The sequence below is a fragment of the Oppia nitens genome, unplaced genomic scaffold (genome assembly GCF_028296485.1).
Source record: "Oppia nitens isolate AA-2021 unplaced genomic scaffold, nextdenovo-longstitch-racon4-pilon3 scaffold4_pilon_pilon_pilon, whole genome shotgun sequence".
Taxonomy (NCBI): domain Eukaryota; kingdom Metazoa; phylum Arthropoda; class Arachnida; order Sarcoptiformes; family Oppiidae; genus Oppia; species Oppia nitens.
In genome coordinates, this window is record NW_026533232.1 from 5880117 (window position 1) to 5999037 (window position 118921).

At 22.7% G+C, this 118921-nt stretch overlaps 10 protein-coding genes across 10 annotated transcripts; 7 read left to right on the plus strand and 3 right to left on the minus strand.

Annotated features, from left to right (window-relative positions):
- Positions 1–3677: 3677 nt before the first annotated feature.
- LOC128960524 (glutamate receptor ionotropic, NMDA 3A-like) lies at positions 3678–47432 on the plus strand. The gene is made up of 13 exons (XM_054306626.1): positions 3678–4259; positions 32796–33092; positions 34032–34453; positions 37030–37408; positions 38694–38984; positions 39041–39352; positions 43423–43545; positions 44093–44235; positions 44301–44448; positions 45531–45821; positions 45930–46049; positions 46226–46299; positions 46428–47432. The coding sequence occupies exons 1-13, from the start codon at positions 3789–3791 to the stop codon at positions 47209–47211; spliced, it is 3855 nt and encodes a 1284-aa protein (XP_054162601.1). The 5' UTR covers positions 3678–3788; the 3' UTR covers positions 47212–47432.
- A 2015-nt stretch (positions 47433–49447) lies between these two features.
- LOC128959523 (translation initiation factor eIF-2B subunit gamma-like) lies at positions 49448–51525 on the plus strand. The gene is made up of 7 exons (XM_054305497.1): positions 49448–49733; positions 49810–49964; positions 50043–50205; positions 50275–50383; positions 50522–50611; positions 50678–51351; positions 51432–51525. The coding sequence occupies exons 1-7, from the start codon at positions 49577–49579 to the stop codon at positions 51482–51484; spliced, it is 1401 nt and encodes a 466-aa protein (XP_054161472.1). The 5' UTR covers positions 49448–49576; the 3' UTR covers positions 51485–51525.
- Positions 51526–61699: 10174 nt separating this feature from the next.
- On the plus strand, positions 61700–65628 carry LOC128959456 (PP2C-like domain-containing protein CG9801). Its single transcript, XM_054305412.1, has 6 exons — positions 61700–62319; positions 63210–63700; positions 63824–64005; positions 64069–64156; positions 64218–64331; positions 64410–65628. Exons 1-6 carry the CDS (start codon positions 62165–62167, stop codon positions 65201–65203), a joined length of 1824 nt encoding a protein of 607 aa, XP_054161387.1. The 5' UTR covers positions 61700–62164; the 3' UTR covers positions 65204–65628.
- A 1533-nt stretch (positions 65629–67161) lies between these two features.
- On the minus strand, positions 67162–68708 carry LOC128959953 (U1 small nuclear ribonucleoprotein C-like). The gene is made up of 4 exons (XM_054305993.1): positions 68604–68708; positions 68481–68523; positions 68304–68412; positions 67162–67604 (listed from the first exon to the last, which is right to left on the minus strand). The coding sequence occupies exons 1-4, from the start codon at positions 68609–68611 to the stop codon at positions 67294–67296; spliced, it is 471 nt and encodes a 156-aa protein (XP_054161968.1). The 5' UTR covers positions 68612–68708; the 3' UTR covers positions 67162–67293.
- A 424-nt stretch (positions 68709–69132) lies between these two features.
- Positions 69133–74782, minus strand: LOC128960605 (uncharacterized). Its single transcript, XM_054306726.1, has 9 exons — positions 74756–74782; positions 72053–74223; positions 71808–71973; positions 70594–71734; positions 70421–70527; positions 70288–70357; positions 70009–70231; positions 69270–69941; positions 69133–69202 (listed from the first exon to the last, which is right to left on the minus strand). Exons 2-9 carry the CDS (start codon positions 74085–74087, stop codon positions 69141–69143), a joined length of 4476 nt encoding a protein of 1491 aa, XP_054162701.1. The 5' UTR covers positions 74088–74223; positions 74756–74782; the 3' UTR covers positions 69133–69140.
- A 155-nt stretch (positions 74783–74937) lies between these two features.
- Positions 74938–106151, plus strand: LOC128960550 (diacylglycerol kinase 1-like). The gene is made up of 20 exons (XM_054306663.1): positions 74938–75073; positions 76070–76149; positions 76280–76406; positions 80731–80856; positions 81061–81110; positions 89941–90015; positions 92827–92946; positions 93161–93281; positions 94676–94764; positions 94849–94965; positions 95031–95129; positions 103100–103198; positions 103265–103359; positions 103508–103668; positions 103800–104053; positions 104222–104377; positions 104950–105284; positions 105537–105597; positions 105658–105746; positions 105794–106151. The coding sequence occupies exons 1-20, from the start codon at positions 74986–74988 to the stop codon at positions 105849–105851; spliced, it is 2400 nt and encodes a 799-aa protein (XP_054162638.1). The 5' UTR covers positions 74938–74985; the 3' UTR covers positions 105852–106151.
- Positions 106152–107870: 1719 nt separating this feature from the next.
- LOC128959862 (UDP-N-acetylglucosamine transferase subunit ALG13 homolog) lies at positions 107871–108678 on the minus strand. Its single transcript, XM_054305884.1, has 3 exons — positions 108560–108678; positions 108345–108507; positions 107871–108286 (listed from the first exon to the last, which is right to left on the minus strand). The coding sequence occupies exons 1-3, from the start codon at positions 108647–108649 to the stop codon at positions 108015–108017; spliced, it is 525 nt and encodes a 174-aa protein (XP_054161859.1). The 5' UTR covers positions 108650–108678; the 3' UTR covers positions 107871–108014.
- A 264-nt stretch (positions 108679–108942) lies between these two features.
- On the plus strand, positions 108943–111783 carry LOC128959449 (E3 ubiquitin-protein ligase Arkadia-like). The gene is made up of 4 exons (XM_054305401.1): positions 108943–110298; positions 110353–110965; positions 111033–111343; positions 111419–111783. The coding sequence occupies exons 1-4, from the start codon at positions 109214–109216 to the stop codon at positions 111543–111545; spliced, it is 2136 nt and encodes a 711-aa protein (XP_054161376.1). The 5' UTR covers positions 108943–109213; the 3' UTR covers positions 111546–111783.
- Positions 111784–113102: 1319 nt separating this feature from the next.
- Positions 113103–114665, plus strand: LOC128959663 (immunoglobulin-binding protein 1-like). The gene is made up of 4 exons (XM_054305666.1): positions 113103–113320; positions 113395–114173; positions 114242–114390; positions 114458–114665. The coding sequence occupies exons 1-4, from the start codon at positions 113216–113218 to the stop codon at positions 114496–114498; spliced, it is 1074 nt and encodes a 357-aa protein (XP_054161641.1). The 5' UTR covers positions 113103–113215; the 3' UTR covers positions 114499–114665.
- Positions 114666–115005: 340 nt separating this feature from the next.
- On the plus strand, positions 115006–116474 carry LOC128960318 (proclotting enzyme-like). The gene is made up of 6 exons (XM_054306389.1): positions 115006–115042; positions 115102–115440; positions 115485–115567; positions 115631–115909; positions 115977–116323; positions 116399–116474. The coding sequence occupies exons 1-6, from the start codon at positions 115006–115008 to the stop codon at positions 116472–116474; spliced, it is 1161 nt and encodes a 386-aa protein (XP_054162364.1).
- The last annotated feature ends 2447 nt before the right edge of the window (positions 116475–118921 follow it).

Consider the following 118921-nt stretch of genomic DNA (forward strand, 5'->3'; position numbering starts at 1 on the left):
TATATAAAAATAATTGTTTAAGAATTGGATCGATTGTATTGTGTATAAGTATGGAAAATATTTTGAATGTGTCTACAGTTGCAGTATTAGTATAACTACTATTACTACTACTACTACTACTACTACCACTACTACTACTACTACTACTACCAGTGCTAGTGTTGTATATCAGAGTTATAGCACTGTTTATGGCATCTCTTATGTCGGTTAAAATTCTTGATTCAAAACTGCAGATACTCTCATATAGACAGAGCTCACTGTTTGGCTACATATATGTTCCTAATATATATAAAATCTGTAGCAAAACTATTGCAACTGGTTTTATAATAAAAGTAATTTAAACAATTGATCTATTGGTCTATGATATGTGTGAGTTGTATTAGTCGAAGTATGTTAGAGAAGAGATATGCTTTATATATAAAATTAAATAAATTATAACAAATTTGATTAAATTAAGTAAAACTTATTTAGTATTTGCTTTAGATTTTAAGTTATTATAGATAAACTATTTTCTCAGTATAATAATTAAATAAAAAGAAATTACATGTCATGTAAATTTATATTATATCATTTAAAAAATTTATTCAATAATTTCAAATTTTCTTTAGGCATTAAATATCCAATAAAACAATATTAAAATAATAAACAACATTTAAATTACGATTTAACTACAGTATATTATAATTTTTTATTTACAGTATTGCAAATTTGATATTTTATATTAATTTTTTCAAATTGAATAGATGAAATTATGAAAACTATCATAATTTTTATATTTAATAAGTTTTAATGGATAATTCAATTTAATTAGATTTGCTTTAATTTGTGTAGTTTTGAGGTTAATCACACATTTATTTTCTTAAACCAATGTTATATTTCTATGAGTTATACTTATATTATTCATAATAATAATTTTGTTAAATTGAATAGTTGTATAAAACAGATATTGATTAATTTGGATTCTGTAAAACACATTTTAATATAAAATCAGTGCCAATAGTTTTATATATATATATTTACAGTATATACATATATTGTATATATATATATATATATATATATATATATATATATAAATCATGAATAAGAGAGTCGGCGCCGGACGAGCTGTGGAAGGGCTGTGAAATGGATTTTGCAATGCAGTGGATGAGAGAGTCGTTCAATCGTAGAGTCGGTCAAAACTTTTTCAGATTCAGTTGACTCTGTGTTAACTCTGCGCCGATCTCTCATTCAAAAGACTTTTTGAAGACTTTGGTTTGTGCTGTGAATTGCAGATAACACTCAAATGCTATTCAATACAAAACATATAAACCATAAGTACTATTAATGTATTAACAACTGTTAGTTAAACTCTCACCGATTATTTCGATATCTAAAATGTGTTGTAATATACAGTATATCTATATTTATTTATACAATACATATCGGTATAATGTTTGTATACATAAAGTTGTTGATAACATGTTTTAAACAATAACCGCAATATGAAGTGTCATCATTGAAATCGGCTTTAACTGAAATCTCTTATATTTTCTTAGACTTTGAAAAACTACTTCACCACAGATAAGACACTCGTGTTTTAAATTTGATAATTATTAAATTTTGCTGTAAAAAGCAATTTAAAAGTCAAAGTTGTGATAAATAAACTTTAAACAAATAAGTAAATAAAATTAAAAAAATAGAGTACACTCTAACTGTTTGCGTCAAAAACAAAATAAAATACATCACTAAATAATATCAACAACAACTGGCAATACTGTTATTAATACTATAATAATAATAAAATATTTGATTAATATATAACCGAAACATTTTTCTTTCCAATTGTATTGTCAGTTGACAACAACTCATTTTTTAAAGAGAAACACAAAGTTTTAATATCTGTGAGAGTGAGTGGTTCCTCACATCCCTGTGCAGTGATCTCCAGAAGTGGAACCGACTCCTCACAAATGCAGTGCTCGTCAGTGCATAACATTATGTGAAACTCTTTCTCCAATTTCTCTACCATTTCTCAGCCTTTTATTATTTGTTGGTTTTTATATTATTTCCTTTTATTTTTAGTTTTTCTTTTATTTTTTTGCTCTCCTATTCATTTCCGACTCTTTAGTTTAATACATCAGAAATTTGTTGTTTTCTTTATTTTTCTGTTACATTGTTAAAGAAGTGCCTCTACTTTCATCATTACACTAATATTTCTTTAAAACAACAAAATGTAATTAATATTAATATAAAACTCCAAATATAACTATTAAATAATTTTCTTAACTAACTTAGCGTATGTATAGTTTTTAATAGTATCAAATATAATTTATTTAAATTTGAATTATTAACAATGATTAACAATAAAATAATCTTACCTATAATTTAGATAAGCATTAATAAGATTATTACATTTGTTATTTAATTAAATTTTTTATAATTATTTAGTATATTATAATAACAATAATAATTATAAATATAAATACTGTATAAAATTGAAATTATGATTACCAATGAACCAATAATTTACATAAAGTATCTTAGATTATATTCTATTAAAGCATAGGTTTATTGAAATAGCTATATATATTATATATATATTAGTATTAAATATAAAAATAATCATAAATTATTATATATTACACAATTTACTATTTATGACAACATTTATTTGTCCAAAAAGACATTTATTTGTACACTTAGTTTTCTTTAGGTTTTACATCTCATGTTATATCATATATATATATATATGTTATTAATATTCGAAATAATTTATATTTATATTACACAACCATTTTCAGTAAACTTAACGATTCAATCAAACATTTGTCTCATCATTAGATATAACATATAATATATACAGTAATTATATAGATATATAATATTAACGTCTATATTGTGTTTGCTTTTTATCTAATCTATTGAATGACAATAACAATTATATAACATTTTATTATTAATATTAATACACACACACATATATATACAAATATATACTGTATATATACACATATATATATACATTCCAAACAAACACCACAATATATATATATATATATATATTAGAAGTTAACTCTAAAAAAATATTTTATTTTTATTTTTGTAGCAAATATTAAATCATTTTTATTTTCATCTCTATTTGTTGTTGTTGTTGTTGTTGTTGTTGTTGTTGTTGTTGTTGTTGTTGGTGCTGATGTTAAACACAAGAAGAAGTAACACAAAGATAAAGGAAAGAAATCATGTTTTTTATATTATATAATACAAAAAAAAATATTTGACAAAAAAGGAGGAAAAATAAGTAAAAAACTAAAAATTGTTTTAAAGTAAGCAAAATATAATAAAAATCACATAAAGACTTGTAAGTAGATATAACTTAAACAGACGAGTGATGGTCTATATGTGTGATCTATGAAAGAGATCTCATCTCTGATATACTCTTTGTTTGTGTCGATTAAACATCATTCGCATGACTGGACCGGCAGTTAACTCTTGCTTATGGAGAGCGCGCCCACCAATCGGCGCTTTTCTGGTATTTGTAGCCAACAATCCTTAACTTATATATTATTTCATTCATTTACATCAATATATCTTTTATTATTATTATTATTATTTATAAAAATATTGATAAATGTTTGCAATATTTATTATTTGCAACGTGTGTTACAACAGTTTTGGTCACTACAACGAAATATCAGTAAATTTAATTTTCACAATAAATGTATTGAAAGCCAAATACTAATAGTTTGTCTTCAGCTGATTGAGTACCAGAAACAGCACAACAATAATAAAGACAATAAACAGCGACAACAATGTCGAGGGAATCTATATTTATATCGACACAACAGTTCCTAACAAGTCGTATAGTTTTATTAATATTAATCACATCTTGGATATGCATTCATACCAATGGCAACCGTTACCCACCGTTTCAAATATTAGCCATTTTACCTGAAGAAGAGGCGCCACAAATATCACGTGAACTACGCCGAGCACTGGCCGAATGGGAAGTGACCAAACACTCGGCTTTATTGACTACAAGTAATAATATGCCTGCAATCAGTGTTTCCGATATATCAATGTTTGTATCGCCGATTGCCGTCACCAATGACTCACAAAGGATTATGTCTTCACTGTGTGAAGCACTTGAAGTTCATAACCCTTCAGTCATATTGTCTTTGGTGAGCGAACCGCGAAGTTTTTACGCCGATATCATTGCTGAGACCACTTCTTTGCCTTTCTTATCACTCACTCAACAATACAGACAGGAATTATGGCTTGAGGTTAGTTAAGACAAACGTTTTTCAATAATCAATTCAATGCTATATATAAATGTATTGCACTGTATATACAATATATATATATATTATATTGCACTGCAAGCAAATGTGTGTCCATTTGTTTTCCCGATTTTCGCTTTACGAGAGAAACTAATCTCAATTCAAGAAAATATAATTCATTTTCTCGTCAAACAAATGTCTATAATATAACTCTGTTATTATTACACTATTGCTATATTTTATTATTACTAAACTTTCTCTTATATACTTGTATTGTATACTATTTTTTCATATATTGTATTGATTAAAGCTTTTGTATCAATTCATGAGTTTAGTAAATAATGTTATAAGTATACTATATTTTGCAACAAAAACATAATCTAAAAGCAAATAAGCTATTTAAGAAAACAAAACACGTTTTAAATGGTATTTTAGTAAAATATTAATTTACATATTATGAATGGTCCTTAAATTAGGCTATTCAGGTCAAATGTATATCAAATTGATTTATATTTTCATGCAATTTATTAATATATTATTATAACAAAACATAAGTTTGAATGTATACCTGAATGTCGTGATATTAAGTTATAGAGTGTTTATGACATGAGATTATTTGCTCGAGTAGTGGTTTGTTTGCAATTTAAATAATTCAAAGACTATTAAACCAATAGATTTGAGGAATCATATGTTCAAAGACCAGACACTACTGTGTGGTAAAAGACTCAGCAAAAGCTTGTTTCACGAAAAGGCATTAAACTATTTATTTATTTCAAATAGTAATTGCATGCATGTCTATGTGTGTGTGTGTGTGTGTGTGTGTGTGTGTGTGTGTGTGTGTGTCTATGTGTGTGTGTCTGTGTGTTTGTGTCTGTGTGTGTTAAATAAAAACCTCATTAAATGCAATGAAAGTGCATTTACTTTGTATTTAATCAGTGATTTTCTTTGAAAAAAATATTCACAGAGTTAGCCATCGATGACATAGCAATGTTAATATCTGTTTTCACTAAACACACAACAAATAACTGTTGAAAATCATTGCGCTTTGAATACCACTTTCTGGCATTACTTATATAACATATTGACAGCAATACAGACATATTATCACTGATTGCAACCAATCTATTGGTGCCTTAAATTTATTTAACATTTCCTTAATATGTATATTTAAATAACAATTAAATGCAATATTTTGATATTATTAACAACACTATAAATACTATTTATAATATATAATTAGTTATTTTAGTTTATTGTATATATATTTTTAAGGTAATAAGTTATAGCTAAGATCTAAATTCATGCATTAGATAAAAAATTTAATCGCATTTATTGTGTCTATTTTTAAGATATATTGATTGATTGGTATGTAACACAAATGTAATCAATTTTACTTTACATTCATTTACTCTCAATTATTGTATCATTTGTGTCCTAAGATTGATGAGCTTTTGTGTACTTAAAATATACACACAATTATAACCAAAATCTACAAATTTGAGTTAATTTTATTTCCTATTTTTCTATTATAAAAACTTTTGGCTTCACTTTGGAATCAAATATAAATAATAAAATACAAGCAATTAATTAACTAAAAATTGTATATAATTAATTTAATTAATTTTTGTGTTTAAATTATTTTTTATGCATTCAATTTTTTGTGTTAAATGTTTATTTTGTTAACATTTATTTGTTATCACTACATTAACGTTTATAACCGTAATATGATAATATGAAAAAATTAAATATTATTTATTACAGCTTATTATAAAAATTTTATCTTTTTGCCTAATATATAAATGATAAAACAATGATATCATATATATAGTAGACATATATTTATATAGAAAAATATATTATTATTTTCTTATATTTGATATGTTATATAAAATACTGTCTATAAACTGTATATAAAAAAGCAATCGATTTTTGTCTGAACTTATTTTTTACTTTTTATCGTTGATTTTTTATAATAATTTTTTCAATATTATTGTAAATCAATAAACATTTTCAGTTTGGTTTATGAGTCAAATTGTTCTGACATTTATTGGATTTAAGTTACTTTACAATCAAATTAAATTATAAGTTATTTTTGTACTACAAAAATCATTTGATATTGAAATAAACATAGAGAAAGAAAAACAGTTTTATAAAAGTGAAATAGCAAAGAGAGAGAGAGAGAGAGAGAGAGAGAGAGAGAGAGAGAGATTGTAAAATATATTGAAAGATAAATGAGTAAAAATAGCATTTTTTATTAAAATAGTTAGAACTTTGTTACGATGTTTGAAGGACATTAAAACTCTAAATTATTTGCTAAAAACATTTTCACTTTTATTTTATATTAATAACAATAATAGTCGGGGTATTAGTTTAAGTAGACTTTTTTATTATACAAAAAAACATACTGATAAATGATACTTTAACTTTATATAATTGCAATAAATCTTAGAGTTATATCCCTACTATTATTGTTAGCTGTATAAATTTAAAAATAAAAATGTTTTTTTATTAAATAATTTAGATTTTCAATGTCATTGAAACCCTGAAAAAACAGTTTTAGTTGCTTTAATGACAATATTATTTTTGTTCATTTTAGTAAAATGAATATAAAATTATTATTTAAATAATAAAAATATAAGACAAGAAATAATTTTCAAAATTTAGGGTATGAATAAAACAAAAAAAATATATATATATATCTGATAAACATAATGGTATATAGTATATACTATATAGACTTATATAAAGTTATGCTATACACTGTATAGTTATAGTATACAGTATAACTTTATAGTGAAAACCAAATCATCTTATATATTGTACATAACATTGCCATCAGTTTTATGTACGATATAAATATTTTGAGATTTAAATTTATATGCATTTCATGTGGTTTTTAAAACAATAATATTTAAAAACAGCTTATGAGCTCTGTTAGCAAAACGAAAGTTGATGTTATATAAAATGTTTGACTGAAAAAATAAATATAGTTTTATAGGATAAGGCAAGAGTTGTGGAGATTTTATACTATTATATATTATACGGACTTTTAAAAAAATATATATATTATGTTATATTTTGAATTTTTTGTTATATTTAAAATTATTTACAAAATTATATTGTTTTACTTAAATTATTTAGTAGTTTTATTATATTTATCAATTAATTAATTAATTTAATTAAAATTGCAATATTTTTTAAGCAATTAATACATTAAAGAAATTAAACAACTTATTCTATTAATAAAACTGTATAAAACTTATGTATTTATAATACAAAACTTAATTATAGTCATAATTATGATAGTAATTAACTAATAAGGAGTTTAAATATAAATATTTGTGACAACTAATTACTATTATATCTGAAGTGCTAATAAACGTTTATTTTCCTATGAGTTCAATCAAAAACTAACTAAAAATACTTTTATTTTTTCTATTTAATGTATTTTGACGATTGATTTGCTGATAAAAAGTTCAATGAATGAGTTATTTCAAAATCAATGAAAATTAGAGAGAAATAAGTGGGTGAGTGAGTTAGAGAGAGAGAGAGAGAGAGAGAGAGAGAGAGAGAGAGAGAGAGAGAGAGAGAGAGAGAGAGAGAGAGAGAGAGAGGTTTAAAAATCTAATTAAGTGTTGACACACATCTCATACTGAAATAATTTTCCAAATTAAGTCCAACCCTTTGATAGCATTTTTAGATTATAAAATAACAAATACTTTGTTTAAGATTTAAACTTTTAAAATCTTTTAAAAGTCATTTTTATACAAAAACTATTTTAATTTCATTTTTCAATGTAATCTAAAATACATTATTGATTTTGCTAAATTTATCTTTTATAATACAATAAATTATATAAAACTATTATTGTAAGCAATTTTCTAAATAAAAAATTATTTAGTATAATAAATGTTATATTATTATATATATATATATATATATTGTCTTTGATATTTACGCTAAAAATAACATACAATGCATTATATTATACAATTATTTTTATACAAAAGTTTTATTAGTATTTTATTAATTAAGTTAGTTATTAATATTTTTATTTATATAAAAACAATAAAGTGTAAAAATTTTACAATAGACATAATTTGTTACAAATTTAAAAATTATAATAAAATAAAATATATTATATAATTTTATATTAATAATTTTGTGAAATTTATTTTTTTAGCCAAAAAATATATAATATGTTTATAAATAAGTTAGTATTTATTGCTAAATTTGATTATTTTTAAATAATTATAATTTCAGCCATTTTTAACTTCATTTTTAAATTATGTATTTCAAACATTGCATAATAAATGTACATAAATAAATTATTGAAAAAATACACCCGTAAATTATAAATAAATTATATATATAATTTAGTTTGTATAACAAAATATAAGATAACAAAAATTAAAATAAATTTATTTATATATTTAAGATATTAATTTATACACTATTATATCATAAAATAATTATAAATTTTTAACTGTTATTATTATTATTACTAAATTACTTTAAAATATTTTTATTTAATTAATTAATTATAAAATATGACTAACTATAATATATCGATGCATTGTATTGTTAATACTATTAAACATATATAACATAAACATGTATATAATATACTCAATGTATATAATATATACAATATAATCCAATAACATAGTGTATAATACATTTACTAAATCAAGATTAGAGAGTATGTGTGAAATGAGGCAATAGTTAGTAGTGTTTGTAAGCTTGAAGTTTGGGTTAAAAGCGAGCTATCGATTAGTATTTTGCTCTAAAAACTTAAGTCATAGACGACTATGAAATATATGTTGAAATGAGTTACGTTTGATTCAGTGCTCATCACATCTCATCACATGTTTTATATTCACTAACACTTTGTTCAATATATATGAGACAACTATAAGAATAAGCATTGCCTCTGACTATAGTTTGAGTGTATGGATGGATGGATAGGCCATCACTACGGCTATCATCGATTCAATGTCTAAGAAAACGCTTTCTGAATATACTATCGCTAACCGCTGTTATGTATGACTTACTATTGCTATGTTATAAATTCACTTCCTGTAAATAGACATACAATACATACAATAGTCAGTCAATAGATTATGAGCTGTTTTCCAATCATTTAATATCATATCTCATATTATGAGTTTGTATCACAACTAATACTTGACATACTGTTCAATGAAATCTATTTATTTTGAAAGTATAGTCCATTAGAAAAAATGTAAAATAATTAAATATTGTTTTTAATATTTGCATTTATCAAAATGTATTAAATCAACAGTATATTTAAATAAATGCATAAACACATTATATTAATATATAACTAATTATATTAATTTTTGTTTAAATATAATAATAAGATATTATGTGAATTGCATTATTTGAGATAATAATGTGACAATTTTATATAATGTAATTTTCTTTAATATCAATGAGATATGTTTAAATTTATAGTACAGTATATGCAATAGTATACAGTATTTGTTAAAAAAGTTCAACATTTTCTCAATTGAAGCCAATTTAATATTTATTCGCATAAAATATAATAAATTGCATTCAATTCACGAATCGTTTCCAAAGTTGTTGCCTTCAGTTATGAGTTCAATGAAAAATGTTTTCTCTTTTTTCTTGTCTATCGCTCTTCCAATGGATATATATATCCAATTCAAGGCATATATTTCTTTTGAAAGAATAAAATATTAAGGTATTAAAGGAATTGTATTTTTATATTAAAAACTGTGTTATTCTTAGTAACATTCAATTCAATATCAAACTTTCATTTTTATTGAATTGAAAATATATTAATAATTTAAATAATTTAAAAATTTTTTATTTCTAAATAATTGCTAAATACTGTATAGCATTTTATAGACTTTCATTATTTATCTATATTTGTGTGAAGTTTGATAAGAAATTAAATATTTTGTTCATTTGTATTGTTTTAAAATTTTCATTATTATTCTGTTTGCGTTTAATGGCTTACAAATGCATTAATTCTGTAATATTTTATGTTTAATAAAATCTATATAAGATATTATCGCATAAATTATAATTCATATTATATATTGTTATAATTTATTATTATATATTTTTTATTAATATAACAATTTAACATTGACCATAACAATACTTTTATTATGTTATTTTAGATGAATATATCAAAAAAATAAATGGCAAAATATAGGAAAACACATATTAAATTTTAAATATAAAAAAAATTATCTTGAATAATTTATAACATTAAACAATGTTTATGAGCATTTTAAATATGGAAATCTATTTTATGTTAAAAAATAATAATTTATGTTATCATATATTTTTGTGTTGCAAACTGTTTCCAAAAGATCTTTTATAGTCCTCTAGTCGTTAGTTTGTATAATGAAATAACATTATAAACATTTATACTTTACATATAAAACATAAATAAGTGCAACACTAGTGTACATGAATTGATCAAAATCTTAATCCCGATAGCACTCGACAATTAAATCTCATCCTATGGTCACTAATATATAAAGCATAACATTTAATTGATAAGATTACAGAAAAATAATACAAATTATTCAAAATATGTTCAATTATTTGGTCCAATATTGTGAATCAATAGGTTATTAATACATAAATACATTGCATTGAAAGTATTGAATAGGAATAGTATCAATAGTTGATATTTTATGAAAATTGCTTTTAGCTTAATTTTATTTTACAAAAACTTTTATTTCGTTTGTAAAATGATTGACAATAATTTATTGCAATTAATATTATTTAATTTATAATTCATAATAACTTATAAATATATAAACAGCTAATTCTTTTTGCATTTATAGTCAAATGACAGCTGATATCAACTGACAATTTTTATGTTTATTTAGGTTATGTTGGGATGGATTAGAAAGTTATTGATGTAAACGGGTTTGTAGTCAGTTGTGTTGATTTTTGTGTTAATATCAAATACATTATAATAAATATTTAACGCCAAACACAACAATACTCGGATGGGATTATAAAACAAAATAAAACAAAATAAAACAAATAAAACAAAAACCGTTCAAAAATTCTCTTTGTTTGAGTATTTTATCGTTGGTTTCTTATAGTGTTTAACTGACAATAAGAAAATTGTACAGAAATAGAGAATCAAATTATATAATTGAATACTTTAGGTATAAATTGTTGGATATTTTGAATAAATTTCAATTTAATATTCTGCTTAAAATTGAATCTTTACACTACATTCAGTACAACCATTACATTGTTGACGACAATTAAAATTTTTACTTTTTAAAGATCAGATCCTGTAGTTTCAACCGTATGCTTATATGAAGTAAACACTTAAAATCTGTTTTTAATCACGAATTATTATACACAATAAAAATAACTATCAATGAGATTTGCCAAACCTATTGTCTAATATTAATATTATTTATTTCAAACATATTATTATTATTATTTGTAGTCTAGTTATCACTGAATTACTTTTGTGTACAAAACATCCTTATTTTAGACTAAATATATTTATAAATAGTCTATAAAAAACTTTTCACAACAAAAAAATTATTTGTATACTAAAATTACTACATAAATATTTCTAGTCAGATATATCTAAAAACTTATGGTTATATTCTCATTAAATTTTATTAAATTTAAGACTATTACAAAACCATTGGCACAAATAACCAATAATTTATTTTTATTAGTTAATTTTATATATAATATTGTATATATCATAGCTTTATTTTTTAAGTTTGGATATTTTTTGATAAATACAGGAAAAATATATTAGAAATAGTATAATATATTTATTATAATAGTAAAAAACTTTTATTATACTAATATTTTAAAAGTTATACACATTTAAAATTATTATTATAAACTTGTATAACTCGTTTTCTTGTTATATGATAATATAGTCATTTTTAAATCGGATATATTTGTTTGATTAAGTTAATACTCTATTCTGACAGTGCTTTTAATACAATAAAAAGTTAGTTAGTCTGTATGTATGTATGTACCGGTATGTGTGTGTGAATTATTACATAATACTTAATACATACGTATTTTAAAAAATATTGTTTTAATTCATTATCGTTTTGTAACTACTAAACTATTACTAATACTAATACTATTTTATAAAATATTTATATATATTTAGTATTTAGTATTTAGTATTTTATATATATTATGTAATAGTATAAAATTAATATTATAATTTATAAAGTCACTAACTTTTTTCAATAACATTGAGTACAACTATATTATTAGTAAAATGTATGTAATTTGAGTGTTTATATTTGACAGTGAGATTGCAATAAATGATCCAGGACCTATTTCTAAATTAAATATATTTATATACTGTTTCTACTATTGGTTTATAATGTCTGTCAAGTCTTGCTTTAGTTTTGCTTTAGTTTGACAGACAGTCACTCTCTATGAACAATACATTACAATATATATTAATAGATCTGAAAGCTCTATAGCATAGAGTCAATGCTTTTATATACAATTCTATAAATTCAATGGCGTGTATACTATAAACATATAATAATATATTTTTTGCTAAGAAATACAATTTCTATTCAATAATAAATATTCTTTATATCAAAATATATGATAGAATATACAGTATATAACATTTGTAATATATTAATTCAGTATAATATATAAGTTGTATAGTATTTCTATGCTTTTTACTATTGTATACTGTATAACAATCTATTATTAAAATATAGTTTATCAGACATTCAATATTAAAAATTTTATTTTTTTAAGATTCCAACACTTGATATCAGATACAGTATTATACGGTATCACTGATACAATTAACATCAGTTATTACTTTTTTAATCGAGTTTAAAATTATAAATTATAGTCATTAAAATAAAATAGTATTTTATATGTACTATATTTAGTTTATTTTTTATCTTATATTACTGTTACAAATTTAATAATGTTACTAATGTTACAATTACTCTATTAACAATATATCTTATATAATGTATGTTATATAACTAGAAATGTAAATATAATTTATTAATGAATAATATAAATTAAATATTTGATTTCAATTGACAATATCTATAATCTAAAACATTAATACAGAATTATTTGAATAACTTTGGGAAAATAACTAAATTTAAAAAAATATTATTCAACTAAGATAATTATTATTGATTTATTTTACTATATTTGATACATTTTTCATGTGATATACAATGTTTATTATATTAGCAAAATCAAAAAAAAAATATTTTCTTGAATTTATTTTATTATAATAAGTATAATATATACTGAATGTTGTATTTTATGCATTTAATTATATATACAGTCTAACTCAACGCCAACTTTACATGTTTAGAGGTTTATATCTCGAAAAGTATAGTCAATTTTTATTAAATTTGGCTAAAATATAGTTAATATCCTCCGAAATTTTTATTTAATAGTTTTGAAATTATACAAAAATATACAAAAAAAAAAATATTATAATTTCATTGACTAACTCGAGTGTTAGTTATTTTAACACTAAAGTGGATTCCATTGGTTTTGATATTTATTAAACTTAAATCATACACAAATTTATTCTAATCACTGCCAATACCAATGGAGTCCACTTTAGTGGTAAACTGGTGAACACTCGAGTTAGTCAATGAAATTATAATATATTTTTTTTGTATATTTTTCTATAATTTCAAAACTATTAAATAAAAATTTTTAAAAATTTAATAGTAAATATCGGAGGCTATTAGCTATATTTTAGCCAAATTTAATAAAAATTAACTATACTTTTCGAGATATAAATTTCCAAACATGAAAATTTGACGTTGAGTTATACTGTATATATAATTTTTTATTGTATATATATTATATAATAATCACAAAAATAGTTAAAATACTATATTTTTATAATTAATTTATACAACTACATTATTTGTAAAACAATAATAAAATTTGCTGTTAGTTTATTGTTTGATTAATTTGTTTTAATAAGTAATTTGTTGTATATTTTAAAATTATTTATATAATAAAGAGATGCTTATTTTATAAAATGCTTTAAATTAAAAAATTAATGCTTAAATAGTTTAAATATCATACTTATTGTAACTATAATTTTAATAATACAATAGTTATTATATTCATGTATTAATTTATATAATATATTTTGTTAAAAAATTTATCATATTTTGAAAACAACAACAAAAGAACACATAAGTATAGTAAAAGTTTTAATCTAATTATAAAAAGTTATATTAAAAGATCAATAGAAAGGTCTTAAATGAAACCTTTTGGTGAGTCTTTCATTGATTTGTTTTATACACTAAAAATCACATCTCTTTGAAACTCATTGTCGACCAAAATCTCTGAATTCCTTCATTCAGTGATTTCTTTTCACTTTTCAAATACTTTTTACTAACACTTTCTCTGTGCTAATAATGGTCTCACTATTTAACAAAGTATTTGCGCATAAAATAACATAAATGAAATCATTGGGTCTTACCATCAATGGGTACTGTAGTCAATGTTTAGTATAGTAATCCCATTTAGAGATACACTTAATGAGTACTTTTTATTCTCATTCTCTCTCTCTCTCTCTCTCTCTCACTTTATTTCACATTCATTGACTGATTTACTCAAATTTTATATAATAGATTAAATTATTTATTTTGTATAAATAAAAGTCATTCAAAATGATTTTTTTGTGACAACTAATTGAATATTATATAAATAAAATAATAATTTATATATTAGATTTACATATTAAAAAATTATTTAAAATAATATAATATCATTTAATATGCTTCATAATTACTTATGCTTAAAATGCGTTAAAATTTTATTTATAACTTTTTTAACCAAAAAATTAAAGATATAAATCGTTTTTAAGCAATAACATGACAATAATATAATACTATTATTAAATTTAATTATGTTATTATATTTAATGAATATATTTAACTAAAATTAAGTTATCTCTAAAAACATATTTGAAATATAAAATAATGATTTTAAATCGTGTTATTGTAAATCAATTATATCATTAAATTGATTATTCACTATATACTTATAAAAATTATAATGACATTTGAGGCATCTTTATAATGATATATTAATATTAATATAATATATAATAATAAGTACAATATAAATATTATGCAATTATGGTCTTATATTTAGTGTTGGCAAAAAAGAGAAATTTATAAAATAATAGAGAAATTTCTAGAAAGTTTCTAAAAGAAATTTCTATTTATGGGATCCCCATGGTTAATTTTGTTTTCTCGATATTTGTTATCTTTAACATTGTTTTTATAAGTAATATTTAAATATTAGTATCAGTATTTTAATTATTAATTAAAGTAAAAAAATTATTTATTTAATGGTGACTGATGAACTATGATATAATAAAATGGTGAATAAAATTTTACAAAACTGATTATTATTAAATAATTATAATTATTTATATAGGTATCCCATTTGTATAATATAGTAATATACAGTAATCTACATTATATACAGTAGTATAATATTATATGTATAGTAGTATGTGTCTCATTAATATATTTATAGTTTTACAATATCTATAGATATGGGGATCCCATAGTATAACAAAAAAGTTAAATTTCTATAGAAATTTATTCCTGAAAAACTTTCTAGAAACTTTCTCAGGGAAATTTATTAGAAACTTTCTATTTGCCCATCTCTACTTATATTAAATAAATAATTTAATTATTCTATACTATTCCAACTATTTTTCTAAATATTATTTATTTTAAATCATATAAAATATAATAGTTTATCGAATATATATAAAATTATTATATTTAAAACATCTGTTTCATCAATTCTTATTATTTATATATATTAGTAGACTATCTTTTAATGCAATTTTATCAATATAGAAATATGAAAGTTATTTTTAACTGCAATATGTTAATTAAACTTATAATTTTAAAATCAAACTAAAGTTTACATTTTAATATATATTTAATTATACTGTACTTAAATTATATGAAATAACTAATCGATTTATCTGTATTATAAAATTTACACAAAGTATTGAACACAATTGCTATACAGTATGATCCGCTCAATAATTTAGTTTATATGAACTGTTAAAAGTGTAAAAATTACTAATGAATTAATAATTATCATAAAAATTATTTTAACTAAATATTCCTTATTTAGTATATCTTTAATTGTTTTTAATGACTTTTTAATCCTAATCTGAGAACTATTTGATCAATTTAAGGATTTACGCCATTTATAGTAAATTCCGGTTTTCACCGAATTAATAAACTTATTTCCAATGAGATCACCGTATAATTAAAGGTATAACAAACAGACATACAAACAAATACATTGATAAAACAATGTTTTTTAATAAATTAATAATATAAAATAAAATTAATAGGTGTTACCACCTAAAATAGATGCCCAGGGCATTGTATGGCATTAACCAAATTTGACATGTATTGTCTATGTCTGCCATTTTTAAAACCCTGGTAGTAATACATCATAGGATACATTTAGTGCATTTTTATCAAAAATTTGCATTTTGTTTAATCTTATATCCAGTAGTATATAATGTACTAAAAATTATAAGTTTAGTATACATCGTATATTATACATTATTATTGTATTTTTTAAACTATAAATTGAAAATTTCTTTATATAATTTTTAAAAAAAATTATTATTACACTATTCAAACCAAATATAGAATAATTGTAATTAGATCATATAAACCATATTTATTAATAAAAACCAAAAATAGAATAATAATATAGATTTTTTGGAAACTAAATTTAACTTTTTGGCCATTTTTATGCATTAAACAATTCTATATATTTGAGAAATCATTTATTACGCCTATACAAGTTACAAACAGTTATTTATAAAAAAGTAATATAATAGTACTAATTGAAATTATTTAGAATATATTATAATACTGTATTAGAAATTATTATTATATTAATGAATAGAGTAATATCAATTTTAAAAACACAAAATTAACTGCAGATGATATTACATGATATTTTAAATTTTTTTTATTAATTTAATAAAAAAGATTATAGTTGGACCAAAAAATCTATAGTTAAAAATGTGTAGTAAATTAGTTTCATAATTTAATTATCCGATTACTAACTTTTAAATATAATAATTTTTATGTTATATAACTTTATGTTTCTGCATGTATTAATTGAATTACATATAATAAATATGTAAACAAATTATAGTTAAAATTGAATATTTTATTTATTTTTATTTTAGAGAAAAGTAATTCTTAAAAAAACATTTCTATCTATTTTGTTATTTAAAAATAAAATATTTTTAGTATCAATTTACACAATAGTTTGTTATTTATTTAAGATTAATTTTTTAGATATTGTTAAGTAAAGCATTGGTTTATAATCTTATATAAGTTTGTCTTTTATTTATTATTAAACAACAAAGTCTTTACTATAAAACAAATATATCAATCGGTATAATATTTGTGTTAATCGTTTGACTACTTTTGTAACTGTAATTAAAAGGAAGTCCTAATCAATCGGCAACTTATCTAATGGTTTGTTATTGATTTCATAAAAAACATTATTATTACCAAACGTCATCATTGATTATCGGTTATTAATCAATCAAATTGTCTATTAATATATACTACACTATATATGATTTGTCTTATTTTGTAAAGATATTAGTAAAAATATATAACTATTTATAGAAGACAGCATTTTCTAAGTAATTATTTCATAAAACTTACTCCAAATATTTTTATGTGAATTAAACAATACAATAATTAACATCAATATTCAGTATAATATCTACAATACATTAATATAGATTAATAATTTGATAAATATTTAATAATGTATTTAATAATATATTTTATTTTATAATTTTTGGAATTAGTATTTAAAAATAGATAATTAAATAGTTTAAAATAAATTTTATAATAAATTTAATAAATACAAACAAATAATAAAATAATTTTGAAAATAATTTCAAATGCATTTTTTTGAAAGAACGGACAATTTGATCCATTTTTGGAAGTAATAGGATTAGTACGGGTATTGATCATGGATTCAGGCGCTCGACCATCACTATCGTCACGACTTTCAATTAATATATTTTTTGTATCTTTGATTGTAGTGTTAGTTTTAATAGGACTGTCCTCTTGGTGTCCTATATTTGTTCTACAAAATTGTTTTGTTCGTTCAATTTGATCACAATTGAGAAACTCTTTTATTGGTCTTAAAGTGCAGTGTTTAGGTGTTGAAAATGTTTGATTACTACTGGATAGCAATGGTATGGTTAACGGTACGGAACAGTAGTGGGTTTTTGCAAACAATAATAGCCTGTGTTTAGAGTTTTCTTCAGTTAAAATTGTGACCGCATTTACTTCTTTTGGCACATCAGACATAAGACCATACTTTTGAAAATCTTTAGTAATGTTTCCAATGGTCGGGACATCAAATTTGATGCCTAATTCAAGACTAAATGCCACAACAGTATTGTCAGAGAAGACAAATTTGGTTCGTTTGTCAATCGGATCAAAGAATGCAAAACTGAATTTTTGTTTCATATATTTGGATGCCTCGGGAACTGATGATCCGAAATCAGTTTGAATGCCTTTATGGGGTAAATACACGAAAGACCCCCATTCGACGGCATACTGACCCATATTGCGAAAAGTATAGAAATCATTGTTTCCAAAGTAAATACTCGAACCAATAAACTCTGTGATCGACTCGTGGAATGTGATGGTTAGGGCTGACACTATCGGTCCACTCATACCTTTGAACACATTGCCTATAGGACAGGGACCTACCAATTGATCACTATCTGTGTCCATACGACTTAACAAAAATACATCACTTTTGCTGAATATAGCAATTGTTCCGTTTTGTAGTCGAGTGATGGCATCAACCGATATGTCATCACATATTTGGTCGCATTTACTGCTTTTAGTCGACAACAACACTACTAAAAATACTAATACAACAGTCATTGCATTTACTTTTGGACGTCCGGTCTCTGAATGGGTTTCTTCACTCATTTTATTAGCAATAATTGTAGACTTACTGTAATTATGATATTAAATAACTGATAAGTGATTCACTAATTCAATGATAACTGACGACAACTAATGAACAAACCTATAATGACTTCATTGTTTAGAAGTATTATTTCATATTTGTTTGATCGCGAGTTTCAATAATTAACAAATTGCTTAATATTTTTAATTATTGTCAATTACATTGAATTCATAAAAAATTATAGGATCATGAAATGCAAATTTAATGTATTAATTATTATTTTATTTATTTTATAAAAAATAATACTAATATGCTTTGTACTTCATTTAATAATTATTATTTTTAATTATTTTAAATTCATTTTAAAATACATAAAACTTATATTACTAAAATTTGCATATATAAAAACTAAAAATATATTATGTAAGTGAACTAAACTATTTAAAAAACTAATATATAATTTACTTACTTTATTTTTATTAAATTTACTAAAATTTAAGTTTTAAAAAAATTTGTACTTTTAATTAAATTCAAATTAATTAATTTAAATAATGTTAGAATTCGTTTCACAAATATTTTATTACAAATAATTATCATTAAATTATATAAAGTTAGTTATTTTATAATTTAACATTTTAAAAAGTATAATAATAAGATAAATAATATTTGAGCATGGTTAGATAAAAAATTATAATAAAATTAAAAGTTTAACTATAACTAATTATATAGTTTGGTTTTATTACATTACTTTAATATATTTTGCAAATTACAATTTTTTAATTATTTATAATTTAAACTGAATTACAAATGTATAATAAATTATTGATTAAAATATAAATTATTTAATTTGTACAAAATATTATTAATATAATAATATTTGATTCTATAAAACAGATAATTCATATATGAATTTTATAAAATATAATATAAATAAATTAATCAGATAACAAACATACAAACACACTTAAATATAAATTATAAATAAACAGAGAGATAAAAGCAATAGTATTAGACTACAATATTATAAATATATTAATAAAATTAATAATTTACTAGATATCTATAATAAAACATATAATAAGTTACATTTTAGTTTTAACTGAAACTATAGTGTATTTTAGATTTTATGATATACAGTAGTACTGTAAATATTAGTGTTAATGTGTTATACTGTACACGAATACCATTATTAATGAAAATAATTTAATTTTTGAGAAAAATAGTTTTTTGTGTGATTTATTGTACGCATATACACTACGCATATATATACATATATAGTGTATATATATATGATACTAAATATATATATAAATATATATATTTAGTCTGATTTATAAAACTACAATATTTACAGTTGAAAATAAGATCGAAAAATAAAGTTTTACATTTGTTTAAGGATTAGTACTATTTTTTGATAAGAGTTATGAGTTATAAAGTAGTTTCTGCTTTTAAAAAAGTCAATTATAGCAAATTGACTCATAGTTGAATAAGTTAACATTAAATAAGCTAGATAATTTTTTAATTAATATATTTCATATAGTTAACTTATCTAGTTTAATTAATAACTAACAAATTTCAGACATTTTTTGTTTAGTATTTATATAATAAAATTTACAATAATTTTGAATATATTAATATTGGATAGACGTATATATTTGAATGTAAATTATGAATATTACGATAACAGGAAAGGACCAAAACTAACATTTTAGTAAAATTTTTCAAATTTAAGTCTACTTTATAGTATTTTTAAAAATTGATTATATTTTACATAAATGTTATTAAAAATCTAATTTATTAAATATTTTTAAATTGTTTATTACCTTAAAGTATTTAAGAAATCATTTGTTAAAATTAAATATTTATTTCTTATATTAAAAATATTTTTTTTAGTAATAACTCATTTATTTGTATATATTTTTTCTCATTTTAATATTTTGTTGAATTATTAATTATCAATAATGTTGTTTTATAAATTATATAAAAATATATAGTTATAATATTAATTTTTAATATAAGAAGTATTATATACTCTATAATATAATATAAAATACAATATAATTGATTACAATTCCCAAACCAATTATTTTTTATATTATTATTTTGTTTAATTTCATATACAACTAAACTGTACAGACTTTCCACTCGAGATTTCGGGTCTAAAGTCCATTATATTTCGGTTCACACAATGTTTGCTGTTTTGGTCGATATTAAAGTGTCAGTTAATCAATCAAATTGTCAATACATTGGATGTAATGTAATGAACTATAGTTTCATTTCTATTGAGACCTACTGTACAATAAAATTCATGATTTTTGGTTTATTCGCAGATTTTATTTAATTTTATTTGACTCCTACTTTAAACTAATGAATTCAATATTTTAGTTTTATATCTAGAAAATCATTTTTAGACATAAATTTTAATTATATTTCTACTATAGTATTATAATTTATAAAATCAACTAAAATAATAGAGATTTAGTGATAATTATGAGCATCTACTTGTATATAAAATAACAATTTTAACACAAATATAAACTCATAAAGAAATGGTATTATATGTAATCAATTATTTTTATACAATGCTTTCTATTGGACTCAACGTTTCTATAAATTTTAAGTAATTTTTAATGTTAATTAATTTCTAGGATTTAACAAAATGTTTTACTTTTTTATTTTTTTTAATGTTTTCTTATATAAGAATTATTTTAATAAATTAATTAGTTTAAGTATTAATAATTAATTAAATGCAAAAAATTCAGAAATAATCTAATATTAAATTCATAGCACTAATTGGAGACTAACTATTAGATTGTTTTTAAATTGTTTGAAGTTATGGTTAACGGTATTATTCGCGGAATTTCTTTAATAGCCATAAAAAAGATCTCAAAACTATTAATTATTATGTAATTAACTGTACTATATATCTACCAAAATATAACCTATGGTTAAGTTGTAAATACAGGATCAATAGACACTGATATAAAAAAGATATTGTATTGAACTAATGTGTCTACATTTTTAATAGGCATTAATATCCAGTAAAATATATAATCAATAAAAAATTAGATATTAATTTACATTATTGTTTAGCATATTTTCAAATTTGTCATAACATTTTTTATGTTTTTATGTTTTGTATACATTTTTAGCAATTATATTATATTCTATAGCACTGATTGACTTTACTATTATGAAAAATATTTTATTTTCACGAACTCCTGAAAGGAATACGTATCTGAATTCTATAAGTCGGTCTGTCCGGTGTCCCACAAATTTTTCGAATATTTCATTTTTTATTTCAGATTTTTATAAATCAGCAAAAATGAGTTATTGGGATAAGTATTGAAATATTGATATTTTGTCAGAAACATAGAGAAAATAGCGTCCAAAATAAAAAAATTTAAGTAAAAATTTTTTGAGTATTGATTTGAATAAAGCATCAAAACAGGCATAAGAAATCAGCATTAAAATTTTAATATATCTTCAGGAACATAGAGAAAATGGCGGCAAAAGTAAATTGGTAAAAATTTTAACGTTTAGAATTGTATAGAGCATCAAAAATAAGATATAAAAATAAGCATTATTTTTTCAAAAAAAAAGAAAATGGCGGCAATAATATGACTATAGTTGAGTTTATTTTGTTATACTGAATCATTTGATACCTCACATGACTATAGTTGTTATTTTGTCATACTTAATGATTTTCAATTCGAATTAGGAGTTCGTATGGAAACGCTTTCTAGCATTCTCAACTAGCAAGTAGAAATTAAGTAACTAATTCATTTTTATCATAGAATTTTTATTTTATAAAATTTGTTATATTATGTATAATTAATTTGTTTATAAATTTTGTTATAATAAAAAACATATATTTAAATAACAAATCTATTATATGATAGCACTTATAGAAACTGGTGTATAGACTCTATATTAATGTCTTTGTTAGTGAGGTTTAAGTAGAAATGGGGAAAGAGAAAGTTTCTAGAAAATTTCTGAGTAATAATTTTCTATAGAAATTTAACTTTATTGTTATACTATGGGATCTCCATATCTATAGCTATTGTAATACTATAATAATAAGATATAATACTATACATATAATATCATACAGTATAGTACAGTACTATACAAATAGGATACCTATATATAAAATAATTATTTAATAATAATCTGTTTTGTAAAATTTTAGTCATCATTCTATTATATATATCATAGTTTATATAGTTTAATTAATTTATTTATTACTTTAATTAATAATTAAAATACTATTAATAATATCTACAATATTTTTATATGATAGCATATATCGGGATAACAAAATTAACATGGGGATCCCATAGATAAAAATTTCTTTTAGAAATTTTCTAGAAATTTATTTTAGAAATTTCTCTTTTTTGCCAAAACTAGGTTTAGGTCTTTATTAATGAAATCCCATTTATATTCATCAGATTTTATACCTATAGACTATAGTAATTAAGTAATTAAATTTGTCTTTTATGTCTACATTTATAATACGCTAAAATTTGTATTATGTATACATAATATATGTATATATATTGTTGTTGTAAAAAGTGTTAAAAGTCAACAAAAGAGTTTATAGGAGGTGTCGATTGTCTATCGGTTTTGAAACCAAAACCCGATTGTTTACCCAATGAGTTGGTCTCAGACCTATCATAATATATAACCAAAATAAGTACGAAATTAAATACACAAAAATAGTTTTAAAATATTTACCATAAAAATAATAACAAAATAAATTTGAATTAAATGAGAAAATTAAATTTAAATAAAACCTGTGGCAGTAAATGTTGTATTTTTTTAATTGTGATTGTATTACAAATAATATACTTTATATATAATGTTTATGTTATTAATTGTTTGAATTATTGATAAATTAAATCTATAATTTAAAATTGCAATTTTATTATAATAAACAATTATATCGTGTGTATTGTATGTATCTCTCAAAACCATTTATACCTAAAAAAGTAGATAAAATATTAAGTTATATAACAATTAGTTATATAAAGCGCTGAATGAATCCACTCATGAAATATCGAAACAGATATCTGTTCGCTTAAGACCTGTGTTATGGTGTGTCCATTGATGTGTCAATTGAGGTAATCATCAAAACTTTTAAAAATATTTTATAATATATGATATATATTATGCATTAAATAATTTGCAATTTATTTATTTACAATTGTGAGCTATTTATAAATTTATTTATTAAAATGCTATTTAAAACAAGTGATAACGCTATCCAATAATCTCACAATTTTGACAGATATTACAAAATAGGAAATTGAAATTTCATATTTTTCGAAAAATTATATTAAAAATTGCAAAAAATAATATTTTAAAAGCTATTGTCAGTTCAATTATTAATTAAAATAAATTAAGTTTTTAAAACATTTAATTTGTTGTTTTTTGACATTCAAATTCAGTTTAAAATTTAAAAATAACTGTATAATGCATTTACTTAAAATAACAATATATATATATATATTAGATCAGTAGAAAATAAATTAGCCGTAGATTAAGAGAATTTATTGAAATTTTTTCAAATATTAAAATATAGTATCTATTGACTCATTTACTCGTTTCTTAACATTAGTACACTTCTCGTGCTATTCGTCCAAACTTATGTCTTCCAAAAATGACTCAACAGTGGTGTTAAAAATTAACTACCGTTCCTCACAAATGGTTGTTCATATTTTTAAAAGCCAAAAATGAGTATAAGACAGATCAAGACTGTGAGGAAGTGTTTTAATAGTTCTAAGCCATTGTCTTCTGTATATCTAATTGTTACCAATGCTTTAGAAGGACAGTCAATAATGTTATGGACTATAATAACAGTTAATACCGACTTCGGGTGGAATTCATAGTCAAAATAGTTTCGTATCCTTCAGTTTCAAATATCTTCAGTTTTTCAATGAGATCTTAAAATGAGTGGCCATTGTGTCCGTTGAGAACACATGAGATACACATTTGACACAAACATGTTTTGTGTTGAGATAATTGCGCAGAATATGATGTACTCTCGTTTGGGTTATTCAATATATAAGACATTTGTGCCATTTATTTGATATGTTTGACGATAACAATAAACAATTATTGTCAGAATATCACGAGAAACGAAATTAATAAACTTTTTAGATATTAAATAGTTTAAGAAGTCTTCAAAACTCAACCAAATTATCAAATGTTTTCAATTTTTTTGAACTAAAAATAATTGTACTTTTATTTGATAATAAAAGTTTTGTCATAATATAGTCACTTATACTAATTACTTATCTACTGTTCTAATATATATATATATATATAATATTTTCTTAATAATATATTTAATACTTTAATATTTAAATTATGATCATTAACTAAATTAAAATTATTAAAATATAGAGAATATATTTTATAGTTATTTAAATGTTATAATAAAATTTTAATAAATAATGCTTTATTATAAAATTGAATAAAATACAATATATTTAACAATATTTAAATTAAACTTAAATGCCTATAAAACTACATTTTTATATTTAGACAAAGAAATAATATTATATTGATTTTAAATATAAAACCGTTTACTGAATTTGATTTAATAATGAAATAAATATTATAATTAAAATGCTACAGAATTATTAAATATAAGTTTTTACATTTGTATTTATTTGTATTTACTAAATTAACTTTTAAAATTAAAATATTAGATTTTTATTATTTTACAAACTAATGTGAATACATTTTTAAAAGTGAGTTAATTTTTGTTAAATTTTATAACATGTAATTATGTTAAAATTTTGATTAAATACAGAAACTTTATAAACTAATTAAAATATTTACTACAAATACCGAATCGACATTTTGTTAATTAGTTCAGTCAATCATATATTGAAATCTCACTAATCTTTTAACAACTTTAAAGTAAAAATTTAAATAAAAATTAATTCATCGCTCAAATCATTATATGTTTAGATAGTATGTAATAAACAGAATATTCAAATTGTATGCATCATTCTCTGGCATATGAGTTAAGTAAACAAACAAAACAAATAAAAACATAGAGTTATCAGTGAATAAATCAGTGAATGAGTTAAGCAATTGTTTAGATTGAGAACATAAAACTCATTAAATAAAAAGTTGTTTTTATTATTAGACTTTGAAACAAATAAATGGTATTACAAAACAATCAAAAGACAGAGAACCGACCCGTAAAGGACTGTCGACTTTTAGAAAAAATGTCATAAATTTCTCTCTCTCTCTCTCTCTCTCTCTCTCTCTCTCTCTCTCTCTCTCTCTCTCTCTCTCTCTCTCTCTCTCTCTCTCTCTCTTTAGTGTCTATTTTACACAGAATTAAACAAATACTTTATTTTGGTGACCTCTTATAGTACTTCAATATAGTTTAAAGTCAATACAGTGTTATTAAAGATAACGTCAAAGAAAACAATACAACAAAATAATTATTCTTTCGTTGTATTAAATACTAAACAATTACTAAACAAATAACTATAACTACTAACAAATAAATTTATGGCACTATTTAAAAACATAATATACAGTATTGCACTTATTTGCAATTTATAAACAATGTTAAATATCAACTTATAAAATGATTTAATCAATTTTCTATTTGTTAGTTTATAAAACAAAAATTAACACAAAAATAATTTAATGGAAAACTGTATAATATTTCATATTTTTACAATATATAGAAATTATTATGAGTATCTATTTTTCATATTTTTCACAAATAGTCGTATATTTAAATTGAAAGTATACGGTATATATATAATACATTGCATATTATATTACATACTATACTCACATAATATGCTTTTGTTATAAAACAACATTACTTTATTTTTTGATTACGTATTATATACTGTAAAAAATATATTAAAATACATGTTTTCCCTAATGATACAATTTTTGCAGTTATTTTTACTGAAAAGAAATATATTTAAAAATATCTAAATATAGACAAATAAACAAATAAATTATGCTATGTTTACACTGATTACACAAATATATTATTTCTTTAAATTTTATTACTCTAAATTAATTCAATGAATAGTAACTTACAAATTATCAATTTATTTTTATTTTCAATATTATCACAAATATTTTCTAAAAATAAAATAAGTACAATAATAAAATTTAATGCAAAAACAAAAATTGAAAAAATTAGTGTTATCTATTAATTATACAAAAAATGTTTTTATTAAGTTTAAATAAGATATTTATAAAAATTATACAAAGTTATCATTTAAAATTGCATTGTTACAGTAATAATTTTTATATAAATTAAATATAGTTAAAATTGAAGCTTATTATTATATTTAAAAAATATATAACAAACTTATAATCTTTAATTGTCATTATTTACCAAATAGTTATCAGTCAATAATAGTAAGTCATATGAAACAAAACGACTGAATTAAATGTTTACTCGTTTGCAGACATCAGCACAAAGTTATAACATTCGTCTATAAAGTTATTATTTGTTTAATGACTTAGAATTTTGAAGCAAACATAACAACAAATCGACTAAACTTTCAAATATAAACTCCAAAAACAAAAATTATATTGATTTTCATTTTAAAACTCCCTTTAAATAAATCTATTAAAATATGTTTTTGGAATAAAAGCTATTTATTAATTTCATAAACTTTATTATAGAAAAATTACTTTTTTATTTTATAAATATTTATATTAATTAGAATACAAGTTATTATTAATTAATAATGTGATATATTTAAAACTTATATACTATACTATAAATTATAGTATAGTCTATACTTTAATCTAATAAAATTTAATCTTCTAATTCAGATATTTAATGTATTTATACTGAAATATTATTTAAATAATTAATATCTATTGTGAGTTAGATGTAATATATTTAATTTAATAAACTGGTATTTTATTTTTATGCTAAAATATCTATAAGTAAAGAAAATAAATTTAATAAAAAATAATTTCTTTAGATTAAGAAGATTTAGCCCAAGAATTCAATGAATTTGTTGTCACAATTGAAAGTTTGTGTTATTTTAATGAATTGTTTCTCATAACGAGTGTCATATGAGAGTCAGCCAATACACTGGTGTCACATATATTATTATAACTTAATTTCAACATAAAATGCTAAGCCTTATCCTTTTAGTGGCAATAACTTTCAATCCAAATCATAACATATATTGCCTGAACATCTTATTGACCATAAATTTGTTATATCTATATATTGTATAATGTAATATAAATTATAGTATATACATATATATATATATATAGTATATATCATATAACACATGTATTTGGATTTGTTGTCTATTAATCATATTTTCAGCCGACAGGTTGACCAACAAACTTAAAGCCTATACTATTTATTTATTTTTCTATCGTATTAGTTCTTAATGACTATTTGTATGTTTTTTTTTGGATTTGTTGCAAAACATCTAATTTATATAAATTTATATATATATTATTTTGTTTATAAATTTGTTTAATCACATGTTACTAACAAATAAAAGCAGTCAAACACTAAATTACTTATATATGTATGTTGTTGTGATTGTTGTTGATGTTTAAGTATTAACTAATATACTCTATATTTGGCATCTTTTTAATGTTTAAGAATACAAATCTACTAAAGTATTGATTTTACATTATAATAATACTTATATATCTATAAATCTATATAAGATATATACGGTATTACAAAGTCTGTGAATATACTGTACAATGAATATATCAGTATATATATAATAAATATATAAAACACTAGTTGTTTGATAAACAATTATTGTTTGTTTAATTGTTTTATAATAATTTCGCTATATATTAAGTTATTGTTGTTTAACTACACTAAAAACAATATTAAAAATTTTAAGTTAAATTTAATATAGTTATTACAATTATATCTTACAATTATATATTATATTATATCTTATATCTTAAATCATAAAATATTATTAATAGACCCAAAACTTATTAGACATTAAACCACTGAATATGAATCTCGAGTGTTACACCTATAATGTTATTATTATATATTATTTGCTACAAAACCACATATAACCAAAATTATTAATATCTCTATTAATGTTTAATTATTCATAGATTTATTGAACAAAAAAAATAGTACAACATTTTGGCAAAAGCTTTATGTCAACTATAAGTGAAATGAGTAAATCATAAATACACTGCTTTTAATACATTTTATGTCACTTAAAAGTTTAAATTTGAGTAATATTATGTAATGCTTTAGCAAGGTACTTTATATAACTTACCTAATATAAGGTTACTTTATACTAAGTTATCTTGCTAAGCGTAAAGTTAACTGTACATGATATTACTCAAATTTAAACTTTTAATTGGCATTATCTGTATATACACTGTATAATGATATTTAATAATCATTGAATTTATATAAAATTAATGTAATACAATATACTTTACAAATAATTTAATATTAATTACTGTATATTTAATTAACATATAATATATTACACATTACAATCTATCGGTCAGTAATTGGTAGAGTTGGCACAAAAAAAAATCTAAATTAATAGAGATTTTCCTGAAAAGTTTCTAAAAAAATTCTGTTTATGGGATCCCATATTAATTTTGTTCTTCTCTTGATATTTGTTATTTTGAAACAATTCATTATAGCTATAAATATTAACTAAATTTTATTATTAGTATTTTAATTAATATTCAAAGTAAAAAAATAATTCATTTAATTACATTAAACTAAAAGTATAAATAAATTATAAATAAAATTTTACAAAATCTATAATTATTATTAGATAATTATATTAATTTTATAAATAAGAATCCCATTAATATACAGTAGTAGTGTGTGGTGTATATTATCTATCATTAGTACACTATCACAATAGCTATAGATATGGAGATCCCATAATATAATAATAAAGTTAAATTTTTATAGAAATTTATTCCTAAGAAACTTTCTAGAAATTTTCTTAGAAAATTTCTATTTGCCTATATCTAGTCATTGGTATTAATTATCCGATGAGTGAATGTCGCGGAAAATTATTTTCAGTCAGTTTTCTTCATCTCTTGTATGGCTTAAACTGAAATCTCAAATATAATGCATTCATTTGAGATAAAACAGACATATTTCGTGGTTCTGTCAGTTATGACTACAATATAGTGTTATTTCTAACACTTCATGCATTACTGTCTCTACATAACAGTACTTACTGTATAACTGATTGTATTAAATCTAACCATTCATTTTATCTCTCTCTCTCTCTTTCTCTCTCTCTCTCTCTCTCTTCCTCCCTCTCTCTCTCTCTCTCTCTCTCTCTCTCTCTCTCTCTCTCTCTCTCTCTCTCTCTCTCTCTCTCTCTCTCTCTCTCTCTACTTATAATTATATTGTTTCTCAAAACATTTGTTTTTCTAAATTATTGCTTGTGTGATCACATATTCAATTATATGGAGTGACCTTTAAATACATAGTATTAATAGTTTTCAATTATTTTTATGGCAATACTATTAATTGATTTTTATATTTGATTTAACAACAATTTCCAAATATTGCAATTCTATATGAAAATAAACATTGTCTTCTAAGTTATAGCTTAAACAGATATGTTATTTTTATATAAATGAGTTAATGAATTAATGCTTGAATAAGTTAAACAAATATATTCATATATAAACTCAAATAGTTAATTGCTATTCTTGATATATATAATGAATATAATATAAATTATATTTAAGTATATATAAAGTATAATGATATAATATTAAATCAATCCTATTTAGTAATTAATTTAATCACTAATTGATATCAAGCATTATTTGTTCAATCTATACATCTAATACTATATATATAACTCATAATATATAACATTTATAGTTCAGGTAATTTGACACTCACTGTCCACTTAATGCAAGTATAATATTGATATAAGAATATTCTGTTTCACATTTATAAAGCATATAATTATTTGCGTAAATCAAATGTTATTTTGTTTATTCAATAATTTCAATTTGTTTTTTATTTTACAAAAAAAATAAAATATTTATAATTGAAAATTAATTTAGCATAATTTAACATAAAATAGTTTTATAATCAATTATTTTAATTTTACAAAACAAGTAGAAAATAATGATATATTTTGCAAATAAAATTTTGTTAAAATAACTTTTTATAATTAAGAGTAAAATTAGGTAAACAGAAGCTTATGAGTAATAGTTTATTTGTGCTTGATTAAATTGTATAGTATTTAACAATATTAATATAAATTTATGTATCAATTTAGCACAAATTGATACATAAGTCAAGCAAAAAAAAACATTACTTAAACTTCATTTAAAAACATATATATTTTTAATTAAATTACTGTTTTTTAAATGTTTTGCAAAATTTTATTTACACCCTATTATATCACTTATTTATATTAACAATAAAACATAAAGATATAGAAATTGTTAAAACAATATTAACAAACAATATAATCATTTTATTTATGCGTTATTTACATTAGTCGTTTAGTTGAATAATGATTTTTTATCTTTTATATTTTTTGCATACATAAATTATTATTTATAAAAGTACTTATAAATTGTAAATTTTGTATTTTATATATATTTAAAGTATTTATAAACTCTTAATATTTAAATAAATAAATATTTTTGTTAATTCCTTTAAACCATAATTAGTTATTTTTAAACTTTTACTGTATAAAAATTTATTATTATAACTTTATGATTGTTTGAAAAATATTATTCAACTATATATTTATTTACTTACATCGGTATATTATGAAGTATTTATTTTTTAAAACAAACTTTTAAATTTCAATAATATTTAGAGTATACTATTTATTTAAAATTACTTAACAGTCTATAAGATAAACAAAATCTATAAATAAATAATTGAAATATTTAAAATTTAGTATTTTTCTATAGTATTGTCATTAATATTAATAGCCTATTTTAGTTAAATTTACATAATTTTGCTAAACTACAGTATATTTTCATATATTTTATATTTTACATATGTATAATAAATAGAAACAAATAAATTTATTTAAAGTATATTGTATTACCGTATAATTATTAAGTAAATATATATTGAATTATGTAATTCATACTAATAAGTGAACTGTATTATCAAAAGCATTTATATAAACATTATTTTTCATTTGCACTGTTGTATAGTACTGTTTATTATTACATGTAAAATATTTTATTTCTAGTTTATTTATAGTAAGTACCTATTACACAATATAAAAACAACATTATAATTTTATATATTAATATACTATAGTATGTAATATAGTATATTATAGAGTATAATATATATATATACTGTATATATTAATACTTGGTTTTTTATACATTGATACTACTTTTATTGATTTTTAATTATATTTAATTCTAATTTTATTAGAAATATGTTTAATTATTGATAAACAGTATATACTTTTAACATGTAATTTATATTTACAGCAAATGTTTGATACATCAAAGCGAATCAGTTTAGACCCTCCAATCTGGTCATTAGCCGATGCCGTATATGAGATGCTAAAGATTCAGCACTGGTTTGATGCCATACTTTTAATTGATGACTCCGTGACCTCCGATATGTTTAGCTATCGGCTCAGTCATCTCTGTAAAGTTAACAGAAATGGCCAGATCACCAATCAGGTCATCTCAGCAAATACTTTCAATAATATGTATGTCGACACAAAACTATGGCAAAAACCGATGACAATATTGTTTCCCAGAGGTCTTAAACAACGAGATGTAAGTTTATAATCACAATTCAAAGCCATTAAACAAACCATAACAACCATCAATGCATTATATAACATAAATATCTCTTTTTTTTATAAATCTTTTTTTTTGTTAATTTTCTTATCTTTGTCCTCAAGGGTGCGGTTCTTCCGGGAATATTACATTAATTTAAGAAAATTTAACATAAACTGATAATTAGTGTGACAGTGATTAAATTAAATATATAGTATATAAATGACATTAATTAAAATAAAATAACTTTTAATAGAAAATTTTTACATTATTTAATATTTAATATAAAAAAAATAATATTTATTTTATTTTATACTGACAATAATATTGTATTATGGTATTTCATAATTTTTTAAAAATGTTTAATTGAATCACATTTATTGAATTGAATAGTCAAACATCAAATATAATTTTCAAATATTAATAAAATCAAATCAGTGTTTTAAACTGATTGCCACTCAAGAGGTTTGTCATCCAAATGACAGAAATGGCTTTTATTTAGACATTTTAACGAATTAGTTCTCATGTGAAACAAATATAACACTTTGATTCATACAATTACTATAGTTTTAGTCAATATGTTTCTCATTTCAATCAATTAAACATAACTTATTGCCTTTCTTTAACCCAAAATGTTATTATGAGAGAAAACAATTGAAGCGAAAAGCAATATATTGTTTGCCTTATTTGAGATTTAAAAATATAAGAAATTACTCTTTTAAAGTTATTTACTTTTTATTTTTACTAATTTTTTTGCTCATTTTATGCTGATATTGCTATAATAAATTACATTTAAATTTTAAGCAATATTTTTTTAATTTAAACTTATATTTTTAAGTGTTTTTTGGAGTATTTTACCTAAATATAATATTGTATTATAATTTATATATTGTTATTATTTTCTATTAATTGCAAACTTAATGTTTATTTGAATAGTTTTATTTAAAAATGGCCGAAATCCAGACCAGTCACCGACGGATTATATTAGTTCACTGCAATCGTATGACAAGTGCTCGCATTGTCAACACTGCCAGAAGTTTAGGACTTCTCGAGGGAAATAAGATATGGATTTTATTGGACGGACAAATCGGATCACAAGAAATCACGTCATCTTCTTTAAGACAATTTCTCGATCTTCCCAATGGTATGATTGCTTTAAGACATCGCACACAACATCACAATGATATCAAAACATTGACTGCAATCATACAATTGATTGGACGCACGGCCTCAAGTGTATACAGGAATTCTCGTTTTTGGCTCAATAACAATGATAACAGAAATGTATCGGCACCGGGAGTTAATTGTTGGCACTCTATATCTAACAACAAAAAGAAATTTAACGAAGTTGTCTATAGGTATAAATTATATCTAAATTATATTCAACTATTAGTGTAAAAAAAACTTTTAAGTATTACTTTAGAAATTATAAAGTAGTTAAAAGAAACTCATAAATAATAAATAAAATACTATCTAATTTATTTTATAATAAATAAATATTAATTTTCTTAATTACAATTATCAATATATAATATTTTATAGCTAATGTTTTTGCAAAATGTGGAAAGAGTCTTAAACAGCGGCGGCGGCGATGCTATTAATTACAATTATCTGGTCAACAATATGTTTCACTTAAAAATGACCAAGGGCAATGTTGTAGATAATTTTAAGCTGGATAAGATTATAATTAGTCATTTTTTAATTAATTGTATGATTTTCCAGATAATTGCAGTCGACTATCATTTATACATTTTTTAAACAATCGACTATAAATTATCTGGTCAATCATACAATAAGTTAAAAAATGACCAATTACAATTTTATTCAGTTTAAAAGTATCTACAACATTGCCCTTGGTCACTTTTAAATCCACATATTGTTGACCAGATAATTGTAATTAATAGAATCGCCGTTATTATCGCCGCCACCGCTGTTTAAGACTCTCTGCAAAATGTGTGTCATTTATGTTTAATTTAAATTAAAATTAATATAATGTATATTCAAATTTTATAATTTATATACAGTGCATAAATTTAATTCAAAATATATAACAATACAGAATATAAAAAAATAATTATTAATATATTTTAAAACTAATTTAAAAATTATAATTTATCTAATAAATATCAATTAAACTTTCATAACATGATTTTTTACAACAATTTAAATAATATATTAATATTAATAATTGCTATGAAAACTTACATCGAAAAATTTTATAGAAATTTTCACAGAAAATTTGTAACAAGTTTCTATTTTATATCTATAGTTATAGTCAATAAAATATATTTTTAATTTATTAAATTAACTCAATAAACAACTCAATTTACTTGTTTTATTATCACATTAATTGATTCATAGGTTTTATAGCTTTGAAAATATAACACTAAATAACAAAGAAATGGTTAAAGTTTTTTATATAAAAATGAATCAAATAAGAAATAACTCATAAAATGTAGAGAAATAACATATAGTTTACTCTAATAATACATTTGATATAAAAATATATAAAAACTATTTTCTTAAATAATTCTTTTTATGACAAACTGGTAGTGATGTTAACGTTTTAAAAGTTATCATTTGATTTCTCTTAAGTTAACTTTACTTAAAATAGTTTTGAATTTGAGTGCATTAAATGTTAGGCATCACTGAACTAAATGGAGAAATAGTCTCTCTCTCTCTCTCTCTCTCTCTCTCTCTCTCTCTCTCTCTCTCTCTCTTTCCACATTTTATGTCTTATTACAGAAATTAACATATTATTAATTTTAATATATTTTTAAATATATTTCAATAATAGTAGAAATATTTATGGTTGAATGATCCTTAAATAATATACCAAATAATTTGAATGTAATTGTAATGATTTTGTAAAAATTAAATATTTTATTGATTTTTATTTAAACAAAAATAATTCTAAAGTCAATCTTTAGTCAAAAACTAAATCTTAATAAAATATACAATATTTCAATTTTTATACTGTTTTGACATTTTATACTCTCATTTGAATTATACTGTATGTTGTTTTATATATTCAGGTAATTAATTCAATACTTATTAATATCCTAGTATTTTGATGTCAATTACTAATAATTTTGCATTTTTAGTATTTATTATTAAAATAAAATTAACATTATATTTACATTAAACTAAAAACAAAAAATTAAATTAATTTAATATTAAATATATAGTAATATTATATTTTCAATAGTTTATAACTTGTGTTTATGACTGTTATACTGTATAACGTACAGTATTTTATAGTAGTAACTTACAATACAATAGTTTTGTATTTTTAGTTAAACAAAAAAATGTTTTTTATTTAGTTTATATTGTTTTATGTATGAATTGTGTAAAGTATTTATTTAAATTTGTTTTGTGTGTCTGTCCTCTCAAATGTTCACTAAATGTATGTTTTGTGTATAATGTTTGTCCACAAAGTTAATATTATCCCTAATATTGTTTTTATTGACTAACATTTTTCTACGTCAAAAATGTCGACAATAAGGGCAAACAATTTATTAACAAAATAATAATAATAAGCTTTAAATCCTATTTAAATTACAAGACACACACATACATCTAAAACAATTAAATTAATTGTCTTTAATTGGATATAAAATATTTGATACATGAAAAACTCATCAAATACATTAATTGCAAAATCTAATCTATAGTAACACCATTAGTAACAATATTTGCCCTTATATTTAACAATATTTAAATAAATCATTGATCAATAATTTGGATTTAAAAAAGCTAACAAATGAAAACAAATTTATTACAAACCAATGAATAAAGTTATAAACTGAATAAACAAATTAGTTAATAAAAGTATACAATTGTTTAATTGACAAACAATTCATTGTTTTTTTTGTTATTTTATTTTTAGTTTTAAGTATTAATCAATATTTTTATTTGTTTGAAACATATATAGAGAACTTAAGAGATGGTTGACTCCTTTATCAACAATGAAATCAAATTTTTTATGCAAATTAAGGCGACATATGATAAGTGAAGAGAGCAATGATTTGCTTTCCTTACCGGAAGAGTCTCTCTGGTCATCGCCGGTCTTTGATATCCTTAACTTAGTTCCTGCGGACACATATGTAAAAGACAAGGAGTGGAAAGTCATCGGAAACATAACCAAAGATAACGCCACTATAAATACAATCAGATATATCGGTCACACATCAGATGTTTTTGCCACTGGAAAGCATAGATTCAGAATCGCTACTAATATCGCGCCGCCGTTTGTCATCGGATCCACTAAATTGGACAACAATTCATGTCTTACCGGAGATTTCTGCCTTAAAGTTTGTATTCAATAAAAAATTATATAATATATATATATATATACCGTATATATACAGTCTATAATATAGACTCTATATGTTACTTCAGATCATATTTACTTTAATTTCTTAATAATTATTAATTATTTTAACTTTTTCATAGTTTGATATCTACTTAAGTTTCATACATTCATATAACACTAAAAATCTTAATCATTTGATAGACTAATTACAGATAATTAATCTATATTATATATATATACACTTTATAAAATTAGTTTACAATTAATTTCGACCAAAACTTATTTATAACAAATTATAAGCAATTATGTTAAAAATGCATATATCGTAATAAATTTACTATTGAAAACTCTAAAATTCCCTAAAAATGTTTGTTTACTGTAAAATTATATTTTCTTAAATAAATTTGATATTTTTTAAATCCTAAGAAGTTATATCTCTAGCGATCACTTAAAGATTTTTGATGTAATATTTGGTTTATTACTTAAAGTGATTTAGTTTCACTTGAATTGTTAGTCAAATTAATAATTTAGTTTTTATACATATAAAAATTAACATATTTATAATTTACTACAGTATATCCCATTTTTATATTTCTAATACTAGCATCTTTACTTTAAATATTATAAATAATTTTTAATATGTTAATTAGTAAAACTGTATTGAATTTGTCATACAATACAGTACACACAGACAATAAATTGTATTTTTACATTATATTACTTTTAATACTGAATTGCTGTTACAATTAGTGTATGTGTGTTGTCTCACAATTACTATTTGTCATTATATATAATAGTGTGACATCCGTTTCAATGCCACTCAATTTATACAAAATTTTACAATTTTATAACCACTATTTTTTACAACATATTTAATCATTTTATAAACCATTAACTGACAGTTAAGCTTAACATTACTTTATCTAACTTCTATGTATTTAAGCCATTGATTTATGAACTTAGATGGATAGACATTAGTCGCTTTTAGACAATAATCAAATTAAGCCAGGCACAATTTTATATAAGAATTTCTATTACTATTATTATTTTTACACAAAATTTACAGTATTTTAAGATTATAAATAATAATTTTGTTATATTTATTATTAATAGTAGTATTTGAATTATTTAAAAATACATAATAAGTTAAATCGAGATAATAATAAAATTAGTTAATTAAATAATTTCAATATTTATTTACTTTATATAATAGTCCTGAATGTTATTATTATTATTGTTATATTAATATTTATACCAATAATTAATGAATAAATTAATTTTAGGTCAAAACCAATATTCGCGATGATTTGATTTCAATATTTACTGATTTTCGGTCCAATAAAAGACAATTGGAAGGACAGGCATATGAAGTGCATTGTTGTGCCGGAATATCCATTGATTTGCTCAATGCTGTGGCCAGAGATCTTAACTTTGATTATGATCTTTATTTAGTAGCTGATGGCCTGTTTGGTGTCCGACGCAATGGTCAATGGGACGGCATAACAGCTGATTTAGTCAATGATGTGGCGCATATGAGTTTCACGGCATTTAGCACTACTAGCACTCGTGTTCAGGTTATTACATGTTTAACATTATATTAATTATGACTTCTAATTGATTGAATTTATAGGCCATTGACTATTCGGTGCCATTCTTTTATTCTGGTGTTTCCTGTTTGTCCCGTTCATCCAATTACATGGATGTACCTCTTGAGGCATTTCTAATACCTTTTAGCTATCAGTTATGGTTTGCTATATTTATGAGCCTTTTGGCCACTGCTGTGGCCGCAGCCATATATGAGTGGCTCAGTCCCTTTGGTCTGAATCCATGGGGACGTCAGCGCACAAAAAACTTTAGTTTAGCCTCAGCTCTATGGGTGATGTGTTCGCTACTATTCAGTCATTTAGTGGCCTTCAAAGCACCCAAATCCTGGCCCAATAAGGTATGTATTAATTTCTATTACACGACATCACCATATCTTATATGATAAGGAAGTGATTTTGTGGTTCTTGTTATTAAATCTTTATATAATTGCAAATCTAATCAAATATAAATTTGTGATATAATTTGATATTATAATCAATATCTATGCATTTATATTGTGATAGTTTTATCGACCTAATTCAATTTGCTTGTAATAACATAAATATATCCATAATATTATATGTTTGTATTATTAAGATACTGTACATGTTTTAGTTCATCAAATGACAAATTTGGACAAATAAAAAGTAATAAAAAAAATTTAAAAATTTAAAAATTTTTGGATCATAGTTTTCAGGTCTAATAAAATATATTAAAAGTTAAATTCTTATCATTAATATTATTTTTAATATTAGGTTTGAATTGAATTAAATTAATTGCTATCAAAAATTGAGAAATTATAAAAAATACACAAAGTTAGACACTTGAATTATGTTATAAAACATACTTTTATTAAATAAAAATGATGAATTTTTATACAAATAATCTAACATTTTTTATATTTACATATTTAGCTTTAATACATAACTTACTTAAAAATTGTATTAACAAATTATTTAAAGAAAAATATATTTATATAACATTAAACACATGTCTTATTATATCATTTTTAAAATTCATCTTTCATTAAAATATTTACACAATATTTGATTTGAAAATTTATTCACAAAAGTTTGTTATAATATAATAAAATTGTAAAATTTGTCAATCAATAAATGCAAATTCATGGATACATTACATTATTTTACTTCAATTGTCTGCCAACACATTCAATCGCCAAAAGATATCCAACTCTTGAAATTCGTGTTACGAAAGGTCTCACTGTTTAATGTTTGTTATGGTTTGCGGCGATTCTCGTCTATTATTCACTCAATATATCATATATTATACCAATAAATGAATAGAAAAGTTGATAAGTAAATGAATTTTCGTTTTAATGTTTGATTAACTATATAACTAAACACAAAAACTAATAAAAATAAATCATAAATGATTTGTTTTATATTTTATCACTGAAACAAATAATCCTATATTATTATACTTACAGTAATTAACATAAAAAATTTAAAATAATTTTATTTTTAATTTTATGTCTATATGCAAACTTAGATAAGCTAATTTCTAATTGTTTAAAATAAATTTAATGATTTATACTTATTAATGAACTAATCAATACCAACATTAAAAAAATATATGATAATAATATTTTTAATAATTAATTTAAATACATATAATAAAATTAACTACATTTTTGTAATTATATATACCGTCTATATATCAGGTTTAAGCATGGTGCTGGATTTTAGGGGGTATAGGGTGGGGTAAAATTGAAAAAAATCTCGAAGTATTGGGGGTATAGAGTGGAGTACCTTTTTATTGAATTTTTAAACGACAATTTTTTCAGAATCTCAAAATCAAGGGTCAAATAAAAATTATCTAAAAATTTCTTAAATTCTCAGGAAAATAGGAAAATATTTCCAATAAATTCCTTTATTTATTGAAATATTTTCTTAAATTACTAAAAACTATTAAATTTTGACCAAAAGTAAAAAATTCTGTATTTAACATATTAATCGTTATGATATAAGTTATTATCATTATTTTTATTATCTTAAAATGATTTTTTGTATGTAACACTAACTTTATTGAACAAATAGTTTATTTAAGATTTTAGTTTCATATTTTTAATAAAATAATTTAATATTTAGATTAATTTTAATGTAATTTTAACTATTTTCATTATTTTCATTTAGTCAAAAAGTATGGAGAAGTAAAATTAGAGTTGACAAATAAGAGATATTTATAAAATAATAGAAAACTTTCTAGAAAGTTTCTAAAAGAAATTTCTATCTATGTGATCCCCATGTTAATTTTTTATCTCGATATTTGTTATCATATAAAACTACTTTAAATATTATTATTAGTATTTTAATTATTAATTAAAGTAAAAAATTAATAAATTAAATTAAATTAAACTATGATATATATAATAAAATGATGAATAAAATTTTACAAAACAGATTATTATTAAATAATTATAATTATTTTATATATAGGTATCCCATTTGTATAGTACTATATAATATTATATGTATAGTATTATATCTAATTAATATAGTATTACAATAGCTATAGATATGGGGATCTCATAGTACAGTAAAACAATAAAGTTAAATTTCTATAGAAATTTATTCCTCAGAAATTTATTAGAAACTTTCTATTTGCCCATCTCTAAGTAAAATCCCAAAATCTTGATCTTAGGGGGTAAAATGGCCATACCATATTTTACCCCCTTGCTTACCCTTATATATTATCAGTACTCGGTATTCAGTGTATATTATATTGCATATTTGTAATTTACATAGTATTGAATGTTACAAAAACCGATAGATAACATCAAAAAACAAATATGCAATTTATTCAAAATAAAATTAAAATGCAAAAAAAGTTTACAATTTTAGTATAATTATAAAATTAAATCAATTGCATAGTTTTACTACAAACTTATTATTAATATATAACTAATACTGTATCTTATATTGTTTTTAAGCTATGGTTTATAATAGAGTATATGTTTATTATGTGATTAGCAATAATGATGAATTGATGTTTCAGGAAATATTAAGTTTAATATTTAAGTGTAGATTCTTGTCATTGATTCTCAATTTTATAGTCATTATTATGCATATATTATATTATCTAAAAAATCAATATATGGAAACATCAAATATTTGTTGGTTTAAAATATAAGTTATGAATAATATTTTAGTGATATATATATATATTTATATAAGCGATCATCAGTCAGGAATCACGTTTCAATAATCTCTCTGTAAAATGAATGTCGAGATCAGGGATTAAATTTGGATTTTTTATTTTTGCAACACTAGGTCTTGAATATCAATAGAGTGGTTCACAAATTCAACCCATAATAGCATTGATATCAAAAAAGACATTTATTTAATGAAATATATCTCATATGCATTCAACTTATGAATTATAAATAATAACTTTTTTAAAGACAAACTTTACTGTATATAATTTTTATATGTTTAGAAAGTATTATTGTTTTGAGTTGATATATATATTTAAAAAAGGAAATATTATATAAAAATTATTTTTGAATTGTCTTATATAGGATGACATACAAAATCTCTATATTTTATATATATAGTAGAATATAAAATAAGTTGTATTAAAAACTTGTTATTATGTAGAAATAGTGAGAGATTTAAATAAATCGATTTAGAAGTTCTCAATGTTTTCTTTTATTTTTGTTTTAAATTTTGTTTATATATATATATTTAATGCAATCTTATACTACTATTCTCCAGCAAATATTATATAATATTATATACATTTAAATTTCAATGATTTCAATGTTTTAGTTATGCGACATTTGGTTGATTTAAGTTTAGTATTGAATTTTTGAAAGCAACAAAATCAAACAATTTTGAATAAATAAAAATGTGGCGTATCTTTGATGTTATTATTATTTGTTTTGACATTATTTTTATTAAATTAAATATTATATTTACAGAAAAATTATGTGTAACACATATTAATTTATATTGACAGTAATTATTCAAATCAATACTATGGTTAATATAGCCAGGTTATTCTTATGTTTATCTTTAAAAATATTTTATATTCACTGTTTATTTTTAATTTTATTAAAGATTATGTATTTTAAAATCAAATTATTTTCTATAATTATATTTGCAAATATAATGTGAGTTCATAAAATACAGTTTTTTATAAACAATACAACTAAATTAATATATAATTACAATCATATTATGAATTATTTAAGACCATAGTATTTCTACATTTTTAGTATGCATTTGCGTTAAATTATATTTACTAATACAAGTTTCAGTATTTATATAATAATTAAATTTTCAATTTTTACAATTTTATATTAATATCAAGTAACTGAATCATAAAATAACTTTATATGTGACTCTTAATGAAAGCTAACAATTATAACAATATTTAAAAAATAAAATTTGTATAAATTATGAACAGGTATTGATCAACGTTTGGGGTGCTTTTAGTGTCATATTTTTAGCCACATATACGGCTAATATTGCCGCACACTTTGCCGGTCTCTTCCTTATTCCTGAAGTCAACGATTTTCGTGATTCGAGCGTAAGTTTTATTGTTATTATTAAGTTTTAAAATATTTTTCAAAGATATTTTTGATTTATGTTTTTACTAAAAAAATTTTGTTTTATATCAATTGATTATTGATTGATTGTCCGCAAAATGACTTCTCCAGAAAAGACCACCTCATGTGATATCTTTGCAATTGATTTATATTATCGTTTGCTTTATTTTTTTAATATGAGAATCAATTTATTTAAAAAATAAGATAATAAGTTGCAAAAGCATTTAAAACAAATGTTATATTATATTTAATATTTTAATTAATATATGATTATTATTAATAATGTAGTAATACTTATATAATATTTTAAATAAAATTAATAAAAATAAATGAATTATGCGTTATGTATATTATAAAACAAATATACGCTATATTGTATAGTACATAATATACAGTATATATTGTACATAATTTTTATTTCATTTTGGGACAAAAATATTTGTTATGAACTTAAGGATTAACTGGTTTTACTGTAAATATGATTATATCAATAAATCATTTTTATTTCTTATTGATGTCTATATATAGCTTATGAAACAAAGGACGGGAACCGCCAGAAGTAGTGCATCGGAGGGATATTTAATGGAAAAATATACTGATCTCTGGCATCATATCCAGAGGTGTAACCATTGCAAAGTACACAACTTCACCGAAGGACTCGAACACTTGAGGTTTGTTTTTTTCATATAATTTATTATATATTATAAATGAGTCCATAATTTATAAATAATTACAGAAACGACGATTTGGATGTTCTTATAGGAGATACGGCTATATTAGACTACTTCCGAGCCACTGATCCCTCTTGTAATTTAAAACTATTGGGTGACTCTATCTTTGATGACGCCTATGCTGTGGGAATGCAAAAGGGTTTCCCATTTCGGGTAATAATAATTTTAATAAAAATATAGTTTTGTTTTGTTTTAAATTAACTTAATTTAAATTATATGTAAAAATATTTTAATTAAATTATAATTTCTAATATATCTCTAAATTTACAATTAATTTGTCACATTTAAATAAGCATTTTATTGAATTTTTGTAATTATATTATGTATTAATATTTGTTTAGATAAAAGAAGTCGTATTTAACATAATATTGTATTTTTAAATAATATAAATAATAATATATATATATATCATTAAATTGAAAAATTGCTTAAAATATATTATATATTTAACAAATGTGTTGTATATTTAATAATTATTTAAATTTTGATGAGAGTTTCTTATATTTAATGTTTAACTTCAAAGCACTTATTATTAGTTTTGAAAAAATTACATTAAACATAAATGATAGCCTTTTGTAAGTGTTTATCAATAAAAATGGTAATGAATTTTGTTAAATAAATTTTTGAATTCAATTGATGTGAACTGAGAGCTAAAGAATTGAATTAATAAAATGTTTGCATCCATTGTAAACATCAATTTAACAAAAGAGATTAACAGTTGTTTATTTCATTTCTCATCGGATGGTCTTTGAATTTGAAGTAATTTTTTATTTCTTTGCCAAAAATATATTATATGTGTTATGAAATTCATTATAGATTTTACTATATATGGTATAAGAATAGAGTGTTAATGCAATGAATCATTGGTTCAAATATATATATATAACTTTGTTTAATGTATAAAATGTAGGATTTTTCAGGAATTTGGGTTATTTCCAGAATTTTTTGCCACTATTTTATATTTTACTATTATTTCAATTTTTATTTATACAGTAAAAGCATGAATTGCATGAATAAAGAAAAATCAATCATTTTTAGAGATATGTCTCCAAAAACAGATATGTGTTGTCATATGATGTGCTAACTTATTGTCATTTACTCTAAAATTTTTCAATTTTTCATTCATATGTTATACATATTAACATCATCATCAACAACATCATCATCAACATCATCATCAACAACAACAACATTATACTATTTTCATCGTCATATCATACTATAAAAAAAATTAGGAATTGATATCAAGTTTGATACTAAAGTATAACGAATACGGCTTTTTGGATCAATTGCACCGAAAATGGTACGGAAGAGTCCATTGTCTCGAGTCTTCGGCATTGACTAAACCCAAGCCTTTAACGGTCAAAGCTGTCGCCGGAGTCTTCCTAATGCTCTTCTTTGGTCTAATTGTCGGAACAATTATTTTACTTATCGAACATTTCTTCTTTAAATATTTTCTTCCGTCGTTAAGAAAAAAACCAAAAGATTGCTTTTGGAAGAGTCCTAACCTTATGTTTTTTAGTCAAGTGAGACATTTATTCGCATTTAATTATTATTACTATTATATATATATATCATTTGACAATTGGCTTAATTTCTAAAATGCATTTATTTATTGATTTTTTTATCAAAAGAAATTATATCGCTTTATAAATACAGTTGAATTGGTTTCACCCCATCATTCAGCCAAAGAAATTATGACTAATCTCAGAGAAGGACAGATTGCAAGTCTTTTTCAAAAAAGTGTTAAACGAGTGAGTCTTTACAAACCTAATCATTTCAAATACCGGTTAAGTTAAACATAAACACACTTTTACTCAATTATGTGTTTTATATACATTTCTAAATCTCTTCAATTATTATTATTTTAACGAATGAATGAAAATATAGTATATGTTTATTAAATATTTAAAAATATTTAAATATATAGAAAGCTAAAGAAGAGGCGAGACGTCGAAAAAGTAAATCACAATTCTTTGAAATGATTCAAGAAGTGAGAAAAGTGTAAGTTTTTCACAAATTTTATTTAATACAAAGTATTAACTACTAATGCATTATTATATACTGTGTTTTATATTTAATGCCTCAAATGTTAGCATATTTTTATTATTTATTAAATTTGTTGAATATAGTGTCCAAAGACAACAACATGAGCGCAGTTTTAATGATTCAATAGAAATTACATCAAAACCATCGATGGTTTCAAATCAAAGTGAAACAATAATAAGTGAAACGGAATCATTGGGAGCGCCGACCACTTATAGGACATCTTCCATTCGCTTTAAAGAAACGGATGATATATACGATGAACACATACTCGTTCACAGAGAACCTCTTCCACCAAATCTTATATTAAAACCAGTCTCAAGTCTAAAGGGTTCCGACTCGAGGACCAAACTTCTTAAAACGAGTCGAACTTCTACTTCAATGACCAGTTCTGGTGATTCTCCATTATATAAGAATCTGATGTCACCATTAATCAGATCCAATCATCGTTTAATACCAAACTCTATGAGTTCTCAGTTTACTACAAGTTTTAGTTTGGAAAATGTATCGTTTATTACAACACCAGAGAAACAAATGGACAAATCAAAGACTAGAAGGAAGATGTGGTCATTTGATGACTTGGATGCCATTAAGCGAGAACTGAGAGAACCTGTATCTCCTCATCAGCGCAATCATTCATCGCTTCTATTGTTTGAGTTGATCCCTAAAAAGAATTCTGTGATCATTGCAAGTCCTCGACATCGCATCGATAACTTAAGGCTGTCATCGATGACCAAAGAGGATGTGCTGTCCATGTGGAGGTCCTCTGAACGGGAACTCCTCAACCATCTTCAAGAAGCTTTGCACCAAAAACGAGCACTTGAAGAGAGGGTAGCGCTTCTACAACGTATGCTTATGAAGCCTCCCTGAGGGCTGTGCTCTTTAGGTGTCTGTATTTGCCACTTATATACCGACAAATTCATTGATTTACAATGCTTTTTGAATCGCTGTTTGAATGTCTTATTAATTCATTCAAATTATTTAACGAGTTTTAAGCTATTTTAACAACATTCGGGTTAATTGAATGATTAATATTGGAGGGAAAACATGAATGAATTATGAAATTGTTTAATAATAAGGGATTGAATTTGAAAAGGTGTTACAATATTTTTTATTTGACATTCAAATTAACTAATTTGTCTTAAATCAATACTATAAACATTTAGTGTATTAATAAAAGCATAATACAATTTTCTTTTTAAATAATATAATAAAGTATTAACTAAAATATAAATCAAACAATTTTAAATTCATAAGTATTTGCATATTAATATAAAATATTTAATTTATAAGTATAAATAATTTAATTAAAATATAATATATATAATTATTTGATTAATTAAGTATATGCAATTTTAAAATAGGAAACTAATGTTAGATAATATAAATTAGAAAACTTGATTTCTATAATTATTTAGTTATTTACATAATTTTGTAAAGATATTGCTTTTTGTAGTTTAATTATATAATATAAATTTAATTTAAAATTTTTTATTTAGTATAATAAAAATTGAATTGATTACACATTTGCATATATATATATATAATATTTTAAATGTTATTAGTTATTAAAGTGTTATAAAGCTTAACAGATATTTATTATTATTTACTTTAAAACGATTTTTGTTACAATTTTAATAGTATGATTAAATGATTAAGTTATAATTAGCTTTTAAATATAAATATAAAAGTTATTTCAAATATTTAACATCTAAACATAAAATTTAACTCAATATTTATTTTTCAAAATTTATAGCTTTAAGCAAAATAAGATTTAATGTTATTTGTTGCAGTAATTCACTGCAATTTTGACTTCTATTGTATACAAAAATAGATTAATTATTGAACTAAATTAAACCGATTACATGTAAAAATTGAAAATTATATAAATAAATCAAAGTGTTCACTGTTTGGCTCTATTGCTGAGTTTGAATATTTTTTGAATAATTGATAAAATTATTAATATTATAAAATGTATATATATTGTTGTTATTAAAATAATAAGCTTTAGTAACACTAAAGCCAATTTGGACGCATTATCTTAACTTTACATTATATTATATAAATGTTTGTTTTGCATTCAATTCAAATAATTATATATTTGTTTGTCAATTTTTATAATATAAATATTTAAGTCAGGGTATACCTACACCATATTATTTATGATATATATCACTTTCATTTACGATTGTTAATTTATCAATATATATAATATGTTATAAAATTATGATTGATTAAGTGAGAATATATATATAACAACATTTATAAATACAATTTATGCTATATAATAAATTATAAGCAAAATAATTAATTTGATTCGGTTGACTTCAAAGTTTCTCATTATGATCATGGTTAATTATAATTGTTATCATTATTATCATTTAATCTGTGTGAGCAATAATAATCTTTATCATAAATACATATTAGTAGTATTTACTACAAATTATTATTCATTGGTTTGTTATTCATTAATAGATATTATCGTTAATTAACTAATTAATTAATTAAATATTATATAAATAATTATTGATAATTGGGCCAAACAAATAACAATTTATAAACATTTTTTAATAAAAAATAATATATAAATTATATATATACTGTATATATTGTATAAATATACAATTGATTATATAATTTATATATTCTTATACTATATACAGTACAGAATATGTACAGAATTATAATATAATAAATTGTATAAATAATATAAAGTACAGTACAGTACAGTACAGTACATAGTTTGCCTTAGAAAATATTGATTGAATTTTATTATATAACAAATAATTATATTAAAGGTTTATATGCAATAAAAATGACTAATATATATATATTATAATTGTCGGGTGCTTTCCATACAAACAACAAAATAACTGTATTTTAATTCAATTGTATTACAATTATATTAACGACAATACAAATAAAATGTCATTTAATTATGTTTATTCATTTTGTTTTGTTTTCAAATAAAAAAAGTAATAAAGTTTTCAAATTATATAAATTATATTTTCTGTTAATTATTTAACAATAATTAATAATAAATATAAATCATAAAAATGTTGATAAATATTGATGTGATTTAAGACATGGATGTCATAAATGGTAACAATTGTTGACATAAGAGAGCGTTAGTATGACTTGAATGACAACACAATTGATTGCAGTGTTTATGAAACGCATGACTTGTATTACATTTGATGATTGATTTGCCGACAATCAGCCAAACAGTGTCCAAATGGTCAACAATTTATTAACAGCCGTAGTATTGGCCGCCGGGAAGGGCTCACGAGTTAATGAGTTGACCACTAGTTGTGCCAAATGTCTGCTACCGGTGGCCAACAAACCCATCATTTATTATCCATTGGAGACATTGATTAGATCCAACTTTAAAGGTTTGTCAACAATTGATAATTGATTTATTTGATCCATTGAATTGGTATTGAAGTCATTGATATTTTCAAACAATAGAAGTGATTGTCGTTGTCTCAGATACTGAGGAAGAAGTTATAAGTAAAGCGTTAAATGATCTCAAAATGAGTATCAATATTATATTAGAGAAGATTCCATACAGTCGTGACTTTGGAACCGCTGATAGTCTTCGGCTAATCAAAGATAAAATTAAAGTATTATTATTCACTTTCAGAAGTTTTTTATATATCTAATAATTTTGTCTTTTGTTACCAAAACCAATGCATCAAAAGAATGATATATTAGTGATGAGTTGTGACACAATTACTGATTTTCCACTCAAGAGACTCATTGATTGGTATCTTATTTATAATCCAACCCTTTTATCACTCATATCATTGATACCACCAAACAATGAAAGTACAGTTCCCGGCCGTAAAGGCCGCGATAAGATTGGTAAGTATTGATAGATATATTAATATATTCGTTGTTTTTGGTTAATTGAATTTGTTTTTGGTTTGTCAGAGAAAGATCTTATTGGAATCGATGCCAATAATGGCGATCGACTGGTGTTTCTTAGCTCTGAAGCAGATTTTGATGAAAGTGTTGAGTTTAGTGTATCGATGTTAAAGAAGTGTGTTTTATAATATTATATGTTATATACTATTGCCTGACATTATAGGATTTCTTTGAGATTATAGAAACATTCTTCAATGTCATAATTTACGATAATTTACGATAAATTATATGATAATTATTTTTGTTTAAACAGATGTCCGCAATTCAGTATCAAAAGTAATTTACTCGACTCTCACATCTATATTCTTAAGAAGTGGACACTTAAATATCTTGAAGATAATAAGTAAATATTAACTTAATTGTCTTATTTTAACATAAAATTTGATTTTTATTTGTAATATGTTTTTAGTAAAATATCTTCTCTGAAAAGTGAATTTTTACCATCACTTGTAAGAAAACAATTTCGAAAACAAATTAAATCTTTTGCCAATAAAAAGACATCATTGAATCCGTCGTCAATTATCTCATCTTCAGCGCTACCACTTAGAAATATTGCTGACTATATCGATATGAATGACATTGAGTTAACCCTAAATAAATTGGAGCCAAATGTGGTGATCAATCAGTTAACAACAGACAAAATGAAAAAAGAAATGCCGAACACATATCCCGAAAGCAAAATAAAATGTTTTGCTTTTTGTTTAAACGAAGGATATTGTATTCGTGCCAATACTCTGTCCGGCTTTTGTGAAGCTAACAGAATGCTATTAAAACAAATGAATACTTCGGATAAGAAACCAATCAAAAGCCAGTCATCGATATCATCGAAATCACAAATCGATGCAATTGTTGGCAACAATAATAAGATTGGCGACAAATGTTCTATAAAAAGATCCATAATTGGCAACAATTGTATTATAGGAGACAAAGTTAAGATTATGAACTCAATTATTATGGATAACGTTGTTATTGAAGAGGGATCTAATATTCAGGGAAGTGTTATTTGTTTGTCGGCTAAAATTCAGAGTAATGTCGAAATTAAAGATTGTGTCATCGCTTCCAACCAAATTGTTCATTCTTTGGGTAACTTTTTTTTTATAAACGTATATTTGAATGGATTATACTGTATTATAATAATTGTTATTTAAATTTACCGGTAATAGCTAAACTAACAAATGAAGTACTTATGGATTTGGATCAAATGATGGAATTGTGATTATTATTTATATATTTTGTGCTAATATTAATTTTACATTATTTACCTCTAATTATAATTACATTTTTATAAATAAATAAATGAATTTTTAAATAGATTTTATTAATTAAACATATATTTAACATTAAGAAGAATTTAGAGAGAAATTTATGTAAATAATAATTCAATTTTTTCAATTAATCATTATTTAGCAATATTTGCATTAAAATTATTATTAGCATCATATTCGACATGAATGTGCTGTTTGGCACTATCATTGGGATCTACTTGAATGGTAACGACATCAGAAACAGTATTACTTTTGATATTATTGTTAAGAGCAATTGGAAGTGCATTTTCGGTGGTTTTGTTTTCATTGCTGTCATTTGACTCATTTCTGACTGATTTGTTTTCATTAATTGGTTTAATACTAACTCTAAAGTTATCTTCAGTCCATTGAACATACTTTTCATATGAGAGCCAAAGCAAGAGTAATAAAGCGCCGGTAAATAATACACAGAAACAAATGGTCGGAACAACTAATATAACTCGTAATGCATTGTGTATTATATTGACTGACATCTTGTAGTCGAGAAATGCCAGATATAAGATGTAATAGAGAAATGAAAAGACAATGAAACCGACGAAGAAAGACACCGACACCTCTTCACGGGAGCAAAAGTATTGACATAAAGTGTAAGACTTCTTAACAATGATTACATTCTTGTATTTACTTTTGCAAACCAAACAATATTCTCTTTGGCTGCGAATGACTTCTTTGGACAGACACCTAAAGTGAACCCATTGTCTGCCATTTACACACTTACAGACATTAACCAATTGATCCAAATGTGATGAATGACGACATAAGTAGCACTTTTCTGACTTTTCGAGTGCAATGGTTTTCATTGCATTTGTATTAATCATTGTGTCATTCATTTTATTTGATGAATTGGCCATAAATTAAGATTTTAATTAACCGAATATTACATTAAAACTAATTTAAAACTAATTTATAATATCGTGAATTTGCATTATATTTATTGTTTGTTAATATTTTTATATCAATATATCATATATTATATTATGGCACTTAGTTTAGTACTATTTTGTTATACTCTACAAACTTATTCGTTACAAATAAATATATATTAAATAATTTTAGTTTAGAAAAAACTTGAAAAATACACAAAATATGAAATACAGTATAGAAAAGTTAAATTATGATAAATATCATAAAATTTTAGTATTTTTGACTATTTTAATATTTTTACCAGTATTTTAGTATTTAACTATTATAGATAGTTACTATAAAATTTTGAAATAATTACAAAAAAGCTTTTAGTAAATCAAATTTTTAAATAAAGTGACCAAATAATAGTCATTTATAAAACAAATATTAACACAAACAATAACAACAACACTGTTATCAAAATATCTATATAATATTGTAATTAACAGGGTTGGAAAAATACAAGGTTTTCAATTTTTGGCTTAGTAAAATACAGTTAAATACAATGTACTGGATGTATTTTACAATTATAGAAAAATTACATTAAAAATGATAAAATATTTATTTTTTTATTAAAATTATTATTATTACAAAACATGTGTTTGTTTGTGAATCTTATTATTTTTGTTACTAGGTGGCGCTAAAATTTTTTTGTAAGCCAAAATTGTCATGTAATTTACATTGTATTATACTGTATAATACGCTTTGTATTATACATACACTTTGTCTCTGCCAACACTGTTAATTAAACTATACATACAATTGACATTTAGTGTAAAGTTGTAAAACTTTATAAATTTCTGATAATATGTTTTTAACAGTTGTCTTAACTAATCAGTTATTGTTAAGAATGTTAATGTGCAGCAAATGTTAATTAATTAATCATTAATTATATCAATTTATTATAAATATATTTGATTTATTAAAATAAATATATAATTTATTCATTAAATAGTAATTTATTATTAAATTTGTTCAGTATTAATTTATAAACATTTGTTTTTAATATTCAAAAATGTATTTTAGGTTTTAATAATAAAATAAAATAACATTTATTAAAGTGGTCGAGGTATACTATACCAACCCACCGTTTTTTATGATGTTATACTATTATATACATAGTAGTTTAAAAATATATAATAATAATATTAATTTAACTCAAAAATTTTTCGAGATATTCGACTTTAAAGTCGAAAACCAAATATTTATTTTTCAATTTTTTAAATCAATTTTAAGTATAATATATATTATATTTATCATTTTAAATAATTTATCATTAATAAATCGCATAAAAATCACAATAATACCATAAAAATGATAAAATTTTTGTTAAAATATCAAATATAATGTAAAAATCACATTTTAATCACATTATAAAAACTGAGATATATATTAGAAATTAATATTTGTTTTATAATTTATTTTTATTTAGCATAATCAATATGCATATTCATATTCTTATAATAATATATAATAATAAAATATGTAAAACATAATTTTACATAATAATGTGATTAAAATGTGATTTTTACATTATATTTGATATTTTAACAAAAAATTTATCATTTTTATGGTATTATTGTGATTTTTATGCGATTTATTAATGATAAATTATTTAAAATGATAAATATAATATATATTATAATTAAAATTGATTTAAAAAATTGAAAAATAAATATTTGGTTTTCGACTTTAAAGTCGAATATCTCGAAAAATTTTTGAGTTAAATTAATATTATTATTATATATTTTTAAACTACTATGTATATAATAGTATAACATCATAAAAAACGGTGGGTTGGTATAGTATACCTCGACCATTAAAGTTTATATATAAAATATATCTCTAATTTAATTTAATGTAATATTCATGCGATGATCAATAGTCAGGTAAATGAACTAAATATAAGACAAATTTTTATATTAGAAATACCGGTATATGTCATGTCATAAATGATTACATGATATACACGTATAATATATAATACATTACTTGGAAAGTGTTATATTTGATGAATTGTGACAATTTGTTGTACAATATCTAAACATAAGTCATGCAATTCAAGCGTTATATTTACTAAATATATCACTTTGTAATAACATTATTATAACAGTAAAGTATAGTATGAAATGTTGTCATTATACTGTCTAAAAGTTATTTAATTGTTACATATTTAATAATAGTGTACTTATCATTTGATTTAATAATTAATTTTATGTTGTGTATAAAATAACATTGTTTACTATATTTTGTTAATTTTATTACAATTAAATCATTTAAAAAAATATTTAATTCAATACAAATTACTGTATAATTAATTGAACAATTTGTCATTCAAATTATAATATATAGTATATATTATATACATTATAAACATTTTTAATACTGTATATCACTACTGTATTACAAATAACTGAATAAAAAATATTTTTACAAATAAAAACCAGTTGAGAATGCTAGAAAGCATTACCAAATCCGTAAATATATTTGTTGTATACACTGTTTAGTATATATACCAGTGTTGGCAGAGACAAAGTGTATGTATAATACAAAGCGTATTTTACAGTATAATACAATGTAAATTAGATGACAATTTTGGCTTACAAAAAAATTTTAGCGCCACCTAGTAACAAAAATACTAAGATTAACAAACAAGCACATGTTTTGTAATAATAATAATTTTTTTTAAATAAAAAAAATTTGAAATTAGCTATTCAATTTAATTCTGGTATTGAAATATATTAATAAAATAATATTAATTTTTAGTAGTTTTAGAAAACAACGATTCTAATAACGATATTAAAATTATATAATTTTAATAAAAAAATAAATATTTTATCATTTTTAGTGTAATTTTTCTATAATTGTAAAATACATCCAGTACATTGTATTTTACAAATCCAAAATTGAAAACCTTGTATTTTTCCAACCTTGATATATACTGTATATTTATCAGATTTATTAAGTATGTGAATATAAAATATATTATATTTATATTTACTTATAATTATTTTAAATGTATTGTCCTATAAATAGTGAACAATAAACACTTAATTTTAACAATGATTTATGAAAAATTTCTGATTGTTTTTAAGGATATTATGTGAATAAACATCAGACTATAAAATATTATCTGATATTTTGTTTTTCATAATTTATTGATTCTTAAACATTAATAAACAAATTTATTAATAATTGACTGATTAAGTAATTGAAATGAACTTCAATTTCCTAAATGTATATATATTTGTTGTTTTATTTATTAAAATAACTTATTATATTATATTCAATAGTTTAACATTATATGTTATCCGCAAACAAAACAATATTTATTACAACAAATATTATACAAGTTTTAATGACCTGACATAACACTTAAGTTAATTGATTGATAGACTCTTTAAATGAGTCACTTGTATTGGAATTTATTGTTTATAATTGATATATAATTATTTGTTTCATTAGTACTTATAAATATATGGTATTACAGTAAATGAGAAAAATAAGTCAATTATTGTATTATAAATTATAATTTATAATACTAATTTTAAGATTAGTAAAACAAACAAAAATAGTTTATCATTAATGTAATATAAAAATAACAAAATAAATATTATTATAAGTGAATATTAGGTCATAAAATTATAAGATATATTGATTGTAGACTTATTAAAACTAAAAAATAATCTTTAAAAAACAATCATTAACTATTATTTTAAAATATATTATTTAATTTTTACTATTATATAAATATATTTATTAATTTTTATCAAGATAATCTAATTAAAATATTAAACACACAAAAATTTTGAAGTTTTCATATTGTCAATAAATTAATGTCAAAAGCAATTTTAATAAATAAATTAATTAATATGTAAAATGTATTAATATTATTAATTATTATTAGAGTTCGATAAACATTCTCAAGAAGGAAAGTTCCTTAAAAATCACTCCAATTTTGCCGGAAAAATATTTTATTTTCCCTCATTTCAATGTTAGAAAAGGTAAATATATTTTATTTTATTCCGATAAATAGTAACAAAACTTAAATATTTTGCAAAAAATTTAGTGACTAGTTATTAATACAACTTAAAATATAGTTTAATATAATATTTGCTATTCAAACAAAATAAAATGTGTTATTTAGAGTTAGACGAGGAGGGAATCTGATCTAACCCTAATTATTATTATTAAATTGTAGATTATTTCATAAAATATTATTATATAATATACCCGAAATTTTTTGTAACAAATCTAACAAAAATCTATTTCGTTTTTAATTTTTACAATTTAAAAAATAACATTTTATACATTATATAAATTATTTAATGTAATAACATAACATAGTAATAATTTCCATTATTAATATTATCATATTATACTAATTTCTAATATAATCAAATAAACTTTTAATTACTATATGTTTATTTTGTTACGGATATAACATGGATCCTATAGACTGAACTGACAATTGTATGATATAAGAGAAAGGGATCCATTGAGACAATGGATGTCATAACAGACGGTCAGTATATTGCGTGATTCGGTGACACTAATAGTGATATCCAATCAATTATACAAAACACTGGATTATTTTGTGTGGGTCGGTATGAGACCAACAATATATATATATATCAGGGTTGCTAAAGGGGGGTAGGGGGGTAAGACATCTTACCCCCCCCCCTGAGATGGAGAAATTTTGGCTTTTACCCCCCCCTGGCCTGAAGCCAAAAAGCTAGGGGGCCCCCTACCAATTTTTGGCGCCAAAGGCGCCGAAAATTTTTTTCAACTGTAAAATTTTATATTAAACAAAAAAATAAATATTAAATTAGTTTTAATATAGATTAATAGCTTATGTATAGAAAATAAATAGATAAAAGTACTTAATTACATCAATTTAACATTATTTACTACTAGTTGGGGCACTCCACAACGGAAAAAATAAATTCCCACCAATTTTCAAAAAAATAAATAATTAAATATATTTTATTTCATTTCTTGGCTCTATAAATGAAAATATATATATATTATTTCATATTAAAAGTCGAAAACAAATTTTTAGCATAAATTTTAAAATTATTATATTTTAATATTTATAAACTTTTTATAAAAATATGTTAGTTATAGTTCAATATGAAGTACTATATAAAAAAATATTCTTAAAATTAATTATTTAGTTATTTAATAATTATTTCTGACAATATTATTAAGACGTTATAATAAACACAGTACTATATCCTTAATTTTTTAATTAAAATCAATTTTTAAAACTAAATAATTATATTTTTAATTAATTATCATAATTATAGAGTTATATATTTATGCATTTCTTTATTTTTTATATTTTTGTAAAAATGAATATTTTAGATAACATTTTGAGTATTGAGAATTAATAATTATTTCTGCCAATTTTATTTTTATTATTATTATTATTAAAACGTTATAATAAATTCAGTACTATATCATTAATTTTTTAATTAATGACTATTTTTTTAAAACAATAATATTTTTATTTAATAATTATGATTATAATAGTTATATATATATATATATATTTATGCAATTCTTAATATTTAGAAAACATTTTTAGTATTGAGAAATTAAGTTGAGAATATTTTTATTAGTTAATTTATTGGGAATTTATAGGGAATTTGATGGGAATTTAATGGGAATTTAATGTGAATTTAGTGGGAATTTAATGGGAATTTACTCAAATTTGGCAAAAATTGTCGTTTAAAAATGCAATAAAAAATGTTCACCCCCTCCTATACCCCCAAGCTTTTTCGAAAATTTTGCCATTTTACCACCCCCCCCCTATACCCCCCTGAAATCGAAAACCTTTAGCAACCCTGATATATATATATATATCCATAATCATTGATTATTTGTTTATTAAATAATAATAACTTTATAACACTGTATAATATATACTATATTATATAGTTATTTTGTTTTATTTAATACCTGTATATGTTATAAAACTTTAAATTAAAATTTTGATAAAAGATTAATGAACTTATAATACAATTGATATACTTTTAAACAAATTGTTTTTTTTGGGTGGATATTTAATTGAAGATTTTTGTTTTTATAATATATAGTACAGTATTTGACAATTAATAATAAAAACGTATTACACTAACAATTATATTATACTAATTTTGTTTCAAAAACCAGTCTTAAATAATTGTGATATATTTGCCAAAAAATTGTTTTCTTTATTATGCATTAATACTTATGGATTTGACTATCGTATCGGAGAGTCAGCAATAATTATGTCGTAAATAGTAACAAAAAGTAACAAAAAAATAATACTCAAATTTTTTACAATTTTAATTTTAAAAAATTAATAATTAGATATTATTTAGATTTATATTATCGTCGCAATGCCTTCCACTTAATGTCTACCAAACGTATAGACGCAGACTATTAGGTATACTCTGGACGCATACAACCCTTCTTGTATATGACCTGTCTATAGGGCCAGAGGTCTGAGTTCGAGAACCAGTAAGTATTGGGAACTACAGGTAAATTGGATTACCGGTTGAAATACAATACTAAGACTTAAGCATAAAATAGGATACAAAATAAAATTATACAAAATTACTATAAATTTTAGGTACAAAAACAATTATAATCTAAATTTAATTTAGTTAATTTAGTTGAAACTATAATTTAATAAAATTTACAGTTCTATTAATTAAACTATATTTTCTACTAAATAGATAAATTTGATCTATAATTTAGAAACAATTAATTATATCCTGATTATTATACAGTAAACAACGATATTAAATATTTAAGAAATTATGTTATTTTTCTCATTTACTAAACTGAATTAACTCTTATTATAAATTTGATAAATTGATTTAATATAATTAAAAAGTTAACTATAAATTGTTTAGCGGGTAAATAAATTTTGTATATAAAAAATACATTATTAATTTAATGTAATCTTTATTCTTATATTATATTCATATGGCTTGTATTTATAATATTAAATTATATTGTAAAATATTATTTTTTAAATTACACTTTTTTTATTACATTACATTTAAAATCTAATAATTATATTGAATATTATAATATGGGTGCGGTCGACATCATTAAAATGGTCTCAAAAGTCAATTAAATTTATTCATCTTTTATTTTTTTTAAATACAATATCAAACAAATTAACTTTAAAATTAGTTTAACACATTTTATTTAGATCTTATTTTTTTATCAATTTTTAATTGTTTCATTTTATACTTTTATTTTATATTTATTACAAATAAGTGGGTTTTGTTGTTATTATATTGAATACATTGATGACATGTAACAGGAATTATCAGTAAATACAATATTATATTCTATATACACGGCTTATGAGCTATCGAAAACTCGGGCCCTTTTTATGTATATTACATATGTTTTTTGTGTAACTATATCTCTATTAAATAATTATATAATTACATAAATGATGTCGCATTTTTTTAAACAACTCATGACAATATGGTATCTTTTATAATTACCAAATGTAGCACAAAAAACATAAGTAATATAAATAAAAAAGTACCGAGTTTGTTCTGAAAATGTTTAGTGTATTATACAGTACTGAATATTAATTTAAATGTAATAATTGTAGCGAAAATTTTTTTAAAATAAATAACAAATAAATATTTCAAAACGATTTGTCAAAATTGTTTCTAAATTATAATTCAATCTAATATAATTTACTAATACAATGTAGTAAACATTTAATATTTATATATCATATTTATTACATCCATTGAATTAAATTATTTTTATTTAAAATAAATAAAACTAAATGATATTTAATTAACCATATATGGTACTATATATAGTATAATAAAATTTTATTTATATTTATTATAATAACAGAATAGTAATTATTAATTTAATTTTATTATTTAGTTTGAACTATACATTAGAAAACAAATAAACATTAATTTATTAATTAACAACTTATGTGCTACTTATGCAACAACACGTGTTTTGCTGAATGGTAAACACGTTATATTAAGAAATATCTAAAACATTATGATAACTGTTATCTCAGATATTATTTTAATATATACAGAATATAAATATATAAATGTCTATAGACTCTACAGTTATACAGATTGTTAATCATAGAGTAAATGCGATTCATATATTAATAATTTTATGGTTAAAATACATAATAATGTTTATTGTATGTCTCGCAAAATTATTACGAATACTAAAACATTTTATGCAATGTTTTTATATTATGATATTTGCATTATTTATTATTCGTTTTTATATCATTTTTCTACATTACAAACAAAATAATGAATTTAAATGTATTTGTTTGTAAATCAATTTTAAGTTCAAAAGGTTATAATAAAAAATTGCCATAAAAATTACAATATATATAATTTATATATAAATTGAAGTCAACATGATATTCAAATTGTATTAAAGTTGACTAAAATATGGCAATTGTTAATTATGTAAAATCATAATAAAGTTTAAATTGAATTGAATGACAGTTTTTTATGATTATATGCTATAGATTTTGATCATTTAAGAGCCGGAATTGCAGACAATTTTGATGATAAGTCTATTGTAAGACAAATATGATATATCCTATAGTATAGGATAGGACTACATATAAGCCATATGTTTGTATTTGGCTTATGTTTGAGATGTTTAGTACAATACACCCACAAAGTCATCATTAGTGATGATTTATTCAATGATCGCTAAGTCAATGGCCTATCATTGTCTCAAATGTTAGACTTTTAGACTAAGCATTATATTCATTGTATTGTGTTATACATTATAAGCTAATCGTTAAAACATTTGATATAATATTTGTTTGTTTGCAAAAAAAAAGTTTAACAAAATTACTGAAAATATATTGAATTTGCAATAAAAATGTATATAAAAAGCAACACTAATTAAATTAAAACTTAAGTGGTTTGGTGTGTGTATTATATAACAAAAAAGATGTACAAAAAACAGGTTATATATATATATATTAATATATATATATATGTATGTAGTGTTTGGTCATTATATGAAAGCACAGGTAGGCATAGGCTGAGGGCAGGCTATGTTGTGTATGTTTAGTGCAATTCAAGGTGAGCTATATTGGCTGTTATAATAGTAATAGTAAGCACAGGGAGTCAAGTGACCCAATTCAACCATTTCTACCATACATTGCATCGACAACAACAACATTACACTCTGTAAGCACTGGGTATGCGCTGAGCACTGGTTATGAGCACTGGTTGTGAGCACTGGTATTGCATTACATGAGAAAACTTACAAACAGTGAGACAAACACTGAGTTCAGAGTTTGCTTTGTTTTGAACATCCATTCAAACCATTGATAATACAGTCAATCAAATGATGAAACTATTGTTACCATTGTTTATGTGATCAACTAATTGGTTATTACATGACATTTGTCCCGAAAATTAAATAAATTATTTAATATAAATGTCTTGTTATGAGAGACTGACACATGTTATGACATATCTGTGATATTAATTAACAATTTGATGAAAACAAACAATTGTTAAAACAGTGTAAATCTCATCTTCAGAAGTGTCCAATCATTGTCTTATATAATATCAATGATCTGATTGTTAATAACTATAATTATTAATTGTCATCCATTAAGAAGAGAAGTGAAGACATTGTCTGTTTATCATCTGATGGCTAACATTAAGGAGAGATTTAGTGAACTGATTGGACGTCAATTGAATCAGTTATCCAATTGTAACCACAATTCAAAGCGCAACCCATTGTTGGACACAAATAAATCAATTAATTCAAGCAATGGTTCATTCATTAGTCGGTATCTCAATGGGTATGTAATTGTAATGATATTCATATTGATTTGATTATCAATTAAATAGTTATAATATTAATATATTAACAATTAGTTAATTAATGAATATATCTATAGTATTGTTTTGTATCATAAATTAGTCTAAAAATTTGAAGGAAAATAATATTTTTAAAAATGATTTTCAATTATACAATAAATACTTTAAAAGACATGAATAACTGGTTTTTGCTTTCAATGTATTTCTCATTTTTAGTTTAATATGAAAGTTGTTTTTATAACTTTTTTTGGCCATTATTTTCATGCAATTAACATCACTAAACATCATGTTTTAAATCAGAAATATAAATAAATTTGTAAAACTATTTTTATTAATTTTCAATATTAGTTGATAACTCAATTTATTTAATATTATTTATCTTTGAGATCAAATGACAAAATCTATTGCGGAAAAAAACAAATCAAAAGTTAAAGTTTTGGCAAACAAGTTATGCTTGACTATCAAACAAGTGATAAATATATACTTAAATAGTATTTTATTTAAAATTTATGATAAGTTTAATTAAACGAATAATTATATATATATATATATATAATGTATAATTTATAGCCTCAATTAATAACAGTAATATTGAATTATTATATTTATAAATAAAAACAAAAACTTATTTTATAATAGAGTAGTAATTTTTTATACAAATAATTGTTTTAATTCATGACTTTTACAAAAGTTAGTGTTTTATTGTGACAGCAAAAAGAAAGTCACATAATTTTTGTCAATTTTGTTGTCATTTATTTCTCATGTTTTTAATTATATTCATTTGATTTATTATGATTGATGTTTAATATAAATCTGTAATTTATTTGTGAAATTAATGTCAAAATATTTATTTGTAATATAATAACAATAGAAAGCTAACAAAGAGTCATCCGGATATTCTGAGTGGTAAAACATGTTATGATTTACCCGTCAAAGAGATACATAAGTTGTCGAAAAAAGTAGTGACGGCATCCACCGGACCGGGTGATGGACTAACTCAAGTGAATCGGCGCTCAAAACCTTTTGATTTAGCCGACGCTGACGTCGACTTTATTGATGAAGATTACAGTGAATCAAATAATAGTTTGCCATTTATTAAGAATGAGGATATAAACGGAATAATCACTAAAAGCAGTGAAAATAATGACAAAAATAAAATTATTAATAATAATGAAGAGAATTGGGAACAAAAGCAGTCAATAAATGGTTCAGAAGAGGAGGACTTAGAGATACATAAAAGTCAAACACTTGCTTTGGGCGAAGAGATCGCTGGTATCACCAAATGGGACGCCGGCTCTGATCATGCATACGGTATCGCCACTACTCTATATGAATGTCATCCAACTACTAAACAAAAGGCCGGTATGTATAATACATTTGTTATAATTGTTATTACCGTACCATTAGATTAGTCTAATGTTAAGTTATTAGATAATTATTTAAATATACATTGAATTATTATTTATTACAAAAATGATTGATTAGGTGAACCAATAGCCGATGCTTTTGGTATATGTGTTCGTGAGAACAGTGCGATTATGGCTTTGGCTGATGGCGTCAATTGGGGAGAGAAGTCATGTTTGGCCGCTCGTTGTGCAGTTCACGGGGCTATTGATTACTTAAATAAAGCGTTATATTCTGAGGGTTCACGCATTGAAAATACAATGGTTTGTAAACTTTTAAAAATTTTTATATTATTAAATAGTTTCTGAAAAATATGTGTATTTTAGGACATATTTGTAGCACTTCTTCGCTCATTAAATGCCGCCCATAACCTAATCCTACAGGAAAATGGATTGTTGACCACTCTTTGTACAGGTATTTGACATTTTGTATAAACAAATGTTTTATTAAAGTTGTTAATAAATATTATAAATAGCGGTTGTTTGTCAACTTAAAAATTGTGACCGATTTATTGTGTGCACCTGTAATGTTGGCGACTCATTAGCCTATGTCTACAATGAGAAACACGGAGTCCGCGAGATAACTCAGGGTATAATAAATAAACAATCTTTCATATTATTGTAGTAAACATTTTGATAATGAAAAGTAAATATTTGTTGAAATACAGGATCTCACGACATATATAGTATGCGAGATATGAGAGATGCTTTGGGAGCGTTAGGTCCTGTCGACGGCACAAATCCTGAATTAAATAATCTAACGGTTGCCATGACTGTTGTCGAACGCGGAGATATTGTCTTTTTGACATCAGATGGCATATCCGATAACTTTGATCCAGTGGTCGGTAAGTTTGCAATTCCAAAGAAAGAAAAGCCAAATACGAACAAAACTAACGGACCTTCGGGTGACAATGGGTTGAATGGTAGTCGCAAAAGTCGGTCAAGTCTTAAGCGATCAAACAGTAATCCGGACAGGGATTCAGCACATCGTCCGGCGCCAAATCCAAATCTGCCAGTAGTGACGGCACATCAACGACATGACTTGTCATTGTTGCGAATGGAAGATTTACTTATGAATGGTGTCAATGACGGAGATATTAAATGTAATTCAGCAAAGAATTTATGTCAACTTATGGTTGACTTTTCTACGAAACTAACTCAAGCCAAACGACGCATCTTAGAAGATCCAGATCTCTATGACAATAACGACTCCTCATTTGGTCAGCACGAACAGCGACAAAGGAGGCGTCGAGTGGGTGACAAGTTAGCTATGGTTCCCGGCAAACTTGATCACGCATCCATTGTTGCATATAAAGTAGCCTTTTATGGCCAATATAAGGGTCAGGTATTTGATGATAAATTGGCTAAAAGTGAAGAAAGATATAATTTGAAAGTTAGGGCCACTTTGGCTCGGTTTGAGTCTCAGGAAGACTTCAGTGATTTAAGTGAATCCACTATTTAATGATCTGATAAGTGATCATTTGGTTTGTAATTAATCTCTATTTTGTTACTTTAAAATCAAAGCAATGATTTGCTTTTTAACACATTTTATTTATAAAAGATCTTAAATATTATTGTATAAAAAGTCGCAAATGCTTAAAGAAAGTATACATTTATGGATTAATATTAAAATCCTTGACTTTAATGCCGTTAATTGTAAAAACGTTTCTTAAGCTTTCATAATACATAGAAAACCTAAATAGCATTTAATAAATTATTATCTAATAGTCTCATAAAATTACATTTAAACAACAAATTTGATGACTGACTCAATACCTCTGCCCTTAACTTTAATGAATTGAGCAAAAAATGCATTTATCTATTGAACCATAAGATTATTATCCATTGAATTACACGAATATTAAAATGTTTTACACGATATTCAAATAATTTATTTTACGTTTAAATTATTTTTAAAAATTTTATTTAGTAAAATGTTTTTCTTTTACTGTTATTAGTGTATATAAAATTATGAAACTGAGTTAATGTTTTCTTATATATTTACTAAATATATCTTTAATTTTAATAAATTTTAATACATTGTGCTAAATATTGATGTTATGTTTTAATAATACAGTTTATTTAGTCACGAGTAGGAAACTGAAAGACCATTAAATTTAACATAATTTCCGTTTATTATTGTTTAACAAAATATATTTATTGAAATCATTGACAATATTTTTTTATTATTTACTTATCAAACATTCCCTTTATTACCAGTGATTTTAAAGTGAAAAATAAATATATTTCTTATTTATATAAATATATAAATAAAGCAAATCTTAAATTCATAATTAATGAGTCATTAAATTGAAGGACGAATCGCATTGAAGGCCTCTTTAATAGCCGGTCTTCACGAGTATTGTAACAACTGTTTGATTGAACACAAAATTGTGTCCATTTTAATGAATGTCTTATTCTTATCTCGTGTCATATGAAACAATAGATATGAAATATTTTGTTAAAATTAGTTAATCATATCATTTGTTTAAAATCAGATTCATTTCCCACACATAAAAAATGATGCATTTTATCATAAATTAGTTAATGAGAATATAATTTGTTTCTAATTTAAAGTTATATTTACAATAATATAATACATATTATATATTCCCTGACATACAACCGGCAATTATATATTATATTAATTATATATTATAAAAATTTTTCAACATTTCTTAAGTCACACCAATTACTTGAATAACAAAATTCATTGACTATTTATATAAAAAATAATTTTTAGGTCAAACAGGATTATAATGCATTTTTGTTGAATACGATTAAACAATGATTAATTAGCATTAAATCATATTCAATGAAATTACATTCAAATTACTTTTATATGATATATTTGTTAATCTAATACCTATTTTGTTAAAGCCTTAAATGAATAATTTGTAAGGTTATGTGTGTTATCATAAAGTTTAACGGATGAAGTTTTTCAAATACAGTGAAAATATTTATATATATATTTCTACTTTAATATTGAAGAAAATGAGAGTAAAGAATGTGATAATTGGATCTGATTTCTGGATGTTTGCGACCATTTTATCTATAAATCACTAATAATACAGTAGTAGTAAATTCAAGTAATTATCGATAGTTTATTTAAATGCCAAATGACTACCAAAAGCTGCCATTTATTAGGATTTTGACATCAAGTTTATTGAATATTTGTTTTATTTTAAATTCACACTAAATGTTATTGTTTTTAGTTAACTTCAAATGACTTTAAAACACCAAATGTTACGTTTTGCTCAATTTGATCATTATTTTATTGTTTTGTTTAATTATAATCTAAAATAATGAATGAATCAAATTTAATTTAAATGCTTTTTTGTAAAAATTTCAATTTCTAGTCAAATTTAAAAAACATTTCTTTAATACTTTTCATTATATAATGGCATTAAAGAATTTTTGTATTTATCACTTTTTAATTAATTATTTATACAATAACCAAATGTAATGAACTAAAATTGTTGATAAATCAAATAAACCAAAAATGTATTGGATATGAAATTTATTTAGATTTAAGTCAATTAATGAAATAAGTTATGCAGAGGTTGGTGGTCGCGGTGGTTGTGCCGCCGGTATATTTGGCAAAGAAGCCAACGGTGGCGGAGGTGCGAAAGGAGGCGGCGGTCCAGTTGGTGGTCTCATACCTGGCATTAACGGCGGCGGTAACATCATTGCAGCTCCGGGTGGCAGAGGAGGCGGCGGAACGTTCGGAAGGATAGGTAGTCGACCGCCGGCGCCCACTGAGAATCTTGCGCCGGGAGGTAATGGTGGCGGGGGTGGCAATATTGCCCCCGGTTTGGCTCCAAAAGCACCCGAAAGTGCTTTACTTGCCTTAAATGCAGCCGCTTTTGAATAAAATAATTAAATATTTAGTTAATTTAATAAATTAAAGTTATGGTAATAAATATTAATTTTACTGTAAATTTCATAACAATTTTCATGCATTTGTTATCCGAGTCAACAAATTTTAAATGTAATTAAAATTTTAGATATAACTTATAATAATAATAATTATTATTATCTCTAAAATTAATAGAAATATATAAAATTGTAAATGCAAATTTAGTAATTGCAGTATATAGTCAAGCATCCTATTATTTACCAGTAATATAATATAATTAGTATTTAAAAAATAGTAAATAATTGTCTGTAAAATATAAATATAAAAAATATGGCAATAAATGTTATTTTCAAATTTAAATAAACTGATAATAAGTTGAATTTAATTTATAAATAAGTTATAATATATAGAAATAAATGCAATCAATAAAAATATAAATGATTTGATATTAATGATAGAAACCCTCGTTTAATAAGTGATCCAATTTTGAGGAAAATAATGCTCTTTGTGTCCAACGTTGCGCTGAACTGACTATCAATTAGTATAGCAATTGTTGTTAAATCTCAATACAATATCTCATAAAATTATAGATATATTTGATTTATAAATATAGTTATCAAATGATATGAATTGTAATTATGTTAATCAATGAAATATAATAAATAATATATAATATAAACTAATGTAAACTATAACTACTAACTGGTTGCATCAATTAATGATTGAGCTTGGTCCTCCATCCATTTTTGATAATAAAACTTTACATTTTCCTTATGTTTGCGTCCATTACAGTGTGTCTTACGAACCGACGGCTAATCATTCAAAACAAACAATATATCAATCAATTAATAGTCAATCAAATGGTCAATCAATTGCTAACCGAGTCGTGTGTGAGAAACGTATCGCAATAATCGCAATAATATCTAAATATTAAATAATATGACAAAACAAGTGATTAATAAAACAATAATTGATTATAAAATGTTAATAAATGTGACAATACTTTGGCATTATTTTAGTGATAATTCAATCATATATTCATTGAATTTATAATTAAAACATTAATTTTCAATTCATGTGATGTCAAACACAAACACTATTTGTAAACAAAGTCGACAACCAATAGATGGCAATAATAGTCATTACATTTGTGTGCAATTAATTAGAAGCTATAAACTCAACAGTTTTGATGATTTTATTGTAAAAACCGGAACCGAAATGACAATTGAAAGTACATTTGATTGCGGTTTCGGTTCGAATCAAAAGTTGTCTAAAATTAATAATTTGATTATTAGTTGATAACTATTTTGTATTAACAAATTGTGCATGGTGGTGGTCGTACACTTCAAGTACAGTCAAATTAAATATTAAATTCATGACCAAAATTGCAACAATATATCAAACTTTAATAATAAAAATTATTTTATTTGAATTTAGAGTTTTATCGTTTCAATAGTTGTCAAAAACAACATTTATTTTTATAAAAATGTTTAATTAAATGTTATTGAAAATAATATAAATTAACAAAATAATATTGATATCATGATTGTGATAATTGTTTACACAATGAGATTAAATGATTATTGAAATTCATGTGAAGCGCTGTAAAATTAAAAATAATTATAAACTTTGTGTAATTTAAAAAATAAAATATTAATTAATTGAATACCCATTAGGTTTCCATCAGTTGTTGTGAAATCACATTCACCGCAGTGTATGTTATATGAAGTCAAGTGAGAGAAACTCTTTAATACAGAACTTTGATTGGTTTGTTGTGGCTGTGGCTGTGGTTCACCCGGTGCTGCCGTTAGTGTAACCGGTGATGAATGTGCTATTAGTTTGTGTTCATCGAAAGCATTTCTACAATGAGTACTAAAATTGCATTTTTCGCAAACACTTTTGCCAATGAAGTGGTCGGGAGACAGATAGACGTTGCACTCAAAACAAACAATAAGATTACTATCGAAAAGTAGTAAAGGCTTATTCATTTCATTTGCTTCATTGACTTCCGATTTAGGTTTTAGATCGAAACTATTTGTTAATATTGTTTTCAATTGATCCACAGTGTAGTCACAATCAACGGGTAATACGAAACTTTCAAAAGGTGTATTTGAATCGGAAATATCAATATTACACTCCGGCTCTATAGACAGCAAATCTAAAATGTTTGGTTCAAAACTCATCTCTTCATTATTATTGTTATTGGAGTTAATGTTGGACTCATAGTTTGGTAGAGTGTTGTCAATGTTTGGTAAAAATGGTGTAAAGAGTTCCTCTTCTCGCGCTCGGATACACAGGTTTTTGTCCTCTTCTTGAACGACAAACGTTTGTATTTCAAACTCTAAGATAAAATTAAAACATTAGTTAAAATTATATAATTTACTGAAAATATGAAAGCAATGTTTTACTTTCATCAATTGTATTGCTTAAATTATGTCCTCTGAAATAGTGATCTTTAAGATCAGGTTTAGTTGCAAAAGTGAGGCCACATTTTTCGCAGTCATAAACAGAGGCCACTGCGTAATGATTTTGAATGTGTCGGTAAATAAATTGAGAAAAATTTTTGAATTTTGCCAAATGAAAGACTCGGATACAAAACGGACACATTATTTGACATTCATTTGTATGACTCTATTAAACATTTAATTTTAATTTAAATACAAAATAATATTTAATACTATAATTACATCTTCAAAATGATCCAAAAGATTCTTCTGAAATGATGAACGATATGAACAGATATCACAATAATAAGGCCTATAAATCAATGAACAGTAATATTGTATTAAGTGATTGTATATAATCATTAAAATAACTCACATTTCTCCGGCATAATGTGTTGTCTTCATGTGTTGAATGAATGGTTGTCTCGCATAATATGGCATTAAACAGATGCGACACGAAAAGGGAATCACTTTTAAAGTTGTCTAAAAAATATATAATTAAAAATAATTATAATTATTGTAAATAATAATAAATTTCAATTCACTAACCAATTCTTCGTGCATATGAAGAGATCGTTTTGTAAAAAATCTTAAACAGTGTTTGCATTCACTCTCATTGTTATCACCTTTCCTTACTCGACCACCTCTTTCGACTTCCAAGTGTTCCAACAAATGTTTGACAATTAAAATATTATTAAAAAACATTTGACACAAATGGCATTGAATGCTGTCTTTATTTGATACTTCTTCCTGTGTATTATTTACTTGAGAAGTGGTCTTCAATTTAAGTGATGAATAGAAGTACTCGTCAACAAATACTGAATTAGTTTCATCCAACACTGGAAGCACCGGTATATTTATCTGTCGATTGATAACACGATTGCTGCTATAGGTCTGTATGTTATTTGTATTAAGAGATGCAGAGGTATCAGTAGTTTCAAATGAAGTGTTATTTACTATATTAGTCGTATAATGATTTTTTCTAAGACCGCATTGTTCACCAATATGTTTGATGATATTATAAAATGCTGTATAAGGATTAGTACCATACCGTTCCCTCCAAAGTAATTCATCCAAAATGTTTTGAATAATTTCAAGTCCAAGGCTCGACAAATCAAAATCTTTAAAAAATTTACTCAAATGATGTGTTAGATAACCGCCAATTGAAGTGAGACTCAAATTTTTATTTGTTGGTAATATTACATTCTTGGATATCATTTGTACTTTAAATCCGTTAATATTTAAAGTCGTAAACTTTGATTCGCATGTTTTAATCGTAATATTTTTGTCCAACCATTTGATAAGTGTTTGAATCATTAGTTTGAGAACACCGGCGCTGTTATTATTTTTAAGAGCAAAAACAGCTACTTTGACGCGACGTGTTTTGTCCTCCATAGCACCCAACACAACACACTGTCCCACTTTAATTGTGGCCACTTCTACATCCATCACTTTAGAGCCTAATTTGGCGTCTTTTGTTCGCAATGCAAAAGAGCAAACTTTTTGCAATTGTTGCCAAACGTTGAATATTTTTTCGGGTCCCATCTCTATCTGACCCGTTTTAATGAGATCCTCGACATCAACTTGAATGGACCAATAGTATATTATAAATAATAGTTTTGAAGTCGGAATGTCAAACTTGATGTCCATAAAGATTTTTGGTCTATCAATCACTTGCCCGGCGTTACAACTATTTATAAATTAAATATATGATAATTTGTATATACAATAGATTATCGATAAATTATCATTTATTAACAAACCTTATGTTATTGCAATTCCAGTACTCATTGCGATTATTGCCTGTTTTGTTAACTTGATTACAGAAACCAATATTACATATTTTGCACTTCGGAGGTATGATTAGTCGTGAGTTAACCATCCATGTAATGGGCGACTCTTTAAATTTTTCTCTCATCAAAGCATTGTCTAAAATAATTTATGGCATAAAGTATTAATAATAGTACCGGTAATAAAATTTTATTAATATATATTAATAGCGTAATACCTAATTTCACGAGAGAACCGATAAGATCATCAATATTTGATGGCCACGACTCTGGCAGTGGTTTTATTGTCAAAATGGTTCTCATATTAATTTTATTATTATTTACTGTAAAAATTGAAGTCAAACAATCAAATTGTTGCTCAGAATTCATTAAAGTTTGTGGGTTAGGTGACCGTCCTCTAGGAGTTCTGATACCAGTATTTGGGAGACGTGGAACAGGTTGCCTAAAGCCTATGTTTGGACCCCTAATTCTTTGAGGATTTGGTGGCCGAATAACAGTGATTGAAGATCTAGTTGGGCGGTTGACAGTCGATACATTGGTCGCGGGTCTGACTATTTGAGGTGATGTCTGCATTATAGGCGCCATATAACTAATTCTTTGTCCAATATTTGGTGTATTTTGTTGGTATGAATTAGTTTGATTTGTTGTATATATGTTAGTGGCAGGAATGAGATTACCATTAGGACCCGTTACCATTAGGTATGTCGATTGATTGGATCCACTCGAAGGCAGCAATACTTGCACACCGCTAGGTATTCTGGGGGCCATTAAACTAGAAGTTAATATCAATGGTGACGATCCTGTAGATGAAGGTGTGTTTGCTAACAATGTAAGCGGATTGGAGTAAATTGGGAGACAATTCTGAACAGACGGTAAATTAATAACTTGTGAAGTGTTTATATTTGTTGATGAAATTGGATTTACAAGTGATTGAACTGTTTGTAAGTTAGGTATCCGTCCGCGAGTCATATATGTTCGCGGAGTGGTTGTCGTCGGTGTTGGTGTTGGTGGTGGTCTGGCGGGTGTTGTAATAACTTTTGTTGTCTCAGATACTGTTGTCGTTACAATACCTAAAGATTCTGTTACTTCTTTTTCTGGTAAGAACTTGACATTCTTTGTCGATGAAACTATATTACAATAATCTTTATACTTTTCTTTTTCAGTCTTTGCTTTATTCCATTGATTAGCATTAAGAATATCTTCATCGCATTCAATGCAAAGACCATCAGTGAACTCGTCATCAAAACTCTCACAATTCATCTCAAGAGAGCCACAAATTGAATCTAATTTGCCATTAATTTTCACAACTGAATCAGACTTTTTTATGACTGTAATATTTGATACATTTTTACTGATCACTTGTGTTACAACTGTTGAACTGTTATTTATGTTATCTTTATTTTCAATTTCTTCATTTTGCTCTAAGTTTTGTTTAGTCTTTTGTCTTTCAAGAAGTTGTGTTTCAGTCTCGCATAACATTTGCAAGTCATCGATAGACTCTTCATTTTCCCTGTTATTGTTATCATCCAAAACATCATAAGTTCCAACAATTTCTTCGACTTCTTCAGCAACAATTGGTAAGACGTCGGGTTCATTCGGATGCGCTTTTTTGATCAATGGTTTCTTAACAGGCTTTATATTATCTTTAATAATAGTTCGGGTCGACTGATCCGATATAATCTCAATTAATTGTTGTCCCGTAAGTTTAGTTGTGTTTTGGCCGCCAAATGTAATTATTCTGATATTGTTTTTAGCGAATTGATTGTTACCAATGATAGCGTATGTATTTGATCTCAAATCTCTAATGCGTTTATCATTGTTTGGTAAATACTCGACATCTGAATCGATAGTCTTCTTAGTTTTCTTCATATTAATGATAAGAGGGTTTATAGTGGGCGCCGGTCTCTTAATAGATGGTGTGATAACCCGTATAGCAGTGGGTCCGGTCCTGATGCCAGTCGGTATCGATTTTGATGGATTAATAGGTGTCACAGATCTGATACCCGTATTAACTGCGGGTCCACTCCTGATGCCTGTATTAGCCGACAACCGAATGGGTGTTATGTTCTTCATTGTCGGTATCTTTGTTTGTGTCTTTTCTTCAACAAAAATGATATCATTTTCAGTGATGCCTTCTTCGTCCTCGATTTGTTGCCAACTCTTTTGTGCGGCCACTGCTGCCGCTCGCCTACGGCGTGGAGTATCACCTAAGATTGCGGCCAATTGGCCATCAGTTGTCAAGTTATTGGCCATCAATTGACACAATGTTATTACATTTGCATCAAAACTCTTTTCGTGTCTCAAACCTGACCATTAAATTCAATGTTTTCATCGGTTTTCAAACAATCGATGTTTTAGTGCTTTCAATGCAAACATTGGAAACACATTTCTAGAGTTAAAGCAAATAATGTTTATTAATATTAATAAACAAACATAAGGTTTATATTGAAACCATATATTGATTATTAAAATATTAAATATAATTGTATTTCAAATGTTCTATTTGTTGACTAAAATATAAAGTAATAAAGATATTCAAAAATCTAAAGAATTCGATATCGAATAATAACTATTTCTATTTTAATGTCGAAAATCGATATATAATTTATGAACGTTATTTATGATTATTAATCAATAATGAACTAAATTTTATAAATTAATCGATGGTAATGTTCTAAATACTAATTAAAAAAATACAAAAATATTTTTTTTTAATTAAAAAAACTAAGAATTTATATCTCAAATAAAATTTTACATTCAAATTAAAATTAAAACTATTATTATACTTATAATTTGATTTTATTATGAGAGTAAGCTTAAGTTAGAATAATCGATAGATAAAAAATACATGAAATCTATTTAGAATATTATGTCAAATGATTTAGAATAATAGTAATTAGAATTTTACAATTTAGTCATACATTGTCACGTGACAGAAGTCCCGTTTCAATATAAAATGTTTCGATATTTTCCAAAATCGAAATAATTAAATGTCTGACAGAGGGCTGTCCTATCGTTAAGAGGCGGCGCTTAAGTTGAATACTGCGCTCTGATTAGTGTTTTAGTGAATCGGTATAAAAATATACGAAAATTGTGAGGATTTTCAGTGAATTGGGTTTGCGTTGAGTTGTGTTTGTAATGCAGTCTTGAGATGACATCCTCTATGACTATAACGACAACATTGAAGTGGAAAAAGTTGTCACCGCAAGAGTTTGAAGCATTACAACAATACATACAATGTATGTCATATTTATTATTATTATTAACTATTATTAACTATTATTAACAGTTATTATCATACATACTATCATATATAACACTTAACTGTATTTCTCAAACATTATATATTTTATTTAATATAGAGTTTATATTTAATACTTTTGAAAACATTGATTATTCTGTACTCAAAAAGTCAAATATAAAATAATTTGTCATTTGTTTAAATAATGATCACTTGAATAATCAATTGAAATTGTAATCAAATATAGATATGAAAATATGTTAATATTATTATCATTTATTATCATTGAATAATATATTAGGCAATAGTGTTTGTATCCGTTATGACATTTTTATACATTGCTATTAATAAGTAAAATAATCATGCTTCAATTTATCTATATATTTTTCAATTTTAATATATATATATATATATATATATATATATATATATATAGAGAGAGAGTACATGTATGATATTTGTTTTTATATACTGTATATAAAATTTTTATGTAACTTTATCTTTTATAATTTATTAATAATACTTATAATGATAATATATATATATATATATATATTGTTAAAAGCATTTTTCAAATACACGAATGTAATGAACATAATATCGCTTAACAAATACTACCGCATCGTTGCCCTTATATTTGTTTCATTCATTTAAAGATATAAAGACTTATGTAATACTATTTAATAAGATATACTAATATAAGAGTTTTGATGATAATATAGTATACAGTGTTTATATATATATATATTATAAACTTTTAGTATAAGTATTATATTTGGTACAATAAACACAATTTCTTTTAATGAATTATAACTAATGAATATATTCATGAATTTATTGCTAACTTAAGTGTTTATACAATACTGGATAACATAATAAGATTACAAAATATGAATAAATTAATAAAAATAATTTTTAATACTTGCAAACACTTGGCTTATTTGTAACAAAATTTAAATAAAATATAAATTTGAAATAATTTTGTTATTATTAGATTCAACAAAGAAGTTGAGTGATGTCTTAGAGACCGAGTTTAAAGAGTCGGGCGCTTTCTCGCGCTATAATCCCGAGGGTGTAAGTGACCCGACATTTGTATATTATTATAATTAATCTCTTGTATTACTCTTATTTAAATATTACACTTTATCTAGTAATACACAATTGTGTTATTATTTTTATCAATTAATAATTTACATTATAACAGGACATGGATTTAGAGGGTTTTCAAAGTTTTATGGATAAATATCTGGAGGTCGAGACTCCCAGAGATTTAATTAAACGACTATTTCTGTCATTTGTAAAGAAAAGTGTTTCACCAATTCATAAGATAAGTAAGTTTTCATTTTTCAATTATTAATACTATTATATCATTATTAATATTTTTATCAATAATCTTGTTTATGTAATATAAATGCATTTGTATGGATACACTGCATACAAAACTTTAAGACTAAATATTAACATAACAATTAAAAAATATAGTACAATATACGAAATAAATAATATTTTAAAATAATTCTTAACATTTTAACTTAAAGTTTAAAGTTTAATTGTAAAATTTTTATTAATAAATTATAATATGTATTTAGAATTTACAATTTTTGTATAATAGCAATTTAGTATATTTGGTATATTTGTTTTGTATCAAAATGCTAATATAATAGCAACAAATAAGATTTTTTGTTCAAGTAAATGAATATTAATTAAAATGAAATAAATTAATTTTGTTGTTTAGTTTATAAAAAAAATAAAAAATGTTTTAATAATAAAAAACAAAATTAAAATAGTTATTAGTGTGAAAAGCCTTTAAGCAAGAAATCCATTAATTTATTATAATGTAAAACTTGTGACAAAATTATCCAAATAGAGTATTAAAGGCAAAGGAAGGCATATAATGGAAAGTCTGAAAAACAGTAATTTATTTTTTGATCCTAATTTATCTTCCAATGTATTTCTCAATTATTGATTTGTTGGACTTTCAGTTAATGTGACTGTTGTGACACCCGATCTGTTATTATCACACAATTAAAGACAAGTCGTCCCTAAAGGCACTTCACTTAAGATAATATTCATTAGACATGAAACTCAAATTGCTTTTATTAGAAAATTTATTAGTATTTTCTCAATTAGTTTGATTTTTAATTTTTTTAATCAAAAGGATATTTTATGAAGTATAACATGACTATCTAATTATTAAAGAAATATTTAATGAAAAATGAAAAACGATAAACATAATTTTTTAATTAAATTAATTAATTTTTATTTAATTAATTAAGTCATTATTTTATTGAATAAATTTAAGAACTTAACATTTTATTGGTGATAATATTTAATATTTATATTCTTGTTTTATTCAACTTATGTTAACACTATTTAGTTTAATATTGAATTAATATCATAGCTATTATATTAAAAATTTATTTCTTATGAAATTGATTTGATAGTCTTTTTTGAGTGTATATCATATTGTATTTATCGTAAAAGCGATGCTTTCATGCTATCAAACAATTTGTATTTCATTTTTTTCATTTCATTAAACGCTTCATTTAAGTCCATTCTTTCAAATATATAGTATATATTGCAATCAAAACACATCAAATGTATAAATCTTAAATAAAAACATTGATTATTATAAGTTTTTGCTACATTTCACGTAATGCACTGATTTAACAGATATTTATTATTGTGTGCAAACTTTTTACATTAGCTGAAAAAAATTTTGGTGTATTTTTATCGAGTTGTTACCCAATTTTATTTAATTTAAACAAAACCCATTAGATTATTGTATGCCTTTAAGGAAAAAAAAGTTTTCTATAAATATATTTGTATTTCAAGAATTTAATCATAAATATTAAACTTTTAGATCCCGAAGCTATTGATCTGTTTCTATAATACATATATAAAAATTTGTATCTAGGTGTTATTTGCATTTAATTTGAAATCAAATTACAAATTGATAAACCATTCAATAAGAAAAATAGTGTGAAAACATATTTGAGTATATTATTTGTGATATAATATACTAATGAAGCTTTTAAAGTATTGATTGTGTCAGATAATAATGATTATGTCTACTCTTTCTCATAGATTATCTCTTTTAGTGATTTCCTACTGTTTTGCTAATATTTTACATGTTTACCAATCCATAGGATTCTCTATTTATTTCATTAATTATAAATAATGTATACGTTTTGATGTATACAGAGATAGCGTTATCTCAACCAAAAGGAAAGAGACATTATATGATGAAAAACTTGCATAAACTTTGTGTTTCAAAACACATTAATATAAAACCAATTAACTCATAGAAAACATATACAACTTATAGTATGCATGTATTTAAAGACTCTGTTATATTTCAGTAATGATCGACAAATGTATACAAATATAAATCTAATGTTTGTGACAATAATTTTTATTACTCTCATAACATTTATATTACGGTAGTTTTCTTAACTTAAATCTAAATAATTAAAATGTAATAATGTATTAATTTTAAAATTATTTTAGTTAAAAATAATCGCTATTACACAATATTACTATTTATAATATTGTATATAATTCTTTATATATATATTGTAAATATAAGCTATTTACTGGAAGTTTAATATTTTAGCAATGGATTCAAAATAACTTTAGTTGTAATTTGTTATATATTAATCTTACATTTTAATTATTTTCACATTAATAGGCCTTATTGAGATACTGTATATTGAATTAACTAGAATTTAATTATCTTATAAGTTATAAAACACTAATATTTATTTTTAACATATATATTTATTTAATCTTTTCTTATTTTTGTATTCAAATATTAAGCAATGAAAATATTATTTTTATATAAAACAATAATATATTTAAAATTTATTAAAATAACATTATTTTAATATTGCAATGAGTTAATAACATATATTATATATTTAAAATAAATAATAATATAATGATAATATAAAACCGTTCGACAATTTTAAGAATACTATTTTATTTAGTTTTTTCAAAGATTTCAAATTTTCATGTTTTATGTTTTAATGTGCGTTATATAAAGTAATGTATATATGCTTTTTGTTTCACTTTAAGTTATTTTTTAATTTTAATAAACTAATAATTTAAATAATATATTTTTATTATATTATAAATAAATAATTATAATTTTGTATATATATACTGTACTGTTTTTTGCTTTAGTTATAGTTGCCATAATTTTTTAATGAAGTTTTTATAGTTGTCTTAATCAACTTTTTACTTAATTTAACTTTTTTTATCATTTAATGTTTATAAATATTATGCAATAGTCTTTGCTATTTTAGCGAAAGAATTATATTATGTGATAATATATTAAATATTGTTTTTATATAATATATTTGAAGGATTTTGAATTATCTTTTAGAAACCTTTTGTCTTATAAATAGAGTACATAATGTGACTGATAAATAAAATTATTTATTATTAGATTGAGATATACAGTATAGTTATAATACAAATCTAATTTAAAGCAAATATATTGAAAGTGATGCACATTTTGGTCGAGTTGTTACTCGAATTAAACAATATATACAATTTATTATTGAATTAGAATTGTATAGAATTAGTTGTAAATGACCTTGCTTATTATCATATTTACCATATTTTCAATATTCTCCAATACAACTAATCTAATTTATATTCACTTTATCTTATTCAAAATAACTTTATAATAACATCGATAATAATTTAGTTTATACTGTAGTTGATTACTAGTAATTATATATATTTTATGATGATATTAAGTTTTAAGAAATAATATCATATTCGTTCAAATATGTATTGTAAAATTAATTTTTTAAAAGCTTTTTTTAAAAAATTACTATAATTTAAATAAATATGCGATTAATACAATCTATAATTTCTGTTATTGTAATTTACAAGAATTTATAAAATTATTTAAAATGTTATAATTATAGTCAATACTTACGTTTGTAATCATAGATAAATTGATGATTATATTAATTTTTGATTTTGTAATTAAGTTTTTTTTTAAATTTTTTAAATAACAATAATTTCATTAATGCAACTTAAATAAATGTAGTTGTTAAGTAAACCTACAGTATTCAAATAACTTTATATATTACAAATTTCTAATTTATTATATCAATATTAAGTATTATATAGTATTAAAATGAAAGTGAATTGATAAGCAAGTTGTGTAACATTTGATTTATATTAACAAAATTATTAATGATTACATATTTGGTATCTACAATACAGTATTTGTATTAATAGCATATTTAACAATAATTTCAACTTTTTTCGAACGCATCACTGAATACATATAATCTCTTTTCCTGACATTTAAAACACAAGCACTTAATAAATGTCTTAAACATATAACTGATAGACATTCTGTAGTTTAATAATTATAGTGAAATATGTTTTGTTACACACATACACATACACATACACATACACATACACATACACATACACATACACATACACATACACATACACATACACATACACATACACATACACATACACATACACATACACATACACATACACATACACATACACATACAAAAACACACACAAATAAATATATTATTTTATATAACTAATTCATATACAGTATATACTTATATTATTTATTCATTTATATGCATTTGGTATTTACAGTCGATTTAAAGCCCATCCGAAAGACGAGCTCTCATATAGACGTAAACCTACTTCGAGTGCCATTTAAAGATGTGGTTTGTTATCTATCACTGCTAGAGGCCGGTCGTCCAGAGGATAAGTTAGAGTGTAAGCCATTGTTTTATTATATGTCATCCAATTTTTGTTGCTTTTTATTATCAGAGCATAACTTTTTGATATGTTATAGCATATCTATTATCAACAAAAATCAATTGCTAGTCATATCTTATGTTGTATTTATTATAATATAATTTATAAATTTATAAAGACTTGTTTTGCATTATTAACAAAAACATTTCTTTTTATTTATAGTTGTATTTAGACTTTACGACACCGATAGTAATGGCTATTTGGATAGTAATGTAAGTTTTTAAATTTATTTTGACATTCATTTACTATATTATAGATTTTGGGATATTTAATATATAACTCTATAATATATAAGTACTAAAATATCTAATTATGGAATTAGTGGATAATTCTGATTATTTTTAAATCAGGATTTTGTATTGTTTTTTCACTTAAAGGAGTAGTATCTGAATTCGTTATGTTTGTACAGTATGTGTGTGTGTTTTAACCGTTTTTAAATATTTATAAATTTTGACTTTGGATTCATATATTTGATTAAAAAGTAGAACACAAATGTCTTTGCAAACCAATCTATTATCTCTTATGAGAAATGGACAAAATGGGACATCATTTAAAAAATTTAGTTTTAAATGTATAGAATATATGAATTTAATGTAGAATTTTAGTATATTTACGAATATTCTATATGTAATCGACAACCCTTTTATGTCACTTGACTTCTTGACCCCAAATTATTAAATTCATTTTGGTTTCATGTAATATACATATATAAAGTATATATTATAAATTAAATACTAATTTAGTCCAAACTTAAAATATTAAATTCTAAAGATTTGTTCAAATGTCTGTTAATATATTAATAGCATTAACCTATTTAAAAAAAATTACATAAATTAATTTATACTGTATGTCAATATATTATTCATTGCATATTTGTTTATTCAAATATGATAGAGTATCATAAAATAATAATTATTGTTTTATAGTATTTGTTTTCATTACTAAGTAATGTCAACAACATATAAAAATTATATCATTTGTGTATATTTATTTTATAAAATATATTGGTAAAATAAAAATATGTATATTTAAAATATTGAACATTTATATTAATATACACTATGAACGCTATTTTTGATAAACACATTATACTTTTTATTACTGTATCATATATTGCTATCTTTTTAAAATTATTATTATATTTTTTTATTTTGAAAATTTTATGTTTTTAATGTCATAAAAATGAAATTCGTTTAAATTTACTAAAATATATACTGTATTACAGTAGTATAATATTTTTGATGTTATGTTAATATACTATATATTCATTTTATAACTTATATAACGCATTTATACTTAGAATAATGAGACCAGAAAAACATTTTATCATATAATAAAAGTACTTAATTTTTAAATTTACAAACATTTATTTATTTAAAAATAAAATTTTGTTACAAATACATTGAATATGACTTTATTTATATTCTTTGTAAATTTATAATTAATTTGATTTTATAATTTTGAAAGACTCATTTTCCAAGTTTAAACACTTTATTTTTTAATATTTAAAACATGTTTTAAATTTATTTTTGATAACTTATTTTTTAAATGAGTTGCAATTTTTATTAATTGACAAAATTATATTACTAAGTAATTTTAGCTATGTAACATTAGTATATTATAATACCAAACAATGTTAAAAATAATATATATAATAGAAATTACAATTATTTTTAGATTATTGTTATCATGTGTTTGACATTATGTAAAATTTTTAATAATTATTTGTCAAAACAATTATTATTATTATTATTATTATTAATTTGTTTATCATAAGCATTTAATTTATATATTAAATAAACTTGATTTATAATTTTAATTAAAATTAATTGCAATACAGTATAACTAAAAATAAAAAATTAATGCTAAACAATATAACGGTGATGTAAGTATAAATAATTGTGTTGATAACAATATTTTGTTTGTTTAACACTGCATTACAATACAAATATAATATTGTATTTTATTTATACAGTTATTTATTAATGCGTTTACTTTCTCTACTTCTCTCATCATAACATCAGTTGTAGTCAATGAACACAAGACTGTGTATTCATTAATGAAAATGTTTGACATTTGCAAAAGTAGAGCAAATTTATTAATAAATTTTCATCTCTTATATTCTTAATTGATTTGTTTGTATGAGTTATTTATAAGCATATACTATATACTACAGTATATACTGTACATACAAACAAATTTATGTATAATATAAGGTTACTATAATATAGTATATACAGTATATACTAAAACTAAACAATTCTGGGTTTATAGTTTAGTATTGTGTGTCACCTTTAATGGTAACACTTTTAATCAAAACTTATACACATAATAAAAGTTTTAAAATTATAACAGTGTTTGTATTCAAGCATTTTATTTGTCCTTTACTTTAATATCTCATTCATCAAAAGGTCGTTGTCTTTTATGTTTCATTTCCTCTTAACATTACTTTTACATAACATTGGAGCCAAACTTAGAAACCGTTAAAACATTTGCTTCTCATATAATCTATTCAACATATTGTGTATCTAATGATAGAAAGTGTGTCGTTATACAGTATATACCGTATATACAGTAGTTTATATAATTGTCATACATTTTCTAACATATGATGCAAATTTATATTATTGTATTAATAAATCTCAACATTTCTACACAAACGTTAGGAAAATGTATTTTTATATTATCTTATTTCTTGATGGAAACAAATGTTAAAAATGGTTATTTTTACAGCAAAACCTGAACAATTATTTATTCACATTTAATAACATCTATTTTTGTAAAGCGCAACTATTTTAACATTTTAAATGAAAAATGTTATAAATTTTATAATTTATTTTTTTATAATTTGCTAAAAAAAAGGTTTCAAACAATTCTTACATTTTAACAAAATTTTGTATATAATATCTATGAATCTAAACATTCAATTATTATATTTTTTGTGTATCCTTCACTTGCGTTACTATTAGTTATACAGCACTTTTGGGTCACAAATAAAATATTTGTGTTTTGTTTTTGAGTTAAACGATTCTGTATTACATGAAATGAATGAAAACTTTATAAAAACTCATTTTTTTGTTTTATGCTTTAATTCACAAATGATTTACAAAATATAGTAAAGTTTTTGAATTTAGATATTTTAGTTTTATTTATCAGAAACATTAGGTCTCATAAAATAAATCCAATATATAAAATGCAATTTTATGTTTTTCATTCAGATTAATTTAATTATGTTTTAATTTTTATTGCGTCCACGCATTTAATGAAATTTATTTGTTTTAATATAATATTTAAGAATATTCTGTTTTTAGTTAATGACATATACTAAAAATGAATATATTATAAAACTTATAACATTATAATCTATTAAATTGTTATTATAGTAATATTACAAACGCAGTGAATTTAAATAAAAATCATTTAATATAAAATGATTATTGTTTTCATTAATTATTATATGTAACAAATTATTTTTCACTTATACATTGTATAAATTATTTAATATTTTTTCAAAAAGTCAAATTTTTTCCGTACATCAAGAATGTAAATGTATAAATTAAAAATTTTAATAAATAGGAAATTGTTATCAGATTATTAAAATGTTTTATTGTTTTATATACTTTTAATTATTTTATTAAAAACATTAATAATTTGCATGATAAAATTGTATAAAAATTATATTTAATATTATAATATTTTTTCATAATTGAAGCAGAATTTTTATTATGAATAAATTGTTATATTAGTAAGTTAATATTATTATGTTTTATTTTTTATTATGATTTATTAAGCACCACTTGTAGTTTTTATTTAAAAATATTTTTAGTAATTTATATAAATAAGTTGTGTAAAAACCATAATGATTTCAAACTTTACCATTTTATTTGATTAATTTGATAAAAGCTTTTAAATGAATTTATTATTTTTATTTAATCACATTTATCAATTGATTTTGTAAATGTTTTTATATAATTTATTATATGAAATATCTTATATTACAAAACACATACCCAGTAGTCGGCATTAATTCATTAGCAATCACTCGGCAATCACTACTAAATTGGATTAAAAGTGACCTTAAAAAGCATAAAATTAAGTCCATTTACTGATAAACTCTAATAGTATTGTATATATAAAAATAGTTTTACATTTTTTCAATTAAAATTATTTCGAATAACTCTATTTTTTGCAATTTATTTTACTTTATTATATGTAAATTAATAATTATTTTTGATATCTAAATATAGCAATTTTATCATATTATTAAATAACTAAAGTTATATTTTCAATATATAATATATTAATAAATGCAATATTAGCTTTTTATTATTAAATGTCTTAATTGTTTTTATTTGCTATTTATTGTGTTACAAATATTAACTATTGTACTTTACAATTGTATTAGTTATAAATATCCAAAGATTATTAAATATATTAAATATTATTATATATATATATATATCAGGGTTAAGCAAGGGGTAGTGGGTATAGCTATTTTCTCCTAAGATCGAGATTTTGGGATTTTACCCCAGATTTTTTGACAAAATAAAAAAATAACTTATAAACGAAGAGAAATAAACCCATAATTCTCCGATTTTTTCAAATTATATAATTTTATTTTATATATAATTTTATTAATTTTATATAAATTATATAATTAAATTTAAAAGAAATATAATTTTAATTATTAATTGTTAATTTACTGTTATTATGTTTTATCCACTTATTTTAAATTAAATTATCAAATAAAAACAAGTAAAATAGATAAAATTACGTTAAATTAATAAAAAAATATTATATTATTTTTATTCAAAATATAAAACTAAAATATTAAAAATTAGCTATTTATAAATACTTATTATAGTACAAACAAAATTTTATTTTAACATAATTGAGATAATAATAATAAAATATGCAACATATTGTAATGTTTTTATTATTAATTTAAATTTTCACATTTTAAAGGAGAATTATTATTTATTTTTATATCTTTAATTAAAATTAAAGTTTTTATTAATTTAAGAAAATATTTCGAAATTTTAACATTTTTTTCGTAATGACACCTACATTGCTGTGTATTTTCTCCGATTTATATGGAATTTTCGGAAATTTTCTTTTGACTCCCCATAAATTTTGAAAAAATTGAAAAATGCAATAAAAGGGTACATCGCACCCTATACTCCTCAAATTTTTCGAGATTTTACCCCACCCTATAGCCCTCTAAGATCAAAAACCTTGATATATATATATCCTGATATAATAATTTTTAATATAAAATTATATAAAAGGATTTCTATATATAAAACAATTGATGTTGTATTGCAAATGTTCTTTTAATTATTTTATAAATATTTAACACATTATTACTATCAAAATATATTTATTTTTTATAGTTATAAATGTGATATAATATGTAAATGAAAATTATTGAAATAGAGTAATAATAATTTTTATGGGAAGAGAGTGTGTGTGTGTGTATGTGTTAAATGTTTATATATCTATTTATACTGTATGTTAATTCAGTATATAAGATATATCTATTCATTGCTTTATATGGGCTATTGTTTGAAATTTAACTTCAACTTAATTTTTTTACTGTATATGCAATTCATTTTAGGCAATATATAGAGTCAAAACATAATACAACATTAATAATTTTAAGCTATAATTTAGTTTAACTTTTGAATGTATACTTTTTTATGTATTTAAGATAATTTATGAGAACTAAAAAATTTTTATTATTAGATATTGAAGAATATTCTTTAATATAATATATTTTTTATATATCAAAGGAATAAAATTTTATTTCAATTATAATTTTTATTTTATGTATTTTAGGCTCTTTTATGATAAGAATTTAATATACTTAGAAAAATGTATGAAAATTATAAACATTTCAATATATAGCTAAAGTATATATATATATACTGTATGTATACAATATATTTGAATATAAATTTATATAGGTTTGGCTATAATATGATAAAAATAGTAAAACAGCATTTTTGGTTTCACTATTTATCTCAAATGTTATGAAAGTCATTATAATTGATATCTGATCAGTTATTACATATTATGGCATATACAGTAAAATACATTTATATGGCTTATCCTTATATTATAAATTTAAGTGAACTTTGACATTTAAAAATTTGACAAATATTTGTTTAATATAATAAAAAACATTAAACGACAAAAATCGATAGCATTTTTGCATTTGAAACTCAAGAGGATATCAGACTAAATGTATTTCGTGTTTAATGTTTGTTTATTTTCTGTCAATTCTCTAATATATTTGTATTGAACTCAAATAAATTGTGGCATTTTTTTCAATTTTTTCAAATACTATTTTTTATATTTTAAAGATCTATGTTTTGTTTTTTAATAATATTTGTTAATATTTTATTATTTGGATTAATTTATTTATTTAATTATAATATTAATCGTGTAATTTTGATTTAAGGATAATCTCATCTTTTGATATTAAGTATAATAATATAAGTTATATATTATTGTTTAAAAGTATTATACAGTAATAAAATAGTATTTAATTAAAACTTTTAAAATTATATTTATTTGTTAAATTATAATAATAATTAATAATATTAATCATCATTTGTCTTATAAAAATTATTTGTTATTTAATTCAATTTAAAACAAGACTATTGAGTGCTATATAGCATTATCAGAACGAACTTCTAAATAATATATCTAATTAATAGTTCTGACATTTTTAATACGTTTAAACTTAAAAAAGACCAAATAATTGTTTAAACAAATTAAATCAAATAATAACACAATTATTTAGTTATGGTTTACACATTCACTCTCGTGATTAACATTTCTATTAATTTAATGGATTTAAATAATAATAACAGAAAAACATATATAAAATGTATTTCATGTTTTGATAGGCAAATGTATGCTTAAGCTATTGATAATACTGTAATTCATATCCACTTACACTTAGAGTCATCCAAATAATATGTTATCATAAATATAGACAGAAATAAAACTATATTAAAAATCATTATCTTTTTAAATTTGGCTTAAATTTATGTTTTTAACTTTTTACTAATTTGTACGGTTTGTCTATGGGTTTAAACCGTTTAAATGTCCGTAAACTTTACGAAGCAATAAGCAAAGCGGGGTATGTATGGTTGCGATCTGTGACGTCATTTATGTAAGGATCGTTAAATAGTACTATTTAAGCGTTAAGATATACTGTATTTCTAGACGTTACTAGTATTCGCAGTCGTTGCTAGTGGTCGGTGGTCACTGAGCTATATATATATATATATATATATATATATATATATATATATATTGGTTATTAGTATTGGAGCTCAGGATGACTCGCCCGGAAAACCGGGATTATAGCGAAACTTTACAACACTTACTATTGAAACTTTGTGCTAAATAAATGATACAACCATTTGGAGCGCTGTATGTTATTTTATGATGTCATCATATTTTATAATTTAATATTTTCAGACAACATAAAATACTCAAATTTAATAATTAAAATTAATCTAGACTATTTTATATATTTATAGTTTAATTTAGTTATAATTAATTATTTAAATAAATGTATTTCTGTTAAAATTAAGGTTAGTTTGCGAGACCTACACCAAGTTAAGTAACGAGGCTTACAATAATTAAATGTTTTATACTTTTAGATTTTATTGTTAGTATATTTATATTATTATTTTATAAAATGCATAAACAATATTAATAAAGTAGTTTGTGTTCTCAGGATATGTTAATAACTATTTGATGATACGTTAAGAACTATTTGCCCCAAAAATTTATATAAAAAACATTTAATTAATAAAAAATAAAATTATTATTACTTTTGATCTTAAAATTGTTATTTATAAATATGTGCTAAAAATATCATATACTGTATAAAGCAGTATTTCATTACTATGTATTTTTTGAATTATATTAAATTATTTAAGATTAAGGAATTTCATAATGAGATTCAATATACTATTTTATAGAGACTTATTATAAGAAATTTTAGTTCAATTATTTTACTTAACATTTATGATAAATCAAAAAAAAATAATTTTTACACATTTTTATTTTATTAATTCTATTATTAAGGAAATGTTTAAAATCTTGTAATAAATAATTTTAAACAGAAATATTTGAAATAATTGAAAATAAAAATGTTTTCTCTTAATATTTTTGTTGAAATTTTTCAATTAATTTTGATTTAAATTGAATTTTATAATAGAAAAAATATAATCTAAAAGAGAAATAAAGTTCTAAATTATTTTTAAATAATGGATTATATATACTATATATTATATAGTATAGTATTAAAAATAAATAATATTAATGCTTAAATTTTGTCAATAAAATTAGTTTTTTAATATATAGAAATTATACGAATTAATTATATAATGTGTGTCCTAATATCCTATTATTATTAATTAGTAATAAATTATTAGCAATAAATGAGTATTTAATCCAATTGTTAATAACATAATAACATCATTTTGCTAATAAAATATTTTGAAAATGTTAACTAATGTCAAAACCAGTAAATCTTAATACATTATAATATAATACACATTAACCCCTCTCCTGTTGATATATCCTTTAATTAAAAGTGATGATATGTTGTAGTCATTTAATCGATAGTATAATAATAATAATATTTTATGTTTACTAAAATATATAGCACTTTAATATAATATTTATGTAATCGTTTACACATTTTTTTAACCATCAATACAATACATGTGTATTTTAAAATGTGAAATAATGAGCTTATAATTTGTGTTTTGTATCATAAATCTGTTTTTGACACAAAATATTTTTTAATCTTTACGTGAAATGCTTTAAACAAATGAGTAAAAATATCTATAGAATAATGTTATATTTGTTCTAACATTTAACAAAATTAGTCTATATATATGAAAATGCTTTCCACTGTTATATATTATGTAAACATTTGATATATTTCCAGATGCTTTATAATTACGATAATAATATTTAATTGCTTTTTAAAAATATTATTTTATGTGTTAGGAGATGGACTGTATTGTGGATCAGATGATGACAATGGCTGAGTACTTGGGATGGGATGTCTCGGAATTGAAACCGGTTTGTAATGTTTTTCAAGTCAGATAATCAGTTAAATTATATAAACGTTTATTAGAGTGACATTTGTTTTTCAAATAAAAAGTTGTCGATCTATTCAATACATTATACAATAAAATAAATTTTCTTTTTTATATTTATTTGAAAACACACAAAATGTTCTGATTTTATAAATAGAAATTTATAAATATTTAGGTTATAAAAGATTTTTACTATTATCTAACGAATTTTCAAATACATTGAGATTCAATCACTTTTCTCAATATATATTTAAATTTAATACAATCTGTTTTGAGACTGAATTTTTGTTATAACAGAAACAACATCAACGAAATTTACTAAATTATATTTTATTGGATTTATGAAAATAATTTTTTACCGCAAGAAAATAAATTTTTAGTAATTTACACTTTATTTTTATTTTATTCAAAATCTATTCAAATAATATTAATTTTCATAGATAACATTATTATTATTATTATATCTAAAATATGGTACAATGTATAATAAAAAACACTTAATATTTTTATAAAATCTACTATTATTTTAAGTCAATTGTAAATCTACTATTCTATTATATAGCTAACATATAATACTGTTTTTTCAATTTATATATACAGTATTATATATATTAAAAATAGATATTTTGTTTAAAAATATTGACTATTTTTGAGAGCAATTTTATGAGCGTTTCGAATGTTAATTGAATTCAAAACAAATATAAATTATATTATAGTTTGTATTGAATCCCATGTATTATGTATAGAGTTATCTTAAATAATAAGAATTCAATTTTATTCTCATTTTATTCATTTCGAAGTTATATTATTCTTAAAGTGAAGAGTAATGACTAGAGTCTCTCAAAATACATATTTTCATATTTTTATAGATTAGAGATTTGGTTATAATTTAATTTTCTATTTAAATTATATAACAAGAGTTAAGTTGGCTTTAATTTTTTGTATCTTATAAAATATAATTTTATTGCATAGAAAACTTTTTATAGAAATAATTTATTCTATTAAATAAGTTTCTAAAAATAATACTAATTATATTTAGTTAATGTAGTTTAAGCAAAAAGTTAAAAAATACAGATATATATATTATTTATTTTCATATTTACAATATATATATTTATATCAGGGTTGCGATCGGTGGGGTCTCTCCCAGAGACCAAGATTTTGGATATTTTACCCCAGATTTTCTGAAAATTTTAAACATTTATAAACGATTAGAAACTGACCCTGCCTAAAATTTAAATTAATATATGTTAACTTAGTATTTTTATGTTTTCTAATTTATTTACATCAAATTATTCTGTAAAATAGTTACAATTTAGCTATAATTAAGTTAATTAAGTATTAAAAAATCATTTAAATATAACATTATTTAAAAAATATGTAATTAAAATCTTAAAAATGAACTATATGTTTAAAAACTTGTTATGTTATTGGTAGAATATAATTTTAAGATAATATATTTTTAAAATTTAAGATAAATTTAAATAATTTATAAATTTGAAAAAATTTACCGAAAATATGGGAATTTATTGGGATTTTCAACACTTGATTTTAAATTTTTAAAAAAAATTGCTGTTTAATAATGCAATAAAACTCGACTCCCCACCCAATACCCCAGTACCAGATTTATTGAGATTTTTGTCAGTTGATCTCCTATACCTCTTAGACCAAAAAACTTGCGCAACACATATATATATATATATATATATATATATATATATACTGTATATTAATATATTTTCTTTAGTTTATTATGCGATTCCTAAAATATTATAATTTTTATAATACATATTTTAAAAATGTTTTGTGTTATGATTCTTATGGTTAGAGAATTAGAGATGTGATTCATGACTGCTATTGAATGCACTCAAAGATGTTTATCAAAGGTTTAAATGTATTTTGAAGTGACTTTTTATAACTTATACCATATTATCAATTGTATGAAATAGTATGTCTTGTTTGTTAAAAGAGAATTTTGTCATTAATTAATATTTCAATTTGATTGATATCATAATATTTTGACAACAGATTTAATATCATTATTATAATTATTTATAAATTATGGGCACTAGAGTATCAATATTAGAATATTAAAAATATAACAATAGTTAATAAATTTTATTAAATTAAAACATTATAGTTTGTGTTTTGAAATAAATTATATTTTTATAATAGAGATCTGATATGAGTGTCATTTTTATAAGAGATGGATGTTTTCTTTGTTTGTCTTCTATAAAAACAAATTTTTAGTTTAAACTTTGATTTGTTATACACAACAATACTTTATTATAAGTGTGAGATTGAAATCAACACACAATTTGATTTAAACTCTCTTTTTAGGAAACAATGATTGATAGATATGTCAAACAATATTACATTGAAACCCCAAACACAACAACATTTATAGCTAAACCTTTTTAAGTAAAATAAGTTAAACAAAATTTATTTTTATTTTATTTGAGATTTAAGTTTGTTAGGAGTCGGTTAGATTGACTTTTGCAGTATTTATCTAATGAATTAAGATTAGCCAAACATCTATTAAGTGAGAAAAAAGAGTTTTCGTTGCAAAGGATTTTTTTGCAGCTTTTTATTGTTTTTGATAGTTGTTTGTATCGTAAATATATTGCAAACACATTATTAAAACCATAGCCAGAGAGACCAACAGTACAAACATTAAAAAATTTAAATTAAAAAAAATACTAATTTGGTTTATTATACATTAGATTAGATTTAATTTAATTAGATATGAATAATATGATTTATGTTAGTTAATGTTTATTATATTTTATTATAGATATTACAAGATATGATGGTTGAGATCGATTATGACGCCGACGGAACTGTATCTTTGGATGAATGGAAAAGGGGTGGATTGACTACTATTCCATTATTAGTTCTTTTGGGATTAGATTCTGTAATTAGTTTTCAATTATTGTTTTCTCATTTATGATATCAATTCTGACTTATTTATGAAGTCAATTGTAATTTAATCAGTTGTATAACTATTAAGGTTAGCGCACAAAGTATTGTTTAAAAGGATTAAATAACTTATTCTGTTTATGCATTGCATTAAATAACATACCTTAGAGTCGACAATAAAAATAGTTAATATTGTCTCACAATTATAGCAAACAGTCAAAGACGACGGCAATCATGTTTGGCGGCTAAAGAACTTCAATAGACCCGCGTATTGTAATCTTTGCCTTAATATGTTAGTAGGATTAGGAAAGAAAGGACTTTGTTGTGTCTGTAAGTCTTTTTCATATCAATTATTATTTTATTAAACTCATTAAAATCAATTACTTTATATTAAATCTAGTTTAATCGTTTTTTGTAACATTAACTTTTAACTAAATTAGTAAAATTACTGTATTATACAATTTTATTATTTATACTCATTATATTTTTACTTACAATATTCTGTAGTATACTACCATTACTATTGCTACTACTGTTTTACTATTTTAGATTTAATAATAAAAAGTTATGTAGCTTTGCTTAAAACATGTTATTTAACTTATTTTTAAAAAAAAATTTAGCACTATCTTTAAAATCAAGTTAAAATTTCATTTATTGTTTTCTTCAAGTAAATTATATGCATTATTTAATACTATATTTTATTTTTGATATATTCAGTACTAATTTTGGTCACTATGAGTTTTAAATGATTCATCATAAAAATAATGCTCTAAAATTATTTGCAATAAATTTTTGAATTATACAATATTGCATTTCATAATCGGATGTATGTTTTTGATAAACAATTAATTATATTCAAAGTTAAATATATAGTATTTAGGTATTACTATAATTCTATTGCAATTTGCAAAGCTATTTTGGATGCAATTCATGTCAATTTCATACTTTTTATTGTGACTACTCGTATATAGTAATAGTATTAGTATATATTGTTATCAATTGAATTACATCTCTAACAATAATATAAAATTAAAAAACCACTTTATGTGATACCGTTTTCCAACATTTTTTTATATACATTTTGTATATATTGAACTTTTGGACATACAATACATATGTGATAAGCTATCCCTTAATTTTGTATAGAATATATTATATGTGTTTATTATTATTATGATATATGTTTAATCAGTATTCATATCACTGCTTCAAATATATTATCTTATTTATCAATCTTTACAATTGACGCCATTTTTAAATTGTTAACTTAATATTCAAATTGTTTTACATAAATTATTCAAATTAACTTAAGATTTAGCACAAAAAATCAATAAACTCTGAAAATTTTTAATATTTATATATAATACTTTATTAAATAAAATATGATGGTCAATAAAATTTTACTAAAAATAGATTTACTGAATCCTAATTTTTAGCATATTTTAATAATAAATTATTCTGGTTTCAATTAATAATATTATTTTATTAATATAAATTAACATAAAATTAGAGAACATATAAAATAAGGAATTTACTTTATTTGAATTTTAATGTTACAAATTAGTTGATATATGGTAATTTAGGTTGATTAAATATTAACTATTTAAAAAGCACCCGTTAATTATAATTATAAATATATTTTATATTATTAATAATAGAAAGTAAAATTATATACATGAATAGAAAATTAATTTAATAATCATTATATTTAATAATTTCGATAGTTTGTAAATATACAGTCCATGAACGGTGTGTGCAAAGGGCACCGGCGTCTTGTATTAGCACTTACTCTAAGTCGAAAAAGACATCTCAGGTAAATATTATTTTATAAAATTTAAATTTAACAAAATTAAAGTCAATCTAATAATAATAATTATAATAATAATTTATTAAAAAGGTTTTTACTCATCATTGGACGGAAGGCAACTGTACGGGCAAATGCAGTAAATGCCGTAAACCTATTAAATCATATAATGGTATAACAGGACTGCATTGTCGTTGGTGTCAAATGACCGTAAATTAAAGAAAAAAATTCAAACACTTTTAATATATTATTCATATAATGGTTTACTATTACAGCTCCACAACTTGTGTGCCTCTCAAGTAAAGCCGGAATGTAATTTAGGCCAACACAGGGATCATATAATAGCTCCCACTTCTATTGTGCCCATAGTTCTCGTATGTCATCATATTTCATACTATTTTCGTGTTTTAACATTTGTCTAAACACACACACAAAAGTGTGTATACAATATTTCTTTACTTTATACAATATATACACAGTATAATAGTATACAATTTTCTATATTATTTTGATTTTAGCCAAAATTTGACCAAAAAAGTACAATTATATGTTATTATACGTTAATCAGTTGTTCTCTATATTTCTATTGTTTTATACTTTTTTTAGATAGCAATCTATTGTTGTTAATCATTATAATATAAAAAGAGGCTCTTATTTAGTTAAAACTCTTTTTCTTTTTTAAATGCCTTTTCTTTTGAAACAAACAATTGCTTCAAATAATAGGAAAGCCTTTTATAAAGTTTGTGACTTTCAATAACAAAGTCTACTAAATATCCACTTTCTTTTACATTTCCTTTTATTATAACTTTTATTATTAAAATACAGTATATAATGCAATACTTTCAGTATACTACTATAGTATGAGTCCAATTAAACAAAATATTGATGGTTTTGTGCAATATTGATGATTATTTTGCTTAACAATGACTACAATATATTTGAAAGATACCTGTATTTGACTAATTAAATATCAAAACTATTGGTTATTACGAATCATATAATATGATGATTATATAATACATTTATTATTATGTTTAGCCAGGTCTTAGTTTTGGGAATCACAATCTTTTTTGATGATTCAATATTGATCTAAATATTATATATTAAATTATATATATATAATATTTTATTTATCAATATTTAACTGTTGACAATAATGTTGCCTTGAATTAAATTTTTTTGACTATTTTTTTGTGTTATTGTTGTGAATAGGATTTAATAGATTTCCTTAAGTTTTTTTTGTAATATTATTAGTAAAAATATATATGAAATGAGGACAGAAAAGCAATTTTGTTTGGATTCGTTACTTAACCCGACATTTCTTAATCCATGCGATGTTTTGGGATTTAAACCAGATTTTGTCTATTTTTATATATTATAGTTTCAATTCATAAATTGTTTTACTTTCAAATAGTTTTTATTATTTTTTACTTCACTTTATGTTTGATAATATTTTTCTGTAAAAGACCGGAGCGTTAGTTACAAATTTAACGAAGCATTTGACAGAATAGGTGTTATTATTAAATCGATGTCTCATTAGTGGTGACGACAAAAATATTTGCCAAATAATTGTTTCAATCGATCGATACGTTTTGTGACATATAATCATTTGCTATAAAGAGCAAAGTTTATGATTCAAATTGATATTTTTTTCAAAAAATTTACTATCAATATTATGACAACTATTTATTTATTTATTATTATTAAAAGTTATGTTTAATATGTTTGTCATTAATCATTTTACATCATTAAATTATTTTCAATTGATATAATAATAATTAATTTGTTTCTTCAAAAATGTCATAATTTTACATTTAAAAATTAAAAGAAATTTATTATATTTAAATTCAATAAATTAAAATTAGTATCAATTTAGTTTTTAAATACTCTTTAATGACTACAATTTACAATTTAATTAGTATGGTATTCAGTATAATATAAATTATTATTATAATTACAGAAAGTTATGTTACACTTATTTGTGGTAATATTGAAAGTTATAAATATATTGTTTAATATATAATAATTAGTTCCCAATTAACGAATTTAAATATTATTTTATAAACAAATGTAAAATAATAGATTTATGTGAACAGATTAGTGAAAATATGTATTAACTAATTTTATATATTAATTTGATTTATTTTTATAATTAGTTTGCATTTTTTGTTATAATTCAAAGTTTATTAAATAGTAAAAATTTTTGAAATATTTCAATAAGCGATATGTATTTTCAATTAGTTTTTTAGATAATCATCTAAAAAAAATTTATTTATTAGTATTTTTGGTAAAGTTTTGATTTTTTGATTTTAGTTTAACTTTTACATTATATAGTATTTCAATAAAGTATAATATTATTAGTAATAGTGTATGTCTTTTGTTTTGGTTTTTAAGTTTCCAAAAAACTAGTCATGACTTTTGGTCATATATAATATCAGGGCTAAGATCAAGATTTATTGGGAATTTACTAAATTTTGTAAAAATTGTTTTTTAATAATGCAATAAAAAAAACTGTATAACATTGCAGTACAGATCGGGCAATACAGTTGTTAAAACAATTTCCTATATTTTGTTTAATACCTATTGCTTACATTCGGTAATTTAATATATTTACAATTGTCATAATTAAATATAAATTAAATTAAATATAACTAATTAATGAAATGACTGATTATACAAATATAATTGAATATAATTATAATTAATTATAATTAATATTAACTATGGGTTACAGATAAACGAGTAAATCATTAATATAAATATAAACTAGTTTTTATGTAATTTAAATGTTGATGCTATGAATGCAGTTATACTAATACAACAAATCCATATTATATTTACCGGTACTTTATTTTTTTAATAAAAGCTAATAATTATATATAAATTTTATGATTGAATTTTTAAGACACTTTTTTCTCCTTGAAATTCACAATTTAATAATTTTTATTATATAAAAATACAGTACAATATTTATATTATTTATATTAGTGATGTAAGTTGAGATAGAAATCTTGTCATGTCCATTTCTATTCCTGTAATAAAATACAAAATCGATATTTTTATCAGGGTATAAATATTATTGTAATAAATGTTATCTAGCATTTCTAACTGGTCAAAAAGTGTTGTTTACTGGAATCTATGAGCCTTTTTAGTGTCTGTGTGTCTGTGTGTCTGTGTGTCTGTCTGTAGTTTTGAAATTCTGACTTCAGATTCGGTTAGAGAACTACTAATAATGTTTTGAAAAGTTGCATCAAAAATGATATATTTCTTCGGGAACATATAGAAAATGGCGGCCAAAGTAAAAAAAATTTAGGTAAAAGTTTTAACGTTTAGAATTGTATAGAGCATCAAAAATAATATATAATATATCAGCATTATTTTATTTTTTTAAAAATAGCGGCAAAAGTATGATCATAATAGTTTATTTTGTCATACTGAGTCATTTTATACCCTACATGACTATAGTTGAGTATATTTTGTCATTTTATACCCTACATGACTATAGTTGAGTATATTTTGTCATACCGAGTTATTTTATACCCTATATGACAATATTTAAATTATATATATTTGACCAGTTTTTAAATGTTACTATATAGCCGCTAACTAATGGGTTTCAACCTATTTATGATATTCAAGTTTTTTTCTGAAAATGCTTTCTAGCATTCTTAACTGGTTTTAATAATAAATTTGTTTTGTTGATGCATTGTTTAAGTATTTTATAAATTAATTATTACATAAAATAATGTAATTTAATAAATCATAGAATAGCTGTTTATTATTATTATTCTTAAGAAATTGTGTACAAATGTTTCAGATGTAACACAATTGTACTTTTTTGTTGCAAACCTTATAAAATTTATTTATGAGAATTACATTGTTTAGCTATCGATGTATTGTTAAGTTCATGTGTTATCAATTAACGTATTTTTATATTATATATTGTATTGACGATAAACACCTTAATATCGATATAGTCGATGAACATTACAATACAAACTACAATTCAAATCAATACATATAACAAACACAAAATTTGTCATTTTTTCATTTCTCATATGATTTTATCGTTTTGTTTTTTCTATATAAGTATTGAATGTATGTTTAAATGTCATGGGTTAGTATGATTGGTATGGTATTGGGTTAGTTGTGTTTGCACTGGCATTACATGTAAGGCTCAATTCGTTTATGGTTTACCAATGGTTGGCAATGCATATTGCGGTCAAACTATTTATAATAACTTTAGTAATATTTCTAATGTTATATTTCCTTCCCATTTAATCACACAAATGGCACTCATAATAATACTTAAGAGTTTTATCAATATTTATAATTCTTATATATTAATCATAATTTTCATAATATTTTTAATTTAATTTTTTCATGAAATATTTTAGTTTCATAAAAATAATTATTTTTTTAATAATCCCAAAGCAATTTTGGGTTATATAATAAAACAGTTTTAACATTATAATATGTACTGTACATAAATACTACATTGAGTAATATTATACTCTACGGGGAAATCTCAAAATACATAGCAATTAATTCATTTGTATTTAGTCCTCAAACATCATTGCATTTAAATTTAATATTATTTGTTTTGTATTTTTTTTGTTACACTTATTAAAATCTGTAATTATGTTTAATATTATTCCACCAGTACTTAGAATAATACTGAATCTTATGATTACTATATGAGAGTATTAATTTATATTTACTAAATATTAAATTATAAAAATTAAACATTATTATAATAATAAAATAATATGAATTCATAAAGATTTATAAATTAAATAAAAATTGAATGAATTTCTCAAATGTCAATTCTTTAAATATTAATGTTATTTTTAATAATCAGATTACATGATAGTGTTTTCAACGTGTATTATGCAATGAATTTATTAATTATTTTATTTCTAATTTAATACTTACTTATAATTATTATAGTTGTTTGATAATCACTAATAAATATTTACAGTCTTAGTGTGTTTATTCAAAATTATAAAATTATGCATATTTAACAAATATCAGTTTATACGGTATCATATTATAAACTTATAAATGCAAATACAGCATTTGTTGATTTAAATTTTTATTGAATTTACTGCAACTTTCAATTATTAATTCAAAGAAACATAGTTTTAAAATTATCTTATTATTTCATTACTTTAATCAGATTTAAACATTGGTTGCAATCAATGCTTATTTGTTTTTTTTTATTTTCGATTGATTTGTTTAATTATTGTATTATTTATTTTATTATTTATTTTATTATTTAATTATATTTTAGTTGATGCATTAAATTAAAGTGCATTAAAATGCAATATGTATAAAAATATTTAATTATTAATAATTTCAATATATTAATTATTAGTTTGTTTATATACTTTACTATTAGATATTGATTTAAGTTAAACTACGGTATAATACTTTATATATAATTATAATGATAAATAGTATTATATATTGAATATGATTTTTCTAATGTTTTACTAAATTCATTCATAAATGTTATGTTTATCGGTATCATAAAAGTTGTTGAATTGACCAATAATTGTGATATATTTGCTTTGACTGATCGATAACAACACTATTGTGTTATTATATGATTATATATAATTGCATTAGACTTTAAATCGACACCATTATATTTATTAATTTTATTGATAATAACTGCCAAATATATAGCTATTTTTAACTTAATAAAAATTATAGCTGATTAATAGAGACTCGTTATACAATATTAATATTGATTTAGTGAATATTTTGTTAATTTTAAGTATTTTAAACTTTTTAATTTACAGTATAATGTTTTAATGTTGTGGTTATGTTGTAATAAATTATACAGAAATATTGAATAATTAGTATCAAGCTTGTTTTATTAATATCACTAAAATAAAACCAAAAATAGGTATAATTTATTGCTTATAGTAATGTTAGTCATAAATATAATCACTATTGATATTATATGTCAAATATTATTGTAGACATAATCCACATGGAAATCGATGTTTTGATTACGCAATCAATCATATTATATATGTTTGCATTCATACATTTTATTTATCATGTTTTTTATAATTAATGTATTCATAAATTGAACATCATCCATTTTGTTATTTTTCATGCATTAAAATTTATTTAAAAATTATATTTTTTGGATAATACAAATATTTTTTTATAATTAATTTTGAATCATTTAATTTATTAAAGATGTTTTAGTATATTTAATTAAAACTTGATTGTAGATACTTATTACCAAGATATTTTTATAATTTGTTTTGTTTATTATAGATTAAACTATAAATTATAATCTATTATCTCTGTAATTAATGTTTGTAATTTATAATGATATTATCATTAAATTTTTAATTATATACTAATGCAAAATATTAATTAAGTTTACATTTGTTTAAAAATAAATTGTTTTAAATTATTAAAATTTATTTAGTATCTTTAACAACTTTAATATATTATAAAATGTCAATTTTATGTGCAATTATTGAGAAAAATGTATCATAAATATAATTATGTAATATAAATATCCAGATTTAGAAAAAACTCAATTTATTATATAAAAAATTTAATAAAAATTATATTGAAATAAAAAATTAATTTATGAGACCTTAACTCCAGAAACTTGAAGTTAATTTATAATTGAAATTTTCTCGACAAAGATCTCAAATTTTGACTAATTTGAAGGTTTGAATGGCAATCACTTATCATATATTTTATTTTTCTCAATTATATTAGTTTTATTAATGTTTAATGATTTTTATTGCAAATATGTATTATTGATATTTTACATTGAATTATATAATGTAATATTCATTACTTATTACTTTTGAAATAGTCATTTAATTTTATATCTTTCTTATATTTAATATTTTTTGGTAATGATGTAAGTTTTTAATATATAAATTATATATAAATGTCACTGACGTATGATATTTATAATTATTATAATTATTAAATATAAATTACATTAGTATTTTGTGATAAATACAACTGTAAAATATAATTAAGAAAAGTTTAGTAGTTTATGGAGTAGAGGATCGACTTATCATTTGGAGGGGCTGTCAGTTCAAGAGTACGAGTCTAAGACTCAGATTTTTTTAAATATTATTTTTCACAGAATTTAAATATTAATATTTTTAACCATTTAAGAGCAATAATAGTTGTATTCAATTTTTTAACAAATATTTTTGTGTAAATAATATTTGATACAATAATTTTTAAAAAGACATTAATATATATTATACTAATTTACAAATTTAATTATACAAATTCAATTAATTATCTAAATAAGTTTACATTTAATTACAATTATAAGAGAAATATGAAATATTTTAATTATATTTATAATAGTTATTAAAGTGTTAATTTAAGTTAACAATTCAATATTTGGTGTTTAGTTTTAATATAATTAAATTGTAAATTTTAGATAAAAATCATAGATTTTAAAAATTTGTTTTTCACATAAATGTTAAACATTAATAATTCGTGTTTGATTTATAGCCTTATAATCTTTATATTATTTGAGTTTATGTTTACTTAAATTGAAAAATAGTAGATATCTCGTTGATATCACTTAACTAAAATTAAATAATATTTATATAGTTTTCAATGATAATTATTTTATTATCTTTTAATTAATTTGTTTGACAAAATGTGATTTATTTTATTATAAGTTTTATAAAAAAGCTAAGTAATATAAATAGATAAATAAATTAGGTATATTTTTACTTTATTTGCTATACTTTATGATGACATTTCTATGGCAACTGAGATATATGTCATCCCTGACATCCCATTACATCCTATTTTTCTATAAATGCTAACTGATTTAATGCAAACAATGGTATAATTTTTAAACATTTTATCACTTATTTTGCCAATTCTAGCGTAAGAAATATATAAATATTGAAGATATATTTTTTCAGACACATTTATTCAATTTTAGTTTTAATCAATAAAATAATTGCTTTTTTAAATATATTTTAATACCATATATATACTGTATGTACTGTATATATAATATAATAAATTCTTTTGAGAGCGACTGAGAAACGGAAAAATTTAATTTAAAAACAGGGTTTTGTTAAATATTTGCACATAAAATATAGTGTATAACAAAAATAGTTATCTATAAAAATGTGACAATCAGTTCAATCGATCCATCAAATTACATGACAAAATAGTTATAAAAGTGAAACATTTTTATCTAATATTTTATATAAACATTTTTTCATTGCTTTTAAAACTAAATATTTGACAGGACATTAATATTATGACTTTTTATTTATTAAAAATGATTATATAATACAAATTTGTTTAATAGGAAAGACAGAGGAGTGTGACCAGTGATAGGGGACAGAAAAAAGCATTGACCAGAAGTGACTCAAATATGTTGACTAATGATAATACTCAACAACAAGGGGTTTGTATTGTTTGGTCAAATGTTGTTAGATATGATAGTAATGTATAAATTATAATAAAATGATAGGTGAGTCCCATGTCATTTCAAATAACTCCATTTCCAAATCAACACCCATTACTTGTGTTGATTAATCCAAAAAGTGGTGGCCGTCAGGGCTTAAGGTATGTATTAGTTGTCGAGATTTTAGTTATTACATCGATTTATTGCAATGTTATTTGACTCTAAATTTGTTCTCAAATAGCATTTCATATGTGATATCATATTATAGTAATTGAATATTCTTTGGTAATATTGTTGTTATTTTGACAGAATTCTGCGAAAATTCCAATATTTACTAAATCCAAAACAGGTCTACAATATAACGAAAGGCGGTCCGAATCAGGGACTTAACTTTTATAAGGATGCGCCTAATCTTCGTGTGCTATGTTGTGGTGGCGACGGCACCGTTGGCTGGATTCTCGATACAATCGGTTAGTTATATTACACGACAAATCTTTATCTATATATAGATATGCTGTTTATATATAACATTACAAATTAATAACAGTGACACTTGACAACCATATATAAATCAAATGATAAATTAATATCTTTTCTGTAGACAAAATGAATTTTACAAAACTGCCTCCAATTGCTATCCTTCCGTTGGGAACCGGTAACGATTTAGCCCGTTGTCTGCGTTGGGGACCGGGATATGACAACGAAAGCCTAAATAAAATATTGAAAAAAGTAGAAAATTCCACAATTGTTTTGATGGATCGATGGAAAATTGAAATCAGCTCTTCTGATAGTGTCAAAGAAAAAGGAGATCCCATTCCCAGCAATATCTTTAACAACTATTTTAGTATTGGAGTCGTTAGTATTTATTTTTATCATTTGTTACTTTTTTTTCACAAACACTTATTTTTGCTCTCTCTCTCTCTCTCTTTCTCTCTCTCTCTCTCTCTCTCTCTCTTTAATTAAAATAACTTAAATGATAATTTAATTTTTCTATAATAACTATAAATATTGTATAATTGAAAGGACGCGTCGATAGCAATCAAGTTTCATACGGAAAGAGAGAAACATCCGGAGAAGTTTAGCAGTAGAATGAAGAACAAGATGTGGTACTTTGAATTCGCCACAAGTGAGACATTTTTCGCCACTTGCAAGAACTTACACGAAGACATTGATATATTGGTTAGTAATGGTTATGACTTTTGGTTTAGTATTATAACAGTAAAATTGATATATTTGTTAAATATATCTAGAGATTGGCAAATAAAAATTTCTAATAAATTCCCATGAGAAAATTTCTAGTAAATTTCTTAAGAATAAATTTCTATAGAAATTTTACTTTATTATTATACTATATTTTTATTCCCTCATTTATAACTATTGTAATACTATTAAATATATTAATGAGACAATACATATAAATTGGATCCCTATATATAAAATTATAGTTTTGTAAAATTTTATTATATTTTTAGTTTAATATAATAAAAAAGTAATTTTTTACTTTAATTATTAATTAAAATACTAATAATAATATTTAACTATTACTTGTAATCAAAATGTATTATTATTAAATATTGTATGATTAATACAAGATAACTAATATCGAGAGAACAAAATTAACTTTGAGATCCCATAGACAGAAATGACAGAAATTTCTTTTATAAACTTTCTAGAAATTTCTTTATCATTTTGAAAAATTTTTCTTTTTTTTGCCAACACACTAAATATATGACTATTTGATATTTTTACAGTGCGATGGTTCACAACTTGATTTAAGGAATGGGCCATCACTTCAAGGTATTGCTGTATTGAACATACCATCAATATATGGCGGTTCCAACTTATGGGGAGAAAATTCAAGTCAAAAGAATAGAAGCAAATTATTAAAGAGAAAGAGATATCGACGCGATAGGGAACACCTAAGTAATAGTCTGTCCAGTATTGACTTAACAACGGCTGTCCAGGACATTGGCGACAACTTTATTGAAGTAATTGGTGTCGAGAACTGTATGCATGTCGGACAGGTCAAGGCCGGACTCAGAGCTTCGGGTAGACGACTGGCCCAATGTAGTAGTGTTGTCATTAGGTGTGTATTTATACCATTTAGTAGTTAATCTAATTAAAATGTTTTAGTAGATTATAAATCTATTTTTAATTAGATTTGGTTTTTTATTGTTATTTCATATTAATTTTAAAAACTATTAAAAAATTGTTTATTATTGAGTAGTTTTATGTTTTGTTTTGAAATATATTATTTATAGCAAACCTAATAATCAATTGTTTCTTTGTATAACTATTTTTCAATATATTCATTCAATTTATGAAATATTGCTTAAAGGACTAGAAAACGATTTCCGATGCAAATCGATGGCGAACCATGGATTCAACCTCCATGTACTGTATGTATAAACTATTGATATAAATAGATGTTCATAATATTTGGCAAATTGTGGACACAGATTCATATAAGTCACAAGAATCAGATGCCAATGTTAATGGCGGCCACACCAACACCCAAAACCCAATCAGCTCTCTCTTTCATTCAAAGGTAACATTTATATATTGAAACACTTTTTATCAATAAAATTGTTTCAGATGTTGCCGACAGCAATCACTCGAAGAAATCGATGACATCGAGAACTCTACTTCTTAGCCAACGATTGTTTCATAGTATTAGTCAACAGAATTGTTAATACAATTACACAGTTTTATCAAATTAATGATTTTCAGTGCCCATAGAAATCCTATTTTTATTTTTAATGGATTTATAGGCCAATCATTTTATTTGTCTATTATTTACTTATTTATTTGCGGATTGTAAATAAGTTTTGCTTATTGATCGACAAAAAATTGTGACATCAAATGATTATAACATTTTAATACTTAATACCACTTTATACTAAATTCATTTTTCTAGTTAAAAACAAATCTCATTATTTAATATTAATATTTATGAAAAATTAAATTTTTGCTTAATTTTTAACATAAAATCATAAATCAGTGCCAAATCTGCAAAAAGTTGTTACTATCGATTTAATTAACTTAAAACATATTTATTTGTATTGTAAAATATTTAAAAAAAATTATAATATATTAGCTATAAATATTTGTATATATTAGCTATAAATATTTGTATTTTAGAGATATTTATTGAAAATAAGCGAGAACATTTTTCTTTTTGAAAAATTAATTGTCGTATCAATTATTAAATTGATAATCCTTTTAATATATCAAATATTGTATGCCTTATATGCTTTTTATATAAAATATATATTGTTATATATATATTGTTATTTATTACGATTAGCTTAACATTCATTTATATAAAGTTTTGTTTCATTTAAAATATCAGCAAAAGTCGTCTATTTTTTGTTATTTCAGTTTATCTCATGTAATATATTTTAAGCGAAAAACTATTTTTGCAAAATTTTAGTTATTTTTACATTATTTTTATTTAATATATAATTTTTAAAAAGTTTAAAATGGCTAAGTTATCATGTTATGCACAATTGTTTTAGTGTTATTAAATCGTATTATTAAATAAGATTAACATTATCAGACATTTAAATTAATTTCGAGATATATTTGTTTACATTGAATTTACAATAAATGAGCTCAATTTAAATTTTAATTAAATCTTAATTATCAAGCTAATATTATATTATAAAATCTACAATTTTTAAATTTATTATTAATTATGTTTTTAAACAATAATTATTGGTATAGACTATGCTATAGAGTATAGTATGATATTGTAATAGAGATTTAACAGTAATTTAATTGTAATTTAAAATTAGTAATAGTAATAGAGAAAGAGTGATAATAATAATATTATATAATATTATAAATAACAAAAGAGTGAACACACAGTTGTGCATAAATTTAAATTGCTATTTATTTAGATATTTAATCGTTGTTTTTCTACACTTTATATGTTAAAAAAAAACATTTTATTTGCAATTAGTTTTTCATTTTCATAAAAGTTATTATAAAATGCAAAAAATATCAAACCTAAGGTCTCATTTCCAACGAAATTTAATTTTCTTTAATTTTATTTCATGAATTTTATATATTATTTTAATAAAACTTTTGAATCTTTTCTTTATTATTATTGTTTATAATTATTTTAAATGTCAACAACTGAAAGACTGTAACAGTTTTTTTAAATACATTTAATAACCATTATTGAGATCATACTAATAATTATCACAACATAATCATCACAACCATAACATTATCCTAATTGACATTTCCTTATTAACTAATATTGTAAAAAAGATAATTAACGGTAATATATTTTAACTATAATTTTAAGTTTTTATTTTTAAATTTTATGAATTATTTGTTATAAAAAAATCTTCTAAAATTATTAAATTTATATTTAAAAATATTCATAAATATTTACTAATCGTAAACATTCCTAAAATTTTGAGTTTACTTTCATCTGTTAACATATCTGTTAAGTTTTGTTAAAATCGGGTTTTAATTATTAATACAATATATTGAAATAATTTTTTGTGACAATTGAAAATATTTATAATAAATTTTGAATTTTAAAGATAATTGTAATCAAAATAAGATCTTTAAATTGTATAAAATATTGTTATTTACTATTATTGTTATACTATATTAATATATAAAAATGTAAATATTTAAAAATTGTATTATAAAACTATATAATCAGTGCCAAAGACATACATGAAAATGCTTTTTAACATATTTTTAACTTAAATATCAATTATTCATTTTAAGGTTTTGTATTATGACTTATTGTTTTAAATAAATTAAATTAAAAAAATTAAAAACTATTGTATGTTTAATGGTATTTATCACAGTCTTTATTGTCGAAGAAGATATTGTCGACATAATTGGCAAACAATTGTGGATTTGCTTCTGGAAATGATTTCAATTGTTTGCCATTAAAATACTTCAAACTATTTATTAAAGTGTTTGTATAGCAATAGCAAAGATATTCTTCAGATTGCAAAGTGTTGGCCAATTCTTTCTGATGGTTTGACATCAGTTCATCGTTTATAACCATAAGTAACGGTTTGTGCTGTCGAAGCACTTCCAAAGCGGTTCCGGCGCCTAAATAATAGTTGAAAAATTAAGAAATAATTGAGTAATTAATTTAATTGTTTATTACCCGCGTGTCCGACCACTACATCAGCTCTTCTAATATCTTCGTCAATATTATTCTTGTAGTCAAATGTTGTGATATTTATCTTAAATTTGGTGCCAATAACTGATGGACAATCAGATGAACCATATTGTATGTTAAGATTATTGCAACCCATTGATGACAATACCTTAAAAACATATCGTTATAATCAATAACTTATTTTATCGACAAATCTATACTTCAAGAGATTGATTGTTAGTCATAACAGCAATCAGTTTATCAAAGCGAGTGCTGCCAACTGTCACCAAAACATTGGTCCACTTCATCATCAATCAGATAATCAAATGACATTCAATTGAATATTAATAATAATAATAATATTTTATAAATACTTAACTATAAGTCTAATAATTAATAGATATTTATTAATAATATTAATGTTTATATCAATCATATGATACAGTATTACATGTTTTAAGTTGTGTTCAATAATAACGTAATATTTGTTCAGACAGTGTGTAGAATGCAATGCAATTGAATGCATGTATTGTATGAATGTTTAGTGTTATTACTGTAATGTCTTATCAAATGTCGAATCTATAATAACATCGCATTCAATGCTATTATATATTATATATTGTGTGTGAATGTCGTCAATGATTGTCTCAAATATGGAGTCCAACACTGTTTTGATGTTATTGTTGTTGTAATCAATGTATTGATTGTTATTGTAATCAATGTATTGATTGTTGTGTTTGTCTTTTGATTTTAAACACAACTAAACCATTGATTATATTTAGTTATAGTCTCAACAGTTGATCCCAACCAGTGATGACATAAACAATGGTAATGAATGGCATGTTTTTCAAGTAGTGATGAATTGATTGTCAATCATGAGTGGTATTCACAGTGTATGCGATTCAGCGGCCAATCAATGGCCGGAAGCACCAGATCTTCAGTTAGACTGTTTGTCCAGCGATTCTGATTCAGACTCAAGTAGTGTTGAGGTTGTGGTCAATACCAGTGTTAAAGCAAAGTGTGGTCAATCTGTCAGTGCAATCAATGGCACCATTCATGAGCCCAAAGCTGGTCCATCACATGACTTGAATGCATCACTGAATACCACCAAAAGTGGACAATCGTTGACTTCTTCGAGCACTATATTAGTTGATTTGACGCAATCGGATGACGAATCACCCGTCGAAACCAATAACAAGCCATTGAAGTTCACACAAAACACTTCAATGACAACTCAGACCGTCGCTGACAAACGTGTGACCGATCATAGACTGACCCGAGAACACAATGACCTGAATCAGTCTCGAGGCTCATGTATTCAATTAGCGCCCGCAATGATGACCAATAATGGACAACAACAACAACACAACATTAGTTCCAATTTATTTAATGTAAATTCAAATTATCAACAATTAATGCCTGAATACCAGAGCTGTAGATTTCATAACCAAAATAATAATAATTCAAATAATGTAAATATGAATTCAAGCAACACTTCGGGACAAGTATTTGGTCAAAACAGTGGCTCTTCGGATACATTATCTAATAGTATGGACTACTCGTCATTTAATTGCAATATTGGTAACAATTCAATGAATGGTAATAACAGTTTAACTTCAATGGCGTCAGGTATTCAGTGTCCACATAATCACGGCTTTTATTCGGCCACCACTAGTCCTATCAATAATACACATTTGACTTATATACCAAACATACCATCAATGCCTTCAATACCTTCCATACCATCGATGACACCTAATATACCTCAGAATGGGTCAAATGTGTCACAATATGGCCAATACTTTAGTCCACCGCCAGCACACCTGCCTTTGCATCCGTACTCAATACATCCTCATTCGCGACTCCATCCCAACCAACAGAGACTATGGATAGCACAGCAACGGATGAATGAAATGCAAAGGCAAAGACAGAGTCTATATCAGCACCAGATGTTTGTTAGGTTTGTATCAATTGCTATAATTAATCAATTAATTAATTGATAATTTGATTATAGACAACAAGAAGCTTATCAAAGACATTTAATGGAGTCATCGCATGTGCCAATGGCCCCATTTGTTCCCGTAGGTCAACCACCACCTCCACCACCTACTCCGTCGGCAACTTCGGGTATTTTTGTTTGTACATCGGATGCAATGCCACTAAACTTGACGCCACACCATAACCACAATTCCAATGCAAACATGAGTGTGGGTGCGCTCAATGCTAACATTCCACAGTCATCCACTCCTTCCAATATGGCTAATGACACGTCCTGTCATTTATCGGCCAATGGTTCGTGTAGTAGATTACAACAATCACCTCCACCTCAAAATCCAAACCCACAACGTTTGGTTGGTATGTCTAGCATGTATGCACCTAATCCACAAACAAGTGGAAGTATACCTTCTAGTGGACACCACGTATCGGCTGAAGTTCTTGTTGATCCTAACGTGGCTTTTCAAAGCGAAGTTATAATTCATTCAACTCCTGATGCATCACATTCCCATCTACACCATCACGTCCATCAACATCATTACCACCCAACAAGTCACGCGCCAAGACTTCATTTTGGAGTTTCTCCTCCGGGTTTTCATATATCAATATCTCCCGCTGGAATTGTTGCACCTGTATGTATATGTATATGTATTGAAGTTAATTAATGTTTTGTGGAATTAATAATAATTTTATTATTAGCCATACGGACCACCCCGTACTGGTGATGTATATGCACCTCTGCCGCCTCCTTTGGCCGATTTTAATACATTCAGTCAAAGTTATCATTATATTGGACCGCTATTATCGCGACATATGACCGCTCGCTTAGAAGATTACTGGCGTATAATACAAAGCCGACAGACTATCAATAGAGGCGCTTCACAAACCATTATTGAGAGAAATACTTTTCCACATAAATATAAACGAATTAAGTTAAGCACTCCTGAAGATGACTGCATTGAAAAGTGTACCATTTGTTTGAGTGAATTTGAAGACAACGAAGACGTTAGGTTTGATACAAAACATTAATATTTATAATAACCGGTAATTGAAAATTTGTTAATCAATTAAATTTGTATTATTAGACGACTTCCATGTATGCATCTGTTCCACATCGAGTGTGTGGATCAATGGCTGACTACAAATAAAAGATGTCCCATATGTCGGGTTGATATTGAGGAACACATGAAGGACTTTGGGCTCAATTCGTGACCATTTTCTCCCATTTATTTCAATCAAAAATATAGCTCAAATCTACATATATAGTCCCCTTTTTTGAAAGAATTTTAAACAATTTATCAAATTATGACTTAAAAAGTAATGACTGTTTCAATTGTACCATATATTGAATTTTAAATATTTCATGTCTGGGCTTATCGATCATGTATTGCTTTTACTCAGATCCTTAATTGATGACATTAACTGCTCAATTATTATATTTATCATTTATATTATTGTTTATGATTATAACTATTATTTTTTTAAAAGTATATTTTAACAATTAGATGTGTTATAATAACAAATAAGTGATTTGTTTGGGGCCACAAATATTTAACTAATTGAAGTTTATTTTGCGATAGTTTTTATTTATAATTTGTGGCTTTTTATTGACTAATTGTGTTATAATTAAATTTATTTGTAAGTGAAAATTAATTATTTAGATTTTAATTTGGTTTGTAATTATAAGCACATAATTAAAGTCATCAATAATATCTTGCGATTTTATAATCAAGATTTTAATCAATTACTATTGAAATTAATGATTTATGTATTGGTAAAACATTTTTTAAAATAATTATTTGAAATAATATTGTTTAAGTATTTGTAGTGTTATTGAAATCAAATATATTTTAACGAATTTCCTAATTTTTTTTTATTTATAATAATTTCGGCTTTATATAAATTTTTAAATTGGTTTAAATTAATATTTACAAATGATGTTATTTTTAAACAAGTTTTCTTAGTGTAAATTTGTTAAATTACGATAATTAATTTAAAATAAAATTTAATATTAATATTTTATATTTTTATTAATACTGTATGATTTCACTTGTGCTGTTTTTAATGACTAACAAATTATTAGTTATATTTAAAAAATAAAAATTGTTGTAAATTACTGTATATTATAATTACCGTAATATCATACAGTTATTTATAGCAAAAACTTGGAGATTCATAACATAATAAATTCAATTAAATTAAATTATTTCATAAAATTATATGTTTATTAAGTAATGTATAAAAGGTTTTATAATACTGTATAAAGATATCAATTTAGTAATTATATATTTATATTAGAGGTCACAACCGAAACGGTTTCGGTTATAGTGTTTTAGTACCGGTTTGGTTGCGATTTTAGATTGGTTTTTACTCTTTAAACAACTAAAAAATAATAATTAAAAGGATTATTATTATTATTAATTTAAGAGATAAAATTGTATTTTTATTCAATGCATACAAAAATTATTATAAATACCAATTTTTAATTAATTACAAAAAACAATTCCTTAAAGTAATCATTTTTTAAAAATTTTTAAGCAAATGTTTTATTTATATCTAACTTTACTACTGTATTAATATAAGCACAAAATCATTTACAAACAAACAAAAAATTAATACATTTTATTATACGATTGCTTTTATACTATTTATTATACATGTGATGAAACAATCGTATAATAAAATGTATTAATTTTTTGTTTGTTTGTAAATGATTTTGTGTTTAATATTTATATTTAATAGAGTAATGCATTGCATTATACAGTACATGCTGTGAATATAAATAGTACTTATGTTTGAAATTAGAGGGCTTTATATGTATTGAATGAATCAATATTTGTCACATTATTTACAATCACTTAACTGATCCAATAGTCATCACAATGGATGAGACTTACGTCAGATTATCCCAACTTTTTGACAAAGGATTTGACATTAGCCGACATATTAAGGACTCTTCTCTGGCCACTAATGACCACAAATTTCAAGTATTGTTAACTCATTTGATTGATTAACTGATAGCTGATAACTATAGTTATATTAAATGATAATTTTTCTTAAGGAGAAAGTATATGAAGGCATCAAATCACTAGAAGAGGCCACACGACTGGTCAATCAGTTGTCTTTGTTTAGTACTAATGAATCAGTTGAAGAGATTGCCACCAAAAATGTTAAATACCTGTTACTGCCGGCACTTTTAGCTGATCTGACACTTATGACAATCAAGTTTGACAGACACGAGATCTTAAACACTGCTGAAACTTATTATAAGGATTTCATTCAACGTCTTAATGACTATCAAATCTGTAACATTGAGGTCAAACACAATGACATTGTCAGCGATGATAATAAAGATGAGAAAGCATCGACTTCTTCAGTGATGGCATCACTTGATTCAGCCGTTCGTAATAGAAATGCAAAGATTAAAAGATTTAATGCAAATAAAGAAATGGATAATAAATTGAATGAAATGAGACAAAGGATATCACAAACAGATGACGATAACGTTGACGACGAGATTCTTAGAGAGTATTACTTAGTTTTAATAAAGCGTTGGATTAATAAATCATTTGAAGAACTTTATAATATTGAGACCGAAAAACCAATTGTTGAACATTTGAAGAAAATGAAGTCAACGGACAGTGAAGATAAACTGAATGCTCGCAAAGCAAATACTAACAAATCTGAGACTAAATTAAAACCAATTATAATAACTAGAAATGAATTTCAAAAGAAGGTCTATGGCTTAGGATATCCGAGTATACCTACTGTTAGTGTCGATGACTTTATTACCGAAAAAATTAAAGAAGGAAGTCTTGAAATCAATGATAAAAATCCAGTGTATGTTTAGATACAAATATATTGTTTACAATTTACTATAATTTATGACATTTTGTTTGTAATAATAGATATAATAATAGTCTTCTGAATTGGGCGGAGAATCCGGAGAAAAAATTGGCTGAAGACGAGACAGAAGAGGAAAGAAAAGAGAAACTGATTGAAGTCGACGACACTAACAATATTAGGAGAGCCAGAGATATGGATGATTGGAAAGACGGTATTTATCAATGATTTACATTTTTTATTATTTTTATTTATTATTATTATTATTATTTGTAATTTAGTTCACAAACGAGGAGAAGGAAATCGGAAAAATATGGGTTAAACTATGGTATTTCTACAGTAAATCATAACTATTTAATAAATCTAATATTTCAGTGATATTTCATTTATTTTTGTAATTTAAATTTGTTTTAATTGAAAATTAATGTGAATAATGTGACTCATATCATATGTAAACAAAATATCAATAAAGCAATTACTTAAACAATTGACGAGAAGGTCATCAGTAATTGATGGTAACATTTATAGCACTTAACATCACATCCTTTTCTAATGCTATGCTTTGCTATGTTTTTTAGAAAAGAGATAATTATTGAAATTCTTAAAACATGTGAAAAATTTACCAAATATTATAAAAAACATAAAATATATTATTTTCGTTGAAATATCTATAAGTATTTTACTAAAAGGCATTTTGTAAGGATTTGTTATTTTTAATATATTTATTGTGAATTTAATGTATTGGGTATTTTTAAATTAGTTTAATAACATCTATCTATAGTATTATTAATTTAAAATGCAAATTATTGTCTTAATTATTGTTATTTATATGACTTCTATTGAATGCAAACATTTTAAAAGACAAAGTTAGTTAATTAATGTTTTTAATTAATTTTAAATAAATTGCTTAAAAATGAATTTTTAGTTGTTTTTCCTGATAATGAAGACGAGTCTTGTTTGGCATATAACGGAAAGTCTGGTATTTGTGAGCCATTGGTTCGTTGCGATAATATGTTAAATGAAAAAAATTTACGAGTTTTACGACAATCTCTGTGTGGTTATGATAATGAAATACCAAAAGTTTGCTGTCCTTTAGATAATAATAAACAAAGTATTCAAAGTACAACCAGATTTACTACCAGATCCACAACAATAAAACCTAAACCATTTAAAACAACTAAAAAATTAATGACACCATCACTTGAAGATAGCCTACAATCAGACGAAGCGATTAACCCATTAAAACCTAAAAAGTTACCTAAATGTAAGTGTCTTTTAAGTTTATAATCTACTAAAATATATCTATAGTTTGTGGAAATAGAAGTATAACGAGTGGGACAACACGTATAGTTGGTGGTAAAGTGTCTCGACCCGGATCGTGGCCATGGATTGTATATTATAAATATCGCTTATTTTAAAGCTTATTATTCATATTTATTATAAATTTATGAAAGGCAGCAATTTTTGTAGAAGATTCTGGTATTTTCAGTGCCCAATGTGGTGGGGCTCTTATTTCACAACAGGAGGTCTTAACTGCTTCACATTGTGTTGTAGAGGGTGGTCGGGTTATGGATGCCAATAGATTTCGGGTACGTTTGGGTGAACATAATATTGCTAAACAAACTGAGGAGGACGCAGAAGTTGACTACAATGTCATGAAAGTTACGGCTCATCCAAACTTTGAACCGCAAACTTTTAAAAACGATGTGGCGATCATTAAGTTAAATCAAAAGGTACCGATTTTGTCAAACTATATATTTTTAATTTTTTATAATAAATACCTTATCTATCAATTTAAAGGTTAATCTTAACCGACGTGTTTATCCAATATGTCTGCCATATGACACACAAATCCTGAATTCTGAAGATAATATTGGAAGAAGTGGTTTCATCATTGGTTGGGGAAAAGTCGAGTTTAATGGCAACTCAAGTGATAAATTGAGAGAAGCTTCCATACAAGTCGTCTCAAATCAAGATTGTGGTAAAGCTTTTGATAAAGTGATCAAAATTAGTGACGAGTATATGTGTGCCGGAACTGTTGGCTCCACTAAAGATAGTTGTCAGGGGGACTCAGGGGGACCTCTCATGCAAATCGATCCAAACAATAAACGATTTTATTTGACAGGAATTGTCTCATTTGGAAGAAGGTATGTCTTGCAGAATGTTTTTATAACTCTTTATTTATATTTTATATGTTTTTACACTAATTGTTATATCAATAGATGTGCTACTCCTGGCTTTCCTGGTGTTTACGCACGGGTTTCACATTATTTACAATGGATTTCAAACAATATTTAAATCAATGTTCAATTATTATAAGATTTTTTAAAAAAAATAATACTAATAATATTTTTAATTTTTATAATAATTTTAAACAATATTTGTATTACATTGAGAGTAATATAATGTATAATAGAGTTAATTACTTAGTTTTTATCTGTTTATTGAATAAACGATTTTTTAATTACAGTACTATTGAATCTAAAAATAAATTAATGAATAAATAAGTATCGATTTATCTATATATGAAAAGGTTTTTTTAAATTTATAGATAATATTTTTACTATTGAATTGCATGTCTTGTTGTTATTTTGCAATATTAGTACAATATCTGTATTTTTTTTATTAGTGTGAACTAAATTGTGAAATTGAATCTATTAATAAAGTAAAATACAAATGAATTGAAATCTATAATAAAATAATAGAAATAAAACTTTAATTAACAAATATCTATTGATTTTATAATAAACTCGATGTGAGATATCACATGTTTTCAATCAATTTGTTTTGTTTAATAAATTAAATATTAAATTTTACAGTTAAAGTAATACTGTTTTGAAGTTTTCTAAATAATTAGTATATATTATAGCAATTTTCAAATATTGAAATCAATTTGAATGTTTAGCATAAATTTTTGTTAATAAGTATATTATGCAAACTTTTTAAAAATACTTAAAATATAAATACTTAACGTATAAATATAGTATTGTTAACACAATTACTTTAATAATAATTATATATACAATTTTTTAAAAATTATCTGTTTTATACTTTACATTTTAATTATTTTATTTTAATAAATAATTTAATTACTTCAGGGTTAAGCAAATATTTTTTGTTTAAAGGGGTACTGTTTGTGTGATGTCGACTTTTATTGCATTTTTAAACTGCAATTTTTTCAAAATTTTAAAATCAAGTGGGTCATGAGAAAATTCCTTTAAAAATCCCAAAGTTCCAAAAATTCCTAGGAAAATAGGAAAATATTCCCAATAAATTTATTTAAATTTACTTTTTAAAAAAATAAAAATTATTAAAAAATATATTAATTAATATAGAATTTTCATTATTATTATGATTATTTTTATTTTTATTTTTAATTCATATTATAAATAAAATAAAATTAATTATTTAAAAATCAAATAACTCCTTTTTAACTTTTTAAATAAATAATAATAAAATTTCTATTACCGAATTTAACTATTTAAACTAATTTTTATCACTCAATTAAATTTTCCTGTATATACTGTATTAAGATTAAAAATAAATTAACATTAATTTTTTAAACTTTTATTTTTATCTAAAAATATGAATATTTACAGTATAATTTATTAATATTATATTAATTATGTAAAAATAATATTTTTTTAACAATAAAAAAAATTAAACATTTAGTTCATTTTTAAAAACTTTATTTAAAAATTTTAATTTAAATAATGTTATATTTTAATTAATTTGAATTTTTAAAACTAAATTAACTAAATTTATCTAAAATTTAACTATTTTATATAATAATTTGATGTAAATAAGTTAGAAAAACATAAAAATAATAAGTTAAAAAATATTAATTAAAATTTTAGGGGGGAACGAAATTTCTCATCGTTTTTAAAACGACTATTTTTTAAACTTCCAAAAAAGACTGGGGGGTAAAATCTCCAAAATCTTGGTCGCTGGGGGTAAAACGGCCATACCCCCTACCATACGCCTAGCGATTAACCCTGGTATTACTTCATATATTATATACTCGACAAACTTAAAAGTATCAAAGTTGTCATAAAACAATAATTGTTGTATTAATAACTTTTAATATTTGAAGTAAACTATTATTACTTTAATAGTGATAATCAACAAATGAAAGTTTACATTATTAACAACACATAAAGTAATTAATTATTTTTTATATAACATATTATATAATCAATTTTATTTTAATTCATATTCATTTACCGTAAAATATAATTTTATGATTTACATAGTTGTAGTGCTAATAATTATTTCATAATTAAACATATTTTTTAATATATAATGATAATTTTTTATATTAATTTTATTGATTATATAATAATATATATATATATATGTTATTATTCATTCTTTAAAAACAAATAAAAAAAGTAATTTATATTTGATAATATATTTTATATAAATTGCTATAAATTATGCAAAAGTTAGTATATTATATTAATTAAATTATTTAATGTCAATATTATTGAAATGTTTATTTAAAATTATTATTTTATATTTTGAAGTTAAAATACTGTAATAGACAATAATGCATAAACTTTAGTTAAATTTATAAAAATTACTTTATTATTAAAATACCAAATATATAAAATTAATAATATGCAATAAATTTGACTTTAAGTTAATTTTAAATTATAATTTCTCTTAAAGTTTATTAATTGTTTATTTTGTGACTTTAAAGCCTAAATTGTCAAAACTTTTTTTAAGTAGTTTATGTAGACTCA

What these genes read in the sequence shown, in the direction of transcription:
- LOC128960524 (XM_054306626.1), top strand. Translation starts at nt 3,789, where the DNA reads ATGTCGAGGGAATCTATATTTATATCGACACAACAGTTCCTAACAAGT. An exon ending in ACGATTTTCGTGATTCGAGC is followed by an intron (nt 43,546 to 44,092) that starts GTAAGTTTTATT and finishes GTCTATATATAG; the next exon opens with CTTATGAAACAAAGGACGGG. An exon ending in AAAAGGGTTTCCCATTTCGG is followed by an intron (nt 44,449 to 45,530) that starts GTAATAATAATT and finishes AAAAAAAATTAG; the next exon opens with GAATTGATATCAAGTTTGAT.
- LOC128960605 (XM_054306726.1), bottom strand. Translation starts at nt 74,087, where the DNA reads ATGGCCAATAACTTGACAACTGATGGCCAATTGGCCGCAATCTTAGGT. An exon ending in TTCATATGCACGAAGAATTG is followed by an intron (nt 70,528 to 70,593) that starts GTTAGTGAATTG and finishes TATATTTTTTAG; the next exon opens with ACAACTTTAAAAGTGATTCC. An exon ending in AACTGATGGAAACCTAATGG is followed by an intron (nt 69,203 to 69,269) that starts GTATTCAATTAA and finishes TTAATTTTACAG; the next exon opens with CGCTTCACATGAATTTCAAT.
- LOC128960318 (XM_054306389.1), top strand. Translation starts at nt 115,006, where the DNA reads ATGACTTCTATTGAATGCAAACATTTTAAAAGACAAA. An exon ending in CAAACATTTTAAAAGACAAA is followed by an intron (nt 115,043 to 115,101) that starts GTTAGTTAATTA and finishes ATGAATTTTTAG; the next exon opens with TTGTTTTTCCTGATAATGAA. An exon ending in ATTGTCTCATTTGGAAGAAG is followed by an intron (nt 116,324 to 116,398) that starts GTATGTCTTGCA and finishes TTATATCAATAG; the next exon opens with ATGTGCTACTCCTGGCTTTC.
- LOC128959862 (XM_054305884.1), bottom strand. Translation starts at nt 108,649, where the DNA reads ATGATGAAGTGGACCAATGTTTTGGTGACAGTTGGCAGCACTCGCTTT. An exon ending in CTAACAATCAATCTCTTGAA is followed by an intron (nt 108,508 to 108,559) that starts GTATAGATTTGT and finishes TATGTTTTTAAG; the next exon opens with GTATTGTCATCAATGGGTTG. An exon ending in TGTAGTGGTCGGACACGCGG is followed by an intron (nt 108,287 to 108,344) that starts GTAATAAACAAT and finishes ACTATTATTTAG; the next exon opens with GCGCCGGAACCGCTTTGGAA.
- LOC128959456 (XM_054305412.1), top strand. Translation starts at nt 62,165, where the DNA reads ATGGCTAACATTAAGGAGAGATTTAGTGAACTGATTGGACGTCAATTG. An exon ending in AACTACTAAACAAAAGGCCG is followed by an intron (nt 63,701 to 63,823) that starts GTATGTATAATA and finishes ATGATTGATTAG; the next exon opens with GTGAACCAATAGCCGATGCT. An exon ending in AGTCCGCGAGATAACTCAGG is followed by an intron (nt 64,332 to 64,409) that starts GTATAATAAATA and finishes GTTGAAATACAG; the next exon opens with GATCTCACGACATATATAGT.
- LOC128959449 (XM_054305401.1), top strand. Translation starts at nt 109,214, where the DNA reads ATGAGTGGTATTCACAGTGTATGCGATTCAGCGGCCAATCAATGGCCG. An exon ending in CAGCACCAGATGTTTGTTAG is followed by an intron (nt 110,299 to 110,352) that starts GTTTGTATCAAT and finishes ATTTGATTATAG; the next exon opens with ACAACAAGAAGCTTATCAAA. An exon ending in CCGCTGGAATTGTTGCACCT is followed by an intron (nt 110,966 to 111,032) that starts GTATGTATATGT and finishes TTTTATTATTAG; the next exon opens with CCATACGGACCACCCCGTAC.
- LOC128959663 (XM_054305666.1), top strand. Translation starts at nt 113,216, where the DNA reads ATGGATGAGACTTACGTCAGATTATCCCAACTTTTTGACAAAGGATTT. An exon ending in CTAATGACCACAAATTTCAA is followed by an intron (nt 113,321 to 113,394) that starts GTATTGTTAACT and finishes ATTTTTCTTAAG; the next exon opens with GAGAAAGTATATGAAGGCAT. An exon ending in ATCAATGATAAAAATCCAGT is followed by an intron (nt 114,174 to 114,241) that starts GTATGTTTAGAT and finishes TTGTAATAATAG; the next exon opens with ATATAATAATAGTCTTCTGA.
- LOC128960550 (XM_054306663.1), top strand. Translation starts at nt 74,986, where the DNA reads ATGACATCCTCTATGACTATAACGACAACATTGAAGTGGAAAAAGTTG. An exon ending in GAAAGGACTTTGTTGTGTCT is followed by an intron (nt 93,282 to 94,675) that starts GTAAGTCTTTTT and finishes TAATTTCGATAG; the next exon opens with TTTGTAAATATACAGTCCAT. An exon ending in GGATTCAACCTCCATGTACT is followed by an intron (nt 105,598 to 105,657) that starts GTATGTATAAAC and finishes TTGTGGACACAG; the next exon opens with ATTCATATAAGTCACAAGAA.
- LOC128959953 (XM_054305993.1), bottom strand. An exon ending in CGTTTCTCACACACGACTCG is followed by an intron (nt 68,413 to 68,480) that starts GTTAGCAATTGA and finishes TTGAATGATTAG; the next exon opens with CCGTCGGTTCGTAAGACACA. An exon ending in ATCATTAATTGATGCAACCA is followed by an intron (nt 67,605 to 68,303) that starts GTTAGTAGTTAT and finishes TTTATTCAAAAG; the next exon opens with CGGCTGCATTTAAGGCAAGT.
- LOC128959523 (XM_054305497.1), top strand. Translation starts at nt 49,577, where the DNA reads ATGGTCAACAATTTATTAACAGCCGTAGTATTGGCCGCCGGGAAGGGC. An exon ending in TAATCAAAGATAAAATTAAA is followed by an intron (nt 49,965 to 50,042) that starts GTATTATTATTC and finishes ATGCATCAAAAG; the next exon opens with AATGATATATTAGTGATGAG. An exon ending in CCAAATTGTTCATTCTTTGG is followed by an intron (nt 51,352 to 51,431) that starts GTAACTTTTTTT and finishes TACCGGTAATAG; the next exon opens with CTAAACTAACAAATGAAGTA.